At 45.4% G+C, this 122,685-nt stretch overlaps 15 protein-coding genes and 1 long non-coding RNA gene across 22 annotated transcripts; 6 read left to right on the top strand and 10 right to left on the bottom strand.

The window, feature by feature from the left end:
• The first annotated feature begins 3,957 nt into the window (after window positions 1–3,957).
• LOC108153223 lies at window positions 3,958–17,783 on the top strand. Of its 2 annotated transcripts, none has more exons than XM_017283053.2 (3): window positions 3,958–5,812; window positions 16,289–16,477; window positions 16,706–17,783. In XM_017283053.2, exons 1-3 carry the CDS (start codon window positions 4,162–4,164, stop codon window positions 16,822–16,824), a joined length of 1,959 nt encoding a protein of 652 aa, XP_017138542.1. In that variant the 5' UTR covers window positions 3,958–4,161; the 3' UTR covers window positions 16,825–17,783. The 2 variants fall into 2 exon arrangements, with proteins under 2 accessions (XP_017138542.1, XP_017138540.1); XM_017283051.2 differs by having other exon boundaries at window positions 16,226–16,477.
• A 9,375-nt stretch (window positions 17,784–27,158) lies between these two features.
• On the bottom strand, window positions 27,159–30,921 carry LOC108153044 (ninein). The gene is made up of 4 exons (XM_017282805.2): window positions 30,735–30,921; window positions 28,468–30,667; window positions 28,284–28,412; window positions 27,159–28,226 (listed from the first exon to the last, which is right to left on the bottom strand). Exons 2-4 carry the CDS (start codon window positions 30,658–30,660, stop codon window positions 27,984–27,986), a joined length of 2,565 nt encoding a protein of 854 aa, XP_017138294.1. The 5' UTR covers window positions 30,661–30,667; window positions 30,735–30,921; the 3' UTR covers window positions 27,159–27,983.
• A 1,820-nt stretch (window positions 30,922–32,741) lies between these two features.
• LOC108153783 (probable serine/threonine-protein kinase DDB_G0280111) lies at window positions 32,742–34,797 on the bottom strand. 2 transcript variants are annotated; one of them, XM_033388020.1, is made up of 3 exons: window positions 34,646–34,796; window positions 34,426–34,578; window positions 32,742–33,345 (listed from the first exon to the last, which is right to left on the bottom strand). In XM_033388020.1, the coding sequence occupies exons 1-3, from the start codon at window positions 34,716–34,718 to the stop codon at window positions 32,780–32,782; spliced, it is 792 nt and encodes a 263-aa protein (XP_033243911.1). In that variant the 5' UTR covers window positions 34,719–34,796; the 3' UTR covers window positions 32,742–32,779. The 2 variants fall into 2 exon arrangements, with proteins under 2 accessions (XP_033243911.1, XP_017139416.1); XM_017283927.2 differs by lacking the exon at window positions 32,742–33,345 and adding an exon at window positions 33,719–34,362 and having other exon boundaries at window positions 34,646–34,797.
• A 1,836-nt stretch (window positions 34,798–36,633) lies between these two features.
• LOC117186309 lies at window positions 36,634–36,924 on the top strand. Its single transcript, XR_004471407.1, has 2 exons — window positions 36,634–36,762; window positions 36,828–36,924. It is a non-coding gene; the product is annotated as an uncharacterized LOC117186309 (long non-coding RNA).
• Window positions 36,925–38,840: 1,916 nt separating this feature from the next.
• On the top strand, window positions 38,841–44,287 carry LOC108152902 (alsin homolog). Its single transcript, XM_017282548.2, has 5 exons — window positions 38,841–41,476; window positions 41,534–42,158; window positions 42,222–43,385; window positions 43,452–43,603; window positions 43,661–44,287. The coding sequence occupies exons 1-5, from the start codon at window positions 39,121–39,123 to the stop codon at window positions 43,882–43,884; spliced, it is 4,521 nt and encodes a 1,506-aa protein (XP_017138037.1). The 5' UTR covers window positions 38,841–39,120; the 3' UTR covers window positions 43,885–44,287.
• Window positions 44,062–46,343, bottom strand: LOC108152904. Of its 2 annotated transcripts, none has more exons than XM_017282549.2 (2): window positions 45,826–46,343; window positions 44,062–45,750 (listed from the first exon to the last, which is right to left on the bottom strand). In XM_017282549.2, the coding sequence occupies exons 1-2, from the start codon at window positions 46,280–46,282 to the stop codon at window positions 44,285–44,287; spliced, it is 1,923 nt and encodes a 640-aa protein (XP_017138038.1). In that variant the 5' UTR covers window positions 46,283–46,343; the 3' UTR covers window positions 44,062–44,284. The 2 variants fall into 2 exon arrangements, with proteins under 2 accessions (XP_017138038.1, XP_017138039.1); XM_017282550.2 differs by having other exon boundaries at window positions 44,062–45,723.
• Window positions 46,344–51,578: 5,235 nt separating this feature from the next.
• On the top strand, window positions 51,579–52,198 carry LOC108165568 (endocuticle structural glycoprotein ABD-5). Its single transcript, XM_017301642.1, has 2 exons — window positions 51,579–51,687; window positions 51,767–52,198. The coding sequence occupies exons 1-2, from the start codon at window positions 51,676–51,678 to the stop codon at window positions 52,169–52,171; spliced, it is 417 nt and encodes a 138-aa protein (XP_017157131.1). The 5' UTR covers window positions 51,579–51,675; the 3' UTR covers window positions 52,172–52,198.
• A 415-nt stretch (window positions 52,199–52,613) lies between these two features.
• Window positions 52,614–75,799, bottom strand: LOC108153351 (ankyrin repeat and BTB/POZ domain-containing protein 2). Of its 2 annotated transcripts, XM_017283318.2 has the most exons (7): window positions 74,663–75,799; window positions 68,120–68,347; window positions 55,135–57,259; window positions 54,326–55,070; window positions 53,611–53,974; window positions 53,222–53,549; window positions 52,614–53,150 (listed from the first exon to the last, which is right to left on the bottom strand). In XM_017283318.2, exons 2-7 carry the CDS (start codon window positions 68,236–68,238, stop codon window positions 52,908–52,910), a joined length of 3,924 nt encoding a protein of 1,307 aa, XP_017138807.1. In that variant the 5' UTR covers window positions 68,239–68,347; window positions 74,663–75,799; the 3' UTR covers window positions 52,614–52,907. The 2 variants fall into 2 exon arrangements, with proteins under 2 accessions (XP_017138807.1, XP_017138806.1); XM_017283317.2 differs by lacking the exons at window positions 68,120–68,347; window positions 74,663–75,799 and adding an exon at window positions 59,010–60,076.
• A 2,288-nt stretch (window positions 75,800–78,087) lies between these two features.
• Window positions 78,088–79,235, bottom strand: LOC108153566 (copper transport protein ATOX1). The gene is made up of 3 exons (XM_017283642.2): window positions 79,039–79,235; window positions 78,886–78,961; window positions 78,088–78,738 (listed from the first exon to the last, which is right to left on the bottom strand). The coding sequence occupies exons 1-3, from the start codon at window positions 79,042–79,044 to the stop codon at window positions 78,605–78,607; spliced, it is 216 nt and encodes a 71-aa protein (XP_017139131.1). The 5' UTR covers window positions 79,045–79,235; the 3' UTR covers window positions 78,088–78,604.
• A 606-nt stretch (window positions 79,236–79,841) lies between these two features.
• Window positions 79,842–81,198, bottom strand: LOC108153753 (aldose 1-epimerase). The gene has a single exon (XM_017283885.2). The coding sequence runs from the start codon at window positions 81,025–81,027 to the stop codon at window positions 79,924–79,926; it is 1,104 nt and encodes a 367-aa protein (XP_017139374.1). The 5' UTR covers window positions 81,028–81,198; the 3' UTR covers window positions 79,842–79,923.
• Window positions 81,199–81,658: 460 nt separating this feature from the next.
• On the bottom strand, window positions 81,659–83,418 carry LOC108153744 (probable fumarate hydratase, mitochondrial). The gene is made up of 3 exons (XM_017283873.2): window positions 83,137–83,418; window positions 82,061–83,069; window positions 81,659–81,991 (listed from the first exon to the last, which is right to left on the bottom strand). The coding sequence occupies exons 1-3, from the start codon at window positions 83,275–83,277 to the stop codon at window positions 81,732–81,734; spliced, it is 1,410 nt and encodes a 469-aa protein (XP_017139362.1). The 5' UTR covers window positions 83,278–83,418; the 3' UTR covers window positions 81,659–81,731.
• A 1,091-nt stretch (window positions 83,419–84,509) lies between these two features.
• LOC108152352 (aldose 1-epimerase) lies at window positions 84,510–85,927 on the bottom strand. Of its 2 annotated transcripts, none has more exons than XM_017281623.2 (2): window positions 85,793–85,927; window positions 84,510–85,718 (listed from the first exon to the last, which is right to left on the bottom strand). In XM_017281623.2, the coding sequence occupies exon 2, from the start codon at window positions 85,680–85,682 to the stop codon at window positions 84,552–84,554; it is 1,131 nt and encodes a 376-aa protein (XP_017137112.1). In that variant the 5' UTR covers window positions 85,683–85,718; window positions 85,793–85,927; the 3' UTR covers window positions 84,510–84,551. The 2 variants fall into 2 exon arrangements, with proteins under 2 accessions (XP_017137112.1, XP_017137113.1); XM_017281624.2 differs by having other exon boundaries at window positions 84,510–85,709.
• A 222-nt stretch (window positions 85,928–86,149) lies between these two features.
• LOC108152350 (fibroleukin) lies at window positions 86,150–87,912 on the bottom strand. Its single transcript, XM_017281620.2, has 3 exons — window positions 87,632–87,912; window positions 86,399–87,537; window positions 86,150–86,332 (listed from the first exon to the last, which is right to left on the bottom strand). The coding sequence occupies exons 1-3, from the start codon at window positions 87,689–87,691 to the stop codon at window positions 86,209–86,211; spliced, it is 1,323 nt and encodes a 440-aa protein (XP_017137109.1). The 5' UTR covers window positions 87,692–87,912; the 3' UTR covers window positions 86,150–86,208.
• Window positions 87,913–95,607: 7,695 nt separating this feature from the next.
• LOC108152353 (ORM1-like protein) lies at window positions 95,608–96,509 on the bottom strand. Its single transcript, XM_017281625.2, has 3 exons — window positions 96,241–96,509; window positions 96,032–96,183; window positions 95,608–95,966 (listed from the first exon to the last, which is right to left on the bottom strand). Exons 1-3 carry the CDS (start codon window positions 96,415–96,417, stop codon window positions 95,831–95,833), a joined length of 465 nt encoding a protein of 154 aa, XP_017137114.1. The 5' UTR covers window positions 96,418–96,509; the 3' UTR covers window positions 95,608–95,830.
• A 1,010-nt stretch (window positions 96,510–97,519) lies between these two features.
• Window positions 97,520–99,299, top strand: LOC108152351 (asparagine--tRNA ligase, cytoplasmic-like). The gene has a single exon (XM_017281622.2). The coding sequence runs from the start codon at window positions 97,583–97,585 to the stop codon at window positions 99,230–99,232; it is 1,650 nt and encodes a 549-aa protein (XP_017137111.1). The 5' UTR covers window positions 97,520–97,582; the 3' UTR covers window positions 99,233–99,299.
• Window positions 99,300–99,767: 468 nt separating this feature from the next.
• LOC108152370 (mediator of RNA polymerase II transcription subunit 1) lies at window positions 99,768–106,493 on the top strand. 2 transcript variants are annotated; one of them, XM_017281653.2, is made up of 4 exons: window positions 99,768–99,995; window positions 100,061–101,347; window positions 101,433–103,540; window positions 104,673–105,026. In XM_017281653.2, the coding sequence occupies exons 1-4, from the start codon at window positions 99,956–99,958 to the stop codon at window positions 104,931–104,933; spliced, it is 3,696 nt and encodes a 1,231-aa protein (XP_017137142.1). In that variant the 5' UTR covers window positions 99,768–99,955; the 3' UTR covers window positions 104,934–105,026. The 2 variants fall into 2 exon arrangements, with proteins under 2 accessions (XP_017137142.1, XP_017137141.1); XM_017281652.2 differs by having other exon boundaries at window positions 99,769–99,995; window positions 104,668–106,493.
• Window positions 106,494–122,685: the final 16,192 nt, after the last annotated feature.

Below are 122,685 nucleotides of genomic sequence, written 5' to 3'. Positions count from 1 at the left end.
ACATTCTTTAGTTATACAAGTATCTGAAATTCATTTTATTCAGTGGGAAGTAGGAAAATATGAAGGAGAAGCTAAATGGAGAGCGATCGCGTAAAAAAGCCGAACTATTCGGATCTGACACAGTAAAAATTACGAGCAAGATGTTTTTTGTAATATCGTCTTTGATTCGTATATAATTGTGTGTCCAGCACTGTAAATTGTAAAAGAGGGCTCGCTGTTGCTGTTGAGCAATGTTCACTGGGTGTTTGGCCTGCCAGCATTTGCAACACCACAGAGCCAATGCCAGTGCCAGTGTCAGAGCAAGAGCAATAGCAGCAAGCAGCAAGCAGACCGGCATCCCAACCTTGGCATCGGCATCGGCAACAGCATCAGCATCAGCGGGGTCGGGCTATGGCTATGGCTTCGACTTGGGTTGTGGCGGCCAGAGCATGCATGGGGGATACGGATTGGGGCGCATCATCATGTGCGCATTGCACGCACGTGATTAAAGCGTAGCCCCGTCGCGAGACAGTGTTCAAGGGCGAAGGGCGAGGGACTGGGACTGGGACTGGGACTGGCCAAGTTCTGCTTATAAATCAGAATTCGCTCTTTTTTTGGGACGACAATGAACCCGATCCGAGTTGCAAGAGGGGCACCAACCGCACTACATATTGATAAATAAATAAGATCGCCAAAAGGCTTTTGTCTCTGGATATTCGGTATCTCCGCTCCGCCCATTCCGTTGGTGGCAAGTTCAATGCACTTGCGCGACTGGTTTCAATTTAAATTTGAAAATGCATCCGCGAAGATTTACGCGCGGCATCTTTAATTTGTGGCTAAAAAACACACAGAGATGGAACTGACCGAAAATTAATAATCGAAGGGGGTTGAAGGAGCATTCCCCAGCCATTCCTATTGAGAGCGATGATGCTCCACGGGCTGACACTTGACCCAGACGGCGCCGGCGTGTCTTGTAGCAAATAAATTAAGGCGCTCATGAAGTGCCACAGGCTACGGACGGACCGACTCTGACACATTTGTGACTCTGTCCGCTCAGTCCCGCTCAGGCCAACAGTCGGCACTTCTATGGATCCACATCCACGTCCACGTCCAGGTCCGGGTTCTGCCTCGGATTCTGTTCCAGACATTCAAATCGCTCGAAATCAATCAGGTTCGGGGAGGATTACGGTCTTTGGCGCCGCTGCGATGAGGCCAATGTAATATTAGCCAATCTAAGCTAGAGGTCAAAGCCAGTTCCCGGTTCTTCCTCTGCGAATTCGTGAAAATATTCTAGGCCCATCAAAGTGGCAGGAGAACGATTTTAAATATTTTTTAACCATAAAGAAAGTTGATACAAAAGACGGGTAATGAGACCGTTGCAGCCGAGGAAAAAAGTTCGTCTGGATACAACAAAAAAATGCATTAAAGTTTGATTGGAAACGTGAATACGCATTTATCTCTATGGAGAAAATAAAACCATGTAGATATATATTTATTATGGCTAATGCCGCTGTTCTTTTATTTAGCTATAATATCTTTTCTACAGAGCTGATGTAATTTATTTGTTTTAAAGTGTTTTATACGGCATACGGAATTTTGAATACATTTATATTTAATTTAAATTGAATTCTATTCAATTTAGCAATGTTTGTACTTAAAACTCGATTCATTTCGTGTTTCGTTTTAGTATAACCTTTTTTCTCTCAATGTACTATCTTCTCAATAACAATGCATATTCCAATTTCATATTTCAATATATTTTCCAGAACATAATGATTTCATTATTTTTTATAAATACGTATTATGTGTATTTGTACTTTTACTATTATTTTTCGTTGGGTTGTTGACCAATTGACTTTTGGCCAGCGCAAGCGCACGAGCCACAAACCCGCCTTGATCTTGTGCCCAGTCAGGAGTTATTAACGCAATGTGTCTCGGGTTTGTCATGAAATTCAATCCAGCGGTCCGGAGAAAGGCAAAACCTAATATTAGAATGCCTCTAAGTTGGGATTGGCTTAAGTGGCGAGGATTACATAAATATCTGGTACTAAAGAAAACTTTGGTAAGACAATATTTGCAAGGCCAACAGCCAGAGCCAAGTGACAGGTTTAATTTGAGAGATAATGTAGAGATGACAACGACAGCCTTGGATTAGCTAAAACAAGGATTAGGCACAACACGCAGACAACTTCTAATTGAGATACGCTGCGGAGAAATGTATGTGCATACAATACGAGTATACCCGCAGGATTCATATTCATAAATCCCCTGCATCGCATCGCATCGTATCGCCGTTTCTAGTTTCTCATTTCTCGAATCGTATTAAGTACTCTGCACGAATGTCTTTCCCTGCCTCTGATTAGATCTAAATGTGAACAGGTATTCCAGAAACAGGTAGGAATCGCTCAAGATCATGATCGCAGTGGCAGTCGGAGTTGGAGTCGAGTCTGAGTTATTGCTGTTTATGGCGAATCACAAATTTGACTACACGCTCGTTTATAAGAGCATGACGCCGGAGTGGAATGTTTTCGGGTTTAGGGGCATGCCGAAAGGTTATTTACCCGCCTTCATGTCAATACGGTAACCGAGAACAAGGCGGACCGGACCTCTGGCTGACTTCTGACTTCTGCCTTCTGCCGGCCGGCAAAAACTGATCAGACACTCGCAGATTTCCACTAACGATACCGTACTACACACACACTCGAATCGAGGGGGAGAGCGCATAGAGGGGGCTCCAGTTCAATTTGGAACGATCTACATAACATTTGTTGCGGCTAATGGCTTGGCATTGTGAGGCGCTCCCAATATGGAGATGGATATGCATACCCAGTGTTCAATGAAAACTAAACCCCTCTGAGCCCCATTTGCACTAGCCCTGATGGAGATACATTTCAGCATTAAGCGCTTGCTCAAAAAATACCTATATATGTACATATGTGTAATATTGTACATTTTTGGCTACTAAGGAAATTAAGATAGCAAGAATATATGGATCCACCAATATTCTTAAGACGCTACTGATTTTTAAAGATACAGCTTCTTTGAATTGAAATATCATCTACAACTATCTAGAAACTTTTTTCGTTATCGATCTACATAATATGGAGCATATGGCGATATATAATCATTACTCCGTATCTACATATACACAGCACATAGTTTTCGCCACTCGTTTGCCCTAGTGTGGACGGGGCTTAATTCTAACTGTAGTTTGCTGAAAGCGCGCGCCATACACAATAATACTTATAGAACGAGAGTGCTCCCGTTGCCGTTCCCCAGTTCCTATTGCCATTGCCTTTGCCATTGGTATTGCCTTTCCCACCTCAACACTTTGTATATCGATATATCATTAGCGGGCTTTTGATTTACAATCGCCTTTTGTGTGTGGACTTTGCTGTTTTTCTCTTTTGTTGAGCCATTTTCGAGAGAGTGGCTATGGCTATGGCTATGGCTCTGGCTCTGACGGGGGGGAGGGGGGTTGATGCTGATGCTGGGGGTGCCACAAAGTCAGACCGAAATAATGGATGGCTGATAGCACTTTCCTGCCAGAGCGAAATTGAGAAGAACCAGCCACGAGCCATTGGATCCGATCCGAATCCGAATGAAAGTGTTCTCCGATCTGCGAGCAATCGCTCGCTCTGTTTTGTGGTACTTGCTTGTGGATATACTATTGGTATATGGCAAATGAATGCTTTCGATAAGATTCCCAATAAAGACCCTTACTTATCAGTTTTAACTTGAGGCAACTTCAGTGATAAGTTGGGCTCAATCACAGAAAAACTCAAGACACATTATGGGTACCGCTATGGCCAAAACACTCGTTCTAAGACTCTCGTTTACCTGCTCCCTCTCTACCTGTTCGAACTGCAACTCGAACATCGCGTTTGGGGCTGCGTGGTTCGCTTCAAACTTGTCTCAAACGACAAGACAAAGCTGCCCCAAAGTCCGACTTGCAGAGCGAGCTGGTTTTTCAAAAATCTTCGAAACTCCGAGCCGAGCGGACGTGTGAGCGCGAGGAGCGAAAGAAGCGAAAGAAGCAGCGCGGAAAAGTAGAATCCAGCAAATCCAACGAATCCAACGAAACGAAACGATCGCGATCGCGAGTGAGATGTGCCGCATCTGAAGCGGGCTACGGATTAAGTGTTGCGGGTTACGGCTTACGGCTTACGGGCAGACGATTCAATGGCCAGCAGACGCCGCCTGCAGCTGCTGCTCCTGCTGGTCCTGCTGGTTCTGCAGTTGATCGGCACCACGCCGGCGTCTCGCAGCCTCAGTGTCAACGGGAACAACATCTGGCGGAGAGTGCGTCTCGTGACCAGCCAGGAGAGCGATCGCAATGCTTACCAGGTGCTCAAGCCGAGCAGCCGCAACTCCACCTCCACCTCCAAGAGTACCACCACAAGTCCAAGCACAACTAGCACTAGCACCACATCCACACCCACATCGACAGCCATTCCTCCACACTCACAAAGATCAGCAAAGCAATTGGATCTCAACTTTCCGGGCAGCAACGTCTCGAATGCCGCCCGCCTGGAAATGTCCACGGAATTCTTCGTGGTGCCCACTCTGACGGCCAGCAGCACCACCAGCAGCAGCAGCTCCACCACGTCCACGCCCACGAGGAGTCTGGGAGCCAGAGCCCGATCCGCCAGCACACCCCGCGACAGCCAGGGGAACAGTAGCGGCCACGGACACAGCCACGGCCACGGCCACGGCCACGGTACCCCTCCAAGCATCGTGTCCACGCACCTGCCCTTCGCCGGACTCCGGAAGGAGCCGTGGGTGGTGCCGGTGCTGGTGCTGGCCACTCTCACCATGCTCATGATGGCCGCCTTCGAAATATTCGTGCTGTTCAAGGCCTGGCGAACCTCGCCCTCGCGACGTCACCTCTTCCTGGGCCAGATGCTGCTGCTTGGACTGTTCGCCTGCGCCAGCCTGGGCGCCATCATTACCGCCCAGCCCACGCTCCTCAGCTGCGGGGCGATCCGCTTTGGGGTGGGTGTTGCCTACGCCCTTGTCTTCGCCGCCCTCCTGGTGAAGTGCGTCTTCCTGATCAGCCTGAACGGGGGAGTATACCTGCCGGCACCATACCAGGGCCTGCTGCTGCTCTTCGCACTTCTCATCCAAGTGGCCATCGGGGGTCAGTGGCTGCTTACCCAGCCGCCCGAGGTGTACACCACCAGTGTGCCAGTGATGGGCAGCGGATTCCTCTCCACAACGGTGGCCTCGCAGACGAATTACTCGGCGCTGTTCTACCCCACGTCATACACCACGCTGGACGGAACGCCGGAGATCTACACGAGGATTGCGGCGGTCAGTACGGTCCTGATCCCGCTGTGTAAGACGCAGTTCTCGGAGCTGCTCTTCTCGCTGATCTACATCGTGTTCCTCATCGTGTTCATCGCCGTGCTGGCCATCAAGTCGCGCGGAATACGTGACAACTACCGCGAGGCCACCTACATTGGCCTGGCCATTGGCGGCGCCATTCCCATCTGGCTGGGCTGGATGCTGTGCGGCCTGGCCGTGGCGGAGCGGCACAAGGACGCGTGCATCGCCTTCGGACTGGTGGCCACCTCGGCCACCGTCTTCCTGGTGATGTTCATGCCCAAGGGCAGGCAGCTGGCCGCCATGGGCAAGGAGGGGCTCTACGTCGAGGATCGGGAGGAGCAGTTCAGCTCTCTAAGTCGCGCTGGGTCCGGCTACTCGCCCTCCTTCTTCCACTTCAAGCCTATCAAGTACGGGGTGATGAGCGGCTGTGGGATTCCCAACTCCGCCTCCAATACGGGCCAGGGCCTGAGCTCCAAGCACTGTTCCAGTGCCAACAATGGTGGAGGTAAGTCTGTCTCCATATCCATAGAACCGAAGATCCATATTCATAGTCTTTGGATGTGTCACAATTTCTGCAAAAGGTCACCAGTCAATAAGTCTGTCAAAATGTACGAGCACTTGGACCCCACCTAGATCGGATTCAATCCCCCCCATCCCCCACCCCGATGATTGCCTTTGCCCCTTGTGGCAGCTGTCAGTCAGTTCCTGTTAGTTTTGTAATAACTTTCTTTTCTTGCCTCTTGCCTCATGTGCACGCGCTCCTAGGGGTGGGACTGGCAACCTCTTGAACTTTTATGTTTATCCATACGTTCGCTCTTTCTAAAAGCAAAAACAAAAAAATAAAAAAACACACATTCAAGAAGAAAGAAAAGCAAAAGTCTTAACTTTCAAAGTCAGCTCAGCAAGAGCTCCACCAGACGGTAGCCACGGCGCACAGTGGTTCACCGGCATTGGAAAGGGAATACACAATGGGAACTACAAAATATGAAGAAGGAAAAGGTCATGTGCATATAGGTCTTCTAATAGTACTGTTTCATAGTATGTTTATTTTGAATCACAATTTTTAATCATTTTCTTTGTTATAAATTATTCGGCATCATAATCAGCCTTCTTCTCCGCTGCATTTACTATTTTGTATGCAAATTTGTGCGCTTTCTTTCTCTGTTTTTCTAGCTGAAAATTCTTTGCGGTGCATTTTTCTAACGCCCAACCACTGTGCAGCGGCGGCGGCATTAACTGGGCTTAAAATTGTTTTGCCAGGCCGTGTAATTGTTTGGCATATTAATTTTCCCGACGCCGCGCCGCAGCGTCGTGTAAGCCAAGTGCAGAAAGAGCTCACATGCAGAGATCTGTCTGTCTGTCTGTCTGTCTATCCATCTGTCTCTATCTCTAAGTATCTCTATGCTCGTTTGGCTCCATCTGTGTCTCTATCTCTGACTCTGTCTGTCTGTCTGTCTGCTGCTTTCGTTTTCGTTGTGAGAACGAACGGGCGAAGTTCGTGGCCAAAGTCTTTTGATTAAATTTCTTTTGCTGCCACTGTGCCGTGCCGTGGCTTAAGCCATTTCTGATGATGCAAATAAAGCCATCATCAGGAATGAAATTTACGATTCCAGATTTCACATCTGCCCATTAAGCGGTGTTAAGTGTCATGGAAACGGTCGCGACCCGGCCCCAAAAACAAACGCTTGGCAGATTGTCAAAGAGCAACCCCAATGAAAAGAAGCACAATAGAAATGTCTCTGCAATTTTTGGCTATTTACGATCTACAGATTCGCCAGTGTCAATATTTTGCGGGATTTGTATTTATTACGATTATGAGTATGATTATTAGTTTTTGTATCTTTTCTAAACAATAATAAAAAGCCCTAAAAGGCTTTCAAAAGTTCAGCTTTCTAATGAAAGGAAAAGTTGTGTGTGCGCCGCATGTGTGTGGCAAGTGGAAAGAAAAGAGAGGCTTGAGCTGAGGAGGAATGTAGGGTAGCACATCAATGGGTGCCGTGCCTGCTTTAGCCATGTAACACTTTACGTAATTTAATTAAAGCAAATACATCAAAAATGTATGATTACAGTCAGCAAAAACATTTTCAATGGAAATGGGGCCAGGAAAACGTCAGGCCACTCAAGTGGAAAACGAAGCTGAATTGCTCTGGTGAAAAATTAATTATTGATCCATTTCACAAACGAAGGTAGCCCAAAAAGGCTTTAATAAAACTATTTTCCCTTTTAGAGATTTCCCTTGTTCTAGAACAAGTCCTCGTGGCTTTAATCCCAGTTAAGGCCCTTTGCCTAGGTTAGGGTATAAAAGCTGCAATAATTTACCAAATTATAACAATGCGCCTCTGGGCCCAAGTAGGAAGCGTTTTACATGGCAGCTACTTGACGACGACGACGACTCCGAGTCTTTGTATGTGAGCCACGCATGAAAGCAAACAGAAACAGGGCCAGAGCCAGAGCCAGAGCTGGGCCCAAATGCAGCTGAAGCTCGAGCTGCAGTTGGAGCTGAAGCTGAAGCTGGAGCCACGGCCCACAGCCGAAACGATTCGTCGTCAGCCCAAAGTGCCTGTGGGCAGCCTCAACTACAGCACAGCCACAGCTCAGTCTGACTCTGGGCCTCAGATTCCTCTACCAATTCGGAGCGGGGCGGCTCAGTCTTCGTTTTCGTCTCAGCTATCGGCGCATAAAGAAAGCCAGCAACGACAGACGACAGCCAAAGACAGACAAAATATAGGTAGGTACGTATACACTTATAGATAAATGAGAGATATAGTGCCCTGGCACTCGCTGCATACCCGCGTACATACAAACATTTGTACATATGTATGTATGTATGTATGTGTATACTCGTACGTCAAACTGTCTGCAATTGAAAGTGCATTTGAGAGGGGGGTAACAGCCAAAGAAACAGCAACAACAACAGCAACAGTGAAAGAAACAACAGCCACAGGCAGAAACCTTAAGACCAAAAGACAAATGTCTGGAGACACACAAAGTACAGAAAATCAAAGTTGGCACAGAGCTTAACAAGCAAACGGAGCAAACATCAGCCAAGAGCTGAGCTGCCAGCAATCGCTGCTATTATCGTACTCGTACTCCAGACCCCCAGACCCCAGGTCCCAGCACTAGCACTAGCCCATAGCCAAACCCGATCCGATCGGATCCGATCCGATCCCCAAACATGTGTGTGGGTTGACTCTTCGACTTCAGTCGAGCGGAGTGCGAGTGCCAGTCCCAGTCCCCATCCCAGTCCGCATCCCAGTCCCCGTCCCAGTTGAGTGAAGTGAGCCAAAGGCACGGACGAGAGACGGCAAGGGTTCCGGCTTGATTAAGGGCAAAGAAAGAAAAAAAAGTGGAGCTGCATGTGGGCTGGCTGCGGCAGAAATTTACATAAGGCAATGAGGCAAGAGCAAAATCAAAAGTTTTTCCTCTTTTTTTTTTTTGCTGATTGAAGAGCAGATGACTTGGGCAACGAACTTGATTTGGTAGTGGAATTGATGGCCAAATCTATTATAGGATTTCTTGATCCCTTTTAATCGTTTGGTCGAGGGATACTCACTAGGAGTATGGTGTGGATATGACACTGTTGGTTAATTAAAAGAGCCCAAAGTTCTCTGACTGACATATTTTACACTGAATGAAATTCTCTTCTTCTTTTCGCAAACCATAATATACTCGTGACAGAACATAGCTTGTTGTACATTTATGAGCTCAAAGAATGAGACTGGATACGCGTAAGCCGAAACCGCAAAGTCTTGAAAAATATTTCTAATAAATTTTTAATATCGAATTTCCTGCTAAGCCTGCTGCCTCTGTATCTGTGTCTTTTCCTCTCTGGGGGTGTCTATAATCTGTGAGTGTGTGTGTGTGGTCGTAAGCAGTTCGGCACATAATTCACTGAGCAATTTGCAACAATAAACTAAACGACAGCTAACGGCGTTGACGCCAAGGAATGGACCAGGGCCTGGCCTGGCCAAGACACACTGGTCTAAAGAGCGACTGGGCAGGGGAGCAGTCAGAGTCAGAGGCCAGCAGCCAGCAGCATTCACGATGATTGCCACCGCAGCCGCGGCCTCGGCTTCCCAGTCGAAGACGAGGAGACGATGAACGCAGATTGACAGCTCCAGCTCCAGCTCGAGTCTCTAGAGGCCCTACGCTCGAGGCCGCACAGGTCTGGTTTGCTTTGCTCGGCTCTGGCTCTGCCTAAAAGGATGTCGTGGGGCCTTGTCGCGATGTGGCCCGATATGAGCCGCCCGTTGATTGAACGCGCGCAAACCGCTCGAAATGATACGAGAGTTCAAGGTTGCGGGACTGGCTTTAATTGAAGTCGCATTGTTGTAACAGCTCCGGCAGTGGCAACGGACATCGGACAACGGACTGCGGAGTGCGGACAACGGGCAACGGCAGCTGTCGACAACGAGCTGCGCGATGACAGGCCTAGTCACAAAAATAGATACGAACATGCCTCTGCACTATGTAGATACTTCCGTTGCTGCATGATCATGATGTTATCATTATACACTGCCCTGAAGTTGGCCAAAGAGATCCGCTGCTGAGGAGAGCCGCAACTCATTGACCCTTTTTGTGGAGAGATGCCACCGCTAGGGTGTCTCGTCTTCGGCTTGTGGGAAAGCCTCAATTTTGCCAGTTGGTCAGTAAGACGGGCCGGGCCCATCAATCTGTGCATCTGCCTTGCGGTCTTTGTTCTCTGGCGACGACGCATTTTTTTGTAATTTTATTGAGTGACTTTATGCCAGGCGGCCACATCCATAAAATCAATCATTCATACTTGTACCCATGGAATCGAGCAGAGCAGAGCAGAGCAGAGCGGACCCGATCAGACCTTGGAAGGTTAAAGCCGTACTCGAGAGCCGTCCCGTCCCGTGCCGTGCCGTGCGGAAGTTTTTATCTATGAGTATTTGTCTTGCATGTTTATCGATCGATGGGGATTTGTCAATAAAAAGCCGCCCCAGGGAGGCCACAATTCATTTAACTGTGCCCGGTCCAGAGATTGTTTTTCTTATTTTTTCCACATTTTGTGCTTTTTTTTCTTTTTGCCAAACGCAAACTTGAGGATCTAACACTGAGGCTAAGCTTAAGGTGGAGGTTTGATTGGGTTATTGATGGATCTTACACAAAGGTTGCCTCATTGTCATTAACCAGTTGGCGTTGGCCAACCGATGATCGGCCCAAGGAGAGCCCATTAGGAATATGAGAAATGAATAAATGATTGCCACGATTTGTATTGGTTTTTTTCTGCAAAGATCTTTTCTATTTTTAAGGGTATATATGGAAAGTATTAGGTTTCCTGCCAGCAAGCTCTAAAACTATCAAGAATAATATGAATACTAAAAGTTAAGGATCAAATAGTTCTCATGTTTTGATTCGAGAAAGTGCTAGGGTAGGAGGAAGGCTAGGAAGAAGAACTCCTAAGCTTTTCAAACTGAAATTCTCAACTAACTTTACAAGAAATTGGAATGGAATCGATAAGCTGTCAATTACCAGTTCCAATTTTCAATTTAGAACCGAAAAAAAAACAAAAAACCAATAATAATTTCAATCGGAAGATTTCTGCTAACGTTTTCTTTGTTCAAAGACCAACAGCCATCCATGGAGTGCCTTGGGGCTATTGTAGGCTATTGAAACGATTCGACCAGCATCAGCTGTCGAAAATATGACACAAAAAAAGATTCGATTAGCCTCAATTGTTCTAAGACCACTTCAAGCCAAGACCAAAGACTGAGGCAACGAACTTGAAATTGAAAAACCAAGAAAAACAAAGGAACAGAGCAGAGCAGAACAGAACAGAAAACTTGACAACGATTGTGATGACGTTGCGATGCTGATGATGATGCTGATGATGATGATGATGATAATGATGATGAAGATGGCGTAATGTACAAATCTGTGAAGTACGTGTCGTTGAGTATCGTATCGTATCGTATCCAACTCCAGTCTCTGCGTCCGCGTCTGTGTATGGTGCCTAATATATGAGTTGGGTAAACGCTGCCAGCACGTGCTTGAAACGAGCGTCACTGTATATTACCACAAAATTATAGCGGTTTGCAATAAGAGCCGCAGTCAGGCAGTCGGAGCCAGACCCGACAGTTGGATACTGGATACTGGACGCAGAAGCGATGATATTTAAGTTTTGCCTAGAAGTGCCAGCAGCCAGCATCTAGCATCTAGCATCCAGCATAGAGCAACGTAATCGATAACCAGTTCCGAATTGCGGCAATGAAACCGAAAGCGGAAAAGCCAACCACCCAGCTCTCCGCTAACTTCCCAGCTCGAAGCAAGTCAGACCAGTCCGTCCAGGTCGGGACAGGCGAGTGTAGAGGGAGAGTGGTGTGTGGGGTGTGGGATGTGGGGAGTGAGCCGTGCGCCAACTGCACATACTCGTACGTTAAAATTATTACGCCAAATTGGCCAAGAGTGTAGCTCTTCCCTGGGTGCTGCTCTTACGGTATCTTCCTGAGTGGCTCATTGAAGTGCCAGGGATGCAAAGTAGAAGTGAGGGGAACTGGAGAAGGGTCCGATTCGGTTCGGTTCTAAGCGAGTGATTGATTTAAAGGTCTTAAGTGTTAAGTGCCAAGAAACTGCCGTAAATCAGTGGAGATAGTAAAATCCGAAACTGAACAATAAAGCCAGATCGAAGATTTATGCTATCCTTTATTCTAATATATTCTATTATATTATATTCTATTCTATTGAAGATGCAAGACTGCATAGCAAAAATCTTTTCCAGATATTTTCGCATATGTTCTATACACTTGGACCTACGTATAGGATATCTTAGCACATCTCACAGTGAAGCACTCTTAGCCGCTTTGAATGTAAATTGAATTGTAGCAATTTGAAGGTCATACGCCCTTAGCCGAAATATGCAAATTGCCAACGGTTGTGGCCATGTGAAAAATGCTTTTCTTCCGCCTCCAGATGGGAGGGAAACCCGCTCGGCCGCTGCCGCGCGCATGACAATGAACTCTGAGCCAGGGGGAGGAAAAGGTAGGGAGTAAGAGGGAGAGGGAGATGGCATAGAACGAACGTGGCCAATTAGTTATAATGCTGCTTCGTGATATCACAACATCTGGCAACTCACTCTCAAAGACCCCAGACAAGAGCAGCAGTCTCGGAGCTGCTGCTGCTGCTGCTGCAACTACTCGTTGGGGGCAGAGACAGAGGCAGAGAAAGAGAAAGAGAGAAAGAAAGAGTCTAGGACGGAGCCAATAAGGAAAAAAAGCGACTCGACGCTCGCCAAAGAAATTACTCAAGTCTGCAAAGTATGTAGCAACAAGCAACAGCTACAAAAAGATACTTTGCTGTGGTAAGAACAACAGCAACAATTGCAACAACAGCAAGAGCAGCAGCAGCAACAAAGGCGAACAATGACAATCTGCACGTAGCAATCAGTCAACGTGCGGCAGTTGGTTTAACTTTAGCTTGTTGCCAGCCAGGAGATAGAAGATACTGGGCCTTAGCCTGGTCGCTGCGAGGGGGAGGGAAAGGGAAAGGTGTAGCAGGGGTAAGCCGACAAACTGCAAACTGCAAAATGCAAAACGTGGCTCAGGGAGTCGGCGTCTCAGGCGCTGGCTTTTACTTAGAGATGGGCAATTTTAATGAACATTTCCAGTCGCAGAACGAACGAAAGAAAGAACGAAAGAAAGCAAGAAAGGGGAAATAATTAAATGCAAGTGGGGAAAAGTAAAAACGGAAAAAGTGAGGAATCCGAAGGGAGCAAATAATGAGGGAATAAATTGTCTCACTTTAAATAGGAATAAATTATACATAGAATTTATACAGCATGCAAGAATGAAATATTTATAAGAAATTGTTCCTTGAATAATGATTTTTTGACTTTTTGCAGGTTAAATTCTAAAAGGGAAAATACTTCAGACCCAATTAACCGATTTCTAATATGCATCACGCTCAATTTTATACGAAATATTCGTCACAAATGTTTTCCCAGCATTTCCTCTTCTATCCCCCCATTTCCCGTGGGATATTAAAATTTAAATTCACAGTCACGTCTTCTGTCATCCCTAAGAATCTATGGTTTTTCCCGATCCATGTCCGCCCACACATTCGCGCACACACTGACATACTGACACTACCACAGAGACAGATACAAAGAGCGGAACACGCACACGGATGCCGGCTGTACCGCAGTAGAGCCTAGGCCTGGGTCCAGGCCTGGGTCCGGGCCTGGTCATACATATTTGCACTTAATTAACGTTTTTCGTTTCGTTTCATTTCGTTGGCCGACAGTGGAATATCCGGGGGCAGTGGTGGCATGAAGCGAATATGAGGGGTACTTAATGCAGGCGAGCATAATCCATAATGGCCAAATCAACGAATGAGCCGACAGACTGCTAAAATCAGAAGCTACGGGGCCAAGACTGTGAGGGAAAAAGAAAGAAACTTTTCCCCCAGCTAAATGGAATTAAGCCAAATTTGCCGCTTCAGCTGACGGCGCTGGCGGCTGCTGTCTGGAAACTAGTTTCTTTTTTGCGCAAAACGCCAAAGCGTGCACACAGATACAGCACACACATACACATACACATACAGACCACAGATGCAGATGTAGATACAGATGCAGATGCCGACACATGCATTTTCATTTTCTGACACATAATTCCACATTCGAGGCAGCAGCCGCCGAGGCAGGCGAGCAAAAACAAGCGAGCTTAATTGCAGTATTTGTTCTAAGTTAATTAGAAAAGCAAGACCGCAAAGCGAGACCAAGACCAAGACCGCGGCCGCGACTAGGAAAGTGCCACACGAAACGAGGGTAGTGGTGGTAGAGGGGTCGTGCCACGAACGGGGGCTAGCATGTGTGTAACTGTTGCATTTAACACTGTCAAGAGTTCAGCAGCAGCAGCAGCAGCCTTAGACCTGGATTGTTCCTCTTTTCAACCGCTTTTCCAGCCTTGTTTTTGGCTCATTCCCCCTCTCTTTCTGTTGGCCATTAACACAGTTTCAGCTAAGATTCAGTTAGCTCACAGAGCTGCTGAAAAGTAAAATAATACACATATGTATTATATGTATGTAATAGTAATAATAATATAATGATAATAATCATAATTTACAGGCAGCCACAGCCCAGCTACCGGTCAGAGAGCAGTTGGATGATTGGCTTACATTTGTTAGACTTTGCCAGCTGCAAGCTTTGTAGCCTTACATGAATATGAATACATATGAACAAAGAGCTCGGCTAATGATAAGCCCAGTTCATGATTGTGGCCCGCGATGGCCGTAGAACTTTAAAAAGTTGGTTGAGTACATGATTTATAAATAGCACAGAAATTAGGCCTGGCCTGGCCTGGGTTTATCTTAAGTCAAAATGGATTTCGAGTTGTCTATAGAAATACATACATATATGTACCATACATCATGCAATTTAGAAAGGTCCAAGATATGACCCACAAAAAATATCTTCAGTTTCAAAAAGTTCATAAACTGCTTCCTAAAAAAAAATTTTTATTCATTAAATATTCTTCACTTGAATCATCTACAGCTCTAGATCCATTCCTAAATAGTTCAATCACTTCTCAAAAATATTCCCATCTATACTCCGATCTGTTTCGAAATAGCAAACATTTATTAACCCCATAAAGATAATGGGATAATGAAGGTCACATCCCACAACCCAATATATCGAAACGAACTAAAAAAGCTTTTGCAAATCCAACACAAACCCATTAAGATCCCAATGAACATCGCTCGGGTTTTTGGTTTTTACCAAATACCCATAAATGGGAACGCACTCAATGAGTATAGCCATAGCCCGAGTTAAATACAGTTCGGAGCGAAACTTTCTCTATGGCTTGAGGGTGTTGTGCGCTGGGGCCAAAGGTAACCCACGGACATGGGAGATGTCCCACATGGCAGATGGGAGATGGGAGATGGGATTGTTTGGCATCATTAAGATCGCCATAAATTGGCCGGCAAAAGTGTGAAATATGGCAGTGTAATTTCCATGAATTGGGGACATCTGTTTCCGAGCTGTGGGTCAGGCCAATTATGACTGGCCCAGGCAAAAGTTGTGACATCTTCACTGATTTATCTACCATTATACACATGTACATATACATATATGTACATTCGTTTTTATACGCATATAGGATTTAAGATCTTAAAATTTACTAAAATATACCTATATACATATATTTTATTTATTTGTTTATTTATTTTTTTACTTGTCATCTCATCCATATCCATATATACTCGTATCATCACAAAATCAACCGCAACCAACACGAAAATCTACGTCTACAACGAACCCAAAAACAATAACAAAAAAAATTTCATCATCATTGCAACGTCAACAACATAAAACCTCCGACTTCTCCCTATCGTAAAACTCTTTCGATACCATCTTCCTATCATTCTCCATATCCGAAACCTTGTCAATATAATGATTGAAATATATTCTCGACACGCTCACGATACACACACACACACCACACCACACCACACCATTGCATATGTCATTACATAATCTATTCATGGTTGTTGTTTTTGTAATATTTTTTTCATTATTATTATATTCATCAATCATTTGGAACTGCTTTTTTCGGGTTGGCTTGTCTCTTCCGGTATTCGTACCTTTTTGAAATTTAATTGAATTTACATTTATTGTCAAAAATTGTCTGCCGCAACCCAATAATTACTGTATGTACATATATTTGTCCTATACATAAAATCAATATCTCTGCGGCTCTATCTCTGTGCGTGTGGGTCACAACTGGTTTCGTTATTGGTTTGGTAAACTTTACACACGGCTCTGGGCTCTGGTCTCTGGTCACTGGGCACTGGTCACTGTACTCTGGACTCTGGGGACTTTCAATCACACATGCACCCACACACCACCAACCACAAAAACCACCACCTCTGATCACCACACGACACCACACCCCACCAGATCGGGTTGCTTTGGTCACCGCCGCACCGCCGAGCTATACACGTATGTATCACTATTTTCCAGCACATTTGAGCCCGCACCCGTTCTGTTATTATCCACCCGCACCACCACCACCACTGCCACCGCAACCACCGCCACCACAGCAAGCTGCACCGCCCACGCTCACGCCGTTGACCCTCAAACAGTTGGGCAACTCCCTAACCTCCATGACACAAGCGGCGCAATTGGCCAAAACGTTGCGCTATGCGCCAGGTAATATATTCACACATATGTATTACAATATCTGATATCAGGAAATAATACTTACATACATATATGTCTATATGTCTCTCCCTAAAAATCTATCATTTCTAATATTGCGTAAAATCCTTTTGAACCTTTTCGCATTCGAAGGATATCTATCAGCTATCAGTCCTATACTTCATTCCCCATAAGAACCAACAGTATCTACAATTTTGAATATCAATTTATCTGATATAGGCATGTTCATACGACCCGACGAAACGAATCTGTACACGACGCTGGAGCCGACGTTGAGCACCAATCCGAATGTTTACTTCCAACGCAGTGGAGCCGTCCATCCCGGTATCCTTTACTAGTATCGAAGGAATCGGAGTATTCGAGAGAGTATCGAAAAGTATCGAGAACACTGGAACTGAGTATTTTTTTTCCCGTAATATTAAGTTACGGCTCCCAAGGAGCAGCAATAAGCGAAATGATATTAATGGATCATTTCGATTAGTGTAACATTTTTTTGTCATAACTGCTAAGCTCTTCGAAAGTAAGAAAAGTTATGCGATACGAAGGATTAACTACACACGACTTTGTATGTATAATTAAATAGTGATCTAAGATTCAAGCTCATCTTGTACCCAGGAATTTTGATATATTCTAGCGGGCTCAGAGAGAGGGACAAGTGGAAGCCGAGGCAATATAACTGCAATGTGTAGTCCTAGTTAAGAGATATGAACCATCTACACTGGTTATATTTTACACAATAGTTTTAGTTGCGATATGATTGCACGAGAGGTCCATCGAAATATGGTAAATGAATTAAGTCTTAAGAATTATATCCTTTCATTAGATGATTTGAAAAGCAGAAGGTCGATTTTTTTTTTTTTTTTGTTTTATTGTCCAGCGCTTAAGCTGCTCTGATATTAAAATATTAATAAGCTCAAGATCGCGGAGGTAAATATTTTTTGTGTTTAAAATCAAATGTGAACGAATGTTAATAAAGAAAATTAAATGGGAGTAAAAGTATCTTGAAATTTCGAGCTACATAAGATGAATCCTTTGCATTCAATATTCGTTTTTATAGAAATTATATGCCTCTGTCCATATCCATACTACAGTAAGTAATAAGCTTAATAAACATTTGTCTAGCCAAGTAAAACGATCGGTTAAGCAAACACGAAAATGTTGTACATACATATAGCAATGGCCCCGAGCACAGGCATACACAGATACATATACCACACACACACGCACTCTCGCATACGCACACACTCAATACACACGATGAACAAACCAATCTCAATAAAAGAAAAGAAAAAAAAAAATACAAAAAAGAAGAACATCTTGCCGCACTCTCAATTACCACACAGGAACATCAGCATCATCAACAATAACGATTACAATTACAATTAAGTATAATTGCAAATTATTGGCATTGCAATGCCTATTAACGCCTCCTGGAACAGTGGAACAGATTGACCAGATGGACCAGTGGCAGAGAGGGTGAAAGGGGGATTATTGGATGCCAACGCGGCGCTGCATGTTTCAAATAATTTGTTAACGCCTCTCCGATTGAGATTGGGTGCAAGGCAATGGGCGGCTGCCCATCGTCGTTGTTTCGAAATGTTATCGTAGATAAACGTTCGACCATTATCGCCTGCTTCTAAGTACTGTGCGAGTATAGAGCAATTCCCATTGCAAGACACGACGACGCCTCTGATGACTTGACCCCATATATGGCAAATGGTCTAGGTCTATGTCCAGACCATGTCCAGATCCAGACCCAGATCCACGTCCAGGGAGTACCACAAATGCATGCCGAGGGCGTGTACAGCAAAACACTGGGAGGCGGATGGTGGATGGTGGATGGTGGACATGGAGGAAGGAGTCTCTTCATCCTCACATTAATTAAGTGCAACAATGCGGTGAAGAAGAAGGCGAGGGGATAGCAGGGGGTGCGAGACTGGAATATGAAAGGATGGCAACGTTCACATCCACATCTCCAGGCAGTCACATCGTTCGTATTAATGACATTTCTCACGAACATTTTACCAGAACAGTCAACACAAGGAGCTGTCCTAGCTGAATGCACTTGGAGAAAAGGTATATGAAGTTGAGACTACAAACATAATATGTATGTACGAAAGAATTTTGCAGAACATTATTCAACTCTATGTTTCGTCACATTTTGAGTGAAAATTAACGAGTTATTCCTAAACTGTGCCTCAAGCTCTCCAGTGCCTACGAGGATGATTCCACATATGGTTTTTTTTCAGTGATGCCACAAGCTGGAGTCCAGTGGCAGGGTCCAGTCCCAGAATCTGCTTCTCTCTTTTGCAGCCGCCTCGCTTCAATTAGGCGCGCCTTCAAATCACAAGTCAATCAAAGTTGTTAGATTTGCCGTCCTCGTCGTCATAGTCATAGTCATAGTCGTGGTCTTGGTCGTGGTCGTGGCCGTCGTCTTCGTCGTCGTCGCCGTTGCCATCGCCATCGCTGGCGGGTTGACATCTCCTGACATGGCTCACAATGTAGCAGGACCCTGGAGGCGGCAGCATCAATTACAACATCCATGACAGGCACAGCGTGAAATGTTTGTACATATCTTGGCGGCGCTTCCGAGGGGACCAATTAGCCCTAAGTAGGCATTTCAGATGGACTTCTGCAATTAGCCAAAATCGAATCCAACAATTTCATCACAGGCCTCACCATTCCTTTACCCATTCCTCTATTCCCATCATCATCATCTTAGCCACTACCACTACCATTATCATTATCCATCGTTATCAATGTGTCTATCGTTGCGATTTATTTGATCAGTCGATTGTCGATGCTCGCTACCTTCATTCGTTTATTTCCCTTTACTTCCCAGTCCTTCCCCTTTCCACCGCCCGCCCAGAGGCGTGCCTTCTGACGTGCTAATGGCGTTTTGGTAACGCTTTATGGCATAATGGGTATTAGCCAGGGAAGCACGATGGCCAAGCATCAAATGCGGCCTGGAGCAAAAGGATGGCGAGGGAGCTGAATGGGCAGCTGCTGAAATTCGTTAGAGATGAGCTTTGACCAAAGACAGGGAAGTACCGGAAATGGGAACATAACTTTTCCTGGGATCCTCCAAATAAAATCCTCTCTGATCAAATCTGAGTGGAAATTACAGTGGTAGTGCAAGCAGTAGTTCCAGCCAAGTTGCCAACTGCACTCTTCGACTCTCACTTTACCATCTCTAGCGTTGGCCGACTGACGATCACCAATGCCTGAGGTATGAGGGATCTCTATCTGCATCTGTATCTGGGATCTGTCTGTGTCTGTGTCTATGTCTGTGTCTGGGTCTGGCATGGTCTAGCCCGGCTTTGCTGTACATTTTTTTTTTTGGTCATAATAATTCGCGTTGTTCGTTTGTTGGGGCATGTTACCAATAACGCTATGGGCACGGGGGCACGGAAACGGGTATGGGTACGAGTAAATTAAATTACTTGCCTGGCCGCACCATTAACCGTAACATTATCCTTGAATGAATGTGCCATGGGAGGGGGAGGGACGAGGCGAGGCGAGGCGAGACGAGACGAGTCGCTGACTATGGGGGCTGGGCTGCGGGTACTATTACAGCTATTATTGTGGTGCAAATGTTATGACCGCTTTATAGAGAGTGCATAGCAAGGAGCAGAAGACGTTGGCCAAGGGCCCTAAGGGCAGCATCACGTTGCTGATTTGATGGGGTTTTTTTTTTGCTCTGGCGGAGGAGACCTGAGCTGTGCCTGAACGATCGCTGGATGATAAGCTTGAAGAGAGGAACTGGTACTGCGTGCATTGACCGCACGGCTTTGCTCTCGGCCCTGGAGCGGTGTTGACGTAAGTTGAAATTAAATTTGTGTACAGGCCCAGAGACGAGATGCCTTCCGAGTACAGTTAACCTTATTTAAGTGCGCCACGCACTGCCAAACTCCAACTCCGAGCTCCGAAAGGGGGAGGGACGGACGCGACGCGACGCGACTCGCCTCGACTCGACGGCAGTCTCAGTATAGATCCAATTAACAGTACCCAGAGCGGAGAGACATCGCTCTAACCACGTTTCGCCTGTCCTCTCTCGTCCGTTCTGAAGGAAGTCGGGCTGCAGACCCAGACCCAGCCCCATCCCCAGCCGCAGCCGCAGCCCAAGTCAAAGTCACAGTTTTGTCGCAAGCTCCTGCTTATAGCATAAGTATATGTATCTCTGCCAACTGGTTCTGTTCTGCGTTCGGCTGGCTCGGCGCAGATCGCTTGGAGGCAAGCTAACCAACACCTCTCCAGTTCTCCAGCTCTCCAGTGTTCCAGGTATCGGGCTCTCTGCTTAGAGAACCGGCAAATGCAAACGGCAACCCGGCATACGAGTTTATAGCGGATGCGTAAACGTAAACGCATTTGGCTCAAATGCCGTTAGGGCCTTTGACTAAATTGCATGGCCACATGGGCCCCTTTGGCATCGACTCTGGCTGTGGCTGCCGCTTCGGCTTTGGCTTTGGCTTCGGCATTGGCATCTGCTATTTGTATGTCGTCTAGTGGAGACGCCAGTCCAGGCTTGGCAAAAAGATTTTCCCATTGACATTTTGTCGCAGCTCTTGGTCTGCTCCCTTGCAGCTTCTCCTCCTCCTCCTGCCAGAGAAATGCTAATGCATTACATAGTTTGCGATCGAAAGCCGCCCAGATTGTAGCCCCAATATAGGAGTTGACTCTGCGCGTAAACGAAATGAAAGAATCCCATTTGACGTAATCAACAACAGAATGTGGGCAGACCGCCCGAAAAAAAAAACAAACAGAAAGTAACAGAAAAGAAGAAAAAAAAGTTTTGGGTCATTGATTTCTTTCGCTATCTTTGCATCTTAACGGGTTTTCTTCACTATTTTGTAATGGGCCCAAGATCAAGATCAATGTACCATAGTCGAGTCAAGATGTTTCTGGACGCTGAGGTTGAGCGCACGTTTGAGTATCTTCCCTTTTCTGTAGAGAGCACGCAACTGAGCCCCCATTGATTAAATAACCATGGTCCAAGTAATGGAAATAAGAAGATGGCAAGGAACGTTGGGTCAATACGAATTTGGGATACACTATCCCCAAAGTACCCAAAATACGACTTGGAATGGCTTGCCAAACATTCATTCATACCCAGAACAATAAGAACAGACATTCATGATATTCATTCTCATTGGATATCCATCCATATGAGCGCATCCCATAGAAAGAGCATCGCTTGGAAGAGCAAGATCGCGTCAAGTACCAACTTCTTAATTATTTTTTATGATCTTCTTTCAACCGACTACCGTCTCACATTTTGCTTCTTTCTGTGGGCTTTCTCACAAATCCCATTTTGGTTGCCTTTTTATGGCTGGCTGGCTAGCTGGCTAGCTGCCTGGTCTTTAAATGCTTCAGGATTGTTTGAATTGAATTGAAATAAATTGGGTCAACGTGTTCCAACAGCGATAGATGGAAGATTGCTGTCCATTACAAGTTCATTGAGATGTTTCTTCATCTCGAATTCATATGGCAATACCCAAGGAGCGAGGGGTACAGAGTGAGAGGTAAATTGTGCATGATAATTATGATTTATGTGTAAAGAAAGGCCAGTCAGAGATTTTTGGCTGGGTAGCAAGGTAGCAAGGAGGCTTGTTACGAGTGATAATAACATTTTTATGAATAATGCATTTAAATCAAACAATGGGGAGAGAAATGCGTAAATTTTTTTAAATTGAATGCCTCTCTGTATGGGTGTGAAATTGATTGGAAGTGCTTATGAGGAAAAGACATCATACGGTCAGTGAAGCTGTGCAGTATAGCTGTGCAATGGACCCAATTCGATTAAGGATCCTTGGGGAAAGGAAACCATTCAATTAACTGGCTTAGAACTTCGTTTGGCTGCCCAGCGATCTTTTTTACAGTGCCATAAAGTACATAGACCTTTTAATGACTGCGAATGCTTGCTTCCTACTTAGGGGCTTCAATCACGATCTCGGCATCTTCAAATCATCTTCTAGGGATCTGCATCTGCCCTGCGCATTGTATGCAAAATCGAAGTAGAAAGGGGGAGAATAAAGAACACAAAGTCGTGCGCTAAATATAAAATTTAATATTGCAACTTACACATGTTTCCGAGTTGCTCCAAATGGCTGGGCCCGACTTGGCCTCCCTGGGTCTCCTCCACCTTGATGATTCGTTCTGTTCTGTTCAGTACTGTTCTGTTCTGTTCGAGTTCAGTTCGGTTTCGGTTCGAGCTGGGCACAGCTAAAAGCTCTCACGAGGTTTAGCTGGGGGTTCGGGGTTATTTGCTGATTTTTACGACTATTTCTATCTTGAAGATACAAGTTTATTTATGGCCCGGGCTCTCCCTCCCTCTGTGGTGAGTGCATAAAATGCAGGGAATGACATTGCAACACCCAGTAAGCAGGATCCGATCCGCATCCGAATCTCAAACCAAATCAGAATGGAAATGCTGATGGTGATGGGAGTGGGTATAGCTATGGGAATCGGTACCAATAGCAGGGCACTAAACATGCCGTATGTACGAGTATCGTACGAGTATGTGGCTAAGATGACTTGAGTTTAATGTGGTTTGCCGGCTAAATGCAAACGCATTGAGCGATCCAGGCCGAGAGCCACTGTGGGGGCCACCAACCATCACAGCCTAAATGCTAAAAGGGTTCGGGCTCGGGCTCGGGTTCGGGCTTAGGTCTGGGTCTCGTTCTGGGTCTAGGTCCGGGCCCGCTTCTCTTTTTTTGTACCTCCTTTATATTGTTGATGTGCCTCATTAGGAGTGGCCAGTGGAAACCAGTTACAGCAGGAGCAGCAGGCGGAGGCAACAGTCAGACCCCAGACAATTGACAATTTAAACGAATTTCTTTCAAACACAACACTGACATAGCCCCGGCACAAATGACGAATAGTTGTGGATCCCTCAGCCAAAGTTTACGCATGAAATATGCACCACCAGGAGGCAGCAGCCACAGCAGCAACAGCAGCCGTAGCAGCCTCAGAAGCAGTCAGGAGTTGGCAGTGTCCGAGGACGGGAGACGGTGGGACAGAGGGACGGAGGGACGGACAGGAAGCATGTATGAAGTGTCATTCATCTGGCCATAAACGCATTATTCAATATGCTGGGCAAGAGGAGCGCGATGGGAGCAATGGGATGGGAACTCAGCTAGACAAACGAGTGATCGGTAGACGTAGACGGACACCAACAACAGCTACAGCAACAGCTACAGCAATAGCAACAGCAACGACGACGACGGCTGACTAAATGCCTCATACTGTGCTGGCCCTGGGGTCTGGGGTCTTGTGGGGCTCAGGCAGCCACTGCTGCTCCTTGACTATCTGTCCGGTTCAGTCCGTTTGTCTGCTTAGTTTTCAAGGTTAACAAGTTGCATTTGCAATTTGGGACTAGGACTGGATCCGACTCAAGGCTCAGACTCAGGCCAAGAAGAAGGATTGTATCCACCGACAGACAGATAGACAGAGGAACGACCCATCGACATCGTCTGCCGGCTGGGCGAACTTCCATGCGACCGCATCAATCGTTTGGTGAGAATTAAATGCTTATACCTTTTGTTTGGCCAGTACCATCTTCTCTCCCCAAGTCCCCTGCCCCCCCTCAACAGCTCTTTCTTTAATGAGCGAGCGACCTGCTCAATAGCCTGAACAGAACCAGAACCGAAATCAAAGAGCCCAACAAAAGTACAACAAAAAGCACTCTCATCGAATCAAATGATACCCTTGGAGGGGCCAAGCTAAACGATTCTGGGAGGAGTTAAGGAACTTTTTTAAGGAGAATCGAAAAAGAAGAAAATACGTTTTTTGAATACAAGAAAAAGAGCTTTGTTATAAGGAATTTTGTTTCGTATATCATCTGTAACAGAAACATTTTTATACCCGATACTCAAAATGAGTATTGGGGTATATTAGATTTGTGGTAAAAGTGGATGTGTGTAACTTCCAGAAGGAATCGTTTCCGACCCCATAAAGTATATATATTCTTGATCAGCATCAATAGCCGAGTTGATTGAGCCTGTCTGTCTGTCCGTCCGCCCGTCTGTCCGTCCTTATCAACGCCTAGTGCTCAAAGACTATAAGAGCTGGAGCAACAACATTTTATATCCGGACTTCTGTATATGTCACTTTTACAAGAATATTTCAACATTTTGTCCCGCCCACTTCCGCCTCCACAAAAGGCGAAAATCTTTGGCATCCACAATTTCAAAGATACGAGAAAACAGAAAACGCAGAATCGTAGAGGATGACTATATCTTCTAGAATGCACAAACTGAACCAGATCGTATAATTATTATAGCCAGAATCGGGAAAACAATTTCATTCTCTCTCGCTCTGTCTTTCTCTAACACACAGATTTCATGGTCGGCTTTGCCTAATGCAAAATTTGAGTTCAAGGATCTCAGGAAAAATAAGAGCCAAATTTGATATTCACACTCGTGTGGTATCGGACCTTGACAAGTTAGTTTCAAAATTTCGATACACCCCCTTCCGCCCCCGCAAAGGACGAAAATCTGGGGCATCCACAAATCTCAGAGACTATTAAGGCTAGAGTAACCAAATTTGGTATCCACACTCCTGTTAGATCTCACTATTAAACGTATATTTCAAAATTTCGTTCCTCCTCTTTTTTTTAAATTTTTTTTAAAATTTTTTTTTTAAGCAAAAACAATACAAATCAAAAATAATTAAACAATAATTATCTAAAATAATAATTACTCATTAAAAATCAAAATTAATTATTATTCTATAAAAATCAAAAAGAATAATTATATTATAAATGTTTTGATCCAAAAATAATAATTTTTCAATAAAAATCAAAAATAATAATTATAATAATAATTATTCAATAAAAATCAAAGCTAATAAATATACAATAAAAATCAAAAATAATAATTATTTAATAAAAATCAAAAATAATAATTATAATAATAATTATTCGATAAAAGTTTAAAATAATAAATTTAATTATTATTATTATCAATACAAATTAAAAATAATAATTATTTAATAAAAATCATGAATAATAATTATAATAATAATTATTCAATAAAAATCAAGAATAATAATTATACAATAAAAATCAAGAATAATAATAACAATTACGCACAATCATACAAAATTACCATATCTATCAGATTGCCGAATCTGGATCGGAACGGATTATTATTATAGCCAAAAGTAAGAAATCGACAGCGGCGTCTGCCGGAGGAGAGCCATACTGACTAAGTATCGCGTATAAATGTAGAGTTGCGGTCTCCGCAGCAACTCACAACGTTCCCCCTCGTTTGTTTTACTTTTACTGTGGAAATAGTCGAAGGAGTTTTCAATTATTTTTAACCATCGAACCAATTTCGAGTAACTTCCCTCCAAAAACTTTCTTCAAGAATATTCGCACCATCTTTATGCGCTGAGCCGAAGAACCAAAAACTGAGGATTGCGAGAGCATTGGAGCGGGTACTGTGAAATAATACGACGCTGATCTATTATTCGCCAGATTGTAAAAATGTAAAAATCACGCTTTCGTGTTGTGTATAAATTGAATGCAATTTATAAATGTCCAGCATAGAATTAAATCCCCAGCCGTCGGCACAGTCCACAATCGGCTTGGTGATGGTGATTTTTCAAAATAAACAACCTTGAGACGGGGCCAGCTCCAGCTCCAGAGCCATAGCGAGAGCCGAGAACAATTGCCAGCGCAGACCAGAGCAGACCCCTAGAGCACGGTCAACAATAGACAGCAGCCGCAGCCCAAAAGGATCCGCCAGATGCCGGATCGGATCGGGTCCCTTGGAGCCACAGATGAAAAATTGCGCCAATTGAATTTGGCCAGCGATTGTGGTCGATTGGGTCCTCATTGGGCGCTGGCTGCGGGGGGCGGCCGCACGAGATGCGCGGTATGCGGAGTGCCAGGGAGTGCAAGCGGTGGTAAGTCCGCTGGGCGGTCGCTTAGTTTTCAACGCATTTATCAATACTCAAGTGGCTTACCCCTCGCTCCTAGGGCCAGCCCGGTCCGTCGCGGTTCCGCTTATCCTAGTCAAGGCGTTGACAATGCCAGGGGCGGTGTCAGGTCACTTCTTTTAATATATACGAAAAAAAAAATCCACCAAGCTGCCGCCGTCTCTGACTGAAGATGAAGCCACAAAAGCGATTTGCCATAGCTTGAATCATTCATGGGTGATAGCCACCAGGTATGGCCCTGCTTTAGGAATTCCTATTCCAACAATGATGATTTAAGGCGTGATTTAAGTGGCTTCATTCACACATTAAAATTAAAACTCATAGAGTATTTACATATACGTACGTTACTTTTCAAGTATTATAACTTCCTGCATTTCCAGAGATTTCCATATATTTTAAAAACCCCATAAGTAGTGTTTCTACTCCATACAAAATAATGAAAACGAGTGTAAATAATGAAAACGTTGTGAGCCGCGGCAAGGGTCGCTAGTTACTATGTTCCAATGTTAATTCTTGAACTCCGTTTTCCTCTATCCACTTAATGACTTATTTTATTCGAAGGTTAAAATATTTAATCTGTTTCCAATTATCCGCTCCTGTTTTGTTTTCCGCTACATCTGTCTCTCTCGCTTTCACTTCTTAGACAAACAACTCCCCTCCGACAGGATGTGTGTGAGATGGAGAGAGAGTGTCGGTGTGTCAGAGAAGAAATTACTATAATTTGGCACAATTAAGAAGTGTATGTAAGATGTATATTAAAATATTTATCGACTTAGCATATACAATGTTGTGACCACACTAAATACATACGGTTATTCTAGAAGTATTTTAGTAAATAATTTATCAAACTGTATATACTCGTACATTGGCATCTAACTTCTAGGTAAGTTAATAGAAACTAGCGACTAAGCAACAAAAAAGTGTGAACAGAAATTCGTACTAAATAAATTAAACGACAACAATAAGCAACTCAAAATACACATTTCCCTTAATTTTGCTAGGCAGAATCTCGGCAGGTTCGCCAGACTAGCATAAGTATCCTATTAGATTGAAAATTTCGAACGATATTCGAGCAAAAAATAACATTTAAGTACTTGAATCAAAAACAATATAGGAAGTGTTGATTCGGGCTGCGAAACTTGTTATACCCTTGCAAATAGGTCATTCCTGTAATCTATACATATGATTTCATCATCTATTTATCCAAAACATATGAAACTACAGTTTTTGTTAATATATCCTTGGAAACACAAGCGGTTTTCTCTTAAACATGCTTGTTAAAATGGAACTGAAGTGCATTTGTATAGGATTATGCTGCAAATACCTGTTTTTAACCAAATAACTCTAACACTAGGGCCGTAGTAAAAAAAAAAAAAAAAAAAAAAAGAAACAGACGGATGGACGAACCTAGGAGTATGGCTAGATCGGTTCGCCTATTGATGCTGATCAAATGTCTTTATAGCAATTACTGAAATTCATAGTACCATCCGCAAGGGTATTCAAATGAAACTAAATTGGCAGGACTACTATGGGTTAAAGAATTTCATTCTTCTGCCTAAGAATGCTCTGACACTGCGCGCAGCTCTTCCATCAGCGAGGGCATGACCTCTCTCTCCTGCACTGGACCAGAAGCAGCAGCAGCGAGCAGCATGTTCAGCTGCAGCATATCGGAGCGACAGGCGGCAACGCCTTCGCTTAATTGGCACAAATTTGGCTGGCAACGTTGACTTCGCTCGATCAGATCCAGGATGAAGCTGTTGCGTGGGCGACCCGTCTCCTTGGCGGTTTGTTGAACGAGCTGCGGGAAACACGGGGCAATGAATCGAGTGCTGGATTATGCCAAGAGGAGCTTTACCTTCTTGTAGTCATCGATCAGATTGGCAACTTCATGGGCGGGTTCAAGAGGCGTTGTGCTGGCCGTGGATTTGCCCGAGTCCGATGCCTCAAAGCGTGCACGTTCCGCGACCAAAGTTTTCTCTAGCATCTGTGAATATACAAATGACAGTTATTCACATTTAATCAGGGCAGCAAGACTTCACCTTGATCTTGACCAGATCCTGCTCGTGCATTCCAGTGACCTCCGCCAGCTTCAGTTTGATTTCTGGGAGCTCTTCAGCCTTTCGCTGGTACAGTCTACCGTTTCGCAGTTCTTTGCGTAAAAACTTGGCCAGCTGTGGCCAACTTTTCGCACTGTGCAGTTTTCTGCCTGTCTCCATTTCGAGGACTTGTACTAGCGAGCGCAAGCAGTCCACTGCCTTGTGCTCCTGTCGCGTCCTCTGCTCGCGCTCTTCGAGTAAACCTTTCACCTGATTTTGTAGCCGTTGTGTGTTTATCGAATCAACAGAGTGTATCTGCAAATTCTCTTGGAATGTCTCTTTCAGCAGCTCCAGCTCCAGACGATTCTCCTGGTCCTTGGCCTGGCTCAACTGTTGCAGATTTTGTAGCTCTTCATTTTGTCCAGCAAAGAGGTCATTCAACTTATCCAACTCGACCGTTTTCTGTTGATGCTGTAGTCGCATTTCCTGCTCCATTTGTTGAGTGGTTTGCAAGGCCTCCAGAAGCTGACGCCAATCGGCTTCCATTTCAGATGTACTCTTGATCTTCGCATCCTGTTGCTGGAGAAGCTTCTGGAGCAGTGAAACAGTTTGCCTTTTCTGGGCGTTGACTTCTGCCAGGTGCTTCTCCAGCACCTCAATGCGTTGTATCAGATTTGGGTCGTCGGCTTCAGTTTGCGTGCTTTGGTTTTGACAGTTTACTTGCACTTGATCCTTCTTCTGGTCCATCTTTATGAGCTGCTTTTGCAATATCTCTGCTTGCGTCGATTGAAAATCTAGTTTGTCCTCTGCTTTGACCATGGCTTCCTCCAGCCTGAGACACTCATCGGCGTAGTTTTTCAGCTTTTCACTGAGCGCACTTTCCTTCAAAGAACTTTCCTGCCTTAGCTTTGCCAGCTCGATTTTCTCTAGTTCCAACTGCAGTTTGGCGTCTTCGCACTCCGAACACATTTCTGCATATTGCCTGTGCAGTCGATGCACCTCCTGCTCCATATTTTTCAATGTCCTAAGTGCCTCCAGGAGATTTTCGCTGAGGACTCCCTTTTCCACCTGCAGGGCGCTAAGAGAAATAGTTAGTTTCTCCACTTGATCCAGCTTCAGGCCATCACTTTGCCTTAGGTTCCCTTGCTCCAAGAGCTGAGCTTGCACAGTAAACTGCAATTTCTCCAACTGGCGCTGCTGCTCCTCATTCTGTGCCTCCAGTTGGGACATGACCATCAGCTCCGATTGAAGCTCGTTCAGTGAATTTTTTAGAGTGGCTATTTCACTGGTCTTGCTGTTGATCTCCTCGTGAAACTTCAAGCTATTTGTGTGCATGACGTCTATACTGGTTTCTCTGCTCAACTTTTGCTGATAGTACTGCTTGAGATCCAGAAACTCCTGCTCCTTTAGGGCCAACAATCGCTCTTGCGTCAGCAATGTATCATTTAGCTCGGCAATGACCTGACGCAGCTGCTCCCGCTCGGCTGTAACACCGCGCAGGGCAGTTGCTTTCAGTTCCAAATGATACTCGAGCTTGCTTTTCTCGTCCAGCAGCTGCTTACACTTTCCCGTCATGAGTTTGCTTTCCAGCTCCATTCCGGCCAAGGCCTGCTGCAGCTGCATCAGTTTTTCGTCGTGCTCCAGACCCAACCTTTGTATATCCTCTAAGAGCATCTTCTTTTGCTTGCGGAGCACATCTATCAACTGGCGCTGGTCCACGAGACGCGCTTCTTGCTGCTGTGCTTCAAAGGAGTCCCCACAATTGCCATCTACGTTTTCAAATGTAGACGAAGCGAGGGGCAATGGATGTCCGATCTCATGCTGCTGTTCCAGAGATGCACACTTGGCATGCAGTCGCATTGATTCCTGTTGCAGTTTTTGATTCTCCATCAGATATTTGCGCTCCTGGGCATACAGACGCTCCAGCGTCTCCAGGCGACTGTGTTTCTGTGACTTTAGCTCCTGCTTGTACCACTGCTCAGACTTCGCGAGCCGCTCGATTTCGCTCCGCGACTTTAGCAGCTCCTGCCTAACAAGAAACATTGATTTCTCCGGTTCCTTGTCCCGATCGCCGACCCTGCCTTGCTGCCATTTGCTACTGGGGCTGGTTCTAGTTCCCTCATCGCTGGTGAAACTGAAATGGCCAGAGTCGTCTGCCAACGCAGCAGCAGCAGACCACTCACAGTCCGAACCCATTGCAGTGCTGCGAAAATTACATTTTGGGTGGGTGATATCATGGTCAAATACGGGTTTTGTGGGCGGTCTCTCACCTGATTTGGCTGATGCTGTGGCTGCTGATGGGACACTTCAGTGGATCTTTTTGGACTGTTTTAACAGTAACATATAATGTGACCAGGTGCAACAGCAAACAATTAACAAGAAACTACATTTTAAGCAAAATAAACATGAAACGATGAAAACACCCCGCGAGCAAACAGCTGTTGGCGGGCACACAGAATGTGACCAAGCTCAGAGAAGTAAAAAAAAATACCAACAGCAAAAAAATAATGAGAGCGAGAGAGTTAAAAACAGGATAAATAGAAACCCAACCCAACAAATAAATTATAACTTTAATTTTAATTTATATTTATTTCAGGCTTTTGTTTCATCTAACATATGTAAAATATTTAATTATCTAGTAGAGTACCAGTGCTGCCAAAATGTCAGAGTCAAAACAAATAGACTAAAAAAAAAAAAGCTAAAACCAAAAAATAATTAAGAAACGGGAGCTGGTACGCTGTATACTAATACTTCTTACATACATACATACCTTTCTATTCATTTTTTGTTTAATGTGGAAGGGAGGAAGCTTTCGAACTTGTCATTCGAGATGGAATATATACATATATATAGGAACCACCTCTTTACACCTAATGACCTATTTTATTACAATTTTTAATTATTTTATCTGTAGATACGTTAAAGTCTATACATTTTTCTTATATCTCTCTCTATCTTCTCAATTCATCAAAATCCATCTGATCTGATCCAGATTTGGCAATCTGGTAGATCTCAGTTAATCTCAGTTATTCTGCGCTTGTAGTTTGCTAATATGGCTACAAAATTTGTTTGCTCCAGCACTTATAGTCTCTGAGATCTATTCCCTTATCAAGACAGGCGGACAGGTGGATTCTGATAAACGAAACTGATCAACAGAAAAACTTCCTTCTAATATATAACTAATATATATCTAGACTCATCGAGTGTCAGGTATAACAACAGAAATTAAACAAATTATGATGCATAACACTTGATTTATTTGTAATAACATAATCGAATTGAAAAGAAAAAAAAACTTTTATATGCCAAAAAAAATGTCTTTTTCCGGACTGCTTCCACATACGTACATTGTTTTTTATATATTTGAAGTTGCTAGCGTGCTGGTGTAGGTGTAGCTTTGGTTTGAAGTTCCTCCATTTCGACGATATCCTTGTCCATCATTTCCATTGGTGCCCGTTCCGGTATTACCATTATAATTACCCCGCCAGTTACCAGGACCCATACCATTGCCATTCTGGTTATTACCACCATTATATCCACCACCCATTCCAATTGGTCCACCCATTCTATTTGGCCCACCCATTCCTCCGGATCCCATACCGTTGTTGCCCATCCCATTGTTACCCATACCATTTCCATTTCCCCCTCTCTCACCCATTCCATTCATTCCGTTTCCTCCACCATTATTACCACCATTATATCCACCACCCACTCCTATTTGTCCTCCCATTCTATTTGGCCCACCCATTCCTCCGGGTCCCATACCGTTGTTGCCCATTCCATTGTTCCCCATGCCATTACCATATCCCCCCCGCCCACCCATTCCATTCATTCCGTTTCCTCCACCGTTGTTACTACCACCCATTCCATTTGGTCCTCCCATTCTATTAGGTCCACCCAATCCGTTCATTCCGTTCCCACCGCCGTTATTACCACCACCAATTCCATTTGGGCCTCCCATTCTATTTGGTCCCCCCATTCCGTTCATTCCGTTTCCTCCGCCCATTTGATTACCACCCATTCCGTTACCGTTTTGTCCACGTGCACCCATTCCATTTCCACCATTATTACCGCCCCCATTTACATTGCCTTTTCCCATTCCACTACCACCCATTCCATACCCAACACCCTCTTGGTCGGCTTCACGTTTCCTACGTTCCAGTGCGACACCTAAAAAACAAGAAATAATACAACTTCATAATTTTCCAAATGACATTCCTAAAGACAGCTTAACAAATGTAATTAAATATTTTTACCAACGATATTACTTGGTTTATTATTATTTGTTGCAAGTTGGCCAAGCCGAGTACAATTTCTAACCATATGCATTGTAATCATTATAATTGTTGTTGCCAGTATTTGTATAGTTATTGTAATTATTGTAGTTGTTATTGTTATAATTGTTGTAGTCATAATAGGGTCGAGATGTGGTGTAGGTGTTATAAGGATTATAGGTTGGATAAGCGCCGCCAGGCCCATAATATTGGTTCCCATTGATTCCCACGCCAGGTGACGTCCCCATGCCCATTGGCAGAATGATTAACGGTTCAACGATTATGTTAGTACCACCCGTCCCCACCGCTCCGGCACCATTCTGCGGAATCATTGGCATCATGGGCACTGGTCCTGCAATGTTCATGGGTTGCCCCATATACTGAGACTGTGGAATCGGAGGATAATATACCCGGCCGGGAACTGGAACATTCATGGGAACTGGGCGAGGAGGCATTGGCATTGGTCCGGGTATTGGCATTGGCATTGGTATGGGCCTAGGCAATGGGACTTGCCGAGCTGAACGGTTGTGAAATGTATGCGATGTCTCTGACTCTGATTTGTATTCGTTTTCGGGATCTGTTTTTGATTCCATGTATTCCAGAAAAGCTGGTAAAATGAGGAACAAAAGAAGAAATTGAGACATGTCAGAGAAACATTTTTGGAAGTGAACATAACGCAGTTTTATATTGTCCTAAGTGGAACTGCCCGAAAATGGTAGATTTATATTATAATAGTAAGAATTGTAGCTGGGCACGGACGGATTATAGAAATATGATGACGATCCTCCTACAGCACGCCGTTCGTAGTTCAGATACGATGGATAGGTAAGACCCATTGAGAAATAGAGTTGGTGCTGACGCTGAGGCTGTTGTATAGGCCTAGGTAGTGGTTGAATCGCTGACTGGGGAAGGGCTTGACGCGGTTGCTGGACAGGAATGGGATACGGTGGTGGTAGCCTGGGACGTGGTGCAGGTGGAGGTGGAGGAACTGGCAACCACTGAGGCGTACGCCGAAGTCGGTGCAGAGCTGGCGAGAAGAAGAATAGAAATACGGACCCAGTTTAGCCAGCAAGCGAGAGATAAAACAAATAGTTGTTGGTCGATGTGACGGGCCTGGTGGATCGGGCAAGGGGATACCCATATTGACCGTAGGGACTCTGAGTCCCTCTGGGGTAGCAATTGTAATAGCAAGGTGGGGTGGGTGGCACTAATTGGGGAACATTCGCTGCTCTTGTCTGGGGATAGGGGGGCAATCCAATGCCTGTAGAGAGGGAGCCAGGCACGTTAGAGCGGAGCGGATAGTTACAGTTATACGGATAATAGGGACTAATAGTGCAGGGCGGATACTGTCCCAGGCCCCTGTTTGGTAGCTGGGACTGCTGAGGTCCATCTTGCACAATGACCAGAACGTTGGCCTGTCGTTGTCGTTCAAGAGTGGAGGATGAATCTATGTTTTCGTAATCGTTCAGCAGCTCAAAGTCATTGTCCCTGTCCGGAATGATTTTCGATCGGTTCGGTTGGGTGCGGTTGGTGCTCTTGATCGTGCTGGTGAGTGTGGTGATGCTACTGCGAGTGTTGGCTATGGTCTGTGTGGTATCGATCGTGAAAGCGTTTGTCTTCTGATCTGAAACGTACCAGTGCCTGAATGTGACGGAGGGATGAAAATGGAAATTAATTTTGTACGAACCTGCACTCATTTGCTTCTGCTCCACCTCCTCACACACTGGATATTGTCCGCATTGATTTTCCTCAAGCTCATCTGGAGCATTGCAGGGAACTCTAGAGATTATGCATCTCTCTCCCGGAGCACACGCAATATCCCGACAATCGCGTCCGAATTCTATTTAATTAAGGGGAATATTTGAATGAATATTTAATATTCTACTGACTTTTCTCTCAGAACTTACTCCTGTACGCATGCACATCGGCAGCTATGACCAGGATAGTGACGAGCACGCAACAGCTAACGATTCCCTTCATTTCCAAATGTGTTGTAGACTGACAGCGCACTGATGGGATTTCCCTCTGAGTTGTCTATCCTATGTGCGGTAGACTTTATACCATTTTTAATTCTATGGTTGAAAAGCTTTCATTATTACATCTCTTAAATTAATTTACTAAATGAACACATTTATGTGCCAGCTCACATTGGTCAGAGGGAAATTGCATTAAATTTCATTGATTAATTAAACCAACTTGTGTGATAGTCATGGACTATTTGCCAGCCCATATTCGAAGAGAGGTAAACTTGTATTCATATACTGGCCATTTTGAAATATATTAACACATTAAGTGCCATTAGAGGCCTTGAACTTTGTCTTCGGTAAATAGTTATTAAGCCTTTATTATTCGTATAATTTCATAATTGTATTTATTTTAAATATTTTCAGCACCTCCTTCTCCTCCTCCTGTTACTCCTTGTATTACTACTATCTCCTGTGCAATGGGGATATCGCGAATCTAATTTGCTCCTTTACTCCTTTTAACACGTTGAACATCCGAACTATGAAAGTTTATATAAGATTATAAAATGGATTTTCATTGATCGGAATACATTTCTATGGCTTTGAATTTTATATTTGCTCCTTAAAAGAGATAACGGAGTCAACAATTTACGGATGTTGGAAGATTTTATAGCACGATTTAGCCCAACACGAGGTATCTTCGATCTACCAACCAGATAACATGTAAAAAATCACATGGTGTAATGTCGTGTCGGGATGTGATTCCATCTCTAAAGCCCGTATGCAGTGCGAAAAAGAAAGCCTGACAATAGAAAGCCTTTTGGACGGAGACAGAGATATTGTACAGCGAAAGGGAGGCGTAGATATTTGGGAGCAATACTCGTAGAAATGGTAGTTAGCTTGGGCCCTTGTTGTTTAATTTGTGTATTTATGATCTTCCTCTTAAGTCTTAATTTATTCCCAAATCCCAATGTATGCTGATGATGTCAAGCTATGTTTTTCCGAACCGGAGTCCCTGCTATTTCCTCAATCTGATCTTGACGCTCTCAATAATTTTTGTTTAATTAACCTTCTTCCTCTTAACATTCCTAAACGTAATGCCATGACTTTTCATCCCTGTAAGCCTTACCACTAATCATGCCAGTTCATACACCGAACATGTCGCAAAATAACTTTCTGGATTAGATCCTAGGGTCTTCGCCTACCGCCGCGTCATCATAAGCCAGCCAGCCCAGCTTTTGTTTTTAGGTCCTGCCCCCATTCATACGCCGCCGATTCAAACACTGGGATTCAGCTTCAAAGCGCGTAAGTGAATGAAGTATATAATTGTGGATATATTTTGAAATATATCTTCCTTCACAGACCTTCACTTATGTACCCTACGCTTTGCCGCAAACCGAGTTGTATCCGGTTTCCTCCCGCCAGACGGAGTCCTATCCCAGCAGGACAAAACCGCACCCCTTGCAAGATCCGAACCTAACAAGACATCGTCATCCTTCGACCTGGCCATCGACAACAAGGACTTTGACTATGCCAGCCAAAGGAGGGGCTACTAGATTCTTGATCTTAAGCGCCAGACCAAGAATTTTCGACTTTCAGATTTTCTGAGTTTTTAGTATCCCTGTCCCATTCCGTCCCGTCCCGTCCGACTAGACATTACTTTCACCTTCAACTCTGTCTTTCTATAATTTAACTTATGGCCTTAACTTATATCGCTTATAGTGTAACTGAGCACATTTAAACTTCAAACTCCAATCAAATGGCAGCAGTTGGGAGACTGAACGATTGGAATCGTTTCGCCAACTTCGGTCTTGGATATCGAAAAACCCAAAAATGAGTACCGGGAATAAAAACTGGGATAAGTATGTAGAAATAGTAGGCTGTGGAATCGAACAAAAGCATAGAAAAAATCCGGACAGGGAAAATATTCTCGGAAATATTCATTCAGTCCCCAGGTCTCGGCTGGGGAACATCAAAATTTTGAGGTGATTTTTTTTTAGTAAGCTAAAGTTATATCAAGCAAACAAAATAAAACAAAAAAACTCTCCACACTCTTACCGGTTAGAGAAATGTAAAATCTGCTGAGACTTTTCAACGTTTCTGATCTTTCGCTTCTCTCCAGCAGGATACAGCCGTAAATCCATATCCAAATCCACAAGTTTGTTGTTTTTATACCCGATACTCAAAATGAGTATTGGGGTAGATTAGATTTGTGGTAAAAGTGGATGTGTGTAACGTCCAGAAGGAATCGTTTCCGACCCCATAAAGTATATATATTCTTGATCAGCATCAATAGCCGGGTCGATTGAGCCCTGTCTGTCTGTCCGTCTGTCCGTCCGTCCCCTTCAGCGCCTAGTGCTCAAAGACTATAAGAGCTAGAGCAACGATGTTTTGGATCCAGACATCTGTGATATGTCACTGCTACAAAAATATTTCAAAACTTCGCCCCGCCCACTTCCGCCCCCACAAAGGACGAAAATCTGTGGCATCCATATTTTTAAAGATACGATAAAACCAAAAACGCAGAGTCGTAAAGGATGACTATATGTTCTAGAGTGTAAAATCTCAACCAGATCGTATAATTATTATAGCCAGAATCAAGAAAACAATTTCATTCTTTCTCGCTCTGTCTCTCTCTAACACACAGGTTTCATGGTCGGTTTTGCCAATTGCAAAATATGAGTTCAAGGATCTCAGAACCTATAGAAGCCAGAGCAACCAAATTTGGTATCCACACTCCTGTGATATCGGACCTTGACCGTTTCGTGTCCAAATTTCGCCACACCCCCTTCCGCCCCCGCAAAGGGCGAAAATCTGGGGCATCCACAAATCTCAGAGACTATTAAGGCTAGAGTAACCAAATTTGGTATCCGCACTTCTGTTAGATCTCACTATAAAACGTATATCTCAGAATTTCGCCCCACCCCCTTCCGCCCCCACAAAGAACGAAAATCTGTTGCATCCACAATATTGCACATTCGAGAAAACTAAAAACGCAGAATCATAGATAACGACCATATCTATCAGATTGCTGAATCTGGATCAGATCGGATAATTTTTGTAGCCAAAAGCAAGAAATCAAATTGCAGTGGCTACGCAGCGCCCGACGTCACGCTCAGACTGATTTTCTGTCTCTCTCGCACGCACTCTTTGTCGTGTCGTTTAAGATTACCGGCGTCTGCCGGAGGAGAGCCATACTGACTAAGTATCGGGTATAACTGTAGAGTTGCGGTGTCCGCAGCAACTCACTACGTTCCCCCTCGTTTGTATAACGCAAAATAAAGAAGAAACAGAAAAGGAAAGTTAGCTGCTGCTGGACGCACACACAATTGTTAAACATTCATTTCAACTCCCTCTGGTACTGGAACCGGGTTACTGCATCCTGGCTAATAGCACTCAATAAATACACTAAATAGAAGCAGCCATTATCTGGGTACGAGTTGAGAATCCGAATTGATAATCATAATCATTCTTCTCTTTTCTATTAACAGATAAAAAGGCTCTGCTCTTGATGGTACTGACATTCGCCGCTTTGGAGGTGGGCTCGGATGTTCGTGGATCGCATCAATACGATTATTAATGGAAATTAAAGGCTTTAATGGTTAATAGTTAAAATCATTAAAAAGTTCTTTACCTGTTTTTTTTATTGTTTTCTTTGATTTATGTGATTGGGTTTCCTTTCTGACAGGCACAAGTGGAAGCTGAAAGTTCTGTGAAGGTCGTCGCCGCTAAACTTATTGCCTCCACAATTCTCTCTCTCTGCAAAAAGCAATTTCAGTAAAATGAATTTCAAGTGGCAGGCAGACTTCACCTCGCCTTCTTCTTTTTTCGTTTGAAAAATTGTATAAAATAGTACAATGAATTTACGATTATAATAAGTAATCAATTGTATTTAATATTACTTCTCCTTTTAAAATCTCGATTGAAAAGCTCTTATCTATGGTTATATGTACACATAAATGGTTTTTGGGTTTATATATGTATCTGGGTATATGTATCTGTTGAAAAGCTATTTCATTAACAAAAATGCTAGCTATAGCCTTAAATAAGCCGAAATGAAATCACTGGACGTCACCCTGCTGGGGATGCTCAGAGTACCCCCAATTCTGATTGGTATTTTTAGTATTATTTTGGTATTCCTAGGGCACGGGCACACTAAACTCAAGAAACCATCACAAAAACATGAAAACTTATTAGAAATTTGGAATCCCATCGAAAACTCTTGTTAAAGATCCTGGCAAGGCAAGGTGCGTCCAAATTGCGATCGTAGAATGTTCGATAGCCATGCACTGAGTGGATAGTAAATCCCAATGCGCGTGTGGCATGTGTAAATAGCCTCCAACCATTTCGTGCAATTGCGTCGTGTTACAAAACTTTGGCCCTGGCCAAATCCAACAACAACAAGAGCGACGAGTACTATGTGCAGTGCGGCCAATGACAAGGCAATGAAGGTAGCTGTGACCCCTGGCGATGACGAATCCTTCATTATCTATCACGACGGCAAAGCTCTGCAACTCCATTGGAAGGGAGTGCCGCCACTGACACGACCGCCCGCGCTGCGGATCTGTCGCATAGGCGATGCTGACCGCGGCGGGGTGCTCCTGTTGACAACAGACCACTCCCTCTACTCGGCTCAGTTGCAGACAAACAGGAGCTCGCTGGACCTCACCCTACTACGTACGGACGTTGTCGATGTAGACTACTGCAGTGGCAGCCTGGAGCTGTTCGTGGTGCTCGCTAATGGTTCGGTGCAGCGCCAACTCATCACGGGCCTCGGGCTGGATAGGGACGTGCACCACCCGCATGCCTGGCAGACGCTGAGCTTCGATCCCCTAGAGATTATCGACGAAGGCGTCCGAATACGTCGTGTCTGCTGCTCTGCCCAGGGTGTGGTCTTTGTAAGCGCCAGCGGCGAGACATATGTGATGGGCAGTTGCGGGGAGGTCTTCAAGGCGGAGCTGCAGCCTCGGCACATGCGTCTCTACGAAGAAGGACAGGAGCTGCTGGATTTGGCGGCGGGAAATGAGCATTTCGTGATGCTGGTGGCGCCCTACAACCTGGCAGATGATGTTCTACAATTGCCGCTGACAAGCAAAGAGGAGACCGAAGACGATCGCGCGTCCGTCAAGTCGCTGAGCAGTGGAAACTCGGTGCGCAGCTTTGCCGCAAACACGAGGCACCTGCTTCATCAGGGATATGCCCTGCTGCACACCCAGCTCTTCACATTCGGAGCCTCCAACAATGGACTGCTCGGAACGGGGGATCACATCCGACGAGCCAATGTCGCCCGTCTGCAGAAACTGGACAGTATGGGTGTGTGCAGCATTGCAGCGGGGCTGGAGCACACGGTGGCGCGCACCCTAGACGGCAGGCTGTACCACTGGGGCCTGAACACTCACGCGCAACTGGGCGAGGATATGAGTGCCCCCAAGGAGATTACCATTGCGGATCAGGCAGCTGCGTTACCCCTGGAACAAAACTCTGCACTGGAGGCCACCTGTGGCGACTACCACACTTTGCTGCTTAATGCGTCTGGACAAATACAGTCGCTACAACCGCCACCTCCAATGCGACACCTGCAGCAGTCCAGCACCTACGCCCAAACGCTGCTCCAGCTGCAGTTGGGTGCGGCCTGGCCCCACCAGTTGCGTTTGCTAATGTGCTCAGGCGGGTATACTGTGCATAATCAACGTCAGTTCCAGCGACACTACCACTACTACCTAAGCCACCTCCAGTCGCAGCTCCAGCTGCTGCTCAAGCACCGCCAGGCCGTCCAAACTCTTCAAATTTGGCAGCAGCAATCCTCGCTGGACGCCCTCAGCGCTCTTGGCCCGCTGCTGGTCAACTGGGAGCGAATGCTCTGTCTGCTGGTGGCCACACTACACTCCTTGGAGGGATTCTACCGGGCTGACTTTGTCCAGCCTGCCGATTTGCTCTTCATCTGCTACCATAAGGAATACATTGAGCTCTTCGAAAGCTACACCAAAGCCTTCTGCAACGTTTACTCGGTGAACGGATTCGGCGAGGCGGTGGCCTCGATTGCCGGCCTCAGCAGTCCCCTCGCGGAACTAAACGAGGAAAGCTATGTGACGCGGCTGTTCCAGCAACCTTTCAGCATCCACCAACTGTTCATTCAGTTCATGGAGTTGTTGGTAAAGACACAGTCCGAGTATAACGAGCATCGCCTGGCCTGGACGGAGTTCGCGCGGCAATGCTGTATTAGCCAGGAGCTGGCTGTGAACACCAAAGATTTTTGGAACAGCAACGATCGCAACCCACGCATTGTGCAGTTCAGACGCAGCCAGCGACGGGTGATCCTCACCTCCGCTCTGGTTCCCCTCAAGCTGGTCAGCTCGGTACTCAGCATGACCAGCAACAGCTTCATCCTCTTCTCCGACTTCCTCTGTCAGGTGGAAGGAAAATCGCTGTACTCCTATCCGCTGACCACATTATGGGTGTGGTCGGAGGGCGAGACTGGCCTGAGGCTGACTACACCCGAGAAAAGCTTTCTTGTAGTCACGCGCTCCAAGGAGATGCGCAAGGTGTGGCTCGATCAGCTGCAGTCGAGCATCGTGGTCGCTCTAGGGAGACCTCTGGGCAGTCCAGTGCCCAGTGCCCGCTCCACGGGCTACGAGTACAGTCGCGAGCATCCGAAGTACGCCAGAGTGAAGGCGTGTGGCACTTGGAGGAAGGGAGTCCTTCATGGCAACTGCTATCTGGAGTATCCCGATGGCAGTGTATATTGCGGTGAAGTCAGTCAAGGAATAATAGAAGGTGTGTTTCAAGGCATTCTTGTGTATAACCTATAACCATCCCTCATTTTCTGTGTAGGTTACGGCAAAATGGTGATTCCCTCGACGGGTCTCTATGTGGGCCATTTCAAGGGCAGCCGCTTCCACGGTCATGGCCTGTACGAGATCCACTGCAAGGACTCGCACGAGAGCGAAATTTATGAGGGCAACTTCTGTGAGGGCCTCTTCCACGGGCATGGGATGATGCGCAACAACCGCTACATCTACGTGGGAGAGTACCAGGCCAACACCCGCTGTGGCTATGGCGTCATGGAGGACTTGATCAGCGGCGATAAGTACATGGGCTTGTTTGCGGACAACAAGCGCGTGGGCGTCGGAAGCTGCATTACCAATCGAGGTGACTACTTCGAGGGCAGCTTTGCCGGCGACGATCTAGTGGGCAGTGGGGTAGCGATATTCGAGAACGACTACTACTACGAAGGTGAGCTTTCGCTGCACGGACCGAATGGGCGTGGAGAGTACTACATGCCCAGCGGGGATGCGGGCATTGGGGGGGCATCAGCGATGGGGTCCAGCGAGGAGAACGACGACAATTACGAGCTTATTGGCAACAAGATGTTTGGTCAGCTCAGCGGCAGCTGGGAGACGGTGCGCGTGCAGGCTGGCGAACTTGTGCTGAACCGACGCTTTCCGAAATACCCCAGGTGAGTCCTCTTGGCCACGTTCGAGGCATGTTCATCTTTTGTAAAACTTGCTTCGTTGCTTAGTTCCCTGGGCCGAAAAGTCGTGGATCATAATCGCAAGTGGCGTTCGTTGTTTCAGAACTTTGAATCTGATCTGGCCAGTTGCACGGCCAACACTAGCTCCGGATCCACTCTAGCAGCTGTGTCTGACAGCACACTCAAGAAACCAGCAAAACCCTCGCTCAGCACGGCCCAGCTCTGGAACTGCATATCCGTGTACATGAGCAAGCAGCGGGCACGGGCGGGGTCCAAGCCAGGAAACTATTTCAACAATATTTTGCTCAGTCTGCCGCTGCCTCAGAAATCGCCATCCCCAGTGGCCAAGGCAAGAACAACGACAACTGCATTGACCAAGCTGCATGCGGAGGCTGCTTCGGCACTGGATTTCCTCGGATTTCCCCCGCGCCGCATTCACTCGCAGGAAGCGCTGAACAGCAAGCAGAGCGGCCTGCAGCGAGCTGACAGCCTGCTCTCCATGGGCCACAACTCGACCAGGGATTTGGACACAAGTAGCTTGGCCAGCTTTCAGCTGGATCGCAGTCTTCTGAACAGCAGCTTCAATGGGGATGGCCACGAGTCTAGTACGCTCAACGAGAGCTTCGGTAGCATGACACAGAGCAGCAATAACAACAACAACAACAATGTTTCCAAGCATACCAGCAACGGCAGCGATTGCTCATTAACCTCGACCAACTCCTCGACGAGTGCTATGCTGGAGCAGGTGCCCAGTTTTGGCATGGCCTCGACTCTAACCGAGCAGGATGTCGCATCCATTCGTGTGTATCTGGAGCAAGCCTTCAAGGATCGCCACCACCCACTGCACGCCCTGAACGAACGGATTGCCAACTGTTTCCACTACTCCTACGGCTATTGGAAGGTCAAACCCACACCAATCCTGGCCAAGCAGGCCATGCGCGAATGGGAATCCATCTCCCGACGCATTTACCGCTTCGTGCGAAAAATGTTTCCAGCGCTGCCAGAGGACTATTGCCACTTGGAGGGCAGCAGAGAGGTGATCTCCCACATTACTCTGCTGTATCCGCTGGTGCTCTCGGAGGGCATTTACTCTACTCTTTTTGTTTTGTATGCTAACAAATACAGCCGCAAGGACGAGATGTACAGGCAGAACCTAAATCATGCCGAGAAACTAAACGACCAAGAACTTGTGGTCCTGATGGGCCATGAGAGGTGAGAGTATACCTAAAAATGCACACATTTGGAATCCACTGCAATCAAATTCATCTTTCATTGCAGTTTTCTTCACACTGTGATGCTGGACCCCAAGTTTGAGGAGTCTGTGCAGACCTTGAAGCAACTGCAGGAGAAGTTCAGTCCACAGGACATGTTGACTGTGATACAGCGCAGTACGCAGCTGCTAACAGAGGCGTATGAGCATGCCATGTCAGGTGAGCATATTAGCTAGATCGCTGCCCATCGTTGGTATCCATTGTATCTACTTGCAGCCAATGCCGCCCAGCTCAATGCGGACAACATGATACCGCTCACCATGCTCACCATGCTACGTGCAGCCGTACCCCATTTGGGTGCGGAGCTAGCCCTGCTGGACGACCTGACGGGTGGACCGAATTTCCAGGCAGAAATGAATGGGATGGCGGGCTATTGCTACACTACCCTAAAGGCTGCCTACGAGCATGTGACTCTAAAGGCTCTGCAAAATACGCCCTGAGTCCTAGGCGAGGCTAAGATGTTATATATGGCAATGCTTATCAATAATTACAATTCGGAGATGTTATGTCTCGAATGGGAAGCTTTAGAGCATACAATTTATGCCAATATTGATAGTTGTTTGGCTTTACATGATGTACGATTAGAGCCCGTTATATTATCTGTATATATGTAGTTCTTGGACGAACCTTGTGCAAATACCCCTCATAGGCTTACGAATGTTATTTATATACATATGCATATATATGTACAGTCCAGTGTGTGTGTGTGTGGACGCTCGATCACCTGTCGATCAGTGTAACAAAAGTGTATCTATATCTGTTTCATATATTCTAAGCAAAACACCTTAACACATTCCGATTATTTACCAGAACAAATAAATTATATAAATTTAACTGCTCTTAGTTGTCGACATCCGCATCCTCATTGGAATCTTGCTGAGCTTGCTTCGTGGAGAACATGCAGGCGGACATGTGCTCGGAAAAGTGAGATTTGTCAAATTTATAGAGAATATACTTTTCGGGAAAGGTGGTTCCCTCTTCGTTGCTGTACACCAAGATGACATGGTCATGCTGCCGGGCGATCTTACGTTTGGCCAAATAGGCCAAGGCATAAACGCCCTTGCGGAAAATGTTTTGACGGTGCGTGTGGAATTTTTTGGTGCGGAACGAGAGCATGGTCACGTTGTAATATAGCGACACGTAGTCCTCCGCAGAGCGCATGTGGCTGACAAAGATGATGGGTGCCTCTGGGCGGAAGTGGGCAATCTTCTGTACCATGCGCGTCGTCACACCGATGACAACAATTGCCACAGCATGCACTTCCATGGCGGCACTGACCACAGCCCGGGCCAAGCCATCAGCGCCAGTATGCGATCTATCGCAGTAGGGAACCTTGGAAAGCGCCTCGGGCGGGATCTTCTCGAAGATGGCGTTCTGCAGAAAACTGAAGTAGAATGACTGCTCTGTCTTGTGGCCTTTGACCAGGTACTTGTCCGGATAGTAAAATGTGTAGTAGTAGTGGGCGGGGTCAATGCGAATCTTCTTCTCATAGATCAACTCGGGATCGAAGATGATCGGCTTCTTGGCCGCGTATACCAACTGCAAGAAGCACTCGGCATTTGGACACAGTTGCATGACATCGGGAACTATTTCGGGCTCGGCAAGTTCCACAAGGAAGCCATCATACCGCTTGGTAGCCCAGTTTAATTCGCCATCGCATCCCTTGACCTCGTTGAGCACCAACCGGGCATAGATACGCAGGTTCTCGCACTGCATTATAGCCATGCATTTTTCCAGATTATCGAGGTACTTGGCGGTGCCAACGATGTTGGAAACTACCACATTGACTCCTACCTCGTGGGCAAATGTAAGATCCTCCAGTTCCTCGTACGATACCCGAAACTTGGAGCAGCGTTTTGGAAACAAAACGGGCATATATGACCCAAGCATTCCTCCACGGGCTACACAGCAGTTGAGATGATCTGGATGCACGCTGTGCACCACCAACTGGATCTCATTGCCGATAAGGATGAAGTCATACTCCACGATATCTCCCAGCAGGAAGCGGGCGTTCACATATAACATCAACGGCGTGGAGCAGTCGGAGAACAGTCGGTCGACAGTCAGTGTCAGCTTGTTCCCTTTCTTCAGCTCCACACAGCTGTTGTCGCCTTTATACTGTTGTGGGTTGAGGTAGCCCGAGTACTGAAAGCGCGGCGAGAGCTTCACCAAAATGGTGGATACGACTGGGAAGCCGTACTCCTTGGACACGCTGATCTCTGCCTCGCGCAGCTGCACGACCAGTGACTGATTGGAGCTCTGGGTGCCCACGAAGAGATCTAGGGCAAAGCACCGAACGCCATTGCCTAAAAATAGTAGAAATCCATCATGCGGGTACGGGTACCTTTGAGGCAGGGCAGCTGTTTCCCCAGGCTACTCACGAAGTAAGGTCTTGAGTTCCTGATCGCACCCAAGCGTTTTAGACAGCTGGATGCACTTGCGATTTTCGTTGGAATCGGGACCATGGCGCGAGCTCAGTACCTGGAAGCCGGAAAAGTAGCTATGCCAGCGATCCTCCTCTTGGCACTGCCAGACGCCACACAGATCCTCGCTCAGCTCCTCGCCACCAAGCTCTTCATCCCCGCTCGATATGGACGGATACGAGAACCTGGACTCCATGAGTTTCAATTCGTTGATATTGTAGTTAATGCTGCCATCGTCGTCGTGACCCAGCAGGTGGAAGAACGTCTCGCGACGCTGCAGGCTGGTCAGCAGCTCCTTGGCCCGCAGCACCTTCTCCACATCTACGGCAATGACCTTAAGGCGGGTGAAAATTTTGTCGATGGCAGTCTCAATTGTAGGAGCCGCAGACTCCACATATTCCTCAACATCCCCCATTAAAAAATTTTAAAAATAAAATAAGTATAGATATGTAAATGTAAATAAACAATTTGAAACTGTCAGATCAGATCTTTGTATAACAAGGAAATTTCACAAGTATGTTTAACTAATTTTTCCTGATCTTATACTTATAACTTTTGTTGCTAAAAACCATAAAAAAATGACGATATGATATGCTATTTTTATCGATCTTTCCTCTACTATATGACTAAATATGTTAAACAAATCCTTAAAAACATTTTAACACGCTTTATTAAGCTATCTTCAGATTCGGAAGCCTATTAATTTAAGTAGAGATCCGATTGTAAATAAATCTTACTGAGATTTATGAAATTATCCTCAATCAAGAATGGTTTTTCACCATTGATTAATTTTGAACCGATTGTCCTATACAACGGCATGATATATTGATCCAATCTTGGCGGCTGCCACTTTTTACAGCATTCATGCCATGTTATCGTATACCACGTTTAAGTCCATGTCCGTGCCGAACCCAAGGAGGTTTCGTGTTATTTTTTCTGTTCTTTGCCACCTAGGAATTTTCCAATTTCTTTTCTTTCTTCGTTTTTGTAAACTTTTCCACTAATAAAATTAGTTTGAGGCGCAGGTAACTTTATTTTGTTACTGCCGCTGTATCTCATTTCGGGTTTTCGGTTTATGTTATTTATTTGCCTGTTTTTCCCGCAGGCGAAAATGTTAAATATAGCACCGAGCGTCAAGTGAAATGTTTACAATGTGAGAGAAAGGTAAATGGAAACGGACGGAACGGGGAAGGAGGAGGAGGAGGAGTAGGGCACAACAAGCTAGTCATAACTAAGCGTTTTAGAATCTTTTTAGAATCTTGTTTCCAACTGGCACAGCACTTGAGCAGCATACCAATCCCGAGCACCCGAAACATCATGGAGTTCCACCCCGAAATGGCAGAAGGCAGCGGAAAACAGAAGAAAAAAGAACATCCAAAAACATAAACATCCAGGAATGTTTAGAGAATAAAAATGTTCATATTCGAAGCGAGTTTTCATCTTTTTTTCCCCGCATTTTCCTCTCTCTGTTGTTTATTTTCTCTCGCCAACTGACAGATACTCGTACTCGTATACCGCCTGACTAAGGCACCGAGTGGAATCGGGACTGGGAATCGTTCTGGATGGAGAGTGGAGAGAGGTGCTGACTGGATGCTGACTAGATGACTGGGTGTGGCCGCAGCCATGTTTAGACTAAGCAACCGATCGCGATCGTTGAATTACGAGTATACTCGTAGAACTTCCTCTGCTCCAATCATTCGAGTGCGAAAAACCGCTTGAACTTTGATGCTATGCTGAACTGCACTCATCGATTCTCCTCCTTCCATTCTCCATATAATTAATTTTCCCCCCTTTATTTGTGTCCGATTTTAGAAAAAAATTTCTATGCCAGAGGGTGGCGTGGGTGGTGGGTGGGTGGATGGATGGATGGATGTATGGACGGATGGGGAAGATGCTGCAGCACTCTGCCGAGGTGTGGGGCTCTTGGGGCTGCCCATCTGCTGCCACTGAGCAAAAGCATAAATTGCCTGGCTCCTTCGCTCAGATCGTGTGCCTCCCCTGCACTTGAGTATATATCTTCCTCTCCCTTTCTCTCTCTCGCTCTCTGTATGGCGTGCTCCCTCTTTCTCTCTCTCTCTTTCTATTTGACTCGCTCGCACGCCCATTCATTTCGTGAATAGAATTTTCGAAATGTCTTTGAGTTTTCAAAATTTTGGAGCGTAGGTGCAGTGCGTCTCGTGGCGTCAACGTGTACGGTTCACTTTTCACTAAATGTACATTCGCTCGGAAAAAGAGAATAAATTCAAAGATCAAATCCACCTGCATACATTTTTTTTATCAGTTCAAAAATTAATATCCAAATTAAATTGAATCAACTTGAATCCGAATCTATGTTATATTTGAAGTGCTGCTCTGGAACAGGCAAAGAGACAGGAACGGTAACAGGAACAGGAACAGGAACAGGATCAGGATCAGTCGGCGGCCTGCCAGGCGGAAGTGGGCGTACATTTTCCAACTGTTGCCAAGTTAGCCCACACACACACACACAAATACACACACACGCACACAACCACTCACCCACAACCACACACACACACACGCATAGCGTTGATAATTTTTCATCTTTCCAATATCCCACTCGACTGGCAAAATATTCGGTTTTTGGCTTTTGGCTAAAAATATTTAAAAATCCAAAAATCCACTCGTGTCTATGGCGAATGCCTCTGTTGCTGTTGCTGTTGCTACTGCTGCTGCGGCTGCCTGTTTTTCATAATTTTCAGTTTTATTTATTTATCCTATACATATAGGATACCCATATAGTCAAGTAGACGTCCGTCTCTCTGACAGTCTCTCTCTCCCGATCCCTCTCACGTTGCGTGTGTGTGTGCTTCGTTTTCGTTTTTCTTTGCCTTTCTGCTGGCAACTGTCGAAAGTTTTTGCGCTTTTCGCATTGCCCATTTCATTTGGCATGTCGTCATTTTTGTTTATTCCACCGCCAGCACCACACCTTACCACACCACACCGCACCGCACCGCACCGCACCAGACCAATCCAATCACTGCCCAAGCTCCCTGCTCTCTGCTCTCTGCTGCCGCTGGCCAGCTTTCGCACCAGCCACCACCCTTTGCCATGCATTTTCCTTGCGAATTTTCCCACATTTTGGCGGCCTTTGTCTTGGGAATATTTTGGAGTAGGTGGATGCTGCTCTTAATTGCCAGCCTCATGAAACAAATCACAATTTAATAGGCATCCCATCCCCCAACCCAGTGGTTTACAACTTCCTTGCTTAGATACATATATATGTATAAATACATACAGACTATACGTATCTACGATTCTATAGAGAAGAGTACACTGGCGTACTCGGTCGTACATTTGGCATGGGGAGACAGCTGTGTGCATTGGCAGATGCCATCAGCATCGGCATCAGCATCGGCATCGGCATAGGCATCATCCTCATCATCATCGTCCGTCCCAGCGCGTATGTGGGGGAAGTCCATAAAAAAAGAAACCAAACCAGCACACAGTTATAAAAATAAAACTATTTTCGTATGGCATGTGCATATAGACCCTCGATCATTAGACGGCAGCGATGATCAGCAGCAGCCGCCTCTTGGCACAGTTTTCCAGAGCACCGATTGGTCCATAAATCAATCGAAGCAAATTAATTTAATTCAATTTCTAAACACGCTGAAGCAAAAAACCGTCCGCCTCGTGGTGCCATGTGTTCAAAAAAGTCCGAGGTTTTCGCAGCTAAATATATTGTAAAATATACAAAGATCAAAATTCTAGTCGATTTGTCTTTTTCCGCTTACTGGCGTTTTATTCGATCAACGACAGGAAAGGGAAAAAGGCGTATTTACTATGAGTTTATCCAACAAACAACCCATCCAATCCAGCTTAATAATAGGTGAGTACATCCCCATCATATCTATCTTTACAAAGTTCCCTTGGGGACATATTTTATCTAGCTAATCAAAGTCAACAGCTCTAACGATGCATTCGAATCATTTTGCGGCCAATTTAAAAACATTATCATCAAAATTTCACAATTTTCCCTTTCATTTATTCGAGTGTGGTGTGTGCAAAGAGAAGAGAGTTTCTCGACCAATGGAGATGAATAATGCGAGTGTCTCCCACGATTTCAATATGTATAAATGTCCAATTTTGTCAAAATTTATAGAGAATTCCTAAAGACAAAATGGAAAATACCTATTATAATTACATATAACATTTCCTACAACATTATAATTACAAAGTTGATTAAGTCAAAGAAGTATTTACTGTACAGATACCTTGCCCAAACAGAAGCCTCTCCATAGTAATCGCAAAACATACTAGTATGTACTCGTATGCGACGAGGTGACTAATTTCCTAAAATATACAAGTATCTATACATTTTTCAAACACAAACATTCGATTTCGGCACTTGAATTCCACAAAATTCCCAAAACTTACAATTTCTGTGGTCTTTGCAGCTCACTTTTCGATCAAAAAACGCCAACCCAACCTAAATCTGGAAACATTCATTCATCTGTACTAGTATTGTACATAAGATACTATATCTTTCCGCCTATCCGAATATTTCAATTGCGCAAAATGTACTCCGAATTCTTCGCGTTCGATTAATAATTAATTATTTCACAGCCAGAACAAAGAAATATGCAAATCTGATTGCAAAAACCTTGCCAGATATTGCCGGTATAGTGAAATCGGACAAATTGCTTCACCCTCGCGCAGCTCGCCGCCTCGGCGGAACAAATTCAGATCCAAATCGGGGCATTCTTCGGTATTTCTGTAGCATTTCAAATGAAACGAAAATTAAATGTAAAATTTATTGTTGCATAAACAAAATGCCAAGAAACCGTATCCAAAATCGAACGATGCGTATGTGGCACCTTTAAGTATTTTGTAGCTGCCCCTCCATTCCTCCATTCCTCCTCCCAATGCCCCAACCTATCCACCCTATCCACGCTATCCACCTCCCATCTCCCATGTGCCGCTGGCAACATCTTCATCTGACCGGCTGCTGCTGCTACTGCTTCAGCCTCTGCTCTGGGCTGTGGCGGGTATGTAGAACAAATACTATATAGAAGGCTGGAGGAGAATGGAGAATTTAGTGCTGCCTCATGCCCAGTGGCCAAAAATAACATCAATGGGGGCACGAAACGAGGCACAAAACATGTTGAGGGTGGGAGATCAAGACTGAACGGAAAAGAAGGGGAGGGGAGGGGAGAGACGCCGTGTGTTTGCTTTGTTTATAGTTTTCTTGTAAACAATTGCGGATGGAAAAACCAAATCCCCGACATGTTCGAGAAAAATCAGCTCTGGATAATGCCCAAAATCAAAACGATCGAATTTAAAATCGGACTGAACCAAAAGTGCAGAGTGGGGCCAGCCGATTCACCCCCAATCGACCTCCTCCACGATGATCATCGGCATGGACCGCAACTTATGTACATGTGTACATGGCGTCGAGTGTAGGATAAACAAGTGCATGGGGTGCCAGAGAGAAGAACAATAAGAGCCTGTACCAAGATCGGGAATAAATTAAGAGCCTCAAATTGCAGCAGAAATTTTTGTTTAGGATCGAAGTCGGAGCGGAGGGGAATGGGAATGGGAATAAGAATGGGAATTGCAATGCAAGATGGGAGATGTGAGATGGGTCTGATCTTTAATTAATTCTTAAAACGGGTTTCAAGTAAATGTTTGCAAATTCATATTGAACGAGTACGAGTATGCACGGGTATGTATATGGATATTGGTCAATAACCGGTAAGCAGGGCAGCGCCAATTTTCGGCAATATAAAGAGGTGTCTGGGCTGAACACGACTCAAATCAAGATCAGCTTCCCATCCAGACAGCAACATGTTCAAGATTGTAAGTATCGCCATCGCCCCAGAGATTCCATCTCACCTCCAAGGATTACCTCATCTGATGACCTCCACCTCCACCACAGCTCATCATCTCGTTGGCCCTCTGCCTGGTAACGGTTGTTTTGTCTGCTCCAGTGGATCATGTCACTTCCACCACCCAGCCACCCGTGGCCATTCTAGAATCGTCGAATGAAAAGCACGAGGATGGTTCCTACAACTTCTCCTACCTTTCCGAGGACGGCACCCATCGGCGTGAGGAGGCTGTGCTGAGGAATCCGGGCACGGACAACGAGTACCTCGAGATAAGCGGCTCCTACTCCTACTTTGATGCCAATGGCCAGGAAGTGACCGTCACCTACAAGGCCGACGACCATGGCTTCGTACCCGAAGGCGGTGCCATATTGCCGCAGATTTCGGTGGCCGCCAAACAAGTTAGCCAGCTGGTGGCCCAGCCCGATCTGGAGTACGCCAAGCCTCCAAAGCCCTAATAAAGATCTGATACGAATCGAATCGAATTTGTAGTGTTTTTTGATTGAATAATGTGGTGGATTGGTTGATTTTCAAGGTTACCGTTCCCGTACAGAAGAATTTACAGAAGAGAAGGGATTACTCTGCTGAGGGCCATGGTTGCATCCCAGCTGAAATCTATAATGCATTCTTACAACCTGTTTTTCTAGTAGGTTTTTTCAATGTATCATATTGGACAGCAACTCAACAAGGGCCTGTTCCTATTAGCTTCGAATTCAAGATCTGCCTCCTAGCCCAATCACAAAATTTTCAAGATTGTAAGTATCATAGCGGAAAACATCAGCAAGGATTTCCCCATAATTTAACAAGCTACTTTTGTTTTGGAGACCAATGAAAGCCTTGGGAAAAATTGGACAAATACCTAGATCGAGGAAATTCACTAAAAGGTACCGCCAAAGGAAATTAATTGGAATAAAAAAAAGGTTACGTTCTTCATTTAATGCAGAAACAATTTCAACTACAAAATAATAGCTAGAGGATCGGCTTCTTGACGATCCTGGGGTTCGTATAAGTTAACAGTGCGCTGAACAAATTGAGAATACAAAAAAAAATAAAAAAAAAGTACAACTAAGGTAGAGTCTTGAAGAAGGGGATCGGTATCCGGCTGGGAAATTATTATAATACATAAAAGCTCAAAGATTCAATTAAAAAAAATAATGTAATAAATACGAATTGGATTCTGTTATGGGGAGAGGGTTACTTCTTGACGGGCGTGGCCGGAGGCGATCGATAGGAGTGGACCAGGCCGCCGCCAGAATTGGGCTTGCGCGTCTTAAGGCGGGTCTGCAGGGTCTGCAAAAGGCCGGCGAGGACGTCGTGATTGGGTATCTTCTTTGCAAACAGTAGACGCTTCACCGAGTCATCGTAGGTGAGCAGAGCCACCATATTCTGAAGCAGGAAGCACTGGCAGTACTCCAGCAGACGATGGGCATTGTAGACCTGGGAGGAATGAATATGGATATCATTGAGATTCGTTCAGGTGGTTTTGCTGGAGGAGTACGGTGGCTCACCTTGGCATGTATGTACATGGCCACCACATTGTCCACATCGACCATTTCGGAGCAGCGAGCCTCTGTATATCGGAGCAGACCCTCCAGCTGGAAGAAGCTGGCCGCAGCCATTAGCTCGAGGACATCTCCATGGGCCACATCTAGAGAGCCGCATCCGCCGCTGTAGAGGAACTGCATGACCAGTTGGAAGATGTGATAGCGTATATCGTTGATCTGGACCGTGGGCGTGGAACTGGCATCGCTCAACTTGGAGCTAAGCATGCTTTGGAAGCGCGGCGAGGCTGTGACCAGGACGATCTTGTGCCCATAGAAGATCTTGCCCTCAACTCTGAGTAGTGAAACGAAAGTATTACCCACTCAAATGGATATATTTGGGTCCTTAATCTCACCTAAATGTGACATCGCTCAGTTCCGGGTTGTTCACGAACTTGGGATCTATGCGAGAGCCCTGGACTGGCTGCATCTGTGGCTGCTCCTTTACCGGCTGCAGCGTCTCCCAGCCAAAGCAGGTGGCAAATATGTCAGCCAGCAGCAGGGTGGTGCCCTCGTTCTTGTTCCGGAATATGTTGAAAAGCAGCGGCAGGCACTCGCTCACGAACTGAGCGCTGTAGTCGTCCGGGCAAACCTGGAGGAAGTCCTGCAGCAGTTGGTCGATAACAGCATCCAGCCGCAGCTCGTGCGCCGCCGACAGGGCATGCATCCAGCAGTGGAGAGTCCAAGGCACCCCCAGTTTGCGCAGTTCAATGGTTATGTCTGAAATTCATAGAGATACACTCTGTGTCAATTACATACATACATATACTCGTACATATGTACATATAAATTTCACCAAATTGGAGCTTATCCTTCATTCAATTAAATACACATTCTCTGGTAATAAGATCAACAATAAAAATCACATTTTTTCAGCACTTAAATATAAAAATAGGTATTAAACAAAACTCTTTCAACGTTTTTGCGCCTCATCCGGTTTTAAATTAAATTTTGACTAGCTTCAGCCGATTATAAACAAACAATAATGAATGTGCATTCATTTGAAATAAGTAATCCAGGGATTCGTTTTTAGAGCCATTTTGTTATTTTCGAAACTCTCCCTTAACTCACCCAAATGGTTGTTCTCGGCACTGTGGTACATGGCCTCCTGGAGTCGCTTGATCTGCGTCTTGTTCAGCAACGGTAGAATGTCCTCGCTATTGGCATTGGTCGGGACATTGCCTGGACCCCCTCTTACTCCAGCCACATCGCCCTCTGCCAGCATTTCCTCCAGTGAGAGGACATCCCGAGTGCCAGGCAACACGGGATGGGTGAGCAGCTTGCGCAGGCAAGACCGATGCCCGTGGGCGGCGGCAACGGAGATAGCACAGAAGCAACCTTTCTGCGCCGATCCCGCAAAGCAGAGGGAGTCCTTCTGCTGGGTGGAGAGGAAGGCGTTCGCTCCATGTGCCAGCAGGAGGGCCACGATCTCTAGGTTGCCCGTGCCCGCGGCCAACTGCAGCGGCGTCAAGGTACACTTTTCCTCGCTGCTGCGAGCTCCGCCCTCAACCTTGCCGCCCCGCTCTAGCAGAATCCTCAGAGCCACGTAGTTGGCGCGACTGGCGGCGAAGCTCAGGGCTGTCCAGTGCTGCGTGTCCGGCAGGATGGCCGGATGGCCAGAGCTGCCGGCGGGCGGCACCTCCACATTGGGATCGCAGCCGGCGTCCAAGAGCGCGTGCAGAGCCACCTCGTCGTTGCGGATGCTGGCAACCATCAGGGCTGTCAGGCCAGCGCTGTTCTGGGTGTCGTAGCGGGTTGTGGGCGGCAGCAGTTGGGCAGCCTGAGCCAGTAGCTCGGCGCGGCCAGTGAGAAGCAGCTGCAAAGAAGATGGACAGGGATTAGGTTTTGCAATGGGTACCGATATTAAAAATCGCACTCACCTTAAAGGCCACTCCAATGGTGGCGCGCCTGCCCAGCTCTGAGGTATCCTCGCCAATCCCGATACCAATTCCACTAACCACCGGCGAACTGGAACTGCTGTTACCTGTGCCCGTTCCCGTTGAGCTACTGGAGCCCGCATTGAAATGAGTCTTCTTGGTGGGCAGTTCCTCATCGTGGGCCACGGGACGGATAGGACAGTCGACGCCCGGGAGCAGGAGCCGGGCCGCCTGCATCACATCATCCTTGTCTATCATCAGAGCGCTGCGGTGCTCGGCATGCGCCGAGGCGACCCTCAACCATTCGGCCAGGGGGGGAAGGACAACATAGGCGCGCTCATAGCACAGCTCCTGGACATGATGGCTGCCAGTATTATTGGGCGGCACTGGGGCGGCTTGGCCGGATCCCGATCCTGAGGCGGCCAGCAGCTCCGTGTGCTCCAGCTGGGAGCAGCGCATGAAGTAAAAGAGCGCAGCCAGAGCGGAGCCAGAGAGGGCGGCGCCCAGCTGGAACTCCTGCTGTGTGCGCAGGGCTTTCTCCTTAAGCTCCCGGATGCTGCCCACGCAGGTGGCCAGGGAGGAGGCACTGGCCCAGCAGGGCATGGTCAGAGCACCGGAGGCAATGCGTCCCGCATTTAGATGAGCAAAGGGCTGCAGAAGACCCCAAACGTCACCCGAGTTGGCTATGCTCTGGTCGAGGGCGGCCGCTGTGTTGCCGTTGCTACACTGCAGCATGATCTCCTCGAGGAGATTCTCGACGCCGGCACAAAGATACACTGCGGCATATTCATGTATAAACTTGCCGAGTCGAGCGTCGGTCATCCAGCGATAGAAGCGACCGACGGACAACTGGAGGCCTGCTCGCGAGGACTTGCTCTGCTTCAGCGCACTCTCCCCCGGCACGGCGAACATGGCCGCCGCACGCATGCAGGCCTTGGTACAGGAGTCGGCCAGAGTCGAGCAGAGCACAACCCGGAAGGCACCGGCCACCTCCTGCTTGGAGCACATTCCCAATCCCGCCGAGAAGCGCTGGATCTCCCTAGCAATTCTAACTAGAGCCCGCTGCAGCAGGTAGCCCAATCTGGAGACGACCTCCACGGCCATGTGCTCCGCCTGCTGCTTACAACGGCCGCCCCTCAGCACCCGTATGATGCACTGCTGGCTCCACGGCGGATGCTGCAGCTCTACCAGGCGGTTGTGCGAGTCCACCCACACAAACTCGTCGGCACTCGTACTGGTGATCACCGTCTCCAGGGAGGAGTAACGGCCCAGACGTCTGGCTGGCTCGGAGCTCTCCGATCCGGCGCTCAGACTGCTGTACGTGCTGCTGCTCGTCTGGGAGCGCAGTGTGAGCATGGCCAGCTTTATGTCCTCCAGGCCTGTCCCGCTCCAGGGTGCCTTGCCCGCCGGCAATATGCCCCGGTGTCGTCGAGATCGGGTGCTTCTATTGGTCACTCCCGCCGCCAGCCGATCCTCGGGCAGAGGTCCCAGGGTCATGCCTCCTGCCGGGGAGGAGCTGTGGCCTCCCGTGTCCGACATGCTGGCATGGCCCGAGCTCCGGTTCTCATCCGAGGAGCTGTGGCATTCCTGTACGCGCTGCAGTGCCCGGAATTGATCGTGCTGGTGCGTTCGTGCTGGCGGGGGATTCCCACTGGTCGTGCTCGTGGCCGTGGTGGGTATGCCCAGTGTGGGTCGGCTGGGCGAGGTCTGGCTGAGACTCCCACTCAGCTGCGGAGGCTGCGATTTCACGGGCGTACTCTGGACGGTCAGGCGAGCGGGACCCGCCACCGCTCGCTGGGGAATCAGCGCCTTGGTGGCTCTAACGGGCGAAGTCATCTGGCTGGGAAGCGGAATCTGGCCTTGGCTCAAGGCGAGATTTCCCGGGACCCCCACCTTGTGCCCCACTCCCTTGTTGGGGTGCTGGGCTAATTCTTTGAACACCCGAGGTGCTGGCGCAGCCATCGACACCGCCAGACCGCTGTGTGGTCCATGGGGCGACAGTGGAGTCGACTGCTGTTGCTGCTGCTGCTGTGATGGCTGCAGCAGAGGCGGAGGCATGGGAGGCAGCCCAGTAATCTGACTGGGCGCCGGGAGCTGTCCGAAACTGGGAGGCAAGTTGCCAGTGGGTCTGCAAGAAATAATATTCATTATATAAATATTATAATTCAATATATATATATATATATAAAATATAAGTCTTACAATGTTAATCAAAGCGGTTGCCCAGGAATAAAATACTTAAAAAACATAGATAGTAAACATAGTGACAGCAGGGGCTCTCTTTAAAATAGGTATTACATGTTTCTCTCTGTTTAATAATTTAGCACCCAATTTTATATTAAATACCGCTTCATTTCCTTAACCATAACACATAAATTTGTATTTAATAATAACAACTGAGAAATCCCATTCTAAGACAAACAAAGGCTACGTCTAACGTGGACTCTAATCTCTCTTCACACCATGATACCAATCTTCTGGTTAGACGCGAGCCGTGCGCTGAATCAGTGGCACGTAATTAAAAGTGGTTGCACATACAGGGACAAGATGTCTAAATTCCGTCATCAAGTCGAGATTCGGTAGGAGTTGGTCTCAGAACAGGCTCATAAGAATCAAATATCTTGGTGAAAAACGAGGCGAACAATGAGAGAGCTTCTAGCAATTGTAAATATTGGAGAGGATATTTTGATTCGTTGTCAATATAAATGAATATTGTAATATTATATGAGGCAAGACTGAGAAATTTCTCCAGTTCAAAATTTCATTTTTTATTCGAAAGTAGGTTTATCTTAGTCCCCACGATTCATTATCGCATTTCTTGATTATCGTCTTCTAACTGGGCTCGTTCAAAATAAAAAACAGCATAAACAAATGATATTTAAAGCCAGTTACGATGTTTCATTTGCATGCGAAAAGTCAGTCGTCAGCGTTGTCAAAATCTTTTCATTCCTTTATGAGTGTATTCTTTGTAGAATACAGAATAAAAAACACAGAAGAATGAAGATATTTCGCCCAACCCCAGAGTGGTCTATGCTGTAACTTGAGCTCCGATTGACCCAAATTTTTAATTTCGCCGTAGCCTGACACATCTTCCATTGTCTATCCAGACGAATCTACAATGGTTTGGACACTGTTCTGTGCTAAATAAAATTTATGGACAGCAGCTGAAATTTCTTTGGGACTTGTTGCCATGATCCCATTCCTAAGGAAGTTTGATTAGTCTTTTTATTGTCGTGCAGTGACCTTTCGTTTGGTTTTTCTTACAAGCATTTTATTTGGCATTCTTGTTTTCGTATATCACTATTATTATTATTTGTTTTGGGAAATATGTTTTGGGACCACTGATGGTCTTGTATTTGTATATTTCGGATGTTATAAAATGAGTTGGCTTGTCTTTAAAATGGTTTCCTAATTTGTATTCAGTTTGATTTTAATGTGAGCAGTTTTTATGTGACATTAAATGTATGAATGATCAACATTAAAAGATTCAGAATTGTTTATTCAATTGCTATAGAAATATGTAGTTTATTCTGTCATATGCAAATTTGTGCTCTATAGAAAACTTTTACGATTGTTCATTTCTGTAAATGTTTTAATGAGTTAAAAAAACGGATCTAATTGAACGGATGCCTTTAAAAATGATCAGCATTTTTGGCAAAGAGCTTTTTGACTCGGCTTTCTAATTCTGTCTGGTTTACCGTGGGTTTTCCATCCCAAAACTGACTCCTTTCCCTTTTCTAATCAATTTCAATCAATTCTCTACCTATAAATCCCTTTTCTACTCAACTTTCACAAAAGAATTGCAGCAGAAAATATATAAATGGAAATGGAAAAGAGGCAACAAATAATTGCGTATAATTTTAAATATTTTCCAGTACCGTCTGGCTGCTCGTCGCCACTCCTGAACGTAGCTCCAGTCGCACGAGTCCGTCTCCGCATCGTGGCCAGGGTCGTTGTCGTCTCCGTCATCATCATCATCATCATCATCATCATCATCAGTGGCATCAGTGACAGCAGTGGTAGCATCAGATTTCGTTGGACCGACCACGGCCAGAGTTGGCTTTGCCACCGTTTCCACCAGAGCACTGGCTCGCCGGTAATTGCCTTCAATTCTGATATTAATTACGCCATTCTGCACGCTCTCAATGTAGGGCGGCAGTTCATCATCCGCCCGTTCTGCCCGTTCCACCCTATCAATCCCCTCCTCCACGGCTCTGGCCTGCTCCACCTTCTGCATCTCCACCTCCTCCTTCTCCACCGCTTTGTCATTGGACTTCAGTTTCTGGGACATTTCGTGGAGCAGCTGCGAGTGCAGTTCTTTGGGCGATAACAATGGTGAGGCTGCTGCAGCTGCAGCTGGAGCTAGAAGTGGAGCTGAAGACGGCGGCTGGATCTGGGCTTGGGTTTGCGGTTGCAGTTGCACTTGCGGTTGATTGCGATTGATGGAGTCCCCAAAGTAGATGACCACCTTGTGGTTGGCCGGTCGCGTCCTGCTCGTGTCCTCCACCCAGTCGGGAAGCTCCTCGATGGGCGTGGGCGAGGGTGTCTGTCCGGGCCGTGGCATTGGCAGCTTCTGCTGCTGCTGACACATTTCGCTGTTCCGCAGCGACTGCGGCTGAAAGTTCTTGAGAGAAATGCCCCGCCGTCGCAGGATGAAGTTCTCGTTCAGCATTCTGCCCAGGAGGGATGTGGAGTTCGCTGTAGGCGGTGGCAGGGGGGGCGGGGGTGCCTTCTTGGATCCTATCTTGTAGTTCCGTAGCTCGCGGCAGAGGCTGCAGGAGCAATCTTTGGTGCAATACATGATTGGGTGCTGTTTTGATTTAGTTTGGTTTCATTTCACTTCGACACGGCCACACACTTCCTCTTTTTCTCTTTGTCTTCCTATTGGCACTTTTCTTTCTTTTTCTAGTCCCGATTCCCGATTTCCTTTTGCTGCTTTTGCAGCTGTTTTCTATGTTAATCGCACAAATAATAACAACAATTATGCAAATTATAAATTATCATTGCTCTCGTGCTCGGCGAGCCGCGACCGAAACTCAAAATTCGAAATTCAAAGCTCCAAAAGTCGAATGTCCGAAAAAAAAATTCCGACAGTCGCCAAATTTCGAGCCCGCATTACCGTTCGCTCGCGCACATCAAGCTCGACTGAAAAACGAAGCTCACCTGAGCCGCGGCGGCGGTTCAAAGTCAGACAGAGCCGTGCCACAGCTGCTGGCGCTCTCGGCTCTGCTCTGCTCTGCCCCGTCATTGTCTACGCGCTGCGATATCTGTTTTTCCTCATTTTCACAGCGCGTTTTGGGCCTCTGGAGCCCCCAGAGGCGGGCCACCTTGCGCACATAGGGTCTTTGGCATGGCTTGGCTTGGCTCGGCTTGGGTAATTTTTCCATTTGCTTCTCAGCTGTGGGCCCAAAACAATGGAACAGCCATACCGTCGTACCGTCGTACCGTCGCACCGTCGCACCGTCGCACCGTCGCACCGTCGCACCTTCGAATCGTAGGCAGCCAGCGTTTGAGGGCTCACTGTGCGGCAGTAGTGCCTGTAAGGTACACGAATGCTCGTACTGAAACATTGCGAGTACGAGTGTATCTGTGATTTTTCATTTTTCCTTTTGTTTTTTTTTCTTTGTTGCTGCTGGTGATAAAGTGATTTTCAAAAAGTCACTGCGAGTACTGGCAGTGATGCTCAAAGAATGTTGTATAGCCAAAGGAATATTATTAGCTCCAGCCAAAATAATTGAAAATTCCATTCCATGTTGATTATTTTGTAGAAAATAGCAAAAAACATTTTTGTTCTAAAACCAAATGGTGGTAAAACAAGTATTACGAGTATATTTATAGCAGAGGGCAGAACTGTTATAAAATAAAAGATGTCTAAGATATTGAATTGTTCCCTTAGATACATTCAGTTTCATTACATGCAAATACCCCTTACATTTCTATGGGTATTTTTATATCGAATATTTATTTGGCTTCAAGGCAGTCGCAGAAACACTGCAAGCATCATCTGGCTTATCCCGCTCCAATAACGTGACTGGACAAAGTCTCACTCCCATCTCTGATAGCTACTCTGGCTCTGAATTTAATTATGTATAACTGTTTGGCGGGGCCAAGGGAGATCTCTCGCACCATACCACACCGCACCGCACTCGAAGGTTATACAATCTTGACACTTATCAGATAGTTTTGCCAGCTTCCTTGCTTGCTTCGGCGCGCAGGCTGGGCTGGCAGTCCCCCAGTCCCAGTCCCAGTCCCAGGCCACAAGATGCTTAGATTCTAAGCAAAGCTCGGCCTGACGTATGTGTTCTGAGCATGGGCTTGGGCATGGGCAGACGTGCGTAGGCTTCGAGATACATCTACAAGATACGTTTCATGTGTGGAGCAAATAAATTGCCGAGCGTAACCTGCCTCTAATGATTTATACTCGTACTGGGCTACGAGTATGCGCGCTGACATAACGGCTTCTTGAGGTTGCCTTGGCGTTGGCCTTTTGTTTTTCCTACCATACAGATAGACAGCCACATATCCATATCCATAAGTACATACATATGTTTGTATATATGTATTTTTTCGGCAGCAGCTGCAGAAGCTTCTTTTTTGTGGACGAAGAATGGGAGCGGCCCCATGGCTCCACCACAACCACGAAGCGGAGCACAATTGCAATTAGAAAGCCATGACCATTTGATCCAAATACCCGAATAACCCCAAAACAAAAACCGAACATAAAAAAAAACGCCGCCCACGTAATACGGAAAACTCTACTCTACGTTCCTCTAACCATCTCCCATCTCTCTACCTGTCCGATTATACAATAACTTTCTTCACTAGCCGCCGCGGCGGCTGTTCCTAGGCCAGGCTTCAAGTGCTCTGCTCCACTGTGGATTATTAAAAAAATTATGCTCTAAGCAATTTTCGCATTAAAAAGTTTAATTTACGGAAAAGTAATGACAGGCCATAAATATGCTTACACCCATTAAGCAGCCGAGCTCCACACTCCATCCACACTCAGACACAAAAGACCTCCCAAAAATTAAAAACAGAAAAAAGAGCAAACGAAACGAAAACCAGAAAAATATATACCAAAATGTTTAATGTAATATTCGCGTGTTTATAAAACAACTCGGCCACAAAGGAGAAGAAAACAAATCGAAACGGCTGGAAAACGGTTGGCCGAAAAGGCAGTAAGTGCAAGTTACCCAGAAAGTACATAAAAAGAGAAGTATCAGTACCCTTGGAACTATGGAGAGATACATATGGGTATGTGTGTCACCCAACTAATGGGAGTCGGGTTGGTGTTCGGGTAGCCTCTAATGCGCACATCAAGATTTAGGAACTTTCGTTTTTCATGCCCTGACAGTATTAGACAGGAAATGGTTTTCGGTTTTCAGTTTTCAGTGTTCAGTTTTAGATTGTAGATCATTAGAACCAACTCTTCAAGTAAGATCATTAATAATCTTTAGTTGGCAAAAATATCAGCGAATTATCGGATGGAAATGGAAGTTAAGCCTGTGGCAAGGTTAGCGCTAGCACAAACACACAAAATTTGTGCCTAATGTCGTTCGAGGCTCGAGGCGAGCAGAATTTGTTGGATAAGATGCGTGGTGACTTCACCGAATTTTCTTCATCTGGTTTCCCTTCCCCCTACCCTTAGCCCAATGCAAGATATTTCTACGTTTGATTGACATGGATTGCTTAAGCCCCCCTTTTCTTCGGCTGAGTCATGGTCTGAGTCTGGGAACAGTAGAAAATCGTTTTCGAAACTTGGATATAGAAATCTTAATGGCATTTTGTTCGGAAATTTAAGATATTTTGATGCAAGCTTATAGATATGATTGCCTGAATCTGAATCGATCGACATTCTCCTCTATTACTGCTATTCCTTCAATTGGGGTGATTCTACGAGGACTCGTAGAGGCAAAATACGAATATCTGCCAGGAAATCTCACATATGTACATCACCTCTTCACCTGCATTTCCTTCATGTGAGCCATGACCAGCCCGAACTGGTATCCCGACACCATCAGTGACAAGGCAATTGGCTGTAACTGTTATGAAACCCCAACATCTGACAAATTGCTACCTATTCCGAGTGCTTCGTGGCCCTATCATATCATCACATCTTGCTGATTAGAGTTTAATACGCGGCGTCCCCGACTACCACTGTGACTGCAGACTGCCATCCAACAAGATTTCCGCATTCAACCACATCCCCAACATCAATTGGAGATGCGCCCAGCCCGGAGAAGATGAGGATGAGGCTGCGCAGAGCAACCGACTTCGCTTCCGTTCGAAGACGGCGACGAAGACGAAGATGAAGATGAAGAAGGGGGTCGCTGCTATCTCGAACGACTTAATTAGTCCGTCCGTCTATCCAGATCTATCAACAGCCTGTGCTCTGTCATTCCTCGCTCGGCAACAGCTGCTCTCAAATCTCCCACACTTTCGCGCCTCGGATTTTCCATTTTCCATTATCCATTTTTTTGGGCTTTTGTTTTCTGGTTTTGGCTGCATTTCGTTTTGTGGCTTCGGTTTTTGGCCGGTCGATTCTGTAAGTTAGCAACGAACTCGTATATTTGGACAAACACCGAAAAGTATCTCACAGATCTAGCTGGGGCTAGCGTGGATTGTGTTTAAAAGAGAGTATCAAAGTATCTGTATCTGTATCCATCTCTGTATCTGCATCTGTGGCCTGTGTGTGTGAAAGAAAGTCGCGGCCTGAGCTCGGGCAAGGTAAAAAGGTAACAACATTTTCACTTGCCTCACGTCGCGTCGTCGCATTATTTCTTGTACTCTCTTTAATGCTGCGTTCAAAATTACACTGAACTGAAGATGCTACACCGATACAGATAGAGATAGCTATACGGAAAGGGGTACGGAGGGGCGCTCGGGTTTGTTGCCCCTGAGAGAGAGAGATGGTTGGCAGAGGCAGAGGGCCCTCCTCCTCCTGCCCATTCCCATTGTCATTGACTTTGTTGGCCACAAGTCGCTGCTGTTGTTGCTGCAGCTGGAGCACGAGTACGAGTACGAGTACGAGTATCTGCTACCTGTTCAACAATTCGCCGTCTGGCAATTGTGGCGAATTTTTCGTACATTTTTCCTATTCCAGTTCGTTAGCTATTATTATTTGATTCCCTTTATTGTCGGCCCTCTGCTAATTATTCACATTTTGCCGTTTTCACTTTCGTTTGTGTGAAATATTTCCAACTGTCATTTGTTTGTTGTTACTCGCATTTCAAACTTTTAATTGCCAGCAACACACAAAAACGAAGCTACAATAAAGTTTCGCAAAATGCCAGTCATATTTCTGTTTCCCCTGTTTCCTGCGGGGTGGACTGAGATTTCAATCAGCAATTGTCTGCCGCTGCCACTGCCTGGCGATTTCTCAATCGAGCTTGAACTTTGCGAGGAAAAAGACCAAAACCTTAACAGAAACCTTCATCCCCAGCAACACTCGACTCGACGCGTCTCGAGCATCAATCTCTATCTGTACCTGTATCTGTATCTGTATCTGTATCTGTACCTCAAGCTCTAGTTTCGTTTTAATTGAATTAGTCGTGTCTGACTGGGCTGGTCCGGGCCAGGCCCGCATTTAATAATTATTCATCTGTGCCTTCGCTGGGGTCGTAAAGCCAGTTTGTGCTTCTACGAGTATCTTCTTTTTGTGGCACACATCCGGAGTGATCTTCTTCTCTCTGCCTGGGGGCTTCCTGCCCCCTCCGCATCCCGCTCCGACTGTGCTGACACTAATATTTTCCAAATTAACCTTGACCGGCTTCACAATGCGAAAACGAATCGCAGACAGATCGTTCCCGTTTGGTCTAGAGACCAAGAAGATATCTGGCCAACGGACAAACAGACAACACACACACACACACAAGCAAACAAAAACAAACAAACAAACAATACATTATGATTTCCGAAAATCGTCTAGCGTCCGCCATTCCTACCAGCCCCAGCTCCTACGTCAACTTCTTTATCTGGTGTTTTCTTATTTGTTGTTCTTGTATCACTTCCGAAAAGAAGTTGGTCGACTCCGGCCAGAACAAAAGATTATTGTCCGTTCAACTTGGCCTGTCTGACTGCCCTGTCTGTCTGTCCCTCCCTCACCCGGCAGTGTTCTTGTGTACCTTGCCGCCTCCCTTCACGCCTTTGTGCACAATTATGCATGCAAGTGTCGCAGTCCAAAAATAGTTGGCATTGCTGGTGGCGTGGCGGTTGGGCGGTTGGAAAACTTTTGAGCCCACTGGTACACGTACATATCTCTGAAGACCGATAAGAAAGCAGACAAGAGCTAAAGAAAACCATCTCATGATGGTACATGAGCATAGGAGTAAATACAACCAAATCATTCTGAGTACTTAAATATTCTTTGACAGTTTTGGGGTATTAGATGGGTTATTTTCATCATTCATCATTTTTATACCCGATACTCAAGAAGAGTATAAAGGTACATATATTAGATTTGTGGGGAAAGTGGATATGTGTAACGCCCAGAAGGAAGCGTTTCCGACCCCACAAAGTATATATCATCTTGATCAGCATCCCGCATCCCAGTTCTCAGAGACTATAAGATCTAAAGCAATTTCAATTTTGGTCCAAGCTCCTGTGATATCACACTGAAACAAGTTCGTTTCAAAGTTATTCCACTCCCTTTCCGCCTCTACAAAGGACGAAAATCTGTGGCATCCACAACATTTAAGAGAATGACCATATCTTTTAGAGTTTTGAATCTGGATTAGAGCGGATTTATATTAAAGTAACAAGAATCAAATCAATATGCAGTGGTTACTCAGCCTCCTACACGTTCTAGCAGATTCTAATACTCTCTCTGAGAATTTTGTGTATGTTTTTGAATAAATAATGGTCTTTTGGGGGGTTAAAAGTTATCTTAGTTGGGGTTTCAACTTCGTTTTAGGGGAGCTTTTATCTTGAAAATTGAAAGAATATCAAGAAATTGATGCCAAAAAGGTGTAGTAATTTTATGGAATATTCAAAATTATTTTTCTAGATTTATTTTGCTTATTAATTTGTAATTTCAATTTTTTTTTCACCCTTTCTTTGGCACCTATTGTTTTAATTTCTAACTATGCGCTCATTGAATAGCCGACTTTTTGTTGCATAATGTTAAAAGTTTAGCTACATTCTTTCATGGCGACATCTAGCGATGTATATATGAACAGCTGCTACAGCTTGCCGCAAGGTGGAGCCACATGGAATGTAAAATATATACGGAAAAATGAACACTAGAGGGCAATAGTGTTGAAGTAAAATGTAGTAACGAAAAAATGATACGTGAATTGGTCATAAAAAGAGAGGGACAACTGAGCCGTGTCGCCTGTTTTACTCAACGACTTCCCAGCGGGAGGATTTGAATGAGCGGTTGGAATTCGAAATTAAAAGTTAGACACGGGGTTCCAAAAAAGTCCCAATTCGATTTCGTGTTTATTCGGATTATAGGAGAATTATAGGAGACATTGAGCAAATAACAATTAAATATTACTACCCGACATCAAAATTATACTGTCATTCCTCTTCAAGGGCACCGGGGTCAACAGGATCGAGAGCAAAGCCAATTTCGAACAATAAAATAGGCATCAGAAAACGGAATCCATAGCCCCAAGTCCAGCTTCTGTAGAAGCAGACCCGCAGCCAACTGTAGCAGTCTACGAAAATCGCGAAATGAGTTCTGAAACACTCTTGCGAGGGGACTTGAATGTCTTGGAGAATAGTGGGTAGTAGTAGTAGTATACGCAAGGAATAATTTTAAGTATTTTAACTTATTAACATAACAACGTTTTATTAATTAATACACATAAATACGTATGAAAGTCAATGATTAATATCCGTTTTAATGCCACGTATTTGCCACGCACTTGGTCAGCGAGTACTGTGCCAGTAATATTAAGTAATGTGCCTTTGAAATAAGAAGTAAGGGCTATCTTTGATGATGTTTAAGTGGCAAAGGGAGTGCAAAAGCCTGGGCAGTAAACAGGAGAGTTAGGGGATAGTTGGGTTGGGTAAACAAAGTTTGAAGATTTGTTATTGAGTTAAGGTGTAAAGGGCATGAGCTGGGGGAAGAGGTAAGGAGCTAAAATCGTCAAGTAAATTTTCAAGAATATTTATAAAGAACACTACCTATTAAGCGAAACATAAGAATATACATATATGTATATATATACTATAAAATATAAAAAGATATCGAAGGGTTGCTTGTAACTTGTAACATCGCCTATTTAAGCCAGGTACTCAAAAAGCACAGGGGTATAACGAGACAATAAACTGCTAGAAATAGAGGAAACGGACCTTGTGTGCAGACTTTCGTGCTATCTATCAAGCTGTTTGGGCTGAAATCTTTAAGCACACTTTTAGCTGTGTAATATCACAGGAGTCTGGATACAACATTTTGTTATTCTAAGCGCTCATCGAGATAAACAGACAGACAGACAAACGTGGCTATATCGAGTGAGCTATTGGTGCTGATCAAGAATATATGTATGTCCCACCACGAAAGTAATGCATACATATGTATATATATCCCTAAACTCTTCGAGTACCGGATATAATTACATTGGCCGAGTCTTGTGTATCTTATTTTCTCTCAGTCCTCCTCCTCCCTGTGTCTTTCTCTTCACCGCTATCTGTGAGAATCTAGCTATTAAAAATGGCAGCCACCCCTTTCTGCCACCATAAATTTGTTCATAGAGATACCTATGTGTAGCTATGTACATACATTTGAATATGTGCGACCAGAGTCAATACCGAAATTAAATAATTTGTTGGAAAATCAAGTTCTGCGCGTGAAACATAAAGCTACATATTATGGATATTACTAGATTGGGCATTAGAAACCAGACCATTAGACCAGACCTGCAACTAAGCTCAAGAACAAATCATCGATATTAAGTATGGTATGGTTACGTTATACTCTTTCTACACTCTTCTACGAGTATTCGCCTTGGGTTTATTCGATTCCAATGGGATTGGGACTCACCTTCGTGGCTTTGGCCGCAATATCTCATGATTGGCATCGGTTATGCAAAGCGGACTCAGAGCCCCAGCCAGATGTGCCACGCCCACACGCTCCGTATCCCAATTGTGGCGGGTGGGCATTTTGAGTGTGTACGTGCGTGTGTGTGTGTTTTTTATGTGTTGTCCTTGTTCTTTCTCAGCCAAAGTCAGAGGTCGGAGTTCAGAGTTCCAGCTGCTGCATTTTCCGGCTCTGCAAAAAGTGAAATAAACAAGCATTTCGATTAAATAATGCACTGACAATTAATGGGAAAGGTAAGAGGAAAGAGGGGTCTCTGGGCAGCAGGCTAGACGCTCCACAATGGTCACTGCAGCCGCAGTGCAATTAGTCGCTGCCGACGTCGTCTCCACTTCCTCTGCCCATAATAATTAACGCTGCCTCCTCCTCGCCCCAGAGAAAGCTCCTCCAACTGGGGACTGGACTGGGGAGATGGCCAGGCCAGGCAGCCGCCGGGGTAGAGTCTTGGGCCATTGCGTGTTTTGCGTCATTGTGATGGCAAGTTGATCGTCTGTTGATCGTCTTGCTAGTCGCTAGTTACTCTATAAATGGTCACCGGTCTCAGTCTCAGTCTCAAACTCAGTGTTTGTGTCCGTCTCAGTCTCAGTCTCCATCACCGTCTGAGTCGTAGTCGTAGTCGGAATGGTGCGTCGTCTGATGGAACATCGTCGTCGTCGTCGTAGTCGTCGTCGTCTTCGTCGGCGGCTGGCTGCAGGTGTCGATCAAGAACTTTGGAGCCACATTGGCATGCAATCAATGCCGTTCGATTTCATTTCACTGGAAATTGTTTTTGCCGGCATAATGTCAGACATTTCTGCCATCCATAAACCATCGTAAAAAACCAACAACATTTTCTTTCTCCAGCAGCTGCTTCTCTTATCGTTCCCGTTCCCGGCATAAATGTCCCCCAGCCCGCGACGAACCTCCAATCAAGTGTGCCGTTTGGTTTGTTTTTAATTTTTCTATTGAATGCTGAAAGCGATCTTATCGGAAGTGCTCGAGGGGGGCAGAGGAAGCCCGTCCGACTCAAGTGGAGTGGGGGGCAGTGAGAGAGTGATGATGGTGGTGAGGATGAGGATGCCATATAGCATCATATGTATGTGCATATGTATGTACTTTGGTATTCGAACAGGTTCCAAATAAGTAAGAGCTATGATTCATATATGGCGTCTGTCTCTAACACACTAGATATCATGATGTACCGATATGGATCATATTTTCTGATTAGAATGAAAGTGTTAGAATGCCTTGAAAATGGTTTAAGAAGAAGAGAAACTGAATTAGAAATAATTATGTATTTTAATGTCGCATACCATTGCTTTTAGTTGAGTGACTGCAACTCAAATTATACCACGAAATGTGAGCAGAGAAAATAAGCATCATCATATTATATGATTCATGCTAGAACGTCCCACATATTATATACATATTATATATTATATGAACAGCCCTCCCCCATAACTGCGCATGACAAATGGGCTTGCTTTTCGATCGATTCGACCTTGCTATACGAGCATTCGACAAACAGTTTGAATACTTTTGCCATGTTTTCGATCGATTCAAATACTCGTATGTACATACATATGTAGATATATTTCACAACGTGTGGGTGCCTTGCGTTCATTAATGTATCAATCCAATTGTTTGATCTACGACCCCTTATCAGTCTGCTGCGGAAAGAGGTCATCTGCGCAGCTCCTCTCCCTGGCGTCTGGGAGATTTCTTTTTAACCGTTTTTTGGTTTTGTTCGTTTTATTTTATGTCTTCGTTTCAGGCTGCGCATTAATTAGTTGCGCTCTGGCCTGACACTCAATAATCGACAGTCAAATCAAAGAACGTGGATTGACACCCATATAAATGGCAGCTAAACCTAAACTGCCGCATTTTAAATGGCATTAGTCGTCGTCTCCATTCTTATGCTCGTAACCGCAACCCAACCTGCTGCTGGTTGGCTGGCTAGCTGGCTGGCAGATTTATGGCTCTGTCTCTGTCTCTGTCTCTGGGCCTGGGCGAGAAAGCACTCTACTCAGATCTCTGGCAAAGTGTTACTCTGGCCAGCAAACCGATATCAAATAACCCACTTTATAGCTCTCTAACAAACTGTCAAAGTCTGTCTGCTAAGCTAATGTTCTGTTACTCAATCGGATTGGAATTACCATTTCCGATATAAGGTGAAAGATATGATTTCCAGGAAATTAAGAAAGAAGACGAGTCTATTTATTTTCAATAGTTTTTCCCCTCTCTCTTTCTGTGATTGTATGAGAATATACTTTTGCCAATAGCATAAGAAAATATTGTTTAAAGAACTTGAGAAGTAGCAGAGTATATGGTCGTAGTGGTAGTATTGTCTAAGACTATCTTAGTCAAGCTAAATCAATTTTAAGATCTGCTATAAAACTTGAAGAACATTCTTTGGGTATAGCAACAAATGTGGGAAATTTCTACCAAACAAGTAAAGTGCCAGCCAGGTCGGCAGATTTTCTGGTGCCTTATGAGTAATTTTCATCTTCTCTTTGGCAGCTACCGCATTCCAAAGAGAAAGGCCAGCTCGCAGTCGAGGTTCCACGCACACGCAGAGACACGCAGAGATACGCGACCGAAGGTTCGTTGCAGAGGTTGAAGCAAAAGAAATTCCATAATTAATATGCCGCACATGCGACTAACTGTTTGAAGTCCGTTCCAGACCCATTAATATGCAACAATGTGCAGCTGGGAATCCAAGTCCAATCCATTCCGTGTGGGAGTGTGACTTTGATTTTCTGAATGTGGCCACATGTGGGTCCGATTCTAAGGCTGGTCAGGTGGCGGGCGTTGGTGGATAGTGTTCGATTGTGCCCATAGACCTGACACTAATAGATGCGGCCTTCTACGCCCTTAACGCATAATTTGCATAATAAACCAGAATATCATTGGTTTATGGTTGGGGACCTATCGCGTCCCTCCATTCATTAATCATACTAAAGATTTACGCTGAAAATTCCCAATAATTCCAAGTTTTTTCTCCCCATCTCCCATCTTCTGCTTGTGCCTCGAGCCCCGAATGTTTGTCTTTGGCCTGCGGTTCGATTTGGTTTGGTTTCGGTTTGCTTCGGTTTCCACTTATTACAAAGATTAATTGCATAGCTTATGCAAATCCAATGTCATTAGCCATTTATAGATAGTTGCGGTGGCAACATGGCCAGGCACAAGAACTACGAAAACAACTCATTCCAAAGGAGAAAAAGAGAGTTTCGGCGGATTTTGCTATCTAAACAATTTCATCGACAAATTTATCACCAATTTGGTGGGCATTCTTCTCGTTGGGCTACGAGTATGTGGCAAATGAAAAGTATCTGATTTCTGGGGCACTGTCTCCCTGCTTCCCTACCTACTCTCTCTCTTTCTTTCTCTCTCTTACCTTGGCGGAGCCGGCACCTCTCTTGTGGGTCGCGGATAACCGATCCCCGGATGATTCGCTCCCCTCCACGAGAAACCCAGTGAGGCAGCAAAAATTGAAACGTTTTGTAACTGATACTTTGGAATCTGCTCTTCGTTTCGTTGTATTTGTGTTTGTATTTGTATTTGATTATTCGATTTGTGATCCCCCAAAATTATTGAGTTGAAAGCAAACACTGAAAAAATTTCAAGTGGCCTGATGGCCTTTGGCTTCGATCTCTTGGGGAATGTGTGCCTGTGAGAGTTTTATATTTTTATAGGATTTGTAGTCTCAGAAGAGGCTAAAATTTTCCAAAAGGAACTCCCAAAGCAAATTACTATCTGCATTAAATATTAGAAAATCATTTTCATAGACTAAACAACTTTTAAGCTTTAAGCATATTAGAATTGTCAGCCAACTAATCCCCAAAAATTGCCGCACCTCTCTAATTACATGCATCAGCTGTGATGCAGTCATCGTATGATTGACTCGGACTGGGAACCAGTTGATCTTAATTTGATTTCAGAAATGCTTTCAGCAAATACTCGTACCGTACCCAAGGCCAATCCAGATCCAGGGGCCTTGTTGTGGCAACCAAAGAATCTGTGGAGTGCCATCATTATCTTTCCTTTTTCTGTCGCTTCTTCTGCAGCTGCTGTCTGTTTTTCTGTCCGTTCTGGATTTGATTGCATGTGTGTATAAATTATATATGTAGTTATACATATAGGAAAGAAAAATTTTGATTTATGTCAAGAGCGAGACACGAATATTTTTTGGGGGCTGTCGCTGCCGTCTGCTTCTTATTTACCTTTAATAAATTCAAAATTAAATTTTCTCTTAATTGCAAGCCCGAGACGAGGTCGAAGTTGGGCCCACGACAAGCCAGAACTCGATCGGTTCGGTCCAGGAGAAAGTGTTTCTCTGGCTCTGCTCTGCTGCAGTGTCTGCTCGAAATTAGGTCACTTGGCTGGGGGTTTTGACTGGGGTATCGGCTCGTCATGGGCTGGGGCTGGGTCCGGACCGGGACCCAGCAAGCCACAAGCTGGTTATCTGGTTAGAGTCGCCGCCGTCGCCTGCTCTCTCGCTCATTGACATTTAAATTATTTGCTCGAGCCGAACCGAAAAAATGCCACCGAACCCGAGCCCGAGCCAGCATTTTCTGTTGCTGTTGTCACGTGATGTCAGCAAGGGGCAAATGCCAATAAGAAAAGGCAAATAATAAAAACAATTTTTCATCTTAACTGACAGTGAAATAAAATACGAGTGTGCCCAGCGTGGAGGGGCTTATGCAATCAGAGGACCAGCAGCTCTGGGTCTTAATGGACAATTGGCTTAACGAGAGACAAAGGGCCACTCCCTGCCCGCTCTCTTTCGCCGGGTGACAGCGACAGCCCAAAGTGGGCTAAAGAGTCTTGGGCAGAGTCAGAGTCAGAGCCAGAGCCACACACACAAAAGGGCCGATTGAGCGCCCATCAAACGAGAGCAAGAGCTGTAACAGCTGGTGATTAAAACAAAGCTCCACCTAGGCCAAAGAGCGAGAGAGCTCTATCAAAGCCAGTATTTCTATTTATCTGACGCTGATACGCTGTTTCCATCTCCACAAGTATTTCCCTGATTCTCCGCCACTCTGAACCCTTTCCCTTTGACAGCCGCGCCATAAAATGGCCGTATAATGTATCAATAATGTCAGCCATAGAATCTGGCTCGAACCTGGTCGATTGGGTTTGGTTCGCTTGTCAGGTGTGTCGGCACGAGCGGCTTTGTGGGCTCCCCCGCCTGCTCCCGCTACCCTAACCCAATGGCCAACCAGCAGTTTCTAACAATTCCATGAGACAGCTGTGCCTGTCCGTGGGTCTAGGCCTTTGTTAGAGTTTATTCGCTGATTTATACCATAAAATATGTTCAGTGTACCCCCTACTCAGGCAGTGCGGTATGCTAGAATTTACGGGAATGTTGAAATTTGCGAAATGATCAAAATATTAACATATAGCCATGAAAATCGAGCTAAAGAACAATAATTTATCCAGTATAGAATCAAGTAATAAATTCAATTGACTTTTAAGTGCATAAGAAGTAAATTTACTTCATGAAACTTCATTATCTTCCCAATTTAGATAAATTTAACATTTATGTATGTATTTGAATAGAGTTAGTTCTCCTTCGCTCTGTCCCTGTCCATCTTGTGTGCTGTGCTCTCGTGATTCCTATTCAGATCGTAAACAAAAACCGCAGAGGTGTCAAACGTCAAAGCTAAAGTCAATAAAAATAGTTTACCCCTGGGTGAACACTATACATATGTATTTATATATGTATGTATATATCTAAGACCATACATTCGCTTGTGTGTGTATATGTGTTTGACTATTTACGAGCTTGTTTGTTGTCCACTCTAAACCAGAACAAGGAAAAAAGAGCAGAGTGTGTCTATAAGATACACAGATACATGCATCGTATTTCTAGCTTATTGCCAAATGTTTTGTCAGAGTTCTTAACAAATAAACGGAGTTCCCAACGAGCCTCAAACTGAGATCCAAATTGAAATTGGGTTGCGACATAGAAATACCAAAAGAAAAGAGCAAAAAAGAGTTTCCCATGCGGGTCTTTAGCATAATTTATGATCTGGGGGGACCGACCGTTGTAAGGGGGCCGCATTTGCATAGGTCTCCAGCTATGCCGATCTGTGCATGTTCTCTATTAGTAAATTTATTCCATCGTCTTATGACCATTTTAGCCAAAGAATCAAATCATTAGGGTACGGTTTCTAGGTGTGGTGTGGTAGCTACTTGTCTCGAGATCCTCAGAAGCTCAGAAAAATCAAATAAATGGGAGATTTATGAGATAAGAGATATGGCTAGTTAGAGATAGGGATGTGAAACCAGAGAAATGTTTGGATATTTATTCATTCGATCAGGGTGTTTTTTTTCCAAATTTTATATTCAGATTGAACTGCTCTAATATAGAGAATTGAAGATAATACAGAACCCATTCTGTTAGAACTATTTAAGTACATACACCATACGAAATTCCTTCTAATTCATATGGTATTTCTTAGTTAAAGGTACCCAAAATATATAAAACTCTAATATAGTACTCACTTTTCTAGGTATCCTATTACTATGTCTCGAGCGGATATTCGAAATCCAAAAAGTCTCCAACTGCGCGCGCGTTGCACCTTCCACTCACTCGAAACTCTGGGTCACTCCACTCCTTGTCGGAGCATCCGAGTGATTAGTCAGTTAATTTACCTGCCAGCCTCCACTTGGCTACTGGATCACTTGGCACAGTATGTACGAAATTGCCTGCTTGCAATTAATTTAAAAAAAAAATCGCTTTACTTTCACCTACTGCTAGCTGAGTGGCGACCAGCAGAATCAACGTTTGCATTCCATTTTTGCATATTTACACAGACGGATATTTAAATGCACATTTACAGAGAAACACCAACACACCACCAAGATACATATGTAGATGCATACACACACGCTCCCAGAGAGCGTTTTCGATGGTAGTTGTTTGTATTTATTTTTCTGGTATTCTATTATATTTTGTCAGGTTTTCGGTTAACAGGAAAATTTACTCTATGGATGTATGGGAAAGGCTGTATGTACCGAAAACAGCTTTTCGCGCATATTACACGCCTGCTCGCAAACACAAACACAGATACAAACAGGCACAAAAGGCACAGATGCAGACGGTGATAGACAGTGGGCGGGGGGAGACATTGGCCGCGGGGCAGAGGAACTGGCAGCGCAGGAGAATCGTTCTGCACGACGAACAGTCAAAAACACAAATGAAACTTCTTTGGGGGAAAAGTATTTTTACAGACCAACCGATCTACCGACACCGACCGACCGAAGGCACGCGCAATAGACGACGACGAAGAGGCAACAATGGTTTGATGGTCTGTTGGTCTGTTGGCCTAACTCTGGCTCTGGCGCTGGCTCTGACTCTCAGACTCAACTGGTCTTGAGCTCTCCGTTTTGAGTGAGTATTTTGTTGTTGGTGTTTGCTCGACGCGAAACCAGTTGATCTTGTTTTTTTCTTTCGTTTGTTGGTCGTTCAGAGTCGAAATTCTACGAGGGCTGCCTTCGTACGAGGCGGAGGCTGGGGCTGCTGTTGTTACATGACTGGGGCTCTAGCTCCTTCGCCCAGTTCGTGTCCTAAGTCTTTTGTTTTGTTTGCGTTTTGGGTTTGCGCTCGCATCGCATTGCATCGCTAGCATCGCCTGAAAATGCCTGGGCACTACGAGTATTATCTATGAGCTATTTACGCTTAGCATTTTTCGCCTCCTGTCTGCTGTTTCGTTGGTTGTGTGCCTTCCTTTTGTCCAGCTTTGCTCTCGTTATGGCCAAACGGAGCTCGTGGGCTTGGCACACGCTCGAAACTGAATCGAAACTGCAGTGCTCGGGCCATAGGAATTTTCATTGCGTCGACAGGTTTGGTCGTCTTCTCTCTGGCTGCCTCTCGCCCCGTCTCTTGTCTCTTGTCTCTTGACTCTCGTCTCTCGGTGTTGTGCCCCCCGCTCCACGATAGAGAGCTGCAATTTGCACTGCAAAATGCTGGCTACTGTGTTCCGTTCCCCCAAAAACGTACGTATACTCGCAACCAAGCCAGCCAGGCGTAGGAGTTGCTGATGGTTCAATGAACCACCGGGCACAGGACTAACTAAGGAGACCAGGGACGAACATTCGTTCGGCATCCGTCACAAAAGTTTCTATTGAAATGACCTTGCCAGGCGAGTGTGCGTAAGTGTGCGTGCACTGGCAGGCTCTGAGAGATTTCTTACCCTCACAAACGTCACAATTTATTTTGGAATTTATGGCCAGAGTTGGGCCCTAAGTTTAGTTTAGTGTGCCATTGTTCTGGCCGTCGGTTCTCCTCACATCTCTCATGACAATAAACACAGCCGCAGCCGCGGCCAAGACAACGCGTTGCAACGGCGGCACTTTTGTCCGCATGTGAGTGCCAGTGTGTGTGTGTGTATATGTGTATATTTGCGAGAGTGCGTATGTGCTTTCAGCCAAGATCGCCGCCAAATGGTAAACCAGTCGAGTCCTGTCCTGCCAATGCCCCAACGATCCGCGAGCCACTTGACCAGGCGAACCAGCCAACTGGTTAGGACTTGCTGCAAAGCATGCGCCAAGGAATTTTGCCAACGATTTTCGGAATGTCTACAATGCACCAAGTGTGCATGGAAAAACATCCACAAAAAACGTACTCGCACAAGAATGAAACCAACAAACTCGGTAGACCAGACTGGTCCAGACAAAGGGGGGTGATGGCCAAATTTTGACACAAACTTGATCTGCTCGCGTTGCAGAGTTTTACTTTTTACTGCAGATCAATCATTGCCAATCATTGAGTTGCACATTTGATCAGAAACCAATAGATCTTTTTATACCCCAATAATAGATTCCTGCTTATAAGTTGCTGACAAAAATTACAGATAATTATAATCCCAACTATCCCAGCAATACACCCAGCGCTCGGAAAAACAACAGGAGATTTCCTTGACTAACTGTTTATTTTACTGTGGGCTATTTGAACGGTACTTGAGTCGATAATTTGATCTTACCAATGACTGGGGATGAACCTTTTATGATGCTATCTAAACGAATGGGACATGGAACAGGGGGAAGGACGTGACTACGACTGTGACGTTTGTTGTGACAGGCTGGTTCGTCCCTTGCTGGGTTCTTTATTGTTTGGTGTCGCTGCATGGGGCATAAATCAACAGGAGTCGACACACTAAGCCGAGCCACAACTTCAGGTAGCAACTCTCAACATCCAAGAGGCGACATCAAATTCCAAACGGAGAGATGAGTTGCGTCTCCCTCTAAACTCAATTAGTCCAGAGTCTTTCGTTCTTTGTGTGTGACCGTTCTGCATTTCTTGCATGCCACACTGGCATTTGATTGATAATTTCGTTACGCCCCGAACATGGTCCACAGAAAAAAAAAAAAACAGAATACAACAGAATATAAAAAAACAGAAAAAAGGAAAATGAAAAATATTCATTTTGATAAGTGTGGTTTGCCGTTGCCAGAGATTTATGACGTGTGCATGCTCCCTCCTCGATTGTTATAAGACATGACCCTATGAGACATGACTATTTGTCGTTGATTCGGTGAGACAGCAATCCCCAGCCGCTGCTCCAGCCTCAGCCCCATAACCAAGGCCCCATGACTAAATGCCTGCATCTGATCGGGAAGAGATTAGGCTCGGCAATAAGACCGATTTCCGTGCCACACATTTCAGAACGTGTTTAACGTTTTTGGGATGGCATGAAACGGGAATATTAACGTCTAGGAATTCCATACACTCCCTTCATTACATTCTAAAAGTATGTACGAGTATGTCAGTAAGTAAGTACCTTAATCATTATAAGAAACTCAATTGAATATGTGAGACTTGGTAGCTTAGTTAAGATTTAAATATATTTGTATGTATTTGTTATTGAAAAAATGTTTGATATTAAAATTCGTTATCGAACTACATATGTGTAATCATAAGAGGGCAATTGGCATACGCGTGTATCATTTATTGGCTACTACATTGGAAATATATGCACTCATAATTATTATACTGCATAGAGGCAAAATCTTGGCAATTTGTTTCGATTTAGATTTGATTGATTTGTTAAATTGAATTTAAAATTCTTCTTCGAGTAATAGGTAATGAATAATTCAACCCTTTGGTCGGCTAACTACGAGCTACTTATAACTTGGGCAAGATCGAATACTAATGTAAATTTGTAGATAATTCCTATTTATTTTTGATTAAGTTTAAACTTTGTCTTCGTGTTGTACGAGTATACTCGTAGTTGTGTATGTGTATATCGGATATTGGGTAAATCTTGGGTATCACTGAACGAATGGATCAAGCAGCGCCTTCAGCTCGAATGGTTCGATGTGTATGTATGTGTGACATGTGACATCGGCAATGTGTGGATTGACTCGAGATTTACCCTCGTCTCGTCCCGTTTAGACTTCAAGTTTCAGTTTGCCGTATTTCTGAAACTTGCTGAAAAACTCGTCTCATTTCTTCACACCGATGTACGAACTGCTTTTGCCGGTCTTGCGCAGCTGTTCCAACAGTTCATCGGACGATAGATTCGACGTGACAGTAACCGTTCTCTCCTCCAAGTTAATGTTGACTTTTTCGACCTTATCTATAAGAATTGCGAACAAGACTTTAGTTAGTTGCCACAATAGAACCCACAGCAGAATTTACTGTCACTGTCTGATAAGGGGACATGCCATTAATTAGCCTAATACCCAAAATTAGGCCATTTCATTTCTGCCTTTTTTATACCTACCGCCCAATTTGCCCAGAACGCGCTCCACTGCACTGGCACACCCGCCGCAGGTCATTTCCACCTTGAATTCGTGCACCTGATAGAATAAGTACGGGGGGGTGGTGGTGGTGAAAATTGCAATACACACTGCGAAAATATCTGATGGATACGTACGGTCATTCTGCTACTACTGCTGCTGCTGTGACGACTGTCTTCCGTCGTCCTGTTGTAGACTTGCGGTAAATTAAACAGCTTGGCGGATGGAATCGATCGCTTATTGACGTGGCAAACACCTATTTCTGCCCTTTATGTTAAGAAAAAATATCTGAATCTATCTTTTCTGAACCTACTAGGTGTATATTAGGGATGTTAAATATATATTGACAAATTATATCGATATATATTTTTTATTGATATAATATAATAGTATAGATATTTATATGGGATATATTATAATAAATCATCCACGGAACTAGTATTCTATTCAACTATATTTTTCTGTTGTGTCACGCCGTTAGATTAGATATACCGACTTTTGATTATAATTATCGATGCACAAAAAAATATCGGTATTTTTGTGCGATAAGCGGAACTTATCGGCGTTTTATAGCGTTTTATATTTTAAAATAGCTATGGTTCAAAAACATTTTCCTGCAGGCTGGCAGAAATATTCTTCAAAATACCATGCAATACCCCAATATTTCTTCTACCGATATTCTATGGTCAAGTGGGCGGTTATTTTGAATACCCGAACGTCAAACGATTATGTGGATGAAATAGATTGTTCTTCAAACAATTTAAGGGTTAAATTTAGAGTTGGATAATACCTAGTTTATTTATTAATCTACAAACATTTTTAGCTGTATGTGAGCAGAGTCTTTGGTGCTGTTCAGAAAAGATATGCATATATGTACATATCTATGCATCTATTCAATATCAGTTTTACACAAAAAATATATGAGAAAACTTAAATTAAATAAGTTTTATGATTTTATCCTTTATTATTGAGTGCAAATTTAAGATTTTGTTTTGTTATCAAGAAAAAACGTAGCGTCATAACTAAATTCGTTTGGGGCAGGCACCGAATCTGTAGACCACCTGATGGTCATACAACTGTCCAGGATTAAGGACGATCGATGGGAAGTCATCGTGATTCATGGCATCGGGATACTTTTGGGTCTCCAGGCAGAAGGAGCCATGCCGCACATAGTGGGCCCCGGCCTTGCCAATGTTCGGAACCCCGCCGCGTTCCTCGTCAGGAAGGTTGTTGGCGGTATAGAACTGTACCCCTGGCTGGTTGGTGTGCACTTCCATAAAGCGACCGCTGCAGGGATGGACAACGCGGGCCACCAGCTGGACACGATTGGGCGGCACGTCGACGCAATAGTTATTATCAAAGCCGTGGATCGGACAGTTGGCCAGCTGTCCAATGCGCTTGCCGAGGTTGACAAGGCTGGAGAAGTCGTACGGAGTGTTGCGGATGCGCATCAGCTTCCCAGTGGGAATCTGCTCGAGGTCCGTGTCCACAATCTTCTGGGCCTTGATCATCAGCATGTGCTGCAAGAGGGTATCCCTGCCGCTCCCATGGCCGGCTAGGTTGAAGTACGCATGGTTGGTGATATTAACGCATGTGGTAGCCTTGGCCCTCGCCTCGATCCTCATGCCAAAGCAGCCCGTGTCGTTCAGCGAAAAGTTGATGTTGACGGTAACCTCTCCGGGGTACCCTTCGTGGCCGTCCGGCGAGACGTGCTGGAAGGTAACGCCATCTTTGTGTATTCCCACCACATCCCAGATAACGCTGTCGAAGCCCACAAAGCCGCCGTGGAGCTGATACTTGTCCCTGAAGTTGCGGCTCACACTCACTTCCTTGCCGCACAGCTTGAAGCGGCCCCGGGCGACTCGATTCGCCACCCTTCCAATGGTGGCCCCAAAGTATGCCGGCTGGTTGCGGTAGTAGCCAGCAACGTCATCGTAGCCCAGGCAAACATCCTCAAGCTTTCCGTCAACGTCCGGCACATTGATCCTCTGGATGATGGCCCCCAGGGTGATAATGGACACGCACATACCCCGGTCTGTGCTCAGCGTGAAGCGACGCACCTGATCCGTCTTTTGAGTCATGGGATTGACAGCGATGCCGAACATATCCTCGATCACGCGCACCATCCTGCCAGCTACGTAGATTTACCAAAACTCCAAATTTTTACTAAACCAAAAATGCGGGGAAACCAAAATTTGGATACGACTCTGGTGAGAAACTGAGAATTTGGAAAGCAATGCAAAGGCTGAAAAATGCCAGAAAGGTCATGACTAACTTAGTGATATTGGTTGTTAGAGACTTTTTGTTAGGCTCACACCCAAACACAAACCCATCAACCATCAATATTTCTGAGACTAGAGACTGAGAGACTAGTTAACATGGAAACAAACTTCATATAGTGTCCTATCATATGACAGTTTATCTTAGCCTGCCCATTTGGAAATACGATACGTCATTCAAGTCTGGGTAGTCTTAACTAAATAAGAATTAACATACATATACAAGCGAAGACTTAGTGTTTAGCGAGATTACAGGGCCTAATCGTGTTGTTATTTGATTGGGGATTTAATAAACCACCGCAGTTGTCGCTGATAGATTATGTAATCAACCAAATTAATCAGCAAAAACTGAATTACTCTGAACTCTCAAATCCCATTAAGACTAAAGTGACTAAGCTTTTTGAGTAATGGGAATGCTCAGTAGATACTTCGTTCTCGGTGTTCCAAAGGAATGCAAAATATAAATAGGCACCGCATGCTCTGATAGATCTGAAATGAACTTTATTAACAAATGGGAAACAAGAAGAATATTGGGCAAGGGATCACAATGCCTAGCTGGGACCCAGCATCTTTTCTGGGCGCACCCACTCGTCGAAGTCCTTTTCAGAGATGCCCGCATTGAGGGCCTCCTGCTTCAGAGTGGTCCCATTAATGTGCGCTGTCTTGGCTATCAGGGCCGACTTGTCGTAGCCAATGTGAGGATTGAGGGCAGTGACCAGCATCAAGGACTCCTTCATTATCTTGGCTATCTTCTCTTTATTGGGCTTGATTCCCTGCACGCAGTTGATACAGAAGCTAGTGCAGCCATCGGCTAAAGAGTGGAAGAAAGTGGAGAGTCTATTGTACTCCAGTTTTGGCTGTGATGGGGATAGAGACATACTCAGAAGTTTGATGGATCGCAGCACATTGGAAGCAATCAGCGGCTTGAACACATTCAGCTCGAAGTGGCCGCTGGCACCGCCTGTAGTGACGGCAAAATGGTTGCCCATCACCTGGGCACAAATCATAGTCATGGCCTCGCACTGTGTGGGATTAACCTTTCCCGGCATTATCGAGCTGCCCGGCTCGTTCTCAGGGAGCAACAGCTCCCCCAGTCCGCAGCGGGGACCCGATCCCAAGAAGCGAATGTCATTGGCGATTTTCATGAGGCTGGTGGCCACAGTGTTGAGGGCCCCGTGCACCTCGACCATGGCATCTCGCGAGGCTAGGGCCTCGAAAAAGTTGGGGGCCACCACAAAAGGCAGCGAGGTGAGCTTCGCGATCACCTTGACGCAGTTCTCTGCGAATCCCCTGCGCGTGTTCAGCCCAGTGCCGACGGCAGTCCCGCCTAGGGCCAACTGATAGACTCGGGGCATCACCGCGTCAAGGCGCTGTAGGCCGTTGGTCAGCTGTTGGGTGTAGCCACTGAACTCCTGACCCAGAGTGATAGGCACTGCGTCCTGGGTGTGGGTGCGGCCGATCTTGATAATGTCCCTCCACTCGGTGGCCTTGTTGTTCAGGGAATCGCGCAGCTTGGTCAGCGCGGGCTTCAGCTGCGTGACCAGTGCCGTAGCCACGGCAATGTGTATGGCCGACGGGAAGGTGTCGTTCGAGCTCTGCGACTTGTTAACGTGGTCGTTCGGATGCACCGGATCCTTAGAGCCCACAGTGCCGCCCAGAATTTCAATGGCCCGGTTGCCGATCACCTCGTTCGTATTCATATTCGTTTGAGTACCAGAACCCGTCTGCCAGATCGGAAGGGGAAAGTGCCCCTCGTCGTAGAGTTTTCCCGAAATTACCTCATCCGCTGCACTTGATATGGCCGCGCTAATCTTCGAGTCCAGTCCGTACTCCTGGTTGACCTCTGCAGCGGCCTTCTTCAGTATCCCCATGGCCTGGACAAGGTCCTTCTGCACAATCGTAGGAAGATCATTCGGGAAGCGCTCACAGTTGATCAGGATCAGCCCAAACACTTACCGGCATACGCTCCTCTGTCCCACCAATACGGAAATTTAACAAACAGCGCATGGTCTGTGCGCCATAATAACGATCCTCAGGTACTTGCATAGACCCAAGAGTGTCGCTTTCTACGCGTGTCGTTTTACACTCGTTGGCCATAATTCCTACCTTTCTCTTTCTCTGGTCCGAATCGGTTAGTAAAATATAAACTAAGTCCAAATGTATATCACAGACTACGACATGAACACATTAAGCAAATGCTACTAGCAGATTTTACAGCGCAACTTTTGTTCAATTTAAAATTCAAATTTATATGCCATAGCCTCCTATTTAACCTAAATATTTTTTTGTTATAGAAAACATGTTGAAGAAAAAATTTTAACGTTAGTTTGATGCCTATTTTACTCATCACTTTTTTACTACTCTCAGTGGTATCTCATTTGTCGTAAATAAAAACATGTTTTAAATTTTGCCTTGCACTAAGCTAACGTACTGGAAACAGATTTGACTTTTTTGCTCAGCTTCAAGTTGGAGTGAGAGACTTTTATGCCCTATTCATATTTTTATAGCCGGTACTCAAAAAGAGTATTGGGGTATATTAGATTTGTGTTGAAAATGGATGAGTGTAGCGCCCAGAAGGAAGCGTTTCCGACCCCAAAAATGATATATATTTTCTAGATCAGCATCATAAGCCGAGTCGATAGAGCCATGTCTGTCCCTTCGTCCGTTCGCGGTCCGTCCGTCTCGTTTGACGCCTAGTTCTCACAGTCCATAAGAGCTGAAGCAAAAAAGCGAAATTTCGTATCCAGGCTCCTGTGATATCACATTGAATCAAGTTTATTTCCGACCCCACAAAGAAAAAAAATCTGTTGCACCCACAATTTTGATGATGCAAAAAAATTAAACACGCACCATCATAGATAGTGACCATATCTACAAGATTGCACATCTGGATCAGATCGGATCATTCTTATGGCTACGCAGCGCCCGACACGTTCAGTCTCTCCCGCACACACTCTTTGTCGTTCAATGTTAGCGCCGTCTGGCGGAGGAGAGCCATGCTGACTAAGTAACGGGTATAAATGTAGAGTTGCGGCCGCAGCAGCACGTTTCCCCTTGTTTTCTTTGAATATATGTAACTTTAAATAAGTTCAAAAGCGCATTCTGCGCTTTAAGTGACGCAACCTTGTGACTCCCCCCCGTTTATGTACATTTTTTTCGGTTTAACTGATAGACTAGTTGGCAGGCAGCCGGACAGAAAAACAGACAAACAGACAGACATGACTCCCCATTCATGCTGATCATGAAGACGCAAAACAATTGCCACCAGAATGCAAAGGTGAAGTGCTGACCCCAAACCTGAAAAAAACGAGTACAACAATACTCGAGCATCGCCTTTAAAATATCCAGCTTTATTTGATATCTAGTAGCTTTCACTTGTTGTTACAACAGCACTTCCAGGACTCCTCCACCTTGAACCAGTACATGACCTCATGCTGGTATTTTTCGCCGGGCTCCAGAAAAATCGAAGGGAATTCGGGATGGTTCATGGAGTCGGGAAATTTTTCGGTTTCCACGCAAAAGGAGCCGTGTTTGACGTAGTGAGTGCAGTCCTTGCCAATCATAGGGAACTCGCCGCTCTTTTCGTTGGGCAGATTGTTGGCCGTGTAGAACTGCAGCCCTGGTTGATTTGTCCATACCTCCATGACCCGACAACTGGGAGGATGAACAAGCTTGGCGATCATACTCAGGCCCGGCTGCGTACTGCCGCCATTGACCACAAAGCAGTTATCGTAGCCATCGATCAGACGCCCGCCGAACTGCATGAGGCGGTCGCCCAGCAGGACGGGCAGCCGCAGATCGAAGACCGTATCGTCGACGTCGACCAACTGGCCGGTTGGTATCTGTTGATCATCCGTCTCCACAATCTTGCTGGCAGCTATCTCCACAGTATGCTCGGCCAGACCCTTGGGCCCAGCGCTGTGGCCGGCCAGGTTGAAGTACGCATGATTGGAGATATTAACAACGGTTTTTCTGTCGGTGGTGGCCTCGAATTGCACGCCAATGCGATTCTGGTTGTCCAGCCAGTAGGTAATGAGGCAAGTCAGTGTGCCCGGGTAGCCCTCGTGGCCATGCGCCGAGACATGGCGAAAGACAATGCCGTCCTCCGTCTTCTGCACCACCTCCCATATGACGCTGTCGAAGCCCACAAGGCCGCCGTGCAGCTGGTACTTATTCTGGAAGTTCTTGGTCAGCTCGACCTTTGTCTCACCCACCACGTATTCGCCGTTCGCCACTCGGTTAGCGACCCGTCCGAGGGTCCCACCAATGTAGGCCCCTTTGGTAGCCACGTAGCTCGCAATGTCATCGAATCCCAAGCAGATGTCATCGACCTTCTCATAGGCATCCGGCATTCGTACGCTCTGGATGATGGCGCCCAGTTGAATCACCGAAATAGACATCCGGTTCGAGTTGGTCAGCGTGTAGCGGCGCACCATCTCGGGTGCCTTTGTGAAGGGATTAACGGCCAGGCCAAAGATCTCCTCCTCCAGTGTGATCGGCATTGTGGATATGTGATCGGGTCTTCTCAGCTGGAATATCTTATAGGGTTGATTTCCCTTTTACAAACAATTTACATTTGCTGCCAGGTCGACGTTGATCCGCTTCGACACACCTTGCCTACTGATTATGTCGTTCTCGTCTCCAAAGTCGTTGAGGTCGCGAACACCTTCCGCAAAGTCAAATAGGGCATCAGACGCAGACTACGCCAACAACGTTCTCGGACGACGCCAACAAAACTGATTGTGATTGCAGTGCCAACGCTTTTTATTGCTGCCTGTGGCCGATGCCTCAACGTAATGATGTGTATCTGTAGTTCACACATGCACAGACAATCTATTTCCTTGGGGGCGCGGCTGGGTTTGTCGTTCAAAGTTTATATACATATTTATAATCGGAGCTGCTGGCCCACCTTTGTGATCCCCTTCCCATGTTAATAAATTCCAAAATATTCATGAGCTACTTGTTTAAAGATTGTATAAAAAAAATTTTTATAAGCTCTTAGATTGACTGTTATATGTACAATGTCCCTTAAATAAATATAGATTTTAGCAACATTGTACAAGATTTGAGGTTTCCTCTTGTACCCCAATAAATGCCATCCTTGGTATTCCGATTCCGACTCGTCGATGCATAAAATTTTCCATTCAAATTACTGAAAATACAGTAAATGATCAGTAAATATAAGTACCAGTACAGGATATGCAGCCTAATTGCTTACCACCCGTCTTTAACTCCACCTTTAGACACCCACCACTTATTGAAAAATTGAAAAAAATGATTTCGCAGTGCATCACCAGCGTTTCCTGAGTAGTACCCGAGGTTAGCTAAGTTGTAGCCACATATTTTGTGGCCAACTATGAAGTGGTCATATTCTGCGTACCATGTATTATCATCGAAATCAACGAGTTGAATGTGCAGCATATGAGGAGTAATATTTGTTAATAGATACAATTTCTCCAAGCCAAGCCAAAACTCTCCAGCTAAAGAACCAAAACCATCAATATACGAGCCCTCAGAAAAATTCACACTTCCATCGAAACGTCTTTGCACGACCATCCAGCCATTGCCATTTATAGATGGAATATCCTTAAATGGGGCGGCAAAGGGTGCGAGGCCAGTAATTTCAATTAATTTAGTGGACACTAGATTTGTAATTTTGTACCCTCTACACGATGATTTATTCTCGGTTTCCTCATCCTTCTGTTTAATGTTGATTTCAGCTAACTGGGCTGTGGTCTCTAACGCAGTCACTTCCTTTTTCAGTTTTAATATTGTAGACTCGGCCGTACCTATACTGTTAGTTACTTGGGCGAGTTCCTGATTCTTGTTTTCGATAATGGTTGCATCTAGCTTGACATTGGTCTCTAATGCAGTCACTTTTTCTTTCAGTTGGCATATTGTAGACTCGTTTAACTCAATGATGCGTTTATAATCGGCAATCTGTTCTTGGAACTTCTCCAATTGTGTGTCATGGATAATTCCAGAATTTGGTTGATCATCTTTAGCTTGGGTGTCAAGAGCCTTTTGAAGCTCAGTAATTCGATTTTGCATTAATTTTATGTTCATATCGTGCGCAGCAGCGTTTCTCGTATTCATTTCATTGTTTATTTGTATTGACGCTTTCAACGTCGCTATCAGATCACCTTTGTCCCTGCACTTCTCATCAAAGAATTGTGCCTTTTCCTTATGAATCACTAGCTGTAATTCAGCTTCGGATAATTTTCCTCCCAGATCATTGATAGTCGTAGCATTACTTTTGATTCTAGCCTGAAAAGTTCTCAGAAGCTTCAACAATAGTTGGTGGTCTTTTACTTCATCCACGAGTACATTATAGTCATCTTCTGAGTCACTGCTTAGCTAAAATGTGTGCATGTATTATATACAATACATATTTAATGAATGTACAATGTACAAAAAAGACTTCATTTGGCATACATATGTATGTGCTTACCGAAATGTTCTCAGGCGCAGATCCTTCCTGGGATAAATTGTTTAACTTCATTTCACTCATTTTGATGAACAAATTGTAATTGTAATTTTCGACTTATTTTTGTGTTATCCAGCACGCATAAAAACAGCTGATCTAAAAATAATTTTAAAAGCATACATATATCATCCTTATAAAAATTACCAAATTTATCATTTGATACGATATTTTTGTGGCCTCTTTGGCCATAAAAACACATCTTGATACTTAGGAGGAGAGTATTGAGCAAGAGCGCGGCAGTGTGTTATGATCCGCCTCTTTGCCACCCTGGCCTATCGTTCCCAGCTAGCTGACGGGGAAGTCAGGGGTGTTTCCGACCCGATAAGCCAGGGAAGGGATTGAACAAAACAAAAAACAAAAAAAAACATACAAAAAAAACAAATCTAATTTATAGGACAGACTTGTCCACGTTGGCACATTCGTCAGCGGGGATAGTTGGTTTCGTTATCCCTAGCAGGGTCCCACCCTTCCTTGAGCGCCACCTTTTGAATCCGCTCCCTTTTCATATTCAGGGTCCCGCTCTTCTTCTCGCTCTCGTACCACCCAACTACCGTTTTCTATTCACTCATGACTCTTTTCAAATTTTCATTTTTATATCCATTATATTTTCATATTTAACTTGAACATTATTAATTAATAATCTAGGTTTATATAAAGGAAACAAATACTAACACAAAAATACTAACAAAATAAACGCTATTTCGGCCGAATTGGCAGCCCCCTTTGATAAAAGTTGTTGCTTCCTGATGCTTGCTGATGTTTACGTTTGATCGTGGTGTTTTTTTATATGATCGTGATATATTGTTTAATTGTGGGTCGGACGGGTGTAGATGTGCGAAATGTGGTGATGTTATGTGATGTGTTATGAATGAGGGTATACATGCGTGGGTTGTGTGTGATGTGTGTGGATGAAGGTGGGTGTGTGTGAATCGTGTGTGTGTATTTCTGCTTTGAAGTCCGGATTCTTTCCCCGGGAGGGGGGGGGGGGGGGGGGGGGGGGGGCTGGTGTGTGGGGACAGAAACGTGTCTCCAGTCGGTGCTCCGCTGACGGTTCCTTGGTGCCGGTGCTCCGCGGACGGTTCTCGCATCAGTTTTCCGGCCTGGCCAGTACCGGGATGCTGCTGCCGATGTCCGCCGCTTCTGCTGATGTTGATGCCTGCCGCTGATGTCTTGGTGGGATCGTCGTCTCAACGATCACCGATTTTGTTTTCTTTTTTTCTTTCAGGGCACGTGCGGCCTCCACTATTCTCCACCGGAAACTCTCTCTTTTTTCTTCCTCGCCCCAATTCCTTTTCTCCCACGCAACTCTGCCACTGCTTCCCAGGATCCGCTGTAGATGCCGCTGTCTCTTTCTTCTCCAGCCCTGATACCTATCGGCTCTCTCCAAAACCGCCCATAACACCACACTACCGTTTCCAGGATTACTCCGCCGAAACGGGAGTGCCAAGCTGGCGGGCTTTTTCAATTAAGGGGCCCCAAACGTAGGCCATCGCCCACACCCTGAGATTGAGAGTCTCTGGCTCCATCGACTGAGATGCCTGGGCTACTGCTTCAGATCCTTTGCGTGAAACACCCCAATACGTGAGCCTTGCAACGTCTCCAGCTCGTACAGACTGTTGCCCATACTCCGGATCACTCGGCACTTGACGTATTTTGGGCTGAACTTCGCGTTGATGTTGTTTTTAAATTTGCTCAACACGAAATTCCGCTTATATATCTCCTGACCCGGTGAGTACCTCATTTCTCGAGCTTTTCGATTATACCTGTTCTTCGCTCTGTTGTAGGCTTTATGAGAGTTTCCTCGGACCTCATCTCGGACTATCTCCATCTTGTCACTCCTCGCCAAGGGTGACATTTGTGCATCATTTAGGGCGCCCAGTCTGCGTGCCAATTTATAATCTCGGCCGCTAGTAAACATGTGCTGCCCAAACAACACAAAGTATGGCGACGTCCCGATACCCGTGTGTATAGCGCTCCTAGCCACACACTGGATCTCCGTCAGCTTCTCGTCCCAGCGCGTGTGATCCTCACTAGCGTATGTCCTTATTGCTGCCAGTACAGTCTGGTTCACTCGTTCGGCCGCGTTCGCCTGCGGTGCATAGTTCCCCGACTTCAGGTGCGTTATGCTTCTCCTATCCAGGAATTGAGAGAATTCAGCTGACACAAATTGCTTTCCATTATCGGTATGCACTATTTCAGGCACGCCAAACTGCGCGAAGACCTCGGCGTGCAAGAATCGGATCACGGCCGAAGACGTCGCCTTAGGCAAAGCCTTCAACCAGACATATCTGGACATGTGATCGAGGACTATTAGTATGACCACATTGCCACTTCGAGTCCTCGGATATGGACCCAGGAAATCCAGGTACAGTTTTTGAATCGGCCTCTCGGTTCTGGTTTCGGCCCCCATGAGTGGACGGTGAACCTGTGTTGAATGTTTTGTTTCTTTGCAGGTGTTACAATCAGCCACATATGCCTTCACCTGCACGGTCATCCGTGGCCAATAATAGAACTGTCGCAGCCGTCCCAGTGTCCTCGCGGTTCCTCCATGCATTGCCACATCGCTGTCGTGAGCCTGTTGGATCAGTGTGCTCGTCAGGGCTTCCGGGATCCATAGCTTCCACGAAAACTCCTCTAATTCCGGCCGGCCAAATTGTGTGCGCTTAAACAGCAGTCCTTCCTCCACCTTCAGGTCTGGGAATTCATCCTCATCGCTCTGGACCGACTCAATTTTTCTTCGGTATTCTTCATCCTCGAAGGCTGTGGTGTCGAACTCCAGGAAGTCGATAGCGTCCACGTCAAAGGGACGTGACAGCATATCGGCGACGATATTTTCCTTTCCTTTGCGGTGCTCGATTTCGAAGTCATAAGCCTGGAGAGCCAACGACCACCTGGCTAGCCTCCCATCCAGTGCTTTGAATCGCATGAGCCACTGCAAACTCGCGTGATCTGTTATCACCGTGAATGGCATCAGTTCTACGTATGCACGGAACTTCTCTATGGCTCTTACCGCCGCCAGACACTCCTTCTCTGGCACGCTATAGTTGAGCTGCGCCCCTCTTAGCTGCGCCGAAAAGAATGCGATCGGGTGCTCTGCTCCTTCATCATCCCTCTGGAAGAGAACTGCTCCAATCCCCACGTGGCTCGCATCACACTGGATGAAGAAGTGCTTCTTAAAGTCTGGGTGATGTAGCACGGGGGCACTGGTAAGTGCTTTTTTGAGCTCCTCGAACGATTTTCCTGCCTCCTCCGTCAGCTTAAATTGCCCTTTTCCTTTCAGACAGTCTGTCAGAGGAGCCGAGAGTGCCGAAAAAATTTCGGATAAACCGCCGATACCAGCCAGCTGTCCCCAAAAATCTCCGGATTTGTCTCACGTTCCTTGGCATTGGTATTTGGGTGATCGCCTGTACTTTCTCCGGATCTGTCCTAAGTGCGCCGTCGCCTACGATGTACCCTAAATACTTTAAATATTTATAGCCGAATTTCGATTTTTTTCTTCCAATTGTCAGGTTTGCCTCCTTGAGACACTTGGCCACTTCCTCTAACAGGTGTATATGCTCCTCAAACGTCCGGGAAATAACTAGTAGATCGTCTAAGTATACCAAGACATGGCTTCGGAGTCGTTGTGGAATTACTCGATCCATCAACCGACACAGCCGTTGGGCTGCATTGCACAACCCGAAGGGCATCGATTTAAATTGATAGAGTGGTCTGCCCGGCACCGTGAATGCTGTGTACATCCGACTTTCAGGCTCCAGCTCTATCTGCCAAAATGCGTGCTTTAAATCGATGCTGCTGATGTACACCGTATCCTCTACGCGGCTCAGAATTGACTCGATGCTCTGCAGCGGGTAAGCATCCTTCACGGTTAATTTGTTTAGTTTCCGCGCATCCAGACACAATCGGTTTTTTCCCGGCTTACGTACCAGCGTCACGCGGTTGCTCCACGGGCTCTCGCTGGTTTCGATGACTCCGAGGCGCAACATTTCGTCCACCTCGGCAAACAACAGCTCTTGCACCGCGGGAGACACCGGGTAGAATCGCTCCTTTACGGGTACGGCTCCCTCGATTAATTGAATTTCGTGCCTTTCGAGCGTCGTTCTTCCCAAACCATGTGTGTCGAATGCCCTGAAGTTGTTCTTCACCTGGTCCAGACGTGTCTGCTGCGTGTGCGTCAATTCGTGCGGTTCCGTTGGTCTACTCCTAGTCAGCACCTCAGCATCAATTTCGGCTAATTCCTTGTGTCGTTCTAGGCCTACTATATGCGGAGCCAGACCAAACTTCCGCCAGAAATCGACCCCTAGGTACAGCGGTTGTTTCAGCGAGGGACACAGGAACAACTCCATAGTCTGCTTCTGGCCTCCATACGTCATTACTGTCGACACATGTCCCAGTATTTTATGAGGAGTGCCGCCCGCTGTTTGTACTGAGAATTTCTTTATGTCTTGAAGTTTCAGCTCCAATTCTCCTATCAGTTCCAGGCCACCTTTCCCCAGAAGGCTCACCGATGCCCCTGTATCCAGTAGTCCCATCAGCGTCCTCGGGCCCAACTTCACTCGTGCGAATGGCCTGTCATCCTGACGAATTGCCGAGTGGACTGCAGCACACACCTGGAGCCGCCTTCTCTTTCGCCCCTGAAACCTGTCCCGAGCCCGCTGTGCTCTGACTGCTCCCATTCGGATACTCTCATCGAGTTCGTCCCCCATTATCCGATTCCTGGCCTGTTCGTACTGCCGCTGTCTTTCCTTTATCGGCTTGCGCTCGGACCATCTAGTATCGGGTAATACCGCTTGGTTAACCTTATATATGGTAGTGTAAATATTCTTATTGCTACTTCTTTCCTTAGGGGTATCTAATTTAACGTTGGAGGGCCTATCTATTGGCTGCTTCGCGGCGACGTGGAACTCGACTCCTCCAATTGCGTCGTGCTCCTTTTCGCGTTTCCCGGCCGACATTTAGGACATTTAGGGAGGATGACCCCGGCCAGCCCGCACTTGTAACAGGTTACGTACGGCCGACTCACACTCAAAATAGGTGTGACCCGGCTGAGCGCAATTCCAGCACTTCAGCTGGGTGCTGTCGCCTCCGGATTCCCTCGTCCTATGGACAGCATCCAATGCCTCGGTCTGTTCCTCCGGGTCGTGAGTGTTCGCATCCAATTCATGTACTTTGTGATCTTCCCTGCGCCTACTACCCGACGCTCGGTAGGTCTCCTGTGCTTGGGCTAAGGCTGCGTTCACGGCTGAGCTTAACTCGGACGGTAACACCAGGTCCTTACGGGTTCGCTGTTGACCTCCTACCGCTCCGGCCTCTGGGTCCTCCTGGTACAACCCCGCATGTACGTTTTCCGCCACTTGCGACGGCTCTTCCGGCCTACTGCCGGCTTTACCGTCCTGGGACCGAGTCGTCGGCATGTTGTACGGCTGGTACCTGCGCTGTGCCTCTGGGCTACGCCTTGTCTTTCCCGACCCTTTAAAAATCTCCGGGTCACTCATCAACCAATTTTCCTAACGTACTCCTTTCCTTCGTCTATTCCCTATCTACTTAACTATCTTGGTGATAAATAAATTGGATTGTTTATTATCTGACTACCCTACTCCACTAAACACCTAGTTCCTGGCTAATTAATCCTCAATACCTTCAATCGAAACGAGAAAACAAATAAATAAATAGTGCAATAAATAAATAAGCGAATAATTAATTCCATGTTTAGATAACCAAATAAATAAATCTAAATACATACATCGGTTAATTTAAATCAATAAATTGATAAATCTAAATATCCAAACTGATTCAATCAAATAAATAAACACCTACATCTAAATGTACGCAAACCTAATCTAAATGCCACACTAAATAACTAAATACTTCCTCTCCCAAACAAAAACTCTTTTTCCGATGACTTGCCTAATGCCTACTTCTAAAATTGCTTCCAAACAATGCTAGCGAGGATCGTCAGTCCTCAAAAAAAAAATGATTTCCCTTTGGGTTTTCTTGCTTCGGCTTTCCAATAGTAAATCACTAACAAAAAAACATATAATTCCCAAACTGCTTCAGACAAAAATTCACCTTTAATTTGTTTGGTGGGACGAGAGACAACTGCATTAATTGTTTTGCAGGTGAGCGGACTCCCTTCTTTTCCCCTTGCTATTTACCTTCGCTTACTTTTTCTAAGTGCCAACTCCCTTCGCTGTTTCCTCCCTCAGATCACCGTGGATCCCCCAGAATCGGACAACGACGTTAATGCCTCTGGACATAACCCAGACCACGACTCGACAGATCCTCCGGCACCTCTTCCTCTTTTCAGATCCAGACAGCGAGCTCCACGAGTCGGACAACGAGGCTACTACCACCTGGTAATACCTGGACCACAACTCGGGACACACACTTCCTTCCCTTCTACCTCCGACACATAACTACCATGTCCATTTTCCTCTCTTCTACTCATCTCAGCGGCTACGACGGCTAGGATTTATTCCCGGCTCGCGGACCGGCTGAGTTTCGTTCTACCAGGGTTCCATTTTACACCGGGTCTTTAAGACTCGCGTTTAAGATCGATCCCTTCTATTACCGTTGGGCGCCATTTGTTATGATCCGCCTCTTTGCCACCCTGGCCTATCGTTCCCAGCTAGCTCACGGGGAAGTCAGGGGTGTTTCCGACCCGATAAGCCAGGAGACGGATTGAACAAAACAAAAAACAAAAAAAAACACAAGAAAAACAAATCTAATTTATAGGGCAGACTTGTCCTCGTTGGCACTTTCGTCAGCGGGGATAGTTGGTTTCGTTATCCCTAGCAGGGTCCCACCCTTCCTTGAGCGCCACCTTTTGAATCCGCTCCCTTTTCATATTCAGGGTCCCGCTCTTCTTCTCGCTCTCGTCCCACCCAACTACCGTTTTCTATTCACTCATGACTCTTTTCAAATTTTCATTTTTATATCCATTATATTTTCATATTTAACTTGAACATTATTAATTAATAATCTAGGTTTATATAAAGGAAACAAATACTAGCACAAAAATACTAACAAAATAAACGCTATTTCGGCCGAATTGGCAGCCCCCTTTGATAAAAGTTGTTGCTTCCTGATGCTTGCTGATGTTTACGTTTGATCGTGGTGTTTTTTTATATGATCGTGATATATTGTTTAATTGTGGGTCGGACGGGTGTAGATGTGCGAAATGTGGTGATGTTATGTGATGTGTTATGAATGAGGGTATACATGCGTGGGTTGTGTGTGATGTGTGTGGATGAAGGTGGGTGTGTGTGAATCGTGTGTGTGTATTTCTGCTTTGAAGTCCGGATTCTTTCCCCGGGAGGGGGGGGGGGGGGGGGGGGCTGGTGTGTGGGGACAGAAACGTGTCTCCAGTCGGTGCTCCGCTGACGGTTCCTTGGTGCCGGTGCTCCGCGGACGGTTCTCGCATCAGTTTTCCGGCCTGGCCAGTACCGGGATGCTGCTGCCGATGTCCGCCGCTTCTGCTGATGTTGATGCCTGCCGCTGATGTCTTGGTGGGATCGTCGTCTCAACGATCACCGATTTTGTTTTCTTTTTTTCTTTCAGGGCACGTGCGGCCTCCACTATTCTCCACCGGAAACTCTCTCTTTTTTCTTCCTCGCCCCAATTCCTTTTCTCCCACGCAACTCTGCCACTGCTTCCCAGGATCCACTGTAGATGCCGCTGTCTCTTTCTTCTCCAGCCCTGATACCTATCGGCTCTCTCCAAAACCGCCCATAACAAGTGTAATACGGTAGAATTATGCGCGCCATTTGTTTTAAATTTAATGAACGGCTTCGTGCGAAAGCATCAGCTTCCTAAATGCTCTGGTTGCGTCAACGACCCCGAATTCAGCAAGAATGGAATGGGAATCCTCGACGGAACCGAAACATCATCCAAGAATTTGCATTCCAGAAGCAATTCTACAATTAAGTTAAGTAAAGCAGTTATTGTTTAAATTTAGATTTACAATCCAATTTAATGTCTAGTTTTAATATAGAATTTTCTGAAAATTCTGCCCGCTCCTCCATTCTATACATACATACATAAGGATTGGGTCAAGAGCGAAGTCGTCAGAGCATAAATATGTATGTATAACTTTAGGGATATACGAATATTTGTATGTACACTTTTTAAGAACTAAATAAATGCGCTTTGAGCACCTGGCTCCTAGTACTTGTTTATGTTGAACAAACGCACGCCATGGAACTGAGGCAGCTTGGGAAGCGTGACGACAACCAGGGACACAAAGTTGGCTATAAAGTGCTCGGTACTGTTGCGGGTGTACAGACAGGTGAGCAGGAAACTGGAAGCAGAAATGCCAGATTAAATATACCAAACTGTATTTCATTAAGAAACGGGTGCACATACAGCACAATAGGGACGGCTGTTAAAAACTTTCGGGTGGTAGTCATCTGGATGCCGTCGTCAATCTGCTCCCAATGTGTCCAGCGGCGGCTCGGGTCGTTCTCAATGCTCAGCCAAGGAGCTCCCTTAATGATGTGCAAGAAGTACAAGTGGGCCTGTGCAAACAATGAACGCTAAGAAAATAACCAAAGTCGGAGGATATATTGTCTTACCGCATTGTGTATCAGGTTAGTCGCTGTCCAGGCCCAAGAAATACTGACAAAGGGCACAGATAAGACTATCAAGTGAATCGACAATAAACCAAGGAAGTACGCTAGCCAAAAGCCACGTGCACTCAACCAGGAGCTGTTGGGGTTTGGCTCCCCGTGACCGCCGGCAATACTCGTCATCGAATTTGATAGTTAATAGTCGAGTCAATAAATTTTTTATAACGTAAACAAGTTGTTTTGTGTTCTGGGCGATGATGTGTTCTGATGTCTAATCGATAATCGATAGGTTCTAGCAGCCCTGTGGCGCCCAGCAGCACATTTTGTGCTATGTTATAATTTAAATATCAAACATTACCCAAAAAGACATATTTTCGACCAATCGTTCACCTACATATATCCATATGTTCTTCTATATTGTACCACTAACCATACAGTATATATGTAGATGTGCCAGTTCATACCACGAAAGCGTCACACACTGGCTAGCGCGTTCAGTACCCCAGAGTACTGAAGCGTCATCATGAGAGAGAACGCAGAGAGAACATCTTTGCATGGGTTAGTACACACTCAGGTCTGGTTCTGTTTTGCCTCCAGCATGTTTTAGTGCATGGTTGCACATTCATTCTCACGTACTTTGCGTGTGTGTGTTTAGTATTGCTGGCCGCTAGAACTGAAATTTGAGTTTGGTTCTTGTTTTGGGTCTTTTGATGAACTGACCTACCGCCACAAAATAAATGAAGAATGGGCAGTGGGTGGGGGTATGGTACACTAGGGCGCAGGAAATAAAATAAAAGCTGTTATTTGTTTGATTTATACCATAAAATATAAAATATTACAATAATATAATTGCACATTTATTTCCTTATCTTAAGCAGGTTGATTATAAACACACACACGCAAAGTACGTGAGAATGCATGTGCACCCATGCACTAAAACATGCTGGAGGCAAAACAGAACCAGACCTGAGTGTGTACTAACACATGCAAAGATGTTCTCTCTGCGTTCTCTCTCATGATGACGCTTCGGTACTCTGGGGTACAGTGTGTGACGCTTTCGTGGTATGAACTGGAACATCTATGTACATACATATATACTGTATGGTTAGTGATTGTACACATGTAGCCAGCATTATCGGTACGTTAAAAGCAGATAACATTTTCGGGGAAAGTACCGATATATAAAAAAGTGTTTAAATTGGCTGATGAAATTTTGCAATGCCTATTGCGTCATTGAGTCGTTATCAAGAACGCCAGGCAGATATATAAGCAGTTCAAGCACAGCTATTCGTGCAGAGTGAAACATTATTCTGAAGTAGAAGGTAGTTTTTGGGAAACTTCGACGACTATGAGTGCAAGTGGAATCTATACATCTGAGAAACGGGGAAGCGACGAGTCCGGAAACGGTACCCAGAGCAAGCCTTTCAAGACGGTTCTCCATGCAATGCGGCTAGCGGGCAGTGAGGAGCCCTACGAAACCATCTATGTGGATAGCTCGGAGCCGTCTAAGGTTTTTGAGCCGGCTGCCAAGTCTCAGCTAAAGAAGATCCAGAAGGTGCTGCAACGCGATGGCCAAAAGAATGTTGACAAGGAGCTCCGCGAAGCCGAGGACGCGGAGAAGCGCCAACTGAACTTGGAGGAGGCGAAAAAAATTAGGATTATAGAAGATGCAAGCTTGCCAAAGGCCCGCAAAATTAAGATCGCAAAAGGAACGGAATCCCGGGGAGTTCGCGTCAAGATATTTGGCTGGGTGCACCGACTGCGGCGGCAGGGCAAGGCGCTGATGTTCCTGACCCTAAGAGATGGCACCGGCTTCCTGCAATGTGTGCTCACTGATTTGCTGTGCCAAACGTACCAAGCCCTGGTTCTGAGTACCGAGAGTTCCGTGGTACTCTATGGCATACTGAAAGCGGTGCCTTCGGGGAAGATAGCACCCGGTGGCCATGAGCTGCATGTGGACTACTGGGAGCTGATTGGTCTGGCTCCTCCAGGTGGAGCCGATGCAATTCTCAACGAGGAGGCTCTTCCCGACGTGCAGCTGGACAACAGGCACATTATGATTCGGGGCGAGAACACCTCCAAGGTGCTCAAGATGCGATCCGTCGTGATGCAAGCCTTCCGTGACCACTACTTTGATCGCGGATACAACGAGGTGACGCCTCCCACACTGGTACAGACACAGGTAGAGGGCGGCTCCACTCTTTTCAAGATGCAGTTCTTTGGCGAGGAGGCCTTCCTCACCCAGAGCTCGCAGCTGTACTTGGAAACCTGTCTGCCCGCCCTGGGCGATGTCTTCACTATTGCCCAGAGCTATCGGGCCGAGCAGAGTCGCACGCGCCGACACTTGGCGGAGTACACCCACGTTGAGGCAGAGTGTCCATTCATTAGCTACGACGATCTGTTAGATCGCCTCGAGGACTTGGTCTGCGATGTTGTGGATCGGGTGCTGAAGTCGCCATATGGTCACCTGGTCATGGAGCTCAACCCGGATTTCAAACCACCGAAGAAGCCATTCCGTCGCATGGACTACGCGGCCGCTATCGAATGGCTGAAGAAAAACAACGTTACCAAAGATGATGGCACCTTCTACGAGTTTGGCGAGGACATACCCGAGGCCCCCGAGCGCAAGATGACCGATACCATCAACGAACCCATTCTACTCTGTCGCTTCCCCGTGGCCATCAAATCATTCTACATGTCCCGCTGCCCGGAGGACAAGCGGCTGACCGAGAGTGTGGATGTCTTGCTGCCAAACGTGGGTGAGATTGTCGGTGGCTCGATGAGGATTTGGGACAGCGAGGAATTGTTGAACGGCTATAAGCGTGAGGGCATCGATCCGACTCCCTACTATTGGTACACCGATCAAAGGATCTATGGAACAATACCTCATGGCGGCTATGGTCTTGGCCTGGAGCGTTTCCTCTGCTGGCTGCTTAACCGCTATCACATTCGGGAGGTGTGTCTTTATCCACGCTTCCTCGACAGATGCAGGCCCTAATTCCGAAAATGCATATATGTATCATCGCAATTCAGTGAACATACATATTTATACATATACACATATACATATACATATATTAATACATATATGTATATACGCATATACGCATATACATACATATATCTTATACGCAACAAACATACATATGTATATAATGAAAAATAAATATTCTGAGTGTTAATAATTCTCAGAAAGAAATTTAAATTTTTAAGAAATTTGTATATAAGTACATATGTACATATATCTATATCTGTATTTACAGATAATTGCATGATAGTTCAAAAACATGCCAATTTAAGAAAAAATGCATTATTAACTGGGTTTAAAGTCAGCTTGGATAGCAGGATGCTAACATCAATAAAAAGAAATGGGGTATACGAACAGTATATTTTCCTCGGATTAGCTCGAGCTGTTCAACTGGTTATTGATAGAGGAGTGTTTTGTTTTTTCATCGGTATATTTACGGTATATTTTCAAAACGAGGCGGTATATTTTGGTATTTTTCTGAGGGTCAGACAATGAGCCCGCGGTCACACTAATGGCCATTTTGTTGTTTTGCGTTGAAAAAATTTTCGGCATGGCTTAAATTTTGCAAAACGGAGAATAGTGTATATGTACATATATGCAGAGCTATGATAGTAACAATAAGGTGATTCAATGATAGTTTACAAATGATTGAGTGAGTTGTTATAAAAAAAGCAGAAAACAGACATAAAAAAGATGAGTGGAACAAATGCAAAATGCTCGGTTGGGGCGGGAGGTAAGTGGCATAACGCCGATGTGAAAATTGAAAAAATACTGAATGTGATGGAAACTATTCCATAGGTGGCTTTGGTAGTCATATACCCAGCATTGAGGAGAAGAATAGGCAAATCCAACAGGAGACCATGATGGAGAAACTGAGAGCAAAGTACCGGAACAAGCCGAAAACCTATGAAGAGATCAAGAAGTCGGTGAGAATGTATTTCATTGAGAAGCACTATGCACTGGATCCGCTGTGCAAGGCAACACTGCAGTCGGCATTGGACAAGCTTCAGCATTACATCAAGGTTACCTCGAGGCATGGTCTCGTGGAGCGATTGGAAAGCCTGTCCCGGCAATTGGGTCTTAAGTTCATGGAGGATCAGCAGCTTCTGTTCATTTCCACTGATATGTTCTATGTGGAAATTCTTCTCGACGCCAGTGGTAATCTGTCGGACGTCAAGGTGCATCACGAATGCAAAATAGAGCAGCAATCGAGTGAATTGGTGAAATGCCTAAAGTCCGGAGACTTTGCCGACTTCACCGTCCAGCTGGAGGGTCTGTCCTCAATTTACCAACTCAATGCCGAGCCAAAAGTGAAGAAGAAGGCGTTTGTGGCCTTGCAGGCCATGGAAACGGACATCTACAGTCTCTATAGTCATCAGATGCAAAACCGCACCGGCGACAGCTACGATATCATGAACAGCTCTGCCGTTGGTCTGGTGCTGCAGCGGCGCGGCGGTCATCCCATGAAGCTGACCTACTTCTGCCCGCCCATCCACCTCGCGGAGGGCGAATCGAAGTTGGCAAGCAGCGAGTTTAGCATTGATCAGGTGATGCACAGCAGCCACGGCCTAAGTGCCACCGTTAACCTGGAGGGTTCCTCGGCCAACAAACTTCAGATTATGCCCATTTTAAGCTTCAGTCGCGATCCTCAAACAGGACTGGAGCTGCCCACGTATGCGCAGCTCAATCAAAATAACTCTATGCTGATGCCGGCCACATATGTGCTGCGTCTAAACAAGCCGATGCCCGTGTGTTACGAAACCCTCAAGGGTCTAGGTCTGCCAGGCGTGGAAGGCATGGCTGCAGCACCCTCGCCGCCAGTCGCCACTGTGCTCAATTTGATTGTGCAAACCGCCTCTAAGCAGGCGATAAAGAACACCCAGCGAGGCCTCTATGTCAATCTGCCCAAGGAGACGCACTGCTATTTCTTTACGGACAATCGCAAGCTGCAAGGTGCACTGATATCCTCCCTTCCCTTCACAGAGCCTGCCCAGGTACCCAAGATAATGACGTTTCTGAAGAAGCAGGCCCTCTTCTACACGCTGCTCGCTAGCTGTGTGCGAGAACAACAGAAGCAGTACAATGGTGAGTTCTTTTCTATATATTCTGTCACGCTCTGTTTCATGCGTAGCTCTCTCTTTCTCTTTTTTCTATCTCTCTCTCGGTGAAGACATGGATAGCACTGTGATATTGGAGGTGACGGCCGTTTCCTTCAACCAGATCACTGTGGAGCTGCAGCACCCCTATGAGGAGTCGCTGGCCACAGTGGATTTTCTTCTGGAGGATGGCCAGGCCACATGCAGCATCTATTGTTTGAACAACGAGTACGAGGTGCTCTCCCAAAAGCTGACTCGGACTGTGCGGAAGGTCCTCTCCATCCCGATGGTCATCTACAAGCTGCTCAAGTGTTGGGATGAGGAGCATCAGTTCAAGCTGCACGGTGTGATTGGTTCTGGAGCAGGCGCTGGTGCGGGATCCGGAGCAGGAGCTGGAACAGGCAACGGAGGCGGAGTCGGGACTGGACTTGCTCATGCCCATAATTTTAATCAATTTGCCATGGAAGCGGGACCTTCGCTGGATGGCAGCCTGCCCAGCGGAGGCTTCACCAGCACCAACAGCCTCAAAATGGAAGCCAAGTCGCGCTCCCTGGCAGATGCTTTTGCGGCGTCCACCTCGGCAGCGGCAGCCATTGCCGGCCTAATAAATCTCAAGCGTGAAACGGATCCTCAATCAGCCCTTGGCCCTGTGTCCTCGGGCAACTCAGGCAGCTCCGGCAGCTCATCCACCGTGTTGGCGGCGGCCAAGGCGACTGATCATGAGATTGCCGACAAGTATAAGAACATTTGGAAGGATAAAACACCGAATCTGAAGCACTGCGTCAGCATAACTCCCATACCAGGTGACGGTAAGACAGGAGGAGGAGGAGCAGGAGGGGGTCCCGTGGGAAGCAGTGTTGGCGGAGTAGTTCCAACAGTGGATGTTCAGCGTACAGGTGGCATAGAGATAATACCATTAAACGCACAGAGCCAGACCAGTGGAACTCGGGACGGTGGAAGTGCGACCACCACAACGGCACCCACTACCATTACCATAACTCCGATAACTGGCAAGGACCCCGCCAAGGAATCGTCCAAGAAGAGCAGCTCTTCAGCTCCTGCCGGGGTAAGTATAGCCACGAAGCGCCCTCATGAAAGCAGCACCAGCGCTTCGTCTTCGTCAGCCGGCAGCGGAGGCAGCAGCTCCTCCACATCTTCCACCGGCAGCAGCAGTTCATCCTCCACAGATACACAGAAGGAGAAGAAGCGCAAGAAGAAACGCGATGATTCTCCCATGGGACCCCCTGAGAAGATATACTCCCGACAGAACTCTCCAGCTGCGGGGGGAGATGCCTCGGCTACCGGGGGCGTGGTAAGGAAGTTTTCCTCTCCCTCGTCCTCACCCAAGGCTGGTGGATCCGGGCAGGGCATACTGTCTGGCGTGCCCCCAGCACGTCCCAGTCCCAAGCATTCGCCCGTCTACAGCAGCCCCAAGCACAACACCGCCTCGAACAGTCCCAAATCGCCGTTTGGGACGCACTCGCCCAAGCACGGCTCCTCGGGGAAGCCGAGCATGTCCACTCTGAAGAGTGCGGCCACAGCGGGAACTAGCCTCAGTCCCAAGGGTGACAAATCAACGTCATCCGTAGGCCCTCCTCCTTCAGCGTCTGTAGGATCATCGACAGGAGCTAGCGCCAATCCCAGTCTGGTGCGTTCCTTTGCAAGCGTTGGAGCACCGCCACCACCACCGCCTGTTCCTCCCTTGAGCAGCGCCATCAGTAGCAGCAGCAGCAGCAGCAGCAGCAGCAGCTGCAGCATCAGCGGCAGCGCCGGCGGAAGCAGCAGTCAGCAAAGCGGCAGCTCGGGCATTAAAAAGGAGAAATCTTCAGCCGCGGGACCCTCGTCGTCGTCGGGTGCTTCTTCTGGCCCCTCCGGTGGTAGCGGCGGCGTCGGTGGTGTTTCTCCAGCCAGTGTGGTGTCTGTCGCCAGTGTAGCTGCTGCTGTGGCGGCTCTGAAAACCTCCCAACAGCAGCAACAGCAGCAACAACAGCAGCAGCTCAAATCATCTGTGGCCAGCTTGTCGCATCTGGCAGCTGGCGGCAGCTTGGGCAGCTATGCGGCAGCTGGAGGAGCAGCAGCGGTGGCTGCAGCGGCGGCAACGGTGGGAGCAGGAGCGGGAGCAGTGACAGGTGCTTCGGCCTTGGAACTGAGTGCTCTGCGGAAGGGCCTGGCGGGAGGCGCGGTAAGTCCGTATTCATTATAAGTGCTCCTCCACACCACACCCTCTCCCACCATCTACACCGGCTCCGGCTCCGCCTCCAATCCTAACCCGTAGTTGGCTCTCTAGCACTTGTCCTAAAAAAATGCAGACTAAATCCTTAAACGTATCCATAAACTAATGCAAGCGTGTATCTATATATGATATAATTGTGAAAAGATTTGTATTCGCTTTAGTTCTGCTGTAGTTGAAATAATTATAATTATTATTTAGTTGTTTGTGTGTTAGTTTTTCTTTGCTTAATCTTTGTAAATATATATATATATATACAAATTATCCTTTTTTTTTGTCATATCCTGCATCCGTTTTTATTTTCTATTTAATCCCTTAATGTAGTTATGGTTATGGGGCTGTCTCCAGAATCCAGATCCTCCAAGCAACCCTCTAACCTTCTTTATCCTGCACTAAGAACGTATGTACGTAGATACGAGTATTTATACGAATGTTTTGAGCTCTTTGTTTGCTTTGTTCGGCACCAGCAACTGCATGTTTCTTCCACTAAAACATATTATCCGCGCTAGGTTATCGTTGTAGCAATGACTAGATTTTGTGCACGTTTAGATTGGTTTCCGATCTGGTGGTAATGGTGTATTTGCAGCTGCATTTAAAACTTTTGTTTGTACACGTGATATTGTTTGCTTCTGTATTGTTTCTCAGTACGTATTCTGTTTGTATTTTAAATTATGATTCCTAGCTATTTCCGTGGAAACTGAACTGACACTCACTTACATTCCATACTCGTACAATTATAACCAGACCTCAGTAGAGCATTTGGCTTGAAAAGACTTTCTTTTCGATTTGTAAATAAGTATTGTATTCTTCAATGCCTTTGCTGTGGTACTTAAAAGCTTATTACATTTTTAAGCGAATTACTAACGGGGTCTGCTTCTCTTCTCTCTTCTCTTTTTTCTCCACTCTCTTCCCAAAAACATACAAACTCTTTTTGCACAATTTTCATAATTTGGTTCCTCGTTTTTGATTGTTATAATTTTTGTGTTTCTTCCGGTTCGTTTTTGGTTTGTGTTTGCTCCTCCGCCATGACACGCACGCACACGGCCACACACCACCACACCCCATGCTTACTTTGTCAGGTTAGTTTGATGACGTCGACGGCAGCTTTAGTAACAGCAATCCCAGCAACAGCAACAGCAGCAGCAGCGGGAACGGGACTGGGACTGGGACTGGGACAGGGACAGGGACAGGGACTGGGACAGGGAGTGGGAACAGCACCGTCAACGTCAGCGTCAGCGGGAGTGGGAGTGGGAGTGGGACCAGCGGCATCAGCGGGAGCAGCACCAGTACAAGCAGCAGCACCAGCAACGTTCCAACAGCAGCAGCCGGGAGCAGCGCCACCTAGTAGCTGCTTGGCCACTAGCGGGGCCAGCAGTAGCGACGGAGGTGCAAGCAACATCACAAGCGGAACATCCTCGGAGTATATGGTGAAACCCAGCAGCCAGGAAGGCCTCAAGCTGACCATCAACAAGACGGGGAGCAGCAAGAGCTCCAGTTCCGGCGCAAGCTCCTCAAGCATTGGCATGGGGAAGACAAAGGGCCCCAGTAGTGGCTCGAGTGGCGGTGCATCAGCCTCGGCTAGCTCCTCGAGCTACGCCAAAAAGCAGCACACGGGCCTCAAGCCCGGAGTGAACAGTGGACCTGCGTCCAAGAAAGCCACCGCGTCCACAGGAGGAGCGACAACAAGCGGCGGCGCCTCCTCCTCCTACAGCAAGCATCTATTTCAGAAGGCCAACTCGTCGGGCAACTTAAGCAGCAAGCTCAGCGGATCTGCCAGCGGCGGTGGTGTACTGCTGACTAAAAGCAATAGTACCAATTCCTTCCAAGAGCACAATGCCCCCAGGCGTCGTCCCAGTATGGGAGGCTTAGCCAGCAGCGGCAGTGGGGCAGGAGGTGCTCCACGCAAAGGAGGTTCATCAGCGGGTGGAGGGGGCTCATCGGGAGCCGTGTCTCCAGCAGCTCTCACTGGCTCCATGTCCCAGCCGCCGCCTCGGTTTGATCATCACACCGACATGATGACCATTCTACAATATGCATCACCCACGATGGCCGCCAGCATGGAGGGCTTCATTAAGGGACTGCACAACAAGTTTCAAATACCCAAACTATCACAGCGCGGGAGCGGTGGCAGTGGACGGAGCACACCCAGCAGCACTGAGCAGACTTCGACAACAGCGACTTCGACAGTTGTCTCGGCCACCACTTCCAGTGCACTGCCAGATCCGGACACGAAGCCGTCGGCACCACCGCCTCCACCAGGCAACGATCTGCTGCTGAACCTTAGCACCACGGCGCCAATGCCCTCTGGAGATGGCATCGATGAGGAGCTTCTGGCCAGCCTGGCTGGCGAGTGACACCTTTCGACGTTCCTGTTGTTCTTATTTAAAGCTAAACTAAAAGATATCTTATGTGGAAACGTTTGGTTGCTAGGCTCAGCAATTAAGCTGCAACAATACTCTTTCTCGTATTTATGATTATAGAATATGTTCTCATTACACTTACATTTTAAATAGATTCCAAAATTAATCCGTAAACCGTATATTATATAGCATTGTACTCCTATTTCACGACCTGCATCTGCATTTCTGAAAATAATTGAACAGTTGCAACATAATTTTGTAATATTCAGTTTCCTCTAATAAGTTTATTACGGATTTCTTATTCTCAAAATAGGGCGACACAAGAATTTTGGTACAAAATCTCAGAGATTATCACGTGCTGTTTGTAAAATGATGCAAAGTCTAGGAAAAAAAACTTATGTTAAACTTTGATTTACAGAATGTATTAGGAAAACATTTATTGACAGCGATAAGATATTGTGTGTGTGGACCGATCGCTCTAAATATTATGTAAAATATAATTCGTATAGAAATATAAATATTTTTATTCAGTTGGAGACTTCAAATGTACATATATTTACTGGGAAGCAAAGACCGTTTCTTACTGTTGAGCGATTAGAAATCGCATATAAGCATATTAAGCATCTTCTTTAGCAATTCAAAGACATACGATTATGTACATATGTGTGTTGTTCATGAAGAAATCAATTTCTTCCTTTCTTCATGACATGCAAATAAGTTGAGTTGCCCATTTTTAATTGTCTCGGCGCGTCAAAGAACGCAGAAGATCCGAAAAACAAAATAAATATATAATGACACTCCACGCCCTCAAATCAACGATGCGGTTAACCATCATGGTGAAGTCAGCGAGATGGAAACACAAATTCATTGCCGGGGTTGCCAGCAATGGAAACATGTGTTCGTGGTGTCCTGATCCACCCTAGAACCCCACACGCACGCACACTTGTATCCTGATTTCAGTGGCAACGTAACGGTAAGCGTACCGTTAACGTTTTGCTTTTATTTCCGCTCCCCGGCAGCGGAAGACAAGTCAGAAATTTCATAACCGCCAGCAGGAGCCGCTTCACTTGAAATTCAATTATTCCTCGCTTGCACAGGGCCCCGCAGGGGATAGAGACCAGTACATGTGTCCATACATATATGTACATGCATACATATGTATGTACGAGCATGTGTATGTGCATCTGTCTTTAGATATCGAACAAATCTGTGATTTATACACGTTGTATATCTTTGTACCCTATCAAATGTGAGAATCAGGACCAGAATCATTATTTGAGGTACCCGAACTTATGAATGGATAGATTCTACAGATCCGATCCTAATGAGTCGGATCAGCTGGTATAGTATATATTTGACTATGGTTTTAGCGAGGTATCGATGGCTTCGACTTCATGTGGTGTTTATTCTGGTTTTCTTTTCTTTTATTGGACCAGTTCAATTTTTCTAGCTCAATTGGTTCGACAGTCTGTCTCTTGGGCTTCCTGGTGGGGGTTGGGGAAAAACCAGAACCACATTAACAATTTAATGAACCCCCATGAAGCCGCTTGCCACTTGATTGTGCCTGTGGCTTGCCTCATGTCTTGCCCTGATTGGATTCAGTTGATGTTTTATCTGTTCCTTCAAGCTGCAGCTTTAACGATTTCACATTAGGACACTCCCTCCACAGGTACAAGGAACAGACTCTTGCCATTGTTGCATCGACAAAAGCAAACCCAATTTACATAGAATATCTTGAGGTTATCGGATCCAGCTGCTTCCTCTAGCCGCAAAAGTGCGCCTGCAGCGCTTTTAATATGCAAAGCGGGCAACATCCGGATGCAACATCGCCCACACCCCACACCCCTCACCCAGAGCCAAGCAACACCACTCCCGAGAACTCGCACTGCCAACTTCGTTTTTCAGGATAAACAGTTCTAGGCGGGAGAGAGAGAAAAGAAAAACCAACATTTTTATGCGAAACTCTTGCCCTTTGCCTGCAAGCCGGCATCCAGCCTGCACCTCCACTAACTCCTCAAGTTAACTCGGTTGTTGACTCGGTTAACTTTGACCTAGGGGCGGCTTACAGCAGGCCATAAACGTCGAGTCAGGCGATAAAGTTAAAGCTGATTATGCGAGTATATTTTAGGTAAACTATCAAATGCAAATGGGGGGCTTGGCTGGCAAAGTGGAGATGAAGAAGATTCCGAGATTCTGCGATTTCACAGTCCGTGAAATACTCTTAGTTGTGCCTCAAATAAATATCTATGCAACTCAATATTAACTAGCTTAAATATATCTTTCACCAAAGCGCCATGGGGCTTGCCTTTAAGCCGTCGTAACTTCTTGGGAAATCCATAAACTCACTTGCCCTATCAGACCAAAGCTGCAGGTAAGCGACATCCCCATCCCCAATCCGCAATCCCCCATCTACATCCACATCGCTATTTGCAGATACGACAAATGCATTTGGAATGCAATTCAATTTCCTTTTTGGCCCGATCCGCGTCCTTGGCGGTGGCTTTCACTGCTGCTATTGTTGGAATGTTGGCCTTAATTTACCAAAAACGTTTTTCCAGCAATTTACTGCAGGTCGCTGCGACATTTTACTTGGCATGGCTTAATTTCCAATTGACACTGGGATATTGGCGGTGGATTAGTTTCGCCCCCGTTCGCAAATCAATTCCCGGAGAGCGATCTAGAGTTCCATCCCTATCCCTATACCCATCCCCCTCACCTTCACCCTCTTTCTTGCCATCAGCCAGGCCATTAGCAAATATGTTAAACTCTGTTTGCACTGAGCTTGAGTTCAATTACGATTACATTGTTTGAGTATTTTGGGCTCGGGATGTGAAATGCGAACGGGAAAATTAAGTTCGATTAAGAGGTATGCCAAGGTGAGGAAAATCTTTGAAATGCATTAAAGGCATACGAATCTACATAACTGAAACATACATGTAGGTGTGACCGCTGAGACCACCCCCAGGAACATACCCATATACGAGCATAGTAGATGCATGCAAACAATTAACAACTTTATTTGTCAGACATTTACCTTAACTGAGAACCAACTCCTTTCCACAACTGAATATACAAAGTTTCAGAGGAGAAAGGACAAACCACGTGTCAGCAGAGGCTTTAATGAAAATTGTTTGTTTGCTTGGCTTTTTTTGGACAGGTGAAAAGTAATTGAACTTGTTGCCAAACTTTGTCCATCAGGCCGACCGACAGCTGTTGTCTGATATAATCTGCCTTCCACCTTGGGTGCCTTGGGTGCCTTGGCTGCAGGAGCTGCCAGGGGCTGCCAGGGGCTGTCGTCATACGCTCCGTTTGCGCTTTGATGTATGATATGATTTGTTTTATTGCCTCGTCCTTCCTAGCCTCCTTCCCTTCCTCTCTGCTGGCCGTCACCACAGACCACCAGTCTAGCTTGGAACATTTTTGAGAAAACTTTTTCGGAGCAAGTTTTCGGTTTTTGTTCCCTCCCTGTCCCCGTCCCCCACCCTTCGCCAGGCCCACTTGCATTATCTTACGAGTAGCTGGCGGTCTGGTTTTGGTCTGTTTGTTCAGTTGGCCGCAAATTATTTGAATTCGGCTCCCCGCCCCACTTGAATTCCCGTCGATTAATCTTTGGGGTATCTGAACTTGTGTATTTGTGTGTGTATTTGGGATTTGTCTTTGTGTTGGTTCTGTTTGTTTGCAGTTCGAAAATATGTACATATATCTACGTGCACTTTACAGGCTTTTAAAGTTTGCTTTGATAATGTGTCAGGAAACTATTTCTCGATGGCTGTTGGCCAGCTTTTCGATTTAGATTTTTGCCTCTGGCTAAGTTTTGTGCGTGTGGGCGTGGCTTAAGCAAACTTGGGACGAACTGGACGGATTGGACCGAAAGTGTTTCGCTGGTAAGAAAATCACTTTTTGTAAGCAAGCCGGGGTATGGAAAATTTGAATAAACGTTCAAAGAAATGCTAAAATGCAGCCGTCAAACATTCCAAAAGTCCGCAAATGTATGACATTCACCACATCTGGCAATTTAGAGGATTCAAATGCCTCACAAGCCCCACATTCTGTGGCTTTGCTTGCTTATCACGTCCTCTGGAGTAAGTGATTAGGGCTATCATAGCCCCTGGCCAGGATGGAAAAGTTCCAGAGGTTCGCAGCACGGATTTCGCTTCCTCCCCTTCTATATTTGGATACCTTTCATATCGTTGTGTTTGTTTGCGAATATGTAATTTTAAGGGGCACGGAGCGGCGCTGTGGGGTTGCTTATTGTAATCAGAAATCACCCACAAATCGAGAACTTGCCCTGACTACCCAACGTGAACCTGGACGTGGACCTGGAGCTGGTTGTGGGCCCATCCGTTCACAAACATGTTCCTGGCAGGCAAGCGTGTAAATGCAATTTCCGTTTGGTGCAACCGGAATTTCGTGCAGGCCATGTGGGATCGGAACGACCGACTGGCTGGGTGACTACCTGACAGGTGGACTGATGGACTGACTGGCAGACCAGAAAGCCATAGGGGGGGCTGCCATTGCAAGTGATGTTTTCGATGGCTCCAGCGTGCCTTAAATCGAAATTCCCTTTAATAAGTTAATTGGCTAATGCCAGAAACAACTTAAAAATTGAATATACTTTACTTATTATCATATTAATGAAATTGTTTCAAATCTTTTGTATGATTTTCATAAGAATGAGCTCAATAAAATTTGTGAGTGATTTCTGTGATATCTGATGTCCCCTCGCTGCTATATTGAAATCGTGAATGACACCCCTTGGCCCTGTCCTTGTCAAGTGCTGCGTTATTGCAGCGCTCTACCCGGTGCCCCAACCCTCCCATGCCCCCCATTCCCATCCCCATCCCCATCCGCACCCATTCGATGGCCATTTCGCTTTATTGCTTTCGGTATATTGATGCTTCATATGGCTGCTGCCGGTCCTTGCGAGCTCATTTTATTGGAATATATTTTTATGGACCGTTGACTTCTGATTCTCCTTGTGGCTGTTGTTCTGTTCTACTGGGTATCTTTTATAATAATTTGATGTGCACTTATGGGATGATATGGCATCATATCATTTATTCTAACAGGAAGTGGCGTTTTTCTTTGAATTGAATCCGAAGAGGTTCCTACTCGTAATAGTCCAATTGATTTAATTTATAGCACTGTCCATAATTTAAGGAGCACAGGGGCTTATCCCCAAATTGAGTAAATTCTCCTGAGTTTTCAATATTTGCATACAAGCAAAGGAAAGGTGAGCCCGCATATGAGACAAAACCACCACAAAGCGCATTTCCCTTACTCATCTTTGACCTCATGTCCTTTGCTTTGCGTATCAAATTTGCTGTCTGGCTAGCCAAAAATGTCCTGTGCAATTGTTGCAATCCTTAAAGGGCATACTTTTGGGTGTGCTTTAATCCGAGCCCAAGCCTGCAGACACACCTTTTCCTTATGTGAGCATTCAATTTACTCCACACAAAAAGCCTTCGTGGGTTATTCTTTAGATGCCCCCAAATGGGGGAGAGCAAGCAATTATAAAAATATGAAAAGCCCAAGCCCCTTGAACAGGAGCAATTTGTCTTGCAATTAACTTAAGGGAAGGAAGCTAGCATCTGGGGGTGGCATCCACTTCACAACTCAAATTTCGAGGGAGGTCGGAAGAAAGCTGCTCCCATGGAGAGGAGCAGGTTGGCGACTCCCGCACGCAGAGCTATCGGAGGTTGTCCTTCAATAAAATCAGACTTGCACCTACGAATGTATGCGTTTAAGCTGTCCTTAATGAGTCATCCGCTCATCCCTAACGCATTCTCGCACACATGTACAATCATGTACAATGAACACCTTTTGTTGTTCCCATTGCTTGCGCTTGAAATGTCGTCGCGACATCGCTTGACACTTGAACGGCGATAAGGACGAGAAAGAACAGGGGAAGGACAAGTTCAAAGCAAATAGAAGAAAACAGACCAAAGCCCACAACAGCGGCAGGACCAACAGGGCAGCTGGGGAGAAGTAAACGCTATGTAAAAGACACACAGAGACTTACATTTAATGGAATGCTAAGGCACAGCACTTATGCACAATAAAAAGTACAAGGAAAGTCATACGAGTCGTCGGCATTGTCACATGGTCATGTCATCCCACTCCCTTACCCTCATCACGTATTTCTCGTACCATACCCATCCCCGACAGCCCTTGAGGGCTATCCCGACAATGCCGAATGGCGGACCACGGCTAATGCTTCCGTTTCCTGTGTGCAAAGGGCAGCATCAGAAGATGAAGCCATCTAGCCTGCTAGTGTCCCCTTATTGCCGGCTTCCTGCAGTTTGCCATTCACATCCGCTTGTTCGGTCCAATTGCAATCACATTACAAGCCACATTTAATTTAATTTCTTGCGGAAATATAAAAGAAATAAAAAGCAACAGTATACATATATGCCAGTGTGACCATCATGGTCTGCTGAGGGAACCTCATCGTTTGGTCAACTTTCTGGCTACATTTTGGTTCGTTAATACTAGGCGCTTTCTCCCTTTGGAAAGACGTCCTTCGATTTTTTGACTCCAAGATAGCAGTGCAACCGCGAATTTTACTCATTCGTGGGTGGAATCCTGCTCTGCATTTCGAGTGAATCGCACGAGCGCATGCGTTGACTTTGACTCCGCATCGCCCACACACAAAACATTTTTGGGGTCTCACTTCATCGTCAATGAGGAAAACCTGTTGCACGCTGTTTTTACCAAAACTAAGAGTTATCTCAAATTTAAAGCGCTTAATTTTACTGCAGAAAACATCCAATTGTCTCCCTAGTTTGTGAGTCTCTTCAAATAATTTGCTCCTAATTGTTCCCTTTGGCCTTCATTCTTGGACAGCTACAAAAGACTTTATTTGATCAGCTCCGTCTTGCCAAGGGCTATCCACTGAACCAAGTGGATGGAAATTTTATTCTTTGCAACTTTCCTTCGATTCTTTTCCCTGGAAATCTTTTTGCACAAGTGGCAAACCGCTTCGGGGGCTTTGAAACTTGTTGCTTTGATCAGCTAGCAGGTTACTCGTAAAGAGGAGATTTTCGCATTGCGCATTTCGCATTTCGCATTTCCCTTTCTCACTTCTTAGTGACTACAGTGTCCCAGGGACAGTTTCTGCGCCCCAGCTTATTATTATATTAATTCAATAATTCATTAAAGCAGCGGAATGACAAGCCGAATAATATCATCAGCGACAACTAAATGCTACTAAAGTCCACAGACTACTAGTGGTTCTTTCAAATAGAGCCGGTGTCTTTCCTTTTCTCTCTATTTGAAGCTGTTGCAACCACGTAATTTTTCATTTCAACCAAACGGAAAGCTTCCATAACGATCTCGGGCCCTGATTCACTGTTTAGTGGGGAAGCCAAGAAATGGACATTTAAGAACAATTTTGAATGAATTTTTAATGAAATATGCAAGATGGCGATAAGAGTTGCTATATTGCTATATTAGTGCTCGTCTGTCCATCCATCTTTCATTGGTTTAAAGATAAGTTCACTTAAAGAATACCAATATTGAATTATATGTCTTTTTTCTGGGCATTTCCTCAGGAACAATTTTATTCAAAACTGTTGTCCAAATTGCGGTAATGGATCTGCACTCACGTCAGCTTAAAAATGGCCAACGGCAAACACCATACTCTGTAGTTGCTTTTATAATGAAGTGGAAAACAGGCAGTCAGGCCGTGCACAGCAAAGCGAATCGAATGGAAACGTTTCATTTGTGTTGCATTAACATGCAGAGCCCTCTCAATGTCATCCGCGAAGTGGTTCCGGCCATCTATAGGTTCAATTATATTTACTGACTGCCAGCACGTGCACGCTGCCGGCCATTACCGTGGGATTGGCTGATTAAAGTAGGATTGCTGGGGATAAGTACGCAGCAACGTGCTGGCCGGCCCTGACCGGATCCGGCCGCTACCGGAATCTGAGTTGCATCTTATGTCAGTGTAACAATTATGCACATAACAACGCCAGACAATGATAATTATTTTCTTACAGTTCCAATCATGATTAATTCTTGATTATTTCATGCAGCAAAAAGTGCTGTTAACTTTTTGTTATTTTTTTACTATACCCTATAATCTATAATTATATACGGGAATGGGATGGAACTATATGGATTGAAGAAGCCATTTGCAGCTACATATATACAGCATAGGATATTTTGCATATATATTCAGGTGGAAAGTACAATATAACAAAATTTTTCACCAACATAAAATGTACCTAAAGAAAAATCGCATATAATTAGAAAACTCAGAACTTTGTTGAAATTTGTACAAGTTTAATTAAGAAGCCATGCTGCAGGACAACGACCACTTGCACTCCTGGCGTTCCTGGTGTTCCTGGTATTTTCCTGTTCGTTTTCGTTGCTGAACTTTTGTCGGACGCCTGTCAAAGTCATTGGGAATTGAAACAAGGGCCCAGATGGCCACCAGAACTCCATTCTTCTGTCCTTCCCCCAGCATTCGTCTTTGTTTCCATTGACGGCACTCAACGACTCGGTATTTGCTGCCATTTGTTGTTGCTGATGTTGTTTGTCACATACGTGCTGCAGACACACACACACACACACACACACTCACAAACATACACACACATAAGCACAGCCACGTGAACTCAAACACACACACACCTCAGATAATGGTGCTGTCAAAACCGCATTGAACAACATCAATCATACGCACTGCTGTGCGTTCTTACATGGTCTCATCTTGGAAGTGACGTGACTTGAAGCGAACCTTCACTCCAATCCTCTTGCTGTGGGCACCTTTGACATCTACCCGTTGGAAGGAGGGGGGTGGGTGGGTTTGTAGGTAGGGCACTTGTACGAGTATTCGGTCCATTTGCCTGTTGCCACTTTATTTTTTTATACTTTGATTAATGGCATCTGAAGAGACCTTGATTTCAGACCATGCCAAACACGGCTGGAACTAAAATTAATTAGATATTTGCAGAGAGATCATGTGAAAAAAGACTGTTTCTGGCTGTAATTAAGTCAATCTTTAAGGATGAATATTTGATGTATTCTGCAAGCGTTTTCTGGGGTCTTCTTCCCAGTCACATCCACATGCACATCCGCACTGTTTACCTAGCAGGTGTTGCCCACTTTTATCACAATTCATCAAATTAATAAGTCGCCGTAAGGTGATAGCCATCAACTCTAGAATATGTGTGTGGGTTGGGTTGGGCTGGGCCCGTGCCCCTGCCCCTGCCCGTGCCCGTGCCCGTGCTGTCCAGAGCTGTCTGTCTCTATGTCCTGTTTGAGCGAATTGCGTCGACATTTCTAATAATAACTGTGCGCACTTTCTAATTGCTTGCTGAAATGGCAGCCAGCGACAAGGCAAATACTCACATTATCGCAATGCGGACACGCAAACACTGTCACTGGCTCTGTGTACGAGTAGTAGCCCCAGCCGTTGCAATGACAAAGCCGCAATGCAAACAAATTATGCTGGTAATTATCATCTAACAGCAAGAAAGACAATGAGGTGTGACCGAAGAAAGTGATGGGTTAAGTGGTCGTCTATTAAAGATAAAGCTTTAACAGGCTCCCCAAAAAGTTTTTTTGAGTTCGTCGTTCTATATGACTTCTATAACTTCTATATGAACTCCATATAAGCCCTTAGAATAATTAAATGGGATTTCCTTTCCATTTCCCGATCAATCTTATGGCTTATATTCATTTTGTTTCACTTCTAAAATTAGATGGAAATTTCTAAAATATCACTGAAGGAAAAATTAAATATAATTCACTTTGATTTAAATGTAAATGTATTGAAAAGTCTATGTATTTAATACGGCCCATATTCCTTAATCCTTAAAAATAAATATGTCATATTACATTTGTAGGAAATATATTTAATTTAAATAAATTAATATATATATTTATGTTAAATATTTTCATATTCATCAAAGTGAAAGTGAAAACACTTCCGTCTCAATATTTCCACTCTCGTGGCCATTATAATGGCTCTCTCTCTCGCTTTCTTAGAGGATATTTCGTATTTGGCCTATTTACTTTTGGTCCTGCTCTTCATCTTGTTTAACCAAGATTTTCTCATCACTCTCTTGGCTGGTCTTCCAATTGTAATTAGGAATCCCAGCACTCCCAGTCAAGGAATCTGACTCCTCTGATTTATAGGTTCATGTGCCGGGAGTAGGGAACGCGCTCGACAGACGCGTTTAATATCCCGTCATTTGATTACTCAATACGAGTGGAGGAGTCAAGTGGGAGTAGCGAAAAGAAGAGAAGAGAAGTGAAGAGGAGAAGAGAAGAGAAGAATAGGAGAGGGGAGGGGGTCTCGCCACCACTTCCGGCTGTCTTGTTAGGCGTCCTCGTTCGCTCCGCATTTCGACTACTAATTGAGTAATTTATGCGTGTCTGTCGGTACGATTCCGCCACCCAAGTGAAGGGAAGGGAAAGGAAAGGAAATGCCCTTGCATCTCAGACTTTGGGACAGTGTCGGGTATTCGCCTCCGCCTCCGCTCCCACACCAACCCCCACAAAGACTATTTAAGCCCGGCGGCGCGTTATCTATGCCGAATGCCGACGAAATTTTCGCCAGTCAGCTGGATCTTATATAAGCAAAGTGTTTGCTCTGGCTCAGCCCCTTACCCTCCAACTCCCTCAGTGTGTGTCGCAGCGAATTCCCAAAACGTGACAAGAAATGCAAAATGATTCCACGGCCTCTACCTTGATTGAAAAAGGCAAAAACGAGAGGCTCGGCAACCAGCGGAGGAGTAGAGGAAGAGTTAGGGGCCTGCTAAATTAATTTGACATTTCTTGTGGCGGGTATCCGGTGACGCTATCCACGCTTGCCCCCCACCAGCTATCTGCCCCTGCTCCGTTCTGGATTTCCAGTCGTGATTTATGCTAAAAGAGTTCAGACCCAGCATTCCTGGTACCTGATGCCCCGTTACGGCTTATTCACACTTCTTACGGACTGATTAGCCCGAGGACTCGAACCGAGGCTTGGGTTTCCTATTCCATTCTCTCAGTTTTAATAAAACTGGTGGAAACAGTAGATTTGTGGTGGAAGTGGATGGATCACACACTCTGTTTAGAGGGCGTGATCTGGCGGCGAACTGGCTGCGTATCGGGTATACATGAAGAGCCGCAGTCCCAGCCTCGTTCTCACTTCGATATTATAATTTAATGTCCTTCAATGGCCTCCTGTTTGAATTTCAATGAATTATTGAACTAATTAAGCCGGGAGGCTCTTATCCCCCCCCCTCCCGGCTACCGCCTTAACCTAACCTAACCTTGAACTAATTAATTTGTTCGTTAGTTGTGCCCATTTTTTATAAAGTTCGATATTCGATGTTTTAATATGATTAAAATCTGAAAAAAGTGGCACAGACATGGGACTTTTTATACGAATTCTCTCCTCTCTCTTGCTCCTCACTCCTTACTAGTTTTTTCTATCAAAATTTCGGGAGCTGAGGCTCGCTCTCACAACTTAAGAGAGTTCGGGAACTAAATGGATTGGAGTTCTATGCAGAATTGAAGCAATTACGGCGTATCAAGTCTAAAACTATCAAAGGGCCGTTGGAAGTTCATCAACATATCGCCAGGAAAAATGTAATACAGTGCCGCCCAACTGACCAATGCACCCAATTCACCAATTTTGATTTTTCTTTTTTAGATAGATTATTGGTTAATAAAACTATAAATTTTGCGGTCTATAAATAAGACAAAAATCATAGAAAAAATAACAGAAAAAATAAGAACACCCCTAACAATAAAAAATAAATAAATTATTCAACAGATTGGGAGCCTTAAGTGTATAAGAAAAGGGGGTTCGATTACCAAAGTTGATTGGCTATTGCAAAGTGTTCTTTACGCTCTAGAGACTCTTGTGCATCATTTCTTATTCGTATACCCGATACTCAAAAAGAGTATTTGGGTATATTCGATTTTTGTATCTTGCTTTTGGGTGGAATTGCTCTACTCCTTTCGATTCAGCTATTGTTTCTGACATATGTATATCTAACAAAAGTGGAATGCTACTAAGTTTATATTATTAAGTTAAATTAATTGTTTCACATATATGTACCTAATAGGCCGGCAGTTTGAGTATTCCCCAATCTCGTCCATTCCAATAAAGCATTTCTATTTCCCGGCGTTGCTGGGGTATTTTTCGTTTTTTTACCCCATCATTACTACCATTAGCTGAACCTTTTTAAGGCATAAGGATAGCCGAACCAGCCCAAAGGAAGGCCGGCCACAAAGACAATGGCTAGTTAAGCTCTGGGTATGTCGGTGGCCCAAGTCGGGCTTTCCGCCTAGTTATGCATTCGAGGGACAAACCCAACGAATGGCTGGAGAAAATGCCAGGGATGGCTATTTGTTTTTGCTTTATGGTCCGTAACCAGAAAAGCCAAGTCGCCAGGATTGAGCCATCATTCTGTTTTCAAAAGCAAATTTTATTGTTCAATTGTTTTTTTGTTGGTCGTAAAACTTAAATTCTGGGCAACGAACAAGAGGGAGATGGCATTTTTCTTTCCTCTCAATATATTGGTCATGGCATCTATGTATTTGTGATGTTCTATGCTAAACTTTTTGCATCCTGTCGGTAATATCCTGTCCGACATTCTTCTTATTATTTTGCTGCATCAGCTTTTGTTTTTATTTTTCTTTTTGCTCCATTTCCCTTTTTACCCTTGCTCTGTGCTTCACTTTCGTTGAATGTTTTATAAAGTTTTCTGCGCATTTTTATTGAGAGTTTGACAAAGCGAGGTCGGGTCCAGAAGTTCTTCAGTTGTTTATATATAAACTTATAAACTTTATGGTTTTTGCCTGACGAATCGATACAATTGGATGATCGGACGGGCTCCTCGGCCAACTTACATCGGTTAACACTGTCTGATTTATAAGTTTTTGTATGCTTAATCTTTCTTAATATCAGTATTCTGGAAATTATGTGTATGCTCTCTTCTTTCTGGGAAAGGATTCATAAAGTTCCCAGCAGATTAAATCTTTTTGTTATAATCTTTGCTCCTGACTTACGCCATTAATTATACTCTATAAGAGGCTTTATAAAATTGTTCGCAAGTTTTAAACGCACAGAAGGAAGCATCTTATCTCATCTCCGACTCCATAAAGTATATTTCTTCTGGATCCGGAGTGAAATTCTCACAGCCCAACAATGCGTATGCTTCAAAGAAATGGTTTTATTGGTCGTCCAAATTCAAGGGTATATACTCTTCGGAACACCAAAGTAAGCTTACGTACGGTGTTTTTATTTCTTGAAAATTGTTAAACTCATTTCTCTTTGGCATGCTAATGACACTCTGTAGTTTTTTTTTTCTTGTTTTAATCTTTTTGTTGGCAACCAAGGACGCGATTTATTTGATGTGGTTTTTATCCAAATGGGCGTGGCAGCTCCGAAATTAAGGCATTTTTAATACGAGTCATTTGTTAGGAAGATTCTGCTCCAGGCCAGGATACAAAACAGTTAGGGCTAAAACGGGTTTTATTCCTTATTTTTTGTTTTTGTTTTTTCTTTTTGTTAGTTGTTGTTGTTGGTGTAACTGATATGTCTGGCTTGTTATTCATTAGGAAGTAACTCTTTTGTTTCCTTGGGGACCCGCGCTGACAAATTGCTTTCATCAGGTGATGGGTTCGGGTCGTCTTCTTCTCCTGTGACCTGGTGAGGGCTACGGCTACGGCTACCCACTTGGCTAATGAGTGTTTCGTGTGCGAGTTTTGGTTTCTAATTAAAGTGACAGGATGTGTGGGCTGCTGGCCTATTTCCATTGCGGTTAAATTTCACGCTTGTCCGATGTACAGTGATAAATGGGATCGAATAGTTGATGGCGGGGAGAACATTAATCCAAAACTCTCGTTTCTCTCGGCACAAAAGAAGCATTCATTTTTGAAATACTAAGAATATTTCAGGAAAAATTCATCATCAGTAAGCAATAATTTTGTCGAAAACCAGTAATGGAAGACACAAAAGAACCATTCATTTTTGGAATACTAAGAATGTTTCAGGAGAAAATCATCATCAGTAAACAATTGATCAAGTATTTGCCATTTGAGTTTTGCATTACACACTTATCAAGCCCTATGGCGTTTCTATCCGGGTATGCCTATCACGCCCCAATCAGAAATGAATCGACCTGATTTGGAAATTTGTTTGAATTCGCATTACAGGCCGTTCGGAATTTCTCCCTTTGCAACCGATGGAAAGCAATTTCCAGAATCATGCATCAAATTGCAATCAATCATACGAAATGCAAATATGCATACGTACACACTCACAGGCTAACACACTAACACACAGGGCACTTAATCAACGGGGGGTGTCACTGTATTGAGGGAAACCTTTTTGGTCATTTCCTGGTGTTGGGAGGGCGGTTGGGGCGGGGAAATGTGTTTTAACGCTTGCTGCTCGACAGGTGGCAGCTGGCAGTCCCAATGACGGGTGTACGGGACAGGAGCATAATGAACAAATGAGAGTTTGAATTTTGATTGTTGGGTGGTATCCGCTTCCTAGGGATATCCATATGTGCTTTCAGGCTTCATGCTAAGATATGTTACGTTAATAAGAAAGAAATTTGAATAAAGAATAAAATAATGTTTTTGGGTATAAGAAAGACTTCAGTTCTGTTTCAGTTATATTGGCTGGAAAATATTTCAAATCATGTTTTTAAAACTGTCTGAGCTTTTACAGAATGTGGCATTGCCACAGCCACTCTTAACTTGAGCCCACATGCGCACCAAAAATGAAAAAAAAAACCTTTCAGAAGGCAAATATTTGTTTGCGATTTAAATACGCTTTAAGCGACTTGTCAAGACTCTACCCAGATCTCCAGCTCTGGCCCAGTCTCATTTGCATAGCTTACAAACCTCATGAGTACACGCCCCATTTCAGTTTTAAGCCATAAATCCACAACACATGCCAGGAGCCGACGACCAGAAATGGAAAAGCCAATGGGAAATCCACACAGCGAAATCCACAAAAGGTAGAGCAGGAAGGCAAAGGCGAAGGAAACTACTTTTTACTGCTTGACACGACTCACAGACTTAAAGATGATACATTTATCATGCCAAGAAATTTGTGGGATAGTGGGATACAATAGCTCATTTCGGAGCCTTTTCCAAGGCTCCGAAATGCGCACGGAGAAAGTTTAAAAACGGTGACCAGCAAAATAAATTGAAAAGCTCAATTTGATTTCGATTTCAGTGACTTGAAAACTACTCATTGTGTATTCATCCCTCATACAAGTCGGGGCCCGGTGCCGCTGCATTTTCTTTCCAGCTTCTGAGATCCGGTGGCTATGACCAATCTCAAGCTTCTTCGTCAACTTGAGTACACCTCTCCTAAGTGGCTCTCTTTAGAAACTGGCTGGGGCTCCGCAACCACCTGACGTGCCTCGAGGCAATCAAATTGAAATTTATTTGTTGACCTTATTGGGCGCCTTATTTATGCCAGAGCACATAACATGTGTAAGCGTGAGCATACGAGTATTTAATGCTGTCTGACAGCCTTACACGGCTCCACCGTGCCAGGGCCATGAAACTCTCATTTATAACCAGGACAAAGACGAAGACAATGGCCCTGGATGGTTCGCCATCCCCATCCCCATCCCAATCCCAATCCCCACTTTGCCAATGTTCCAGTCACAGCCTGAACTCCCAGTCCACCCCCAGTCCCAGTCGCAGCTATTTTTCAATCTCCACTAATTTATGTCAATTTGTATATTTATGTGCCGCACTGCGCAGTGTCCTGGCCAAAACTCCATTAGCCTCGACTCCGGAGTCCGGAGTGGGCTGGCTCGAGCGCAGCTCTCAGCGTTGCGCCACATGCGGCGTAATTACAATTTGTTATCGCTTTAATTCAATATTGCCGCATGTCGCATATACTCGTACGACTAAGAGTATGGCTGTGGCTGTGGTTGTGGTTGTGGTTGTGGCTGTCCTTAGCGAATTTTTTTCTGTGGCGAGATCGAGGGAATGAGTTGCTCAATTTGTCTCGTTATTATGAGTATAATAGGTATAGAAAATTCGTACCATAAATTTAAGAGATATTTTATTCGAAATTTTCAACTAAAAAATTAGTTTTTAAGTTAGCTATAACTATCAAGCAGAAGTTCCATACATTTTTTTGAGTTGCTTAACACAAACGTGTCCATCATTAGATTCCAGTCCAACGCTTTGCAGCCAAATATCGGGTCATTGGGTCAGGACAAAAGAAAATTTCTGACGTTTGCTTAATTCCATTCATATCACCCTTAGCATCTGCAAAATTTGAATATTTCATCTCGACGGCAAGGCTCCTAAAAGAAAAACATTAACTTGACTTCTGTCTGTTCCTAAGACCCCTTTGAGATAGACAAATCCCCTTGGCTACAGGGAGCAACGAGGTTGAGAATATTTCATGAGCTTTGCTTTACTTTTTGTGGACTTTGTTGCGTTGCATTTTGTTGGGATGTTTTGAATGTCAAGGAGCAAATATGGACTCTGAATATGCATATATAATGACCCGTCGGATTAGATGCCAATTAAGAGAAACGTTTACGAGTACCGAATGCCAAATGTCAAATGCTTCGACATGCCCCACTAATTGTCTAGCTGCAGTCCCGAAGACGCAGTCAGATCTCAATGTAATGTGCTGTGCATTGGCTTAATAACATTTCGATGTCTACGGCGACTATATTGAAATTTTGTGCTCTTGTTCGCTTGGCAATTAAGTGCAAGCTGCTATCCAGCATGGCCCCTTGA

This window comes from Drosophila miranda, chromosome XR, assembly GCF_003369915.1.
Source record: "Drosophila miranda strain MSH22 chromosome XR, D.miranda_PacBio2.1, whole genome shotgun sequence".
Taxonomy (NCBI): Eukaryota; Metazoa; Arthropoda; class Insecta; order Diptera; family Drosophilidae; genus Drosophila; species Drosophila miranda.
This window is presented reverse-complemented; position numbering and strand designations above follow the sequence as displayed.

What these genes read in the sequence shown, in the direction of transcription:
- LOC108153223 (XM_017283051.2), top strand. Translation starts at nt 4,162, where the DNA reads ATGGCCAGCAGACGCCGCCTGCAGCTGCTGCTCCTGCTGGTCCTGCTG. An exon ending in CAGTGCCAACAATGGTGGAG is followed by an intron (nt 5,813 to 16,225) that starts GTAAGTCTGTCT and finishes ACACCCCACCAG; the next exon opens with ATCGGGTTGCTTTGGTCACC. An exon ending in AACGTTGCGCTATGCGCCAG is followed by an intron (nt 16,478 to 16,705) that starts GTAATATATTCA and finishes TATCTGATATAG; the next exon opens with GCATGTTCATACGACCCGAC.
- LOC108153044 (XM_017282805.2), bottom strand. Translation starts at nt 30,660, where the DNA reads ATGGGTTCGGACTGTGAGTGGTCTGCTGCTGCTGCGTTGGCAGACGAC. An exon ending in AGGATCTGGTCAAGATCAAG is followed by an intron (nt 28,413 to 28,467) that starts GTGAAGTCTTGC and finishes GTATATTCACAG; the next exon opens with ATGCTAGAGAAAACTTTGGT. An exon ending in TGATCGATGACTACAAGAAG is followed by an intron (nt 28,227 to 28,283) that starts GTAAAGCTCCTC and finishes TGTTTCCCGCAG; the next exon opens with CTCGTTCAACAAACCGCCAA.
- LOC108153783 (XM_033388020.1), bottom strand. Translation starts at nt 34,718, where the DNA reads ATGAAGGGAATCGTTAGCTGTTGCGTGCTCGTCACTATCCTGGTCATA. An exon ending in CGATGTGCATGCGTACAGGA is followed by an intron (nt 34,579 to 34,645) that starts GTAAGTTCTGAG and finishes TTAATTAAATAG; the next exon opens with AATTCGGACGCGATTGTCGG. An exon ending in GCAGAAGCAAATGAGTGCAG is followed by an intron (nt 33,346 to 34,425) that starts GTTCGTACAAAA and finishes TCATTTTACCAG; the next exon opens with CTTTTCTGGAATACATGGAA.
- LOC108152902 (XM_017282548.2), top strand. Translation starts at nt 39,121, where the DNA reads ATGTGCAGTGCGGCCAATGACAAGGCAATGAAGGTAGCTGTGACCCCT. An exon ending in CAGTCAAGGAATAATAGAAG is followed by an intron (nt 41,477 to 41,533) that starts GTGTGTTTCAAG and finishes TTTTCTGTGTAG; the next exon opens with GTTACGGCAAAATGGTGATT. An exon ending in GTCCTGATGGGCCATGAGAG is followed by an intron (nt 43,386 to 43,451) that starts GTGAGAGTATAC and finishes CTTTCATTGCAG; the next exon opens with TTTTCTTCACACTGTGATGC.
- LOC108152904 (XM_017282549.2), bottom strand. Translation starts at nt 46,282, where the DNA reads ATGGGGGATGTTGAGGAATATGTGGAGTCTGCGGCTCCTACAATTGAG. An exon ending in GGAACTCAAGACCTTACTTC is followed by an intron (nt 45,751 to 45,825) that starts GTGAGTAGCCTG and finishes TACTATTTTTAG; the next exon opens with GCAATGGCGTTCGGTGCTTT.
- LOC108153351 (XM_017283317.2), bottom strand. Translation starts at nt 59,932, where the DNA reads ATGTATTGCACCAAAGATTGCTCCTGCAGCCTCTGCCGCGAGCTACGG. An exon ending in TGGCGACGAGCAGCCAGACG is followed by an intron (nt 57,260 to 59,009) that starts GTACTGGAAAAT and finishes TATTTCTTGCAG; the next exon opens with ACCCACTGGCAACTTGCCTC. An exon ending in CTGAGCGATGTCACATTTAG is followed by an intron (nt 53,550 to 53,610) that starts GTGAGATTAAGG and finishes TTCACTACTCAG; the next exon opens with AGTTGAGGGCAAGATCTTCT.
- LOC108153566 (XM_017283642.2), bottom strand. An exon ending in CGTTCTGGGCAAATTGGGCG is followed by an intron (nt 78,739 to 78,885) that starts GTAGGTATAAAA and finishes CAATTCTTATAG; the next exon opens with ATAAGGTCGAAAAAGTCAAC.
- LOC108153753 (XM_017283885.2), bottom strand. Translation starts at nt 81,027, where the DNA reads ATGGTGCGCGTGATCGAGGATATGTTCGGCATCGCTGTCAATCCCATG.
- LOC108153744 (XM_017283873.2), bottom strand. Translation starts at nt 83,277, where the DNA reads ATGGCCAACGAGTGTAAAACGACACGCGTAGAAAGCGACACTCTTGGG. An exon ending in GGACAGAGGAGCGTATGCCG is followed by an intron (nt 83,070 to 83,136) that starts GTAAGTGTTTGG and finishes ACGATTGTGCAG; the next exon opens with AAGGACCTTGTCCAGGCCAT. An exon ending in GCGATCCATCAAACTTCTGA is followed by an intron (nt 81,992 to 82,060) that starts GTATGTCTCTAT and finishes TCCACTCTTTAG; the next exon opens with CCGATGGCTGCACTAGCTTC.
- LOC108152352 (XM_017281623.2), bottom strand. Translation starts at nt 85,682, where the DNA reads ATGCCGATCACACTGGAGGAGGAGATCTTTGGCCTGGCCGTTAATCCC.
- LOC108152350 (XM_017281620.2), bottom strand. Translation starts at nt 87,691, where the DNA reads ATGAGTGAAATGAAGTTAAACAATTTATCCCAGGAAGGATCTGCGCCT. An exon ending in CTGCGCCTGAGAACATTTCG is followed by an intron (nt 87,538 to 87,631) that starts GTAAGCACATAC and finishes CACACATTTTAG; the next exon opens with CTAAGCAGTGACTCAGAAGA. An exon ending in GGTGGAGTTAAAGACGGGTG is followed by an intron (nt 86,333 to 86,398) that starts GTAAGCAATTAG and finishes CTGTATTTTCAG; the next exon opens with TAATTTGAATGGAAAATTTT.
- LOC108152353 (XM_017281625.2), bottom strand. Translation starts at nt 96,417, where the DNA reads ATGACGAGTATTGCCGGCGGTCACGGGGAGCCAAACCCCAACAGCTCC. An exon ending in CTAACCTGATACACAATGCG is followed by an intron (nt 96,184 to 96,240) that starts GTAAGACAATAT and finishes TTGTTTGCACAG; the next exon opens with GCCCACTTGTACTTCTTGCA. An exon ending in ACAGCCGTCCCTATTGTGCT is followed by an intron (nt 95,967 to 96,031) that starts GTATGTGCACCC and finishes TTCTGCTTCCAG; the next exon opens with TTTCCTGCTCACCTGTCTGT.
- LOC108152351 (XM_017281622.2), top strand. Translation starts at nt 97,583, where the DNA reads ATGAGTGCAAGTGGAATCTATACATCTGAGAAACGGGGAAGCGACGAG.
- LOC108152370 (XM_017281652.2), top strand. Translation starts at nt 99,956, where the DNA reads ATGAGTGGAACAAATGCAAAATGCTCGGTTGGGGCGGGAG. An exon ending in ACAACAGAAGCAGTACAATG is followed by an intron (nt 101,348 to 101,432) that starts GTGAGTTCTTTT and finishes CTCTCGGTGAAG; the next exon opens with ACATGGATAGCACTGTGATA. An exon ending in AGGGCCTGGCGGGAGGCGCG is followed by an intron (nt 103,541 to 104,667) that starts GTAAGTCCGTAT and finishes TTACTTTGTCAG; the next exon opens with GTTAGTTTGATGACGTCGAC.